The sequence below is a fragment of the Rhipicephalus sanguineus genome, chromosome 8 (genome assembly GCF_013339695.2).
Source record: "Rhipicephalus sanguineus isolate Rsan-2018 chromosome 8, BIME_Rsan_1.4, whole genome shotgun sequence".
Taxonomy (NCBI): domain Eukaryota; kingdom Metazoa; phylum Arthropoda; class Arachnida; order Ixodida; family Ixodidae; genus Rhipicephalus; species Rhipicephalus sanguineus.
In genome coordinates this window covers 6,101,896-6,246,074 of record NC_051183.1, presented here as the reverse complement: position 1 = coordinate 6,246,074, position 144,179 = coordinate 6,101,896, and the positions used below count along the sequence as shown (strand labels likewise).

The following is a 144,179-nucleotide window of genomic DNA, read 5'->3' as shown; positions in this document are numbered from 1 at the left end:
TATTTTGGGGACATTGGGTCAACGAAACTTTTTGAAACTTGGTATGTTAAGTCCATGGCCCTCTCAGAGGTCAATGTACTTAATTTTTAGCGATTAGGCACTACGTAGATCCCAGTAGACGCCGTCAGAATCTGTGCCGTCACGGTGTTTTTTGCACGGGTTTCAAGGTGGCGTCGGCACCGGCATTTTTTTTTGCGCGCGTTTTCTCGCTTACAGACTCTTGTCGCAGCGAGCGTGGTGATTATGGAATTTTAGGAGTAATTGACTGATAATTTAAGAATTTTTTTTCTTTAGTGTCCCTTCATGTGTGTTCCTCATACGTTGTGCGTACATATACGTTTCAAATTTTATCTCGATAAAACGATTCTTTTTTTTTTATGTGGGGCAAGCTATTAAGAGAAGTTTTATGAACGACAAGCACTCATCTTCTTTTGCTTATGGGGCTACTTTGTAAATCTGAAACGGGCGAGCTAAAAGCAAATAGACCAGACGCTTATAACATCTCGCTATTCCATGCTTTATTTGCATTCGTTAATATTTTATATCCTAAATGCTATTCTCTAATCGCAGTATAATATACGTAATATAATAAATTTTTACCTGTAACTTATCATCGCAAGTGCGATTACGGAGCTCCAAGGCGGGGAAACGTTCTTGAAAGTTCCAGCCTTCCACTAAAACGAAAAGACTGTGCGTAGTCTCGTTGCATAAAATCCCAAGAAAGACATTCTTTTCCGTGGCTCCGTCTAGGCTCCCAGAAATCAGGTGACGCGAGATGGACATGCACAGCCTTCTTTGTGTGCCAACACTGTTGACATCTGAGCGTTCGTCTTCTTCCGCTATATAGGGGTCTGAAACTCGCCTCAACTAACGGGCCGCATTCACGAAAAGTTACTTCCGCAAGGGCGAGGACAGTGACGAAGGTAGGAGTTGAGGGGGTGGGGGAGGAATAGGTTGTACCAGATATCAGCTAACGTTACCATTTTAAAGACCTTTTGATATTTCATATAGGGGTCATTTCTGAAGAGTATTTGGCGGCAAGTTTCCACCAACATATCGATACCTATCTCCAAAATAACTAAAATCTGGACGCCAAGTCTACAATACAGAGTTTTGTTTCACGGTAATGTATGAACACGTGGTAGACGCAGGCTTTGCCTCGCGAAGAAAAAAATGCTTTAGACCTGTCATGCCTGTGTAGCTCAAGAACGTACTTATATATATAAAAAAAATGGGACGAAGACAGCCAAGTGCGGGCTGCAGGTCGCTAGCGAGAGGTCCGCGGGCCACGTGTTTGAGACTCCTGCACTATATAGTGCGAGAGCTACATGATACTGCCACAACAGCGTTGGAATCTGCAGGAGCAGCGTAAGTCCATTAAACACGTATATTCACGTTTAAAGGCAAAGTATATTAGCTCGACAAAATATCTGGCTTGACATAAGAATCACGAATTCTATGCCAGGTGATGTCCCCGTACCTCGAATCATATGGATCCAATGGGTAAGCGTCGAGAACAGGGGCGTAGCCAGAAATTTTTTTCTCGCGGGGAGGGGAGGGGGGGGGGTTACCTCCTTGATCTGAAGTGGGGGCCGGGCAAGCAGACGCGGTCGAGTGTCATTTTGTGTTGTGCTCTGTATGCTATGGCAAAAAAAAAAAAAAAAATCGTGGGGGGGGGGGGGGGGTACGGGCCCGATGTGCCACTCTCTGGCTACGCCACTGGCCGAGAAGCTTATTCGCACGAATGAACCCAGAAAATAGACCGCAATCACTTCGTCCACCTATTGCCAGTCCTACCAGTGTATTCTTACCAGCGAAGGCCACCTTCTACCGGTACAACATCGTCAGGAAGGCATACACCATTGTAATATGAAAAAAAAAGCGCCCTGTGCAAGCCGTGCATAACACACTGCTCAAAACTGCAAGGAGAAACCCTCAGAGGCATTTATAGATTATATTGAAGAGTGGCACAACGTTCGGGAACGAGAGAAATGAAGGGATCAGCTTGACAGCTATTTTCATTCTGCAGAGGTTCAAAAAGACATCCTAAATTTGCTCCTGTGGTGGAAGTTAAGGATTACGACTGCCGACGCCTTCAGATTTCGCAAGGCAGATGTGCGGCGCTGCGGCTATACTCGCGGACTACTTTTCTTGGCAATGAAGGGAAGGCTAGAGAGCCGAACTACGCGTGTGCTACCGCTGAAGATTATAATCCCACAATTGCGTCCGTGTTTTCTGCGTGAGAATAAAAAGAAAACAACATTGCTTTATTTTCTGCGGGGCGCTGATTGAAAAGAGGGTCAACGCGCACCAAGGAGATATTTATATTTGTTTTGCTTGATGCGGTGTCATTTCGCGTTTTTGGACCTGTGAAAACGTCGCACCTTTTACGTGCACCTCACAGTCAAAATGACGTCTTCAGGTGAGTTCTCGTCATCCTCCAACTTTTCCGACGGCCCGCCGAGGGAGCCTGCGACGAATTTCACTAACAAAGGCTGTTTAAGCCTGTGACGACCGCTCGAATAATCAAATGGCCGTCGCAGAAGATACGGAAGGTTCACAAACCAAAACTAAATTCGAAACGCGCGCCGAAACGGACTACTTGGCGGAGCAACACATGTGCAGTAGCTCCGCCCTCGTAGCCTTTCCTTCATTGCCAAGAAAAGCAGTGAAACTTTAGCGCGGCAGGACATGTGATGCAACGGCGCATGGTGTGCTTATAGTGGAGTCTCTTTATATGTTTTAATTTTTTCCAATAACATGCGATCAAATAAACCATAAACTATGACACAAAAGCTTAGACTGTATATAACAGCAGTGGTGTGACATATGAAAGGAATGTTATGACAAATAGTTTCTTTTCTTCCATTCGGCTTCTTATACGTATTTCCAAAGTGCACGTGGTGTGCCCGGTTCGTTATAATTTTTATCTAGGTTAGTGTATTTGCAACAAATGCAATAAATTTGATTTTTTCCTCTATTTGTCTTGATGTCGCAAGGTGCAGGGGCGTAGCCAAAAGTTTTTTTCGGGGGGTTCAACCATACTTTATGTATGTATGTTCATGCGTCTGTTTGTAAATGTGCGTGTATATATACGCAAGCAAAACTGAAAAAATTCGGGGAGAGTTTGAACCCCTCCCCCCTTGGCTACGCCCCTGGCAAGGTGCTACTATGATGAAGATATATGGGCTACATATCCAGAAGGGTGCACTTTGTCGTTACAGCACGCTTTAAAGGCACACGAAAGGGAAAAACGATTTTTGTCTGATTAGGAAATTACTCTTTCACAATTCCAAAATCACCACGCCTGCCGCGAGGGGACGCATGGGAAGCGAGAAAACGCACAAAAAGAAATTACGGCTGGTGACGCCACCTTGAAATTCCCGCATCAAACGCGCCATAGATTTTGACGGCGTCTGCTAGGTCCTACGCAGTTCCTAATCGGTAAAAAAATGAAGTGCATTGTCTTCCGAGGGGGGGGGGGGGGCATAGACTTAACATACGAAGCTTCAGGAAATTTCGACAAGCCGAAGTCGCCAAAATACGAAAAATACGCTTTGAAATCCATGTTGTCACGCGTGGAGATTTTGGCGCGAAATTTAAAAATGAAATCTTCACCTTGATTTTATCCTTTATTAATGCATTTGCGTCAGTGAAACTCATAGGCGTGCGCAGAGGGGGGGCAGGGGGGGCGGCCGCCCCCTCTAATCACCTAAGAGGGGGGCGCAAAACCTGCCCCGTACATTGACCCTTCTAGTCACCTAAGAGGGGGGGGGGGGGCGCAAAATCTGCCCCATACATTGACTTAGTAGGGTGGGGGGCGCTGCGATGAACCTTCGCCCCCCCTAATGGGGAACCCTGCGCACGCCTATGGTGAAACTAACGACATTAGATTTCTCAGAGTACAATTCATCAATCTAAGCCGATTCGTTGTTTCACTTTCATGTCCATCTAAATTTCAATAGAGAGCGCAATAAAAACAAAGTGAAGCGAGCGTTCTGTTCTCTGTCCCCCCCTGTTTTTATTGCACTCCTTATTGAAACCGGACTCATGCTGCAAATCACTTTTCTTTCTTTTTTCTTTATTAAATGTGTTTAAGGAAGGTTGGTGCCTATACATGGCTCTGGCTACTCCTATTCCCTTATTAATTTGCGTCACGAACTTGTAAATAGAGGTTCCTACAGTCTCTTTTCTTTTTTAAACAACGTTTTCATTTTCTGCTACAAAACGCTCTTGATGATCCCGATTGTATTCCTAGAAAATTAGGTACAATATATACCTCTGCCGAACAAACGTTCATAGTACCCAGTCTGTCCGCTCAACTGTTTCCACGGTGAGCCAGCCCCTTTTTACAAGAAAGTACCGTAGGTTAAAGTTACTTGCTAGCGAAGCATGCGCCAAGCATGCGTAGATATTTGCCACTTAAAGCGCCTTGCGGTCGATTCTATGTACGGGCAACACCAACTATTGGTTCGGGCCCCTGTCGGGCCCGATCTGTGGTCGGGCCGAGCCGGGCCGGGTAGGCGAAATTTTTTCTCGGGTTCGGGCCGGGCCCGGTTCTCGCTTTGAGTCGCCGGGCCAGGCTCCGGTTAACGAGTCCCGGGCCCGGGCCGGGCCCGGGCCGCGAATCACGGCCCGTGCAGTGCTCTAATGTGCAGTCTACGTGACCGAGCCTCCTGTGGGCAGCGAGCGTCGTCTGCCTGTGTTACAACGTGCTCCGTGTTGACGTGAGCTGAGCGACAGTGTTTATCTCGAGGTTTCTTTTCTTGGACACAATGAATTGACCTAGCCGCGTTGTGTACCACATATCTAACAAATGGTGACTTGTAAAGCTGCGACATCGTGCAATGTTTGTGAGGCATCTGGCCAGCGGAATCCCTTAAGTTCGTCGCTGTTATGAGCGTCGCGCTGTCGTTATCCGTTCAACGCCATGATCCACGCGTCTGCGGCTGTAACTTCACCCCTGAAGACACAACCACATCACTGCCCGAGTTTACGCTTATCGGTGATCGTTCTCTTTTTTGTTGGTCCGCATGCTTTTGCAGGTTGTCGCCGTACAGGAGAATAAAATAAGATTGGCTGGTAGTGTGGCGGCACCTGTCGGAGCAGATATCAACCACTCCGTGAACTTCGCCTTTGTTGCCAGATGGCGTGCTGCCGGGCACACTAGGCCTCCGATATTGCGCGCAACCTGTTGGCGCGCAATATCGGAGGCCGTGACTGGGCGAAGCTCAAACCGTCGAGTGCACTCATGAGGGCGCTGCGATCGCCAGCGATGCTAGCGTGTCTGTGAGTTGAGGGCGCAAGGCGGTGGTAAGGAGGAGGGTATAGATATAATTGTCCGTAGCGGCCTTGGTGCACGGTGCGTCGCTTAATTTCTGGTGCGAATGATTTGGGGATGCTCTTGCCTAAACGCTGACAAAATTAAAAAAAAAAACCGTTTCAGGGTCCCTTTAACGAATTATAAAACCACTTAAACTTCCCTTTAAGGCGAAAGCCTTATATGCCTCATTAAGCGCCAAAAGTGAGCGCCGGCGTTTGAAAGCGGGCGCGCGCGCGCTTTATCAGGCGCTCGTTTGTGACAGTGGTAGAGCATCGGACGCGTTATTCGAAGGCCGCAGGTTCGGTCCCTGCCGGCGGCAAGTTATCTTTTCGTCCACTTTACTTTCTTCGCATTTATATCCCAATTATTACAAATAACATCCCCTACACTTTCCTTGGCATTATTGTCTGTTAGTTCTCATTAATATTGTTTCATAAGTTTTTTTCCGTGCAAATAAATCAAGTTACGAATAAACGTCATTCATTTTAAATGAACTTAGATATACCGTGCGATATGGTATGATACTGAAATCCGCATTCCACGCATCCGAAATCCACGCTCAATGAATGTGAAGGGCCGACGTCAAAAGTACGACTCGAAAGACGTCCATTTCTGCTCTTCGCAAATACATTCTGCCAGCGGACGGAGAAACGCACGTGTTTACATCTGCCAAACTCGAACAGAGAAACATGGGCGGTTTTGAACAAGGTCGTCGGCAGTCGCGTCACGCAGCAGCCGGCGCTTCGTATGGAAATTCTACGCCGACGCTATCCTGCCTTTCACTACTGCAAAGCGTGGATGATGACGCGGCCAATGACGTCATGTCGGCTTCTCCTCCCGACATTCCTTTGCACCCTAGAAATCACAGACATTCTTCGTGCAGCAAGCAGTGCTGGGCCGCGCGCAATAATTATTTTCTGCCTGCGGAAAAAGACAAAAGCGTTGCAAAGTTTTACACTTGAGCGTAGATGTGAATCCAAATCTGTTAGCGACGTATAGAAACCAAGAAGAAAGAGTAGTAGTGGACAGAAGCACACGTCATCTTTGTTCGAAATCCAAACGGAAAGGCAGTTTCTTAGCGCTGTTGTAGACGAGGACACAAAGGAAGAGACACTAGACACATGGGCGCTACTCACAACAATAAAGTTTATTCCTTGATCGCTTCGAACAAAATTGCCTTCACTTACACGTCACAAAACCATGTGACCTTCGTGAGATACCGGAAGCAGACAAAACCGGACGAATGAACAAAAAACAAACACTTCCGGTATCTCACGAAGGTCACATGGTTTTGTGACGTGTAAGTGAAGGCAATTTTGTTCGAAGCGATCAAGGAATAAACTTTATTGTTGTGAGTAGCGCCCATGTGTCTAGTGTCTCTTCCTTTGTGTCCTCGTCTACAACAGCGCTAAGAAACTGCCTTTCCATTATGCACCAACAAGCCCACATCGCTACGCTCGTAGAAATCCAAACGCCTAATTTCTTCCTTCTTTGCTGCGGCAGATGACGGTACTGGACTTGAAACAAGCGTTTCAACACGCGAGTCGAGCGCATCGCTGACATACGCCATTACAGTCTAACCAGCATATATCAAACTCGCAAAAGGATTCGATACATCGGATAAATCGACATACAACTTTTAATAAAGTTATTGCATTCACGAGCGAATTTCGGTTGCCTTCACGGCACTGCTTCACGATAATGTAAGAAACACGGCAACACGAAACATTATTTTTTTTTATTTTACATTTTCCCGCGGTTTGTATATGGGGATGCGGCGTAATATGCATTTTTTTAATTTTATTTACAAATACTGCCATCTTGCACAGCAAGATATTGCAGGAGTGAGTACAAACACAAGATAAAATACAACACATTAAGTCACACTAAATCACATTAGGTCACAATAAATACAACACAGAAAAAGTATACACATTAAGTATACACACTGAAGTATACACATTGAATGGGCAGAACATCAGGAAAGTATACACAGCTGATCAGTGAAAAAAGTTTGGCAATTGTTCAACGAATTCATCGTTTGACAGCTCGCGCAGGGAGCCCGGAAGACCGTTCCAAGTATCAATAGTGTGAGGAAAAAAGGAAAACGTGAAGCAATCAATGGATGACTTCAAAGGAGCTATGTTAAGGTGGTGACTTCTCCTTGTGATTCGAGAAGAAGGGTTAGTAAAGGCAATGGGTGCATCGATAAATGTTTCCCCATGAGCGATCTTATGCAACAGGACAAGACGGTCACAAGTGCGTCGGAGAGCCAAACTTTTTAGCTGTAATTCATTAGCATATAATGTAGGTGAAAAATGGCGATCATAACGCTTATATATAAATCTTATGGCTTTTTTCTGAATAGAATCAAGCATATTTATATCATTGGCATTATGCGGTGCCCATACGACAGACGCATACTCTAGTAGAGGCCTTATTAGAGATCTGTATGCTACTAGTTTACATTCCCTAGTTGCATCTCGAAGGTTTCTCTTTAGGTAACCCAGCTTTCTTAGCGCCTTATTTGATATATTCAGAATGTGAGCATGCCATTTCAAGTCAGGGGTGAAAGTAACACCGAGGTATTTGAAAGTGTCTACACTTTCGAGCTTGTGGTTACAGCTAAAATATGAAAACTTTAACGGATGCTTTTTATTTGAGAAAGTCATTGAGACTGTTTTTTTGAAGTTCAGTGACATCTGCCATGTCTTACTCCACTCGCAAAAACGGTCGAAAACTTTATTTAACTGCAACTGATCTTGAGTGCCAGCCACATCAGAATATACGACACAGTCATCGGCATAAAGTCTCAATTTCACAGAAGTCCCAGCAGTTACGTTAACGACGTCATTTATATAGATGATAAAGAGTAATGGACCCAGTACCGATCCTTGTGGTACACCGGATGTAACACCGACCTGAGATGAGTGAGCACGATTAAATGCAACAAATTGTGTTCTTGAGCTCAGATAGTCCTGTATCCAGTCTGTAAGTTTAGTGTCATGAATTAGTTCCTTGATTTTAATGAGAAGCTTATTATGACATACTGTATCAAAGGCTTTCCTATAGTCAATGAAGATGGCATCAAGCTGTCCTCTGGCATTTAGTGTGGATGCAATATCGTGGGAGAATTCTAGTAATTGTGTCACCGTCGAAAAACCAGAACGAAAGCCATGTTGAGCATGTGAGAGAATATTCTGTTCAGACAAGTACTCGATGATATGTTTATAGATGATGTGTTCCAGTAGTTTACAGGACGTTGATATTAATGAAATTGGCCTATAGTTGCACACGACCTGTTTATTGCCATCCTTATGTATGGGAACGACCTTGGCGCACTTCCAGAGTAATGGGACAGTAGATGACTCAACAGACTTTGAAAAAATGACTGATAAATACCGAGAGGTCCATACAGAATAACGTTTCAAAAACATATTAGGTATACCATCTGGCCCGGCGCTTTTCGTTGTATCAATTTTGAGTACAAGCGATCATGGGCGATCATACGTGAGAAAGTGCGGTACAGATGTAAACATCGCCTCAAAATCTTCATACGCAGCCGTGCACACTCGTCGGGCGCCGGAGGCATGTAGATGTCGGCCTCGTTTTTCAATATCGTACTCAGAGCGCTTCTCGGGATGCTGTACGTCAGACGTGCGTTCTCCACTCTACTGAGCTTTGTCCATCAGGTTAAAGAACGAGCGGAGAAGCGACCGGCGGCGAGTGGGGCGGAAAACACCGCACCGGTCGCTCTCCAAAATGCGCGCAGAAAAGTACCCACCCGTGAGGAAAAGCCAAAAATTTGAGAGAAAGCCAGCTTCTTGGAGCGTTGCCCGACGTTCGATATACCAAGTGTTTCGGCTATTTTTGTTCAATGTAGCCGTATATTTTCCTCTGTATTGACGTTAAAGCGGTGCCGCGTTCGAAAATAGTTTGATATAAAGGATAATTCGATTTACCTGAGTTGGATACAGTCGGGTTCGACTGTATATAAACCCATTAAAGGGCCCCTCTCGGAGGTCGAAATTTAGTTGCGGTGTGTTGCAGTTGTGCATGAGCCTACAACGAGCACGTAGCCCCGAAAATTTCTCCGAAATGGCGCCGATCGACTCTCGCTCGTTTCGCTCTTTCCATCGCTCCGATTTTCAGCTGGTATCCCCCTCCTCGCCGAGGGAGAGCAGGGTGCGCGCCTGCTAGCAGCCAAACAGTTCGTCCAATCGACAGCGTCTGCTGCACGCTACATCCCCTAATCACCCAGGTGACGTCACGACCACCGCTGGGGACACCGTTAAGGCCCGCTTAGGAGCACGACGTTGTTTCTTGTTGCCGCGGCGCGTAGTGCTGCCGCGTTCAGCATTGTTGATCTTGACTGCGTTCCGGACTCGTCGGGCGCGTTTACTTGAAAATAAAATAGCGGAGGCAGTTTTGGGACTGTTGCGCGTATAATAAAATAAAAGCTGCCGAACTGTGCTCACAATTCCCCTTAAAAAAAAGCTGTTCTTGGGGCTGACTGGGGATTGCAAATGAATTGTGCGGAACTTTTCAATGACCCTTCCATGATTGGGGATTGGATGAACGCAGCGAGAGGGAGGAAGGGTACTTCCGCAATGCGTACTATCACGAGGGCCAGGCGCATGTGGCAGTGCATTTCGCACTGAGGTCTAGACTCCTGCCCGCCCGAGTCGTTTCGTGAACGTATTACCAAAATTGGCATGTCATATGACATGCGTGCATGAGGAACATGAGCGATAGGTCATGAAATGCATGTGATGTGTGCGCCATGATATACATGGCAATTTGTCATCGTTACGCCAGTGGGGCCGTTTCATTACAAGAATGTGCGTCACATGCCGTGCGTGTATGCTAAGCACGAACAACAGCTAGGTCACGGCACGAATCTTCATTTATTTATTTATTTCATAATATCCCTAAAGGCCCCCGAAGGGGTATTACATAGGGGAACAGACACATGAATCAAATATATGAACATTTATACAATGCAAAACAAGGTTATACAAAATAACGAAAGCAAGCTAAATACACACACAAAAAAACAAAGGAACAAAAAAAAACACAAGATACTTCGGGAAAAAATGAAAAAGTAGTAGAGATAGAAAATTTACTGATGCAAACATAAAAAAAACGCCAGGCCTGCGCTAAAACCGCAGCACAGTCACAGCGAAAGCTGGAAGAGCGGCGTTTCTAGAGCCCATTAAGCTCTCTTGGGGCTACAATACAAGTACACTAGAAAGGTACCCACTACGCCATCGATCACAATTTTTGTGAAGTTTGGAACCACCTACTAAGCCATTATTCGTCATTCTGCGGAGAAGCGAGGCACCAGCTACACGTCTGTAAGGCATTATGTGCACTTTGTTCACGCGACGACTGATGACGATGAAGATATATGGCTCAGCCCTTTGTAATGGGTTGGAATCTTTAAACGGCCCACCAGTTATGTAATTTGCATTGGGTGACGCCCGGTCACTATTTCCCTCTCCCGTCATGCTGTATAACATACGTTGACGTGGGAAAGAGACGGGGGGGGGGGGGGAGCGAAGAACTTTACTGAGACCCCGAGGAAATGGATCATACGCTTATGGGCTTCCTTGGCAACCAATACAAGTGCCCTTGCGAGGAACCCACTACGCTATAAATCATTCTAATTTGACTGAGACCTAGAGGAAGTGTATCATGCGCTTATGGGCTTCCTTGGCAACCAATCCAAGTGCACTTGCGAGGAACCCACTACGCTATAAATAATTGTAATTTTTGAGAAGTAGGCCAGCAGGCACTCTGCCATTTTTTGTCATTCTACGGAGAGCGTTGGTACCTGCTAAACCCATGTAAGGCATTATGCGCACTTTGTTGATGCTGTGCCTGATGATGAATAATTATGGCAGGGTCCTTTGTAATGGGTTGGAAGCATTCAACAACCTGCTCGTTGCGCAATTCGCATTGTGTGACGCCTGGTTACAGAATTCGCGTTGTGCTACGCTTGGTGCTTATTTTACTCTTCTACCACGCTATATTGCATATGCTAATGTGGTTCCTTCCCGACATGAAGCCTGTATAGGACCTTTTAGCAAAGCAGTTTCAAGCACCGGTATGGCTCAGAGGTTGAATACTGGGCTCACACGCAGAGGACCCAGGTTCGAACCTCGTTCCATCCTGGAATTTTTTTCTTATTAGTTTTTTTTCTTATTTCGAGCGATACTGGTTACGGACACCGGCGGCGGCGGCGGCGGCGGCGGCGGCGGCAGCGGCGGCGGCGGCGGCGGCGGCGGCGGACAACTACGGCGCCAAAAACGGCCGGTGAAATGATCTCATAACAGCTTTCGCTGTAAAATAAGGGCACTAACAAATAGAGTATGAAAGGGAAAAAACTAAGACGAAGTCATGATCGTAACGTACACAAGTTTGCAATTAATGAAAAAATTAATAGGATTCAAGCGTGTACAATGGTCATGAAAATCGTTAACAAATGATCACAACAAGAAAATTAAACACTGATGTACATATCAAGAAGCCTAAAAAGAGTACGCGTGGTGGATATCTAATCGGAAATGTTGAGTAAAAGTTCGTGAAATGTTGTGAAATCTTCTTGAGTGGCAATGTGCGATGGCAGGTTATTCCATGCAACTATTGTTCGGGGAATGAAGGAATTAGCATAATGAGCTGAGCGACAAGTTATACGTTTTATCTTGAAGATATGGTCTGTGCGTGGAAAGATGGCTGTTGGTGTTTCGAAGATGCGGTGAAGGTATGGGTGATGATAGAGTTTGTGTAGAAGCGAAAGGCGGGCAGTCCTGCGGCGATGCGATAAGTCGTCAAGCTGAGCGCGAGTTTTTAGTGCTGAAATGCTGGTATAGGGTGAATATTCAGAAAAGGTGAAACGGGCTGCACGGTTATGAAGAGATTCGATTTCTTGGGTGATGTAGATTTGTGAGGGATCCCAGATAGCTGATGCGTATTCGATTTTAGGGCGTATTAATGTGATGTATGCTAGTCTACGGAGATTATCTGGAGCATGCTTGAGGTTGCGTTTGAGTAGACCTAATGAGCGGTTAGCTGATGCCAACGTCAGGCGGATGTGATGATGCCATGTAAGGTCAGGCTGTAAGTGGACACCTAGGTACTTATAAGAAGTTGTCAGTTGAATTATGTTATTATGGATTACGTGGGATGTCGGAATACGGTGTATGCGCCTTGTAACTGATAATAACTGTGTTTTAGCTGTATTAAGAGTCATCAACCATGTTGAACACCATGTATTAAATGCGTTAAGATCAGCTTGAACAATATCTTTGTCATTGTCACATGAAATTATTCGATAAATTACAGTCATCCGCGAAAAGTCTGATGTGAGAGGACACGCAGTTAGGTAAGTCATTAATATAGATTAGGAAAACTAAAGGGCCAAGAACGCTGCCCTGCGGAACACCGGAGGTTACGTTGGTGGATGATGAGGTGGTGTTGTTAACAGATGTGTATTGCGATCTAGATGAGAGGAAATTCTTAATCCATCCAATAACAGTTGTATGCAAACGATGTATGCAAAAGTGACCTTTTGCATACATCGTGAAGCCGTCGCGATCATTTCATTAACCCGAATGCACATGCATGCGCGACAAACACGCTGTAATGAACGACATGACATGATCGCCAATAATGAGAATGTTATCTAAAGACGGGCATGCCGTCAGTCAGATGACGTCAGTCATTTCTTCAGCTGGGATGTGTCAAAAGGTATAAAATATAACATGAATACATCGCATTACATGTACCGTATTTACTCGTATTAGAGCCACACTGATTGGCAGACTTTCGGCTAGTGTTGTGTAATGATGCGTTCAGTGCTTGAGTACTGTTGACTAGCGCTGTTTAATGTCGGCTAATTGCGGACTTGTGTTGGCTAGCACATCATAATGCTGACCAACTATCAGGTGGCGGCCAGTTCCTTCTAATGTCGGCTAGTGTTGACTGCCTCTCGCTAATGTTGGTTATAGACACCAAGGTTTCAAACTCGGAATGTTTGCCTTGTTCAATTTAGTGGTGCAGGTGGGCCCCTTCTCACATTCTGTCTTGTTCAATTCTCCTGCACAGTATAGGTAGCTCTGGCCGCGCTTTAGTGACATATTTTAATGTGGGCATGAAAGTAATCACGAGTGCATATTTGAGTTGGCAGCACCTCACGACAACGCGTTTAGTGGCAGCTCTGTGGCGTTTTCCGCGAGCGTTGTCGACGTCACAGACAGAAGACGGGGAGCTCATCGCCTTCCTCGTTCTGTTGTCGGGCTGCTCTCTGCAACGTACACACATTTAAAGGGACACTAAAGGCAAATATTAAGTCGACGTTGATTGTTGAACTAGCAGTGCAGAAACCTCGTAGTGCTACTTTTGTGCCAAGGAAGTGCTTATTTTGAAATAAAATCACGTTTTAGTGGTCCGAATCGCGTTAGCGCACATCAAATCAACCACCTGAAAACGGTATTTCTCACGGCGCTGTTGCCGTGCCCAACGTTGCCCGCCTTTACTGCGCGGCGACGTGCACTGGCGGCGTGCACAATTCGGGCATCCGGCAACATCACATGCATGCGGCATTTTGTCGAACTTTCTGTCAGAGCGACTTTCACGAGCGCGCAAAACACACGCGGCAGTACGAGATACCGAAACTACCACTGAGACGCGACCGCGTGAGCGAAGCAGGGTGCCGGGCGAAGCGCAGTTCGGCGAAAACGGAACCTTTGAAACACGCGCGTCGCTCCCCATGGCTACGCCAAAGAGGTTCTTTTAACACGAAAGTGTTTTATGCCGGGGTCCACCAAGTACATCCGTCACGGATATGACGTTGATAAAATGGACGCCAACGGGTGAGAAAGAAAAAAACCAACAAAAGGTTCCCCGCTGGGAATCGAACCCACGACGTTGCGGCCGCGACGGCAAGCGCCCGACGCGCTACCGACTAAGCTAACTCGGGAGATGCTAGATGCGGCGCGAACGCGCCTTATATCTTTCACACATTCTCTTTCGCGGCGGGCGGAGCGGGCAGGTGCCGCCGTCTGTGACATGTGAGAAGAAGTAATGCTTCACGATCGACACTTAGTAGCGCTTACTCCGAGATTGCACGCGATATCGGAGGTCGTGGTTAAAGCGTCTCGATACCAGCGAGGTACACTGGCCGCGCTGGCGTCGCCGAGGCACCCTTGACCCAGTTACGTTGGTTACTTTCTTTCTTTGCCTTTCGCTTCGCGTTAGCATGCGTCGGCTCATCGGAGTAGTAAAGCTTCCACATGCACCAATGGGATTTCTCCGCCGCCGACTGCTTCGAGTGCGAGAGCACCGACTAACAAAACTGCTGCAATACGCGTTGCAGAAAGGATGCGACTTCAACGGGCGAATGTCGCGCCTTGGTGGAGCGAGACTAGCGCCTGCGAGACAGAGGCCAGCGGGACGCACGCGTTTGCGGCTCAGGCTACGAACCTCTACCTCCCGTGTTGCTGAAGCGCAGTGTATGTTATGTATGCATGAGCACAGCCGTCGGCTACCCATTACTAGAAAGCGCACACCGTGCCGTTTCTCTCCTTAATTGACGACGCTTTGAAGAAGTGCATACCGGGTACCAGTGTTGATTATGAGCTTGTTGATATCATCCTTACGCGGGATTCACGATTCGCTGTGTCCAAATATATGTTCACACCGTCAGCTACCACAACGGTTTAATCATGATCATGGGCGTTAGTCGTCGCGATAGAGACATGCTGTCAACATGAGTGCATCCACGTCAAACGGTGCTATAGCTGCCAAACACGAATAGACATTGTACAAGCTCTCATATATCTCTACACAATAAGCACTGTGAAGACACGTTTTCGCTTTCGTGTTATACCGATTCCTATGACGGAGGGATCAACCATGTTTTTTTTTTCCATGAATCAAACAGAAATGAATAAGCGGTATTTTATTACGTCTCTTGATGCACGGAAGGTTCTTTTTGTATGGCAGCTAGTTTGATTGCGAGTGATTATTTGAAGTCGGACTCTCTCACATCACCGGGATCATTTCCAAAATGTCCCGCTCGTGGCGCTCATCGTGATACATTTAGTTTAATTTCTCGGTAAGTAGGGCGCTGCTGTTGATAATATTGCCGTTTTAGACGTTGTCATACATTGAGTTTTCTCTGAAACAAACTGTTATTTGCCTTTAGTGTCCCTTTAAGTTTTGGAACTCCTCCTCTCGATGCGGGAGCGACCTACACCGTGGGGGCTCTGCGATCCATCACCACGTGAACGACGGTCAGGAGGACGCGAGAATTCTCCAAAGGAAAATGGCGTCGCGCAAATGATACGAAATGGTGCGCATTTGTTTCAGCGCAGTTTTAAGGTACAACGACGCTGCAGTGTGTGACGCTATGGATGGTAGACGTGCCGAGTCTCATACGCCATACTTTTTTATTCCATTCACGCGCACTTGTTCATCGTGGGCTTCTCCTGCCATGGCTTCATGTGACACACGATTTCCCCTCCCCCGAAGGAGTGCCCGAGTTAAAAACAACAAAAATGAAAGAAGGGAGTCTTCTACGAGAAAAACAGGCCAATAGTTCCATGTCCCTACTGAGTTCTATGAGCTCGCCGGAACTTCAAACATTGTTCAGCAGTCCGGTGATGTCCAGCTCAACTCTGGTGGGCGAGGCTGGCCGTTCCACAGCAGATGACATAGGCTTCCCCGGCGCCTGGATGCTGATGAAAACACAGCTTGGGCTCCCGTGAAAAACGAACAAGGTTGGAATACCGAGGCCGGTCAGATGTCGTCGGTTTCTTTGTTGTGATTTATGCACACGCTGTGCTTCGAGCTTGCGGTTTCGTTGATCGAGTCTGACGGGACGATGCCTGTGTTCTTCCAGAGTACAAGGGTGGGATTCATGTCTTTTTCGACGTTTTCTGTGCTGGTGTCGTAGTTTCGATCGAGGCCGCAGTCTTGATTTCTCTTGCTGAAAACTTCCTTTATGACCTTCCTTTCTGTGAAGATGTCTTAGATAATGAACTTGCCTTCGGTTTGCCTTGCTTTCCACTGTTCTTTCGTCGTTGTCGTTGTCATAGTATTGGTTGTAGTCGACTGAGTTGGTCCACTTGCCTGTACTGGCCATGGTGGTGTGGAGCCCTTTCGAAACATGACTCTGATTTCCTTCGCAAGTTGATGTGATGGCCACTGGGCAGCTGGTACACGGTGGGCTGTTGTGTTGCTTGTCAGACAGCGAAGGCTTGGTCAATGGTGAATACGTGTCACCTTGCGGAACTATCGAGCTGAGAACATCCGACAAAAAGCTCTGCTCTGGAAAGTCGTGGTGCGGTCTGGTTTCGCGCACGTTCAACAGCTCGTTGAGAGTGAGTGTAAGGATCTTCTGAGCCGTCAGGTTTATCGGTAATATTGTCGTAAGGTGATGTCAAACCCGATTGTGGGCCATGCGTGCGACACGAGATGTCAAGGGCATCTGAGGCTTCACTAATGATAAGCCGTTCACCGAAGGTAGTTGTCTGAAAGGAGCTTGTGTCATTAGAAGTCCCACCTGCGCTTTTGTTTTCATTGTTGGAACTTGTGGTGTATGGTGAATCCACATCGCTTTGACAGTCCGGTGGTTCAGCGCTGGAGGTTGCCGCAACAGACATGGCTTGACCCGATGCCGAATCTTTCTTTTTGCGGAATAACAGAAATAAGCTCTTCTGACGCATTCAAGTGAAGAGAAAAGTCGTGGCTTGGTCGATTACTTTCCCGACTCATCAGCTCCTCCATCTTAACCGCAGCGTGCTTGTGAGGCGGGTAGTAAACGCTATGGGCAACCGATGAGCCAAGTGATGGAAAACCAGGTGGTGGCCCACGTATGCGAGCTGAGGAACCACGTGCATCGGGTAGGTCACCTCGAGTCCTACAATGCTGTGATGACGCAGAAAAGGCCGACATGGGGAACCAAAGCTGGATCTTCGGGTGAAAGTAGTTGGATGCCTTTCAGTTGTTTCAACTTGTCTCTTTGGGAATTCTAGATACGTTTCTGTCGTTTGAATGTACTTCGTATATTCAGAAGATTCATAAGACGGGGCAATCGTCGAGGGCTTTCCAATATGAGGCCCCATTTGGCAAAGGTGCCTGCGACTCGAAGGCTGCTGGTTACCGTGATGACCGAGTTGAAATATCTCCCGATAGGGCGTTGTATACAGACGAGTCTCCATGGTATTCTTTAAAATGAATAATCATTTCTTCTTTGTTTTTTTCCCATGATTCGTCGTTTTGAAAGATGTGTGTGAGGTAACATTTGAAAGCCTCACCGGTGACGTAGTTGTTGAAGTTAGCGACCATGTCCCGTTCGTAGCGTTCGAAAAGGTTGAACCATTCCTCTACGGGTCCATCGTCCGCTGATCCGGCGTACTGTGGGATGTCAAGGTCCGTCGATGACGATTGTGGTCGCTGTGTGCAGCTAGGACCTGCTTCGATAGTCCATGCGTGGTCAGGGTGTCTTGCTGAGAACTTCGTGGATGATGTGCGGTTGATGAAGTGGTTGCCAGGTCTTCATCCTATCGACTTGTGCAGCGCTAGATGTGGGAGACGTGCTGTGGCTCAGACGCCATACTTTTATTCCATTCACGCGCACTTCTTCATCGTGGGCTTCATCGAGGGCTCCCCCCGAAAGAGTACTCACGCACTCTTCCGGGGGGAGAGGGAATCATGTGACGTATGCAGCCAGTCAGGTAGAAGCCGGCGAAGAGGTGGCGCGTGCAACAGAATAAAAGTACGGTTTATGAGCCACGGCACGTCTACCACATCTAGCGTGACACATGTGACGTATACGAAGCCAGTCATGTAGAAGCACAAGCCACGAAAGTTACCTCGAGATGAAGCGCTGATACAAAGTCAATATTTGCGCGGAACCACGGATCCTCACTTTAACATGTCTACAGCAATTCATTCCTGAAGTACAGGTATCGTGGTCCGTTTAGTACGTTTGTGACTTTTTTTCTCAAAATTCCATCTGTAGAGTGAAATTAAACAAAGTACCAATAAGGTTGAAATTGTTAATACATAACGGGATGATTTCAGCGCGCACAGAACAGGAAAGACGGAAGAAAGTAAGCGCTGCTGACTCACAGCTCAGCTTTATTGGTGAAAAGGAAGCACACACAGCTCCAAAGCGCATGTGCAAGATGAAACAAACGAAAATTCACAAACAGCGGGGCCAGAATGCTTGCAGAAAAATATGATCTACAACCTCATCAAGGAGTATACAGAATGATCCCGACGCACTCAAAAAGGCAAGTTCTGTGCCCGTTCGTACTACTGACGGCTCGCATACAGTTATTTGCGCACCTCTGAATGTAAAAGGCTTCAGTGATTTCGCGTGTTACCTTATTTATATGACTAAACAAAATTACAGTATCAGACCACACATGATATGACACTGGCAGTTCTTGCAATGATCGGCTAGGTGTGAATTACTACTTTCATTTAATGACTTTTGATGTTCTTTCAAGCGAGTGGTAATGCAGCGGCCAGTCTGACCAATGTAAACACGGCCTCATGTTAAAGGTATACCATGTAAACCAGGGGCGTAGCCAGGAGGGGGGGGGGAAGGTTCAGCCCCCTCCCCCGAAATTTTTCAGTTTTGCTGGCGTACATATACACGCACACATACAAACGCACGCACGAACATACATAAAGTATGGTTGAACCCCCCCCCCCCCCCCCCCCCGAAAAAAATTTCTGGCTACGCCCCTGATGTAAACTACTTCTGTCCTGCACATTAAAAACTTAGCGTTTTCTTTTGCAAAACAAGGACACTTTTTTCTTCTCCTGCTTGTCGAGCTTTTTTTTTCCCAGCACGGCAGATTCGTTGCACCTTGTTGCGAGCTCTAAAGACGACGTCTACGCCAAACCGCTTAGGAACATGTTCACGTGAAAACCGATGGACATAAGGTAACACTCCGAACCGTTTGCGTTGCGTGCCACTCTTAGCTGTAGTATTTCTTGGTTGAACCTTCTTAGCTACCCTAATGATTTTCACGCGAGGGCGTTAAAGAGCTCGTTTCGCAGGAATTCCGGTATCAGCGTCGTTGGTTGTGAGCGAAAAATCATCTTCTTGTCCGTGACCGAAAAATGGAGAAAGATACAAATAAAATAAATAATAAAAATGTTGGGTGCGAGTGAGAATCGAACCGTGTGCGGCCTGAATGTCCAACGAGACGGAACGTCCAACAGTGGACATTCAGGCTCGTTGGACATTCCGTCTCGGTTGGACATTTCGTCTCATTGGACATTCCGTCTCGATTGGACGTTCCATCTCGTTGGACATTCCGCCTCGGTCGGAAAATTAAAATGATTCGCCAGTCGGAAGAACCGAAATCGTACGTAATAGCTAGATTACATGTAACCCGGCAAAGTAGCCACAATATTGTGGACAACGGGTTTGCATACTTTACTACACCTGCAGCCTTCTCTTGAGCGCTCTATTCAGCCATTTATTTAGTGCCACCCTTTCCATCGGTGGGATCCAAACCCACAACTTCCGAATTACGCGTCTGGTGCTCTAACAATTGAGCCACGGCAGAGGGCGCTCCCTCGTCCATTTTATTGCTTTCAATTTGGGTTATAATATCATTACACTAGAGTTAAAAACAACAAATAGTGTGCTTTCTTTCGCTTAATTGGCTGTTGTTGTTTAACAAAGAAAGGAGCCCCTCGAACAATTCCCCCCCATTTCGCACTTTCATAGCGGGAGGGCTTCGTTCCGGCAGACGTGATGCAGCATGCGAGGGTTTATTGGTCAGCTGCCGCCTCGTGTAAAGATCACGTGCCTCGTGACGCCCTCTGGCAAAAAGTGTTCCACACTCACCGCCTTGGCTACGAGTAGCGCTGGCTGACACGCTCGAGGACTAAACGCACATAAATACCCCACAAATTGGACGAGGGAGCGCCCTCTTTCGTAATTCTTTAAGGGGGTGCGATGTTGGATTTCTGACATCACACAAAGTATGTAATCAAACAAAATAAAATAACATCAAATGTACATATGAAAACTAAATATAGAAAAGAAAAATAAGACAAACAAAAGTTGAAATTATGATAAATGCAGCAAAACAAATTAACAAGGGAACGAAATAAGATGCCCGACGCCACAGTGAACATTTAAAAAACACAAAGAAAATACGATCTTCCGTACGAATTTCGAACTAGGACAAGTTCTACATTGAACATTCAGACACGTTGGACATTCCGTCTCGCCGGCCACGTGACCCATTGGACATTTCGTCTCGTTGGACATTCAGGCTCTGAATCGAATCGAACCCAGGCCGTCTGCGTGGCAAGCAGGTGTTCTACCACACAGCCACGCCTCTGCTTTTTTTTTTCTTTAATGAACTGCGCTGAAAGTAACTTCCATGCTTCACAAACATACGCGTCCTGTATACAGGTGTCACAGTACGAGATGTAATATCGCAGTAATATTGCGGGGTACAAGCGTATATTGTCATCGGGCGTCACACGATGTGAATATCATAACGACTTGCTGGTTTAAAGCCAGACACCCGTTACAAAAGGCGCACACATTACTGCGCATATTCCCTTAAGACCACGTAGTGGGTGTATCATCGTCATCATCATCATCAGCCTGTCTACGCCCACTGCAGGGCAAAGGCCTCTCCCATGTTCCGCCAATCAACCCGGTCCTGTGCTTTCTGCTGCCACGTTATACCTACAAACTTCTTAATCTCATCTACCCACCTAATTTTCTGTCTCCCCCTCACGCGTTTGCCATCTCTTGGAATCCAGTCAGTTACCCTTAATGACCACCGGTTATCCTGCCGACGTGCTACGTGCCGGGCCCATATCCATTTCATCTTCTTGATTTCAACTATGATATCCTTAACCCCCGTTTGTTCCCTGACCCACTCTGCTCTCTTCCCGTCTCTTAAGGTTACACCTATCATTTTCCTTTCCATCGCTCGCTGCGTCGTCCTCAATTTAAGTTGAACCCTCTTTGTAAGTCTCCAGGTTTCTGCTCCGTAGGTAAGTACCGGTAAGATGCAGCTGTTATATACCTTCCTCTTGAGAGATAGTGGTAGACTACCATTCACGATTTGATAATGCTTGCCGAATGAGCCCCATCCCATCCTTATTCTTCTAGTTATTTCACTCTCATGGTTCGGCTCCGCGGTTACTACCTGTCCTAGGTAGACGTACTCCTTTACAACTTCCAGTGTCTCGCCACCTATCGCAAAGCGCTGTTCTCTGCCAAGATTGTTCCACATTATTTTAGTTTTATGCATATTAATTTTCAGACCTACTCTTCTACTTTCCGTATCCAGTTCAGTAATCATGAGCTGTAATTCGTCTCCCGCGTTACTCATCAATGCAATGTCATCAGCGAATCGCAGGTTACTGAGATACTCTCCATTAACTCGTATCCCTAATTCTTCCCAATCTAGGGCCCTGAAAACCTCCTGTAAACACGCGGTGAATAGCATTGGAGAGATCGTGTCTCCCTGCCGTACGCCCTTCTTTATTGGGATTCTGTCGCTTTCTTTATGGAGGACTATAGTGGCTGTGGGTCCGCTGTAGATTTCTTCCATTATGTTTATATAGGCTTCGTCGATGCCTTGATTCCGCAGTGCCTGCATGACTGCTGATGTCTCCACCGAATCAAATGCCTTCTCGTAATCTATGAAGGCTATGTATAGGGGTTGGTTGTATTCCGCGCATTTCTCTATCACCTGATTGATAGTATGAATATGGTCTATTGTTGAGAAGCCTGTACGAAATCCTGCCTGGTCCCTTGGTTGATTGAACTCTAATGGCGTAATAATTCTGTTAGCAATTACTTTTGTAAATAGCTTGTAGACAACGGACAGTAAGCTGATGGGCCTGTAATTTTTCAGGTCCGTGACGTCCCCTTTCTTATGGATCAAGATGATGTTGGCATTCTTCCAAGATTCTGGTATCCTCCCCGTCGAGAGACACTTCGTATACAGGGTGGCCAGTTTTTCTAACATAATCTCTCCACCGTCTTTCAACAGGTCTGATGTTACCTGACCCTCACCAGCGGCTTTGCCTCTTTGCATTCCCTTTAGGGCTTTCTTTACTTCTCCTGTCAATACTGATGGGATGTCAGATTCCTCTGGGATATTACTGCTTCTTACGTTATCATCCTGACTGTCTTGGCTGCTGTACAGATCTTTGTAAAACTCTTCCACTACCTCAACTATTCTATCCATATTGGTTGTGACCTTGCCTTCCTTGTCCCTTAATGCATACATCTGATTTTTGCCGATGCACAGTTTTGTCTTCGTAGCTTTGAGGCTTCTTCCGTTCTTTAGAAAAAAAAAAGAGGGTGACCTTATTTTTAGGTCTGGCGATCCCATGCCGCCAATTTCCCACAGGGTGGGTGCCCTCCCAAGCGACTTTGAACTTCGTTCTGCCGAGCACCAGGCCGGAAGTGCGCTTGTCCCTATTTTACCGGTAGGTACCCGGCGGCAGCAATTCTCTGCCTTCCACAGCAGAGGCGGATGCTCAACTATTTCACCAAGGCTGTGGTGGGTTAAGGTGCGCCCAGGGGTCTTTGCAGAACCTTATGGGGCCACCTTTCGAGATGAGTACCCATCTGGTTGAGCGTCCGCTTCCAATGCGGGAGGTACCGGATTCGATTCCCAGTGCCGACCGGGAACCCACCGGTTTTTCCAAAGGGGTAGAGGAGTACACCTACCTGGCGCTCGGTTGTTAATGCTTTTGAGCCATTACATAACGATTTGAGCCATTACATAAGGTACACGTCTTAGTGCGCTCATTCTGTTCAGTGTCAAGTGGCGCACGACAATGAGGGCGGCCACGCAACACGGAGGCAGAGAAGGCAGACGCCAAAGCTCGGCGTGCTGCGGCTATGCGACCACTTTGTACTTTGTCAATTACATTGCAGCAATGCACAATGAACTTCTCGAGTAACAACATACAATAAGAAATATGCACTAAGTGGTCGAAGTAGGATATCCCTATCGCGTTCAACTCTTAAAGGCGAAGCTTAAGCTTTCCCCATCTTTTTAACACGAAAGTGTTTTATGCCGGGGTCCACCAAGACTTCAGTGACGTATTTCCGTCACGGAAATGACGTCGAAAAAACGTACATGATCAGATGGCAAAGAAAACAGTTCCGTCACCGGGCATCGAACCCACGACCGCTCGGTCCGCGACAACAGATGCCGGGCACGCTATCCACTGCGCCAGGGTCACAGACTCCAAAGGCTTTAGAAACACGCCTTTTATATCTACCACTCTCCCCGTCGGCGGAGTGGTGTTGCTCTGTGGGAGTGGTAAAGTAATTCGTCATTACTGTGGCCTTCGCGATTAGCACCTCCAACGCGTTACACGTCCGTCCCATTCGGCCCGTTTTCAATGGTTCAATTTTCTCAATGCCTTAACACACCGTGAGGGGGCGACATTAGTGCAAGCGTCGTAAAAGCGCCTGCCTCGCTCAGTGCATCACGCTAATCCAAACAAAAAATATCTCTGCGACGCGCGTCTGCCTCACCTGGCTGTAACACCGCGTTATCCGCTCACGAGCTCACCCCGAGAAAAATCGCGGCCGGGCTACCGGGGCGGCACGACGCGCTTTGCGTTTCCCTCTAGTCCGGCCGTGGTGTTCAATCACATTGTAACATGCCGCGGGATGGCGACCAAGTTCTGCGTCCAATATGCGACGCTCCTCTGGCTATCACACCTCGTTCTCTGATTACGCTTTCACCGTTAACTACTACAGCTACCACAAGGGTTTATTTAATCAGTTAGCATGGAGCAGAGGCGTAGCCAGAAATTTTTTTCGGGGGGGGGGGGTTCAACCATACTTTATGTATGTTCGTGCGTGTGTTTGTATGTGTGCGTGCATATACACGCAAGCAAAACTGAAAAATTTCGGGGGGGGGGGGTTGAACCCCCCAACCCCCCCCCCCTTGGCTACGCCCCTGGCATGGACGTTAGTCGTCAGGATGGAGACGTACCACCAATCATCAAAGTGGGTACATCCACGTTAAACGGTGCTATAGCTGCGAGACATCAATATACATTTTGCAAACTCTCTTATATCAATTTTCAGTTACTTCTGTAAGGGTGCGCTTTACTTTCGTGTTATTCCGATTCATATGACGGAGGGATCAACCATGTTTCTTTTCTGCCGTTCTACAAATAATGTACTCTGGGAATGCAGCCGATTTGAGCCTGTTAATTTGACTTTTAAATCCCAGGTGCGTGGTGTGAATGCGCGATTTGAACAAGGACGGCGAGACACTGCTACTCCATGTTCGAGTGACTTGAGTGAAGTGGTTTAACTGATCTCGGATTATAAATCCTGTCCTGATTTCAGGTACAGGGTTAAGTCTTTGTCTGTTCCGTGTGCGCTGAAATCATTCCATTATGAATTCCTACCAAATAGCAGTTTTAATTACTTTTGCGATTGTTTTTCGTTGGGAAAATTTATTGCGATCGTGCAGTGTGCCACTTCTTTTTTGATTAAGCGCGCTCAAAGTTCAGAAATTGCAAAACGGGCGGAAAAGTGTTTCTGGCGGCTGAAATTTGTAATTTTTTTAGGGAAACGAAATGTTTTTGCGCCTAAATTTCATCAATATGGAGCCCCAGGACCACCTGTTCGTTCTTATCTTAAGTTGACCACCTAGAGATGTTTAATGTAAGTGTAGCGTTTCACCCACCACACCGGAGTGCGGCCGGGAATCGTACCCGCGACCTCGATGGCGTCGCATTAGGACCACTTCGTGTTGAGCAGTTCCTGCCACGTGGTGCAACCTGCCTCTTGCCAGAGGTACTTGTACAAGCTGCTTTTCCTCTCGGGAGGCGTCAGGAAGAGCCGATGAATCTGCTCGCACGCGGTGCAGCCGAAGGGGGGCCTCTCTATGGCGTACTGCTTTTTCCACTCGAAGTAGCGCTTGTACTCCTCGGGGTTCCCTTGCAGCTCTAGCAGGTACGTTGCCAATTCTCGAGCTGTCCTGAAAGAGGCGAAGTTTATGTACGACCCCGGAGGCGCCACCGCCGAGTAATTGGCGCCGCCCATCACGACGGGCACCATCGAGTTGAGCAGCGGCAGGAACAGCTTCTCGGTGCTGTAATCCTTGCAGATGGAGTTCTCGAAGGCCAGGTAGAACGAGTAGTTCGCCGCGATTTCCCGGTAGCAACCGAAGTGACGCTCGCGGCAGCGCCGTCGTCCGCAGCGACCGAACACGTCCACCGGGACGACCTTTTGCAGTTGCTGCACGTAGCTCTCGCGGCGGCTGAAGCTCTCGCAGTTTGACACGATCCACGCCACGGGTCTCGCCTTCGGGTCCGGCGCCAATATGCTCTCGACACGCGTTCGCTTGCGCACCGTCCTGAAGCTGTGCCTGTGCACGACGTCGGCGTCGAGTCGATAAGAGAGGGTCCAGTTGATGCCCAGCTCATCCAACCTCGAAGGGTTCGAAGGCAGTCTGTGCGGAGGCTCCATGGCGTACAACAGCCAAGCCTGGTCGGCTCTGCGGCGACGAGGCAGATTTTTCCAAAACGACTTGAAATAGCTCTGCAAAACGACAACGTCGCTTCTGTCCAGCTCGGCTCGGTCTTGGCTGAAGTTGCACGCAAATGGGCACTTCTCGATGGCATCGCGTCCGAATATGCGATCAAAAAAATCGTGCTGAAAGCTGTGCCACATAAGAACGCGATAAGTTCGCCGTGGCGAGTAGTGACCAGGAGGCGTCATATCACGGAGACTGAAGGCGTAGAGCGAGTACAGCACCGAACACACGACAGCGCACAGCACAGCACACGGTAACGCTGACTTGACCTTGCACCCTCTTCTCATCTCGCATCGCAGGCGCATCACTTGGAACTGTCGACGGGTGTCCTGCAACGAGATATAGAAAATGCCACCTGTGTTTCGCTCAGGGGAGTTAGACAGCTACAACTTACTGCTTGCGAGTATTTCGGTTCGAAAGCACTGCATGCATGGCTGAGATGGTGTGCGCTTGTGAAGAGACGCGGGTTCGTAAAGGCTTAACCGTGGCCCCCTAAGCTCATTTGCTTTCCGTGCTGACCGATAGACGGCGAGCATAAGCGTGCGACGCTCTCCACACCGTGCGTGCACACTGGCCGTATACGTATTGAGGCATAGGCGGTGCGCGGGTACGCCTAACGCCCTCCATGCTTCTCACGGGTCGTATATAGTAAAGACAAGAATGGTTTGTAGGTAATTTAATGCGTACAGAACAGAAAACCGGCGCTCTGTTAGTGACAGGATGGGTACCAAGGGACGGGATTTGCAACCCCAGAATGGCCGAGAAATACGTTGTCTCATGAAATTAGGGAATACGCAGGCAGGCACGTAGCCAGGATTTTTTTTCGGGGGGGGGGGGGGCCCAAGGCCTAATTGTTCGAAAGAAAGTCTTTCCATGGCAAAAATAAAACAAACGTTGCCCGGGAATATAAAAGGCCGGACGAATTTCGGGGGGGGGGGGAACCGGGCCCCCCGCCCCCCCCCCCCCCCTTGCCTACGTGCCTGTACGCAGGCATACAGTGGTATCAGCTCGCGAAAAGATGCATTTCGAAATCGGTGGGAGAGGCCTTTGTCTTGCAACTGGCACAAAATAAACCACTGCTGCCGATGACACGCGCTTCATTGTAATAAAATTTCTGTGTGTAATCTTCCGCCTTTCACCAAAGCGTTGGCCACAGATCAAGCGCATGGTCAATGCCTGAAATTGCAGTTTTAGTAATATCAAAAATTCCTAGGCACAAGAACTTTAATGAACGCGAAACACCACGTCTGTGTCAGTGATGCGTCAGTGACCCTGCGCGGTGCGGAATGGTTTGCGAGTACGAGTGGATAAACGCGTGGTAGGTCTTTCTGAGCAATCTCCTCTGCACGTTGTCCCGGTTTACCAAACGGCTCGTGGTGTCGTAGCTTTGAATAATGTCTATGATAAAAGAAGGCGCACGGATATATACGCAAGAAAATGCGCGCCGTCCACCGCGATGAAATTCAAAGGAAACAAAAACACTCACAGACTTCCAAGTGAACGACGCCGTATCGCCAGAATACAAGTGGAATGCGGTGTTGTGCCGCTACCGGAAGCGAAAGAGTCTGCGTCACTTCCTCCACGCTACGAACAAATGAAAATGGTGGCGCGTGGTGAAGAAACCCTCTTTCCGCTCGGCTTCCTGTCTGCGGAATGATCGCTCTCTTTTCTCGCAGAATGCACAACGATGCCACTACTTTACCTGCTGTGCATTCACTGATCCGATCGCGTGTTGCACGATTCCGCTGATGTGCGATGTCCAATATCGCCTCAAGTTCTCGGGCATTGACCGCGAAATTACGTGGATCAAGTGAGCTTTATCAAAGAGTACGTAGCAGGCAGAGATAAGCTTGTTTGAATATAAGCAAACGAATTCGTTGAAACGGCCATTTCCCTCATCAGTGGTTCGAGTAGAGTGCGTAAGCAGCGATTTTACTAAGGCGCGCTGCCGGCATAGAACACGGTAGTTAATATCTGTTTCGTGCGATTCATCCTAGCTAGCCACCGTGGTGACACAGCATTCTGCTGCTCAGCTCGACGTTGCGGAGCAGGTGGATCCGTTGTCTGTCGGGGAATCTCTGGCAAGAAAACTGAAAAAGCCTCCTCGGAATTGCGATGGAGGTGAGGTCCCGGAAATTCGGCGTCAACTCGGTGTTTTGTTCCACGCCATCATTGGCAGTGGCAATTTCTATGCATGAGCGTGAATAGCTTGAAGCATTCCACGTCAAAAAGAACGAGCGTGTTCGCACAAGCGACCATTCCGCGCTTATCACACAGTTTTACACACTTTTTATCGAGCCTTGATTGATGTATTTTCCGTGCCGATTGATTTCTTCATTTCCTTCAGCATATGCGCTTGCGCGGCCAAAGCGATGGTAAAAGTACGCGGGTGGTAAGTGTGTTACTTTTCACTGGTTCTTTTACTTCAAACATGTATACCGACTGGCCCAGCAATTCTCTTCTGTAGGGGCTTAAAATGAACGCCTGAAAGAGCCCAATTATAAATTTCAAAGAACAGATGACGGTGTGTCTTTGTCTCTTCTGTGTCCGTGCCGTCCTTTGCGCAATACCATTTCATGGTGCATAACCAACTCGCCCAAACTGTCGCCTCCACAGGCTTTATGGTGACAGCTGCGTCCGTTAAAAAAAAATAGCTTCGCACTGCCAAGCCTTCCTCGTTTCTCTCTATTTCTTTCTCGCTGTCTTTATTTCCCTTTCTTCAATTGTCTCTCTCGCTCTCTTCTCTTTCTATCTTTTTTTCGCGTCTGTTTCTTTCTATGCCATTCTATCTTTTTATGTCTTTACTGCCTTTATTTGTCCCTCTCTCTTCCACGTGCTCCACTTCGCCGAGCAGAGTTTTCGTTTAACGATCGCACCTGCTGCAGTACACGGTATAGTGGGGCTTGCTCATTTCCGGTGGCGAGGAGTTTTGCATGATGGAGTTGCCGACAGCAGCTTCGCTGTTAAAAGCTGTTAAAAGACTTGGTTTCTGCGAGCCTTTCCAGTCCAGGGTAAAGGCTGCTTCTCAGTGTCATGATATCCGGATCATTGTTTGTCTACTAATGACCGAACATTTCGTCACTGCCTGTATTTTTCACGTTAAAGCACAGGAACTGGATGTTTTTTCAGGAGTCAGAGGGGTATACTAGGCAGCAGCCCAGCCAGTCATTTGTTAAAACGCTTAAACACTCTTGTTACTGATGAACGGAATTCGTGACTGCTTTCCTGAATGGGATCTCTTGATTTTTGTGAATCTGCCTTTTCGGTATACGAGTAGAGCGCCTGTTTTACTGAGATTCACACGCTGTCTTCATGCCTGGTGCACTCTTGATATTGCTTTTAGGGGCGAAGCTCCTCTTAGTCTAACCTTGTCACGTCTCCGTTGTCCGGCGTAACCACCTTTGCAAACTGCCCACTCCTTCGTCTTTGCAAACATCCCACTACGACCCATCACCGAACCTTTGCAAACTGCCCACTACTTCGTCTTTGCAAACATCCCACTACGACCCATCACCGAACCGTTGCAAACTGCCCACTACTTCGTCTTTGCAAACATCCCACTACGATCCATCACCGATCCATTACTTCACCGACCATAAAGCCGTCATAATGAAGGGGGAACGGAAGCCACCTTTGCAAACTGCCCACTACTTCGTCTTTGCAAACATCACACTACGATCCATCACCGATCCATCACTTCACCGACCATAAAGCCGTCATAATGAAGGGGGAACGGAAGCCACCTTTGCAAACTGCCCACTACATCGTCTTTGCAAACATCCCACTACGACCCATCACCGATCCATCACTTCACCGACCATAAAGCAGTTATAATGAACGGGGAACGGAAGCCACGTCTAGCTACCACTTACGATTAACCCTTTCAGTCCTGATTTATCTTTTTTTCGATGTAAGCAACTGGTTTTTACAATTTGAGATGCGCATGATCATGGTAGTTCAAAAATATGAAAAAAAAAACTGTGCTCGCACTTTTCAATCAAGAGTAATTAGCGACCGAATTAATTTGTGAATTAATTATTATTTCATAATATGTCGATCATTTGTTTCTTAATTTCTTACTTAAAAATTATTTCTATGGGACAGCAAAATACCCAACGGCGAAAATTCGATTTTTCGACACAGAACTCAGATAAATGCCCTACTTCTGCACGGTGAAAGAAGAAGCTGCCTCAGCGAAATGCGCGACCACTTCTGTAATTTCTTCGTTCACTCGTGACCTCGCTTTGTTGAGTGTACCAGATTGGCACCATATGTAGAGCAAATGCTAAATATGAACTCTTGAAGAAGAACAATGCTTTATCTTTACCAGGTGCTTGCTGACTGACTTACAAAATTTATGATTCCAATTGGAATCACTGGGCCTGAAAGGGTTAATTAAATTTCTTGTATAAATCTATACAGTATTTGTCACGTCTTTGATGATGTACTGGGCTATCGCTTTGATTACTGCTGGGCGAAACCACTGAAGATTTCACGGTGTACCCATGATTGCTTCAGGAGCTACGCCCAAGCTCTTCATCATTCACCCGTGAATACGCTGTGAATTTTTTTAGAATTATCTATGCACACTGAAAAAATAAGCGCTAAAAATTGACGAGCACAAAAGGAGAGCAGACAAAGGACTGGCGCTACTAACAACTGTTTATTTTCGTCTCACCCACCGAGTTCAATTACATATAATCATGGTGTTGCGCGTGCGCAGCATCGCATTGAAACATAGAGAAAGAAATCAACTATAATACAAAAAACTAATATGCGATACCACCTTTAACAAGGTAATAATATCTGGAGTTTAACCTCCCGAAACCACGATATACGATTATGAGAGACGCCGTAGTGGAGGGCTCCAGAACGTTCGACCACCTGGGGCTCTTTAACGTGCACCAACCTAAATCTAAGTCTAAGTTAACCTAAATCTAAGTACACGGGCCTCAAACACTTTCGCCTCCATCGAAAACGCAGCCGCCGCGGCCGGGATTCGATCCCACGACCTTCGGGTCAACAGTCGAGCGCCATAACCACTAGACCACCGTGGCGGGGCACCGTATAACAAGGTGCGAGTTACAGCTGCGCATGTCAAAAGGAGCTCTGCAGAAATTCAAATTCGGAAGCATGCAAGGATACCGAAGGTTGTGAACGACAAGATGCTCATCTTGTCGTCCGATTCAGCATGTATACAGTATCGGGTACAGTGAAACGTGCGACCGTATCCCAAATGCCTCGAACCGGTGCGGTCGTGCGTTTACTTTGGCGCACGATAGCTTCTTTAGCAGCTGCGCCGACCTTCGGGCAAGGAAGCCTGTTCCTGGAACAAGAAGGCCCGATGCGGTGCCATGTGTGCACAACATGCCGCACAGTTAAAAAAAAAAGCGCGGCTTATAGGTCCAGTGTGCCTGTTCTTTTTCCCTGCGTCACGTGAACGCGCCGTGTTATGACCACGCATTTTGGAGCCAACCAAGAAACCGACTTGTGTGAACACGCATGCAGGCCTTATGTCACATGCGCTGTAGGTGTTGTCTACGAAATTCCACTCACTTGTGGTAACATTTATACAGGACAAACTGGTTGATGCACCCGTGATCCGAGCACGGGACCACGAGCGAACTTTCACGAATAAAGCTTCGTTAATTTACTTATGCGTCGTAGGTCCTGTGCCTGTGAGCTAATGCTGACTGTTATTCCAGTTTTGGGCAGGAGTGTCCAGCGAAATCGTGGAAGCTATAAGACGGAGCCCGTGTTCTGTTGTTTTTGCGCAGCAAAGAAAAGCAGTTCTTAGGAAAGTAGTAATATGCAAATATGGCATGTTTGTGGCTGTGATGGTCGTTTCAGCGGCGCAGATTAAGAACACACACGAGCGAAGACAGTACGAGCGCTCTTCTCTTGTGCTTTTAATTTGCGCTGCTAAAATGAATGGGACTGGCCCGTCTCACCGCTTTGACTGCGCATACTAGCTCGGCTTAAAGGAGAACCCTGTGGATATTCTCATCTTACATTGGCGTGAATGTGTTTATGAACCTGTTCTTTCGGACACCACTGTTGTTTTCAGGCACGATAAAAAGCTAACTCGGGAGATTGTAGAAGCCTTCTTAATAAAGTAAAAAAAAATGGCGAAGTCGCGCAAGGCTTGAAACAGCGAAATTGGACGATCTGGTTGCTTCTAGGTTGTTGCTAGGCTTTAGCTAGGTTCAATCACGACATGGATGTCCAAACCCCAGGACCGAGGGTTCGCAACTCTCGCAGATCTACGGGCACGCCGTCGTTGGCACTAAGATTTCTGTGGAAGGTTTCCTTGAGCTTCTGGCGTTCTACCTCAAGTCCACCATCATAGGGTGGGAAAAAGGCGTCTATGTACAGAAATCAGGGGTGTGCATCGGGTCAAAAGTGGCTCCGGTTCTCAGCAATATCTTCTTAGCCAAGGTCGACAGGGCTATTGAAGCTAACCTGAATGGGCTCGTGAGGAAGGTTTACAGGTATGTAGACGACTATATCATTTTGGTAGACAGGAGCAACTTCACGAACAACGCCATTAACATTCTGAAAATCTTCAGGGAGAAGGCTCTTGGTTTAGAGTTTACATTTGAAATGCCGTCGCAAGGTGCGTTGCAATTCTTAGACCTGAACCTATCCTTCCATGATAAGCAAGTATGCTGGCAATACCAACCTCGTAGTTCGAAGCCCCTGCTTTCCTTCGCTTCTGCACATTCGAAAATCATAAATAACGGTATCGCCTTTTCCACCTTGAAGTCTGCATTAACTAAGTCATGTGATCATAAGATGCAATCGAGCGTACAATCACAAATCCTGAGGCTAAAAGAAGCTAATTATCCGGAAGGTGTTGTTTTGTTAGCTTGCGATAAGCTTATGCGAAATTTGAAGAGTGACTTGAAAGGTAACCCAGTACCAGCCAAAGAAAAGGAAAAGAAGAAATTCGTCGTTTTACCTTACGTTCACCAACTGTCACATAGGCTTAAGAAGGTGGGCTCACGTCATGGTATTGAAGTAGTTTTCGCGGCCAAGGTCGGCAATGTTTGCTCGGCGGTGCGGAAACGCGCCGAAAAAGGCCCGTTGGTAAACAATGCATGCCCCATCAAGCACAAGAATATGTTCGTCCCATGTGCCATTGGAGTTGTATACAACATACCCTTCGCGTGCGGAAACGTTTATATTGGTCAGACGGGGCGTTGTGTAAATACGAGACTGAGGGAGCACCAAAATTCTCTCAGAAGTACAACGCCCGTGACACACTTGGCCATACACTGCAGGGACTGCGGGTGCACGCCAGAATTTTCGAGAACGAAGGTTCTTTTCCGCCACCGGGACCAGCTGACAAGGGAAATATTCGAGGCCCACAGAATTCAAAAGGCAGGGCAAAATTGCGTCAGTCAGCAGTCAATTGCCCTCCATGACAATGAAATATCTTTTTTAGATTATAGTAACCGCTAACGTTGTTAAGATAGTTGCCTCGTGCCACACAGAAGTGTTTTCTTCTTTTTTTTCCTTGCCTTGTGAGAGCATGCGCAAAAAAGTGTATATGTATGGTGTTTCTTCATTAAAGTTTTCAGTTGAAAGTCAGCGCTCGTGTTGTGTCCCTCCTTTACTCTGTCTTCGTTTTTTGCGCTGTTTACCTCGACCAACTATCGACCGTCGTTGGCGTAGGGCTTCCATCGCTTCGGGCTCTTCTCGCAGCCGCCGTTGCCTTTCCCGTTCCCTCAGTCTTTCAATGTCTTTGTGTCTTTATTTCCATAATTTCTATTTTCTCTCTCTCTCTCTCAGTGAACCAGTCGTGAGTAGTGGGATTTCCTCCTCCCCACCATCACCCCTTGCCATAAGCGTGCGCAGGGTTGCCCTTCAGGGGGGGCGAAGGTTCGTCGCAGCGCCCCCCTTCCCTATTATGTCAATGTATGCGGCTGCCTTTGCGCCCCCCCTATCGCCCCCCCTACAATGTATAGGGCTGACTTTGCGCCCCCCCTTCTCGCCCCCTTTGCCCCCCCCTGCGCACGCCTATGCCCCTTGCTACACTGTGCCGTCACGGGGTCGTGACGTCGACGAAGGCAGCAGTCGGAGTGTCCAAAATGAAACTCTCTATTTCGCCGAACTTGTGGCCAGGAAACGAAAAGTCAAACTACAGCAATACACACTGTGCACTCATAGCGGCCAACAGAGCCTCGGCCGTCGGTAAAACCGATCTGCAGCAAGGCGCGTCGGCATTCATACATGCGGACATCGAGAATTCGAGTCTATACCGCTGGTGGCCGCGTTAGATCCAGAATAATCTCGGCTGTTCGTGTTTTCGCGCTCAAGCCTAAACAAGATTCTAACCTAATCTGCAAGGTTCCAAGACATTAGGGCGCGGCTAGCGCAAGACGGCGACTACGCGTGCAACGGGCTAGTTACATAAAAAATAACAAAAGAAGCGTGCGTGGCAATACTATAAAAGGCTATGCTATGCTCTGCAAGTGTGCCTGGATGATCGAGTGGTTAGGGCGCTCGCCTTTGGATCGAGGGTACGCGGGTTCGAATCTCGCCTCGTGAAGAATTCTTTTTCGGCAAGGATTTTTCTCTTCCTTTATATTTTTTTCCGTCTCTCTCTCCCTCTCTCCGTACTCGTTCTCGGGGTTATTACAGGCCACGCCGTAGCGGTGAGATCTGCCCAAATTCTGTGGCGCACATACCCGTTCACGATAGTGGTAGTTTTCTGACAGGCTGCACATTACGGCTAGCTTGAACAGCTTCGATGATAAAAAATTAAAGCCCGTTCCACGCCTGTGAAATCTTAGTAAACAGAGCGGGGCTGGCAAGCAAGCGCCGCCACCTGGCGAACGCGGATGTAGTTTTCTTCTTCTTTCTTTCATCTCTTTCTACGCTGCCCTCTCTCCTCACTTCTTTCTACCACCCGCTGCTATACTATACTATACTGTACTGTACTGTACTGTACTGTACTGTACTACACTACACTATACTACACTATACATATGGCTATGCTGTGATGCCCCCGTGTTCTCTGTCTATACGACAAGCGGCCGAGCTTAAACCGCTCCGCTGTTAAAAAGGCGAGACATGTGCTAACCGACCTTTGATGAATCTGCTCGATATAGTGAATACGATTTATTTTAAAAATGTGGTGTCATACCCCAATGATATTCAAGCGTCTGCGCACATGTGCACCAATCTAACGGTGCGGGTTTTTTGCATGCTCACCTCTTTCTATATCTCTCCGTATTTCCATCCCCTGATCATCTTGCCCCGGCGTAGGATAGCAAACCGGGACGCGCGTCCGGTTCCTTTCTCCTCCTTTTCCACCCTGTTTCTTTTTGTAATAAATTCAGTCGGCGCTCGTCCTGTTTGATGTTTTCGACACACGTGCAGTTATCTTATCATGTCCTACAAACAAATGTCAACTTTTGACTGTAGGAAAACCTGTGAAATATAGAACAAAAGAAACATTTTGAAATCAACGTCTCGGAACCGGTAATAATAATTCACGATACATGAGAGACGCCGTAGTGGAGGACTCCGGAAATTTCGACCACCTGGGGTTCTTCAACGTGCACCTAAATCTAAGCACACGGGCCTCGAGCATTGTCGCGTCCATCGAAACTGCGGCCGCCGCGGCTGGGATTCGATCCCACGACCTGCGGGTCAGCAGTCGAGCACCATAACCACTAGACCACCGTGGCGGGTGGAACCGGTACTGGTGCGAAACGTCGAATTACGGAGTCTTCTGCTATGTTTACTTTCGACCGACATTACGCCAGTGGGTGGTTTTTCTAGAATGTTCACTCCACGCCAGACGATATTTCTTCAAACCCCAGATTATGTGAACTTATTCGTGTATGTAATCTGAGATTGAAAGCGAACAACACAAAATGTAGAGAAACGTTTCCGCCCCATAATCAACTCAATTAGCTGAGCCTGGCTACTGTGTGTAAAAAAAAAAATCCTTGGAATTTTTTTTTTTATGTGAGTGGACCTTTTCTGGACCGAGCAGCGCCTCAAGCGGAAGTCGCTTAAAATGAAAGTGGTGGCCCGTGGCCTCCGAAATCGTCCGCCGCGCGCCGACAGACAATCTCGGAGGCCTGCATTCGCGCGTTTTCTTGACGGGATGATTTGTGAGCTTGCGACGGTATCCCTCCTGTCGTTGTGCTTTGGCCACCAAAACACCGCCTCGTCGCCGCGCATGCGCCGAATTCTCACCCGGGAAAGGTCCATTCACACCATGTTATTCATTTTTGTTTGGCTGCAAAAGCAGCAACCTTTTCGAGACGACGGGCCAACTTGTGGAGGCAAACACAAGCGGACGACGATGATGTTCGGTCCACACTTTTCCGGCCGACGAGCGCAGCGCGGGGAGCGCGTTGCGACACAGCCTGGCCGGAAGTCGTTAGCGTGACACAGGAAGCGCGCCACTGTCCTTGTGCGAGAACAGCCGGAACTACGTCGCGTGATGTAGGAACAAACGCGCGCTTGTTCCTGCCGTCACACGGTTACACCTTCTGCATTATTTCTTAATACGTTCGCGACCTTATATAGACTGCACACAATATCATGTGCCGACAAGGTCTTTTCTGTCATAGAACTTTTTTGGCGTTCTTTTTCATCGACAGCCTGATAGCAATATGGCAAGCTGGGCTAGTTGGTGCGTTCAAAGCCCAGCCCCGGAAAGAGAACTTATTTACATTTATTTATTACTTTCAAGCGAAGCTTGTATTGACTGAGCTGTGTACCGTACGCGACGAAAAAAAAAAGCTCGTGACGCGCACACCCAAAAACCTTCCTCACCCACAGCTAGCGCGCCACAGGAATAATAAATAAAACTAGAAAAATCTTCTTTCTGGGGCTGGGTTTTGAACCCGGGTCCCCCCGGTCCGAAAGCAAGTGCCTTGACCGCTAGGTCCTTCTTTCTTTATTTACTGCCTTTATTAATTCAAACACACACAAAAGACATACCATGCCACGCAACCCAACGCTTCCTCTTTGGCCAACTTTCGGGAGAGGCAATACTTGCCCAATGTGAACTGAAGCATACGAATACGTTCTACCGACGTTGCAAAAAACAGTTGCGCAGCAGTATCATTGAAATACTTCGTGTTGGCGGACTAAAAGCGATGTCAGGAATTGCACACTTCAGGAAAATCCCGACTTGGAGAAAATTCAATTCCTAACAGAGAGTCGGATAAATTCCGACTTCCATGATCGCGTGATGGCCCTTCGTAGGGCCGTTCTAAAGGCTGACGCTGCAAAGAACGTGAAAGACGCCATGCCGATTCAGTCCGAAAAACGCGTTCTGAGGACGACCGCTACCTATATAATAAAAGTGAACGCTTACTTTAGGAGGGAGCATAGCGCAAAAAGAAAGAAAGAAAGAAAGAAAGAAAGAAAGAAAGAAAGAAAGAAAGAAAGAAAGAAAGAAAGAAAGAAAGAAAGAAAGAAAGAAAGAAAGAAAGAAAGAAAGACACTCCAAGCTTTCCCCGATTGGGGAAAGTTTATTTTGGTGCGGTGGGTGAGGAGGGTTTTTGGGCGAACGCATCACGGGTTTTTTTCCGTCACGTATGTTTTTTGGTACACCATCGCCAGCTCCACAGGTCAGGCTCTTCGCTTGAAAACGCAAATGATTCATGTAGGTCAGCTTATCAATCTACAGCGTCATTGAACACAGCTCATTGACATGTGGGCTTTCACAACCCTCCTTTTGAAAGCAGGGTGATCGGGAGTGTCTCCCACGCTCAACGCTATTGTGCGCCGGTAGGAGACGATGGGAAAGGCCGCACAGGGAAGCCAACTCGTCAATTACAGGCCCTCGAACTACGTGTGCGGTAGATACAAAGAGGGATGTGGCAGCACATGTACTTAATGCGAAAACGTTCAAGCTGGACACGGTACGCGATACAGACTTTATTGCGAAGCTCCATTTGGCAAGGGTGTTATTTCGCCTCGCACAGTTCATTGGCCGCCATCGTAAGCCCTCTTTCCGTGGTTTAGAGGATACGTAACAATGTTTCCGTTCAACCCGTTATCAAGCGCTCAACAAACGAGATCTCGCGTGCTTTTTTGGCGCTCCGCACTGTGCGTACTTTCCTTTTAGCACCATGCAATATATCGTGCACTTCGACGTTGACTTTAGCAGAAGCGAAACATTCGTCGTTGGTGGCAGCGCAGTGTGTGAAGAAAGCGAAGCGACTAACATGCTTAGCATCAAGGCCGCATGTATACAGAAACAGAGTGACAGGCATCGCCGCTGGTCGGCGATGCCTGTTAGCGATACCACACGTCAGTAAAACCACTTCGTACGTGAATACTTCTCTTCAATCATCTATATATACCGTACCTGACCCATCGATATTCATAACGAAAGTATAATATGCATATACGTATATGCACGCATATGCGTGTATATACAGAGAGAGAGAGAGAGAGAATTTGCTTAGCAGTGTTTAATAACGTTGTAGAAAAAGTACAGCCAGTTTGACGTAGCATACACTGGGACAACCGTATACATATGCGTGCATGTACTAGTATTACAAGCAGCACTCTTTATACATTGACCGCACAAGTTTCTGCATGAATACAATTATGTCGATGGCGGCCTTCGCAGTGTAGTATACATTTGTACCGTTCAATGAAATTTCGTCAATGTCTTAAAGCTGCTCAATAATAATTGCGTTTTTTAATGCAGGTAGCAATGACTGCATCTTTTCTATTCCGTACTGAGTGCACAGTAAACCAGCTTAGACCTTTAAGGGGTTTTACCGTGCCTATAACACCCTTACACCCTAGGAAAAAGGCATTTTCACGAATAAAAACACGCACATTACGAGGTGTTGCCTATCGCCTAAGCACCCTTATTACCGAAAAACGGTGAAAAAATGAAGACTAGCAGTCGGGGGAAAATGCCCTCAGCACAGAAGGCGCACGTACGCGCCCAACCATACATAGCATGCATTGTAAGACACCTTACGTGCCTTACATCTGGCATGCACAGCCATCATTGAATCTTGAGCCGCCGTTCAGTGCCGGTGGGGATATTCCTGCTTCGCGTAATCAAGCAATAAACATTCAAAGAATACGCGTAAATTTATGGTGTGCTTGTTTAGATAGCCCTAAAAGAGACAGACCTGTTCATCTAAACTCGTCTAATATTCAACGCCTTTTCAATCAGCGATTGCTAATCACCAGCTGGCACTCTGTCGTATTTTAGAAGAACTTGTCGCCGAACGAGTTGATGCATCTCAACACAAAAGGGATAACTGTATGGGCCACAGGTGTTTCGATAACCCGTGACACCCTTAGCTCCTAAAGGGTGTTTTAGGTGAAACATTAACCCTGACGCAAACCAAAAAGCTATTTGCGGAAGCAAAACCAACCCCCATTTTTACAAAATCTGGTTAGGGGAAAGGGTGTTTTGCGTGATATAAATCGCTTTAAGAAGTGGTTTACAGTGTTGCACACATTCAGGTTTGCGTATATTATTTCTAGTTTGCCTTTTATGCTGCTAGTCGTAATAGTATTTTCAGCACGTTGTTATTATTGTTGTTATTTCACTTATTATATTTGTTTCTTTGTGAACCACGAGCTTTGTTTAGAAACATAAGAATTTGTGGCATTAAAGGCGTAGCAAATTCTGTATATTCAGCGTATCGTAGTCGTGCATAAATGACGTGTAAATGATGCATCGCGTCACTTATGCATGACTACGTAAAAAATAAGAGAATAAACGATTTTCGGTGCGGCATATTGTTGGCCATTGGTTCTTCGCGATTCGTCTAAAATTTTCGGTGTGCCATAAGATCGTCTACTTGTTACACGACGTCCCAAATGTGTGAAATCTCGCGGCGTTAAAATCGCGCGTGCGCGCTAGACAGCTTATCACTGTGCTGAACGATGCCTAAACGTTTTCGGAACAGCGGGACAGTGTCTTATTCTGAACTTAATTAAAGAAGGCTGTCCGTCGATGACATCGGCCGCGGCTCGGCCGATGTTCTAGACCAACATCGGCCGAGTCAAGACCAACCCGGCTGACGATTCGGTCCAGAAAACCGTGGAAGTTGACCATTTCCCTGGTCTGGTAGATCAAGTTGCGGGGCAAGCTCGAAAGCTGGGCTTCCCAGTGTGATCGAGCCTCATTCGTCGATTTGTTGCAAGCCGGCGCGATCGCTGCAAGCTACCATATGATAAGCAAAGCCGAGCATGTTAAACGGAGACTAAAGCGGAAACTCCTTTTAGGTCTCCTGGCTCTGCCCAACTAAAACACTCAACACTTCTGCACTCTCATCGACTCACAGCAGCTTGGATATAATTTCAGGGCCCCCCTTGCCCCCCCCCCCCCCCGCCCCGGTAGATACTCCTATGATCAAGCGCACCGCTAGGTTACACATATATCCTTCCTGTATGCATACTGAGAGCCCAATATTCACAACATTCATACATACATACAATCTACATGCATGCATACTACATACATTACAGTTTTAAAAGAGTCTGGCAACATGTGAAGGCAATGACTACGCGCCTTCAAGCTCACAAAGGCAGCGAAGCTTTTGATGTCTTCTTTACCAAGTGGTAGCGTGGATCACTTAGGCTGACACGCCGGGAAGACACGCCATCGCTGTGCTACAACACGTGCAAGTGTGATTGTCCGCTCATAGATTCCGAAAAATGATCTGCAGACATTTTAGTCCTTCAGTTTATCGCTGTTTATAGTCCCGTTTCCTTACTTACTCATGCTTACGCGTTCATATCAGTTTGCGGACGTATAGAGAGCACCTCCTTTCTGCACTGTGGCATGCGCGTATAGCGGCTGACGCACGCTGACGACACTGCTTCAGCAAAACTGCGATTCGGCCTAGTTGGAACATATTCATCTTGAAATATTTGCGCAGGCACACAGGGACACAGAAGAGACACACACACGGGCGCAATCTAACAACTGGTTTATTTTACAGCGAAAGCTGTTATGAGATCACAAGGGACGTTTTTGGCGCCGTAGTTGTCCGCCGCCGCCGCCACCGGTGTCCGTAACCACTATCGCTCGAAATAAGGGAAAAAAAAACGAAGAAAAATTTCCAGGATGGAACGAGTTTCGAACCTGGGCCCTCTGCGAGGGAGCCCAGTGTTCTACCTCGGAGCCACGCCCGTGCTTGAAACAGCGTTGCAAAAAGACCCTGTCCAGGCTTCGTGTCGCGAAGGAGCCACATTAACACATGCAATGTAGCGTGGTAGAAGAGTAAAATAACAACCAAGCGTCACACAACGCGAATTTTGTATCCAAGCGTCACACAATGCGAATTACACAACGAGTGGGTTGTTGAATGCTTCCAACCCATTACAAAGGGCTCTCCCATAATTCTTCACCGTCATCAGCCACATCATCAACAAAGTTATCATAATGCCTTAAAGGTGTTTAGCGGGTACCACAATTCTCCGCAGAATGACGAAAAATGAAATAGTGGCTGCTTCCCTACTTCAAAAAATTATGATTATTTATAGCGTAGTGGGTTCCTCGCAAGTGCACTTCTATAGGTTGCCAAGGAAGCCCATAAGGCTGGTCCATTTCCTCAGGGTCTCAATAAAGTTCTTTCCCTGTCTCTCTCTTTCTCACGTTAACTTATGTTATAAAGCGTGATGGGAGAGTTAAATAACGACAGGGTGTCACACGATGTGAATTACGTAACTAGTGGGTCTTTTAAAGCTTCCAACCAATTACAAACGGCTCAGCCGTAATCTTCATCGTCATCAACCGTCGCATCAACAAACTGCGCGTAATGCCTTACATATGGTAGCTCGTTTCTCCGCAGAATGACGAATAATGTCGTGGTGGGTGCTTCCCAACTTCACAAAAATTATGACTTGTGGCGTAGTGGGTACGTTGCTAGTTTACTTGTATTAGTAGCCCCAAGAGAGTTTATAATGGGCTCTAGAAATGCAGCTCTTCTACCTTTCGCTGTGACTGTGCTGCGCTTTCCGCGCAGGCCTGGCGTTTCTTTTTTTTTTTTTTGAAAAACGTTCACTTAACAACCCTCGGAACTGCGCACTCTGATCACAAGAATTCATTTGAATTGCGCACATCGCGCATCTTATCACATGCTCATAGAACAGCAGACACGAGCGAAATTTCCTTCTCAAGCAGGGCAACAGATGGGTGACTAACACACTTATCTTTCAGCCTGTCAACGTGATAGGCCTCCATTATTTCTCTTGATGTTCGGTTCTGATGCCTGTACTCCAAAGTAGTGTTATCAAAACAAGGCGAACATGCGCACTCATTGCAATGCAGTGCTAAATGTGTACTGGGGCGACCTTTCAGACTCGACGTATGCTCCCTTAGCCTCGTGTTTGTGCATCTGCCAGTCTGCCCCACATATACATGTCCACACGTCAGAGGTATACTATACGCCACATTATTTGCACATTCAACAAACTGGAGGTTGTGTTTAATGCTACAATCATTTAGTACACTGCTCAGTCCGTCACGTTTTTGGTTAACCAACGCGCATACTCCTCCGATTTTGTCCTTGGCCGAAAACACATTGTAACTTCCGGCTACCTTTTTGATCCTATGTGATAGCCCGTGTACATAAGGGATTGCTACCACCTTAGAGCTAGAATCAGTCTGCCCACCCGTTTCCAAAACTGGTCCCGTTCCCTGTTTTAGCTTCTTTAATAGCCTGATACCTACAGCCAACATCACGGAAAACGGGTACCCTGCATCCAGGAGCCGAGCAACCTGTTCCTGAAACGAACTATGAGCAGTGTGAACACAAGATTTTAACAAAGCAGTCCGAAAACAATTTGTGACAATGCCATTCTTGACCAGCCTTGAATGATTTGAAGCATAATTCATGAGCGGTTCATGAGCATAATTCATGAGTCTCTGGTAAAACAACCAAGAACCCTTCTTTGTCCGCTTACACTACCCTCAAGTCATTGTCAACCAAATACCTAGCTGCTCGACCAACAATATGACTTGGCTTGTTGCTTACCGAGGCTCTGGCCACCTCGTCGACACATTCCACAACACACCTGTCCTTTTCCTTCTCAGGTACACACCGGGCAATGTCTTTTGTAAGGGACAGTCTGTCAACAAGGTCGAGTCTTGGCTCAACGCAGAACTTAGGCCCCAACCTCAGGACCTTTTGTTGTCATTCTTCCACCGCGAACATCGCCAGAAGGCTTCCCTTTGGTGAATCCTTCTTTTTCTTGGGTAGGCTGCGACGCACGTCATTCCATAGGGCCTCAGTCAGAATGTCGGCCTGTCTGCACCAGTCGCGAAAGGCTTTTTCGTTGAGACGCCCATCCGACACAAACGAACATGCCACTCTTAGACAATCCTCTGATCGCAGAATTTTGCTGCTTCTTCTCGCATGTCCTGCCGATGGTGGCAACCATCCACACACAAGCAGAACCTCCACTGGGCACTGTCCAATATTTAGTAACCAGCTCAACGTACGCGCCCTGCACTCGCAGACCGCGATAAATGGCACCATCCTTTTCTGCCTATTGTTTCAGAGAAAGGGGCGTGGCAGTGCCTCGTTGCGGGGTATCTGCAAAAAAATGTTGAAATCCTTGAAAATGAATGATCCTTTTTTGTTGGCTAATTCTGAAGGCCTTACGAGCTACGAGCTTTCTGACATCAGATAGCAGAAGAAACAGCTAGGGTATCAGCACAGATGCTCAAGACGTATAATTACTCGTTGCCGTACGTGCCTTTAATGCAATGTGTCCAAGAGTGCATAACGGAAAATAACGATGAAGTGATGTTTCGCAACACGTGCGGGATGCCTGTCGGGTCTTTTCTAGAGCTACTGCACTTTTATTTAGAGAACACTCACGTGGGATTGGGGGAAAAAACGTTCATTCACGCAAAGGCAGTTTGCATCGGGCCGAAGGTAGCCCCGGTCCTCAGTGGCATATTCATGGGCAGCGTAGATCGAGACTTGGCCATGTGCTTACAAGGTGTAGTATACAAAATATACAGATATGTGGATGACCACTTAATTTCGGGGTGCGATCTGCACAAGGGGGACTTCAGGAAAACGGTATTAAATGCATTTAATTCTATAGGAAAGGGATTAGAATTTACATCTGAAGTATCGGTTGGAAAGAAACTGCTGTTTTTAGATCTGAAGCTAGAGTTTTTGGCAGACCACGTGTGTTGGACCTTTTCGCCTAGGGCTGGGAAACCGCTCATGAATTATGCTTCAAATCATTCAAGGCTGGTCAAGAATGGCATTGTCACAAATTGTTTTCGGTCTGCTTTGTTAAAATCTTGTGTTCACACTGCTCATAGTTCGTTTCAGGAACAGGTTGCTCGGCTCCTGGGTGCAGGGTACCCGTTTTCCGTGATGTTGGCTGTAGGTATCAGGCTATTAAAGAAGCTAAAACAGGGAACGGCACCAGTTTTGGAAATGGGTGGGCAGACTGATTCTAGCTCTAAGGTGGTAGCAATCCCTTATGTACACGGGCTATCACATAGGATCAAAAAGGTAGCCGGAAGTTACGATGTGTTTTCGGCCAAGGACAAAATCGGAGGAGTATGTGCGTTGGTTAACAAAAAACGTGACGGACTGAGCAGTGTACAAAAGGATTGTAGCATTAAACACAAGCTCCAGTTTGTTGAATGTGCAAATAATGTGGTGTATAGTATACCTCTGACGTGTGGACATGTATATGTGGGGAAGACTGGCAGATGCACAAACACGAGGCTAAGGGAGCATACGTCGAGTCTGAAAGGTCGCCCCAGTACACATTTAGCACTGCATTGCAATGAGTGCGCATGTTCGCCTTGTTTTGATAACACTACTTTGGAATGCAGGCATCGGAACCGAACATCAAGAGAAATAATGGAGGCCTATCACATTGACAGGCTGGAAGATAAGTGTGTTAGTCAACCATCTGTTGCCCTGCTTGAGAAGGAAATTTCGCTCGTGTCTGCTGTTCTATGAGCATGTGATAAGATGCGCGATGTGCGCAATTCAAATGAATTTTTGTGATCAGAGTGCGCAGTTCCGAGGGATGTTAAGTGAACGTTTTTCAAAAAATAAACCAGTTGTTAGATTGCGCTCGTGTGTGCGTCTCTTCTGTTTCTCCGTGTGCCTCCTAAAGGGGCACACGGAGAAACACCCGTGTGCCTGCGCAAATATTTCAAGCTGCTTCAGCAGTGTTTCAGAGCGCAGCTCTTAAGCGCCTGTTCCTGCGTTGAGCGGCGTCGCCGATACGGTCGGTGGCGTAACCGTTAGACATGAAAAAATAAAATGAGAAAAAAAAATACCCAGGATCGAATGGGGTTTGAACCCGGGCCCCCTGCGTGGCAGTCGAGTATTGTACCAAAGAGCCACGATGGCTTTTTTTCTTTATTTCTAGGCATTAGGAAACACTTTCCCACGACAGCGCTTTTAGCATTCGGTTGAGATTACAAAACTTTAATTTTGACCAGAGCATCCATCAACACCAACACTTCTTCGCCATATTCCAATTTTCGAAACACTTCGCGTAGTCTGCTCACCAACTCGGTAAGGTAGGAGTTCACCGGTCTCGCATTTATGTCACAGTGCCTTACGGCCATGCGGTTTCTCCAAATACTGTAAAGACCGAGTAGAAAAAACATGTCATAGGGCACACTGCCTTGACTTGTAGCTAAATAACGAATACCGTGTGGCGTAAGCGGTAATTCTTTTTTAAGGGTTCTTTGCATAATATCCCAAAAGAAGACCGCACTCCAACAGTCTACAAATACATGTTCTATAGATTCAGGTTTCCTACAAAGTAAACAATCGGTACCCCATGGTAAATACTCCCCTTTTTCTTCTAGCCAAGTTAGAACGGGCAAGGTATTAGTATGTGGGCAAGGTATTACGTGTGTGTCAGGTAGCGCAGTTATCCCTTTTATATTAAGATGCACCAACTCGCCCACCAACAAGTTCTTCTATTAGTAGGCAGTTTAAAAAAGAATGTTTTCACTCCTCCAGGCACCATCATTCGTTTCACACGTTTTATAACATCTTTGCCCTGACCTTCGCTGTACAATATTCGGTACAAAGGTTCTGGGAACATAGTATCTATCAAATCCGAGTTCAAACGCTTGCGTATTACAGTACCCAAATATTCGATGGAAGAGTGGTAGTTTAAAAATCTAAATGCCGCAACTACTTCGCGTAAAAATTTACTCGTTGCGTAACACCCACCCTCCCACATCGAGACAACAAAGTTGGGCAAGACGTGGCTTAGTCGGATAACTGTTCTCAAAGCTGACAAATGGGGAGGACGTGACCTCTCAATTTTTGCACGCGCGGCTATTTGCAGGATGTTCTTGGCGAGCAAGCTGGTCTATCTCATGCAAGTCCTTAGCTGCTCCAGATTTAACTTCAAGAAATTTCATAGAGTATTTGCTGTTTTTGTGTGGCACTCGGAATATGAGAGGTCAAGCAGAAACAACTTGTTTCGCAAGTTAAGTCAGGGGGGATTAAAACTGCCGAACTTATTCTTAAGGCAACTCGTCTCTAGATTTTTGTTCTTGCGTGACAGAGCCACGATGGCGCTCGAAGCTCACTCGCATAAAGACCCATCGCTTTAACTTATGTAATATAGTGCGGCAGAATAGTAAAAAAACCACCAGGCATCACACAATGCTGACTGCGCAACGAGTGTGTGGTTTAAGGCTTCTCACCCACTGCAAAGTGCCCAGCCGTAATTCTTCGTCATCAGCCACGTGCATATTTACTTGCCGCCGATGACCGAACTTCCCTGCCGGCAGCAAGTTACCTTTTCGTACACTTTACTTTCTTCACATTTATATCCTGATTACTACATATAACATCCCCTATACTTTCCTTGCCATTATTGTCTGTTAGTTCTCATTAATATTGTGTCTAACAAGGAAAAACGAGCCCTTAAAAGTCATCTTCTTTCCTTCAGTACGATACATTATTGAATGTTTAGGAGGTTACTATGGCTCCAGCCAAGTTTAAGAGTGTAACGGAAATAGATACTCGTTTTGCGAGACGAATCGCGATACAGAAACAAGATACCCAAGGAGTATCTAAGATACATGTATCTTCCATACTGCCCAGTACTGCCTGAGGGTAGGGGGCAGCGGCGATTTTCAATGGCAGGAAGAAACAAAGCGCGCCAAAACATAGAAAAAAGCGCGGGAAGCGGAACACTCGCCAAGAAACTTCGCTGTTGCCCCCCCCCCCCCCCCCCCCCGAATACTTGCTTTTTCTCGCTTCCACCGGCCTTGCTAGGGTGTCTATGCTTCGCACACATGTGCAGTTAACTTGGAGAACATAATGAACATATATTACCGGGCTACTTTCGATAAGTCGATGGTGGCGAAAATGTTTGAGGCCCGTGTACTTAGATTAATGTGCACGTTAAAGAACCCCAGGTGGTCGAAATTTCCGAAACCCTCCACTATGGCGTCTCGTATCATATCGTGGTTTTGGGGCGTTAAACCCCAGATATTATTATTACTGTCGATAAGCGCACACTGCCTTCTCCAGCGCCATTCGGAACGCCCCAGATGGCCAGATCCAGATGACGGTGATGCTGCAGTCGGTCTCCGAATTGGTGGCGCCATCTGTGGCAGTGCATGCAACTCACTGTAACTGCAGACTCTCAAGTTGATGATGATGATGTGATGCCTTTCTCTTTGGAACGGGTCGGCGCAAGTTAGTACGGTCCCTGGAATATTTTAGGGACCGTAGAGCTAGGGTGCTATCGCTGAACGATTCTATTTTTATTCCAATGCTTTTCGTGCATTTCGCGCTTGGCCATTGGTCAGAACGACGGTCCGTCCGCGTTATCAACGCGATCAGCCAGCCGCGAGTGGTGGATGATAAGAATAGCATAGAATATGGCATAGAATCGGAAATAGCATCGTTCCGCGATTGCACCCCTAGTGCGGTCTTTAGAGGAAAGCTGGGACGAAAGAGCGCCGACCACAAAAACACCACCGTTACTCAACCGACGTCATTCTTGCCTTTGCAGTTATTTACAGTAATACTGGCAATATAAATCAAACACGGGCACTTTGACAAATTAGGAAACATGCAGACAGTGTTCATTCAGAATATTTCTAGGAAATATTCAAGTCCATTCAGGCAATTTACTGTGCGCGGAACTCGCGGCGCAGGAAGATGCGTTTGCAGGCACTCTTACCAGATGGCGCCACAATATCCACTTAAGTTCTGAGATCGCGGCCGACTGCGCGTCTTGGGACAGATTTGCGAGTCGCAGTGCATCGTCGTCTGCACTTTCTGTTGAGCCGTACTTGCAGCTCTAGTTCACGTGAGCTCACTTTCATTAACTACGACGAGAAGTGAATACCACCGTCAAGTCTAGCGCGTGTCTCAGGGGCTCGTAACGCTCGCACGGTTGGGTAACGGCGGCGCCGCTGTGGTCGGAGGATAATTCTAATGCATGGGCCCTACAGGCAGCTTTCCTCTAGAGTCTGTGCTATCTCTATGTGCAATATAGATCAAACACGGGCATTTTTACCCATTAGGAACATGCGGACGGTGTTTATTTTTATTTAGCACGCGCTTAAAGGGACTGTCTACCGCTCGGAAAAAATTTTCTGATTGTGGTGAAAATGAGAAGATCGTTCTTCACAGCGGCAGCCACGAGCACGATTTTGCCCCATAAAAAAGGAATTATATTTTTAATTTGATGTTGAAAATCGTGAAAGAATGACCGCTAGCGTCACCCAACGGAGAAACGGCGATGTCGTTCAACCAACTGGTATGACAAGAAATCCACGCAGGTAGACTCATATTGCTTAAAAACAAACATGTATAACATGAAATTGTATTTTACGCACTTGAGGCACCTTTCGGATGCGTCAGAGAGTAACGTTTTCCTCTTTTTTTTTCTCACGCATCGAAAAAGGCGCCCGGTGGCGCTGTTTGCGGCGCCGTCTTCGATTTCGTCTGCTTCAACTCATGCGCTGTGCCATGCGGCTCTCTGGGCCCGTATTCTCAAAAGGCGACAATCGCAAAAGTATCGCCTTTGGTGCGCGCTGATTGAGCAAACCGAAAAAGTTAGGGCGCCATCTGGTAATTCCGCCGACGTCAATTTTGCGTCATGGTGCTCGACGGTGCTCTCGACATATTTGCAATAAACGAAGGCACCGTTAACCGTCGGTTCGCGGTGAAGTCTAGCATTTCAGTGACGTAGGCGGTAGCTTCTAGTATTCAATCCTCGGTGGATATACGCAGCATTTTTTACGCTGAAGCTTTCATCGAGCATTACCTTGCGGTGTTATCAGCACTAGTTCTATGCCAGCGCGTGTTTTTTCGTTGTTTGAACGTCCCAGGAACATGAACCGTGCGTGGCTCGCGTGGCTTATCGCGAGCCGGCAACATGTTCAGATCTTGAGACGATGTCGCTGCGGCGGCACGCTACAGCTGAACTCTCGGAGTACGCCGTGTTAAACTCTCAACGAAAATACGTTTCACGCAAAGTTGCCTTCTTTAAATATTATACTGTGCATTAAATAATCGAACAAAAAAAAAAAAAACGTTGAAAGCACCTTCAACACGTCTTATACTTCAAGTAGCCACAGCCAAGCCGGCCAAGTCTGGCCACTGCGTAGAAGCAGCAGCACACGCTCGAAAACGCCGCACTCGGGTTGCTCTGCGCTGTACGGTGCGCTCACTCCTGTGTTGTAAGACATTCGTACGACCAACGGCCAGTTGCAACAATGACGTCACAGGCAAGTGTTTTTTTTTACTTATTGAACGCATCAAATTCTACGTCACCGAACGCGATACTATCGCCTTTTGCGATCGTTTGAGAATACGGGCCCTGGGCTGGTCGTACTGTGCCGCTGTATTGTTGTTAGGATGTCTCACATGTGCTGCGCTGTGAAGGCGCGCATTTATTGTCTCTTTTTGATGAATCGACTTGGCTTGGATTGCGGCAGCAGTGCTAAAATAAACGCATAGACTGCGATTACAGCAAAACAAGTGTTCTGTAATCGTATAATAAGGCTTCAATTAAACACAATGGCGCGCTGAAAATGACTGTTACGTTCATTACAATAGTGTCCAGCGAAAATAAAGTAATATCCTACAGAAATCACATGTGCTTTCGGTTTTAATATTATTGCGATAGCAATTCTATGGACAGTCTCGGCTGATTTTTGCCATCGCCGCCGTCATGCTGCGTATATGTATAAGTATATATAATATCTATATATATATATATATATATATATATATATAATGTGTGTGTGTGTGTGTAAAGTGCCAAAGAAAAATAATTCCGAAAAAATCTTCCGAAGCGCGGAATCGAACCAGCGACTTCTCGATCCGCAGCGCGTGGCTTTAACCACTATGCCACATTTTTTTTTCTTTATTGCCACATAGCGCAGATCGTCCAGGTGGCTAACGGCGAGCGTTATATACACACCCTTTACCGCAGTACTCAGAGACGGTAGGCGCTTATAAGCGTTTCTTCATTACCATTCATTACGTTTCTTCATTGCGCTAGGAGCGCAACGGGCGCACTTAAAGGGGCACCGACACAAAATTTCGCGGCCGAGATAGCCTGCTGGATCGATTTCCGTGTACGTGCGTGTACCATCTGCAAAATATCGACAGCGAATAAAGCTTGGAAGGTATTTTATATGAATTTTGAAGTTCGCGTGCGCCGTACCTGTTGCATTGACACCCTCGGAAGTGACCCGAGGTGACCCCCCTACTTCCCCTACGTAACCGTTGCAGCCGGTACAAGTTATGATGACGTCGTAGCCGCCATTTCTGTTTTGACGCGTTCGCCGCCAACGTTTATAGAACTTGCTGTTCGCCGCTGCGCTGTTGGTGTCTGCTCGGCTAGCTGGGCGGCTGCTCGTGAGTGTGGCCGCGGCGCACGCGTTGAAAGTTTTGTGTTTGGCGACACGCTTTCCCGTTTCCTGCTCCCAATGACTTCTTGATTTCCCTGTGCTGCCTGAGCTGCAGTGACAGGCCACAATGCCGAAATCCTTCTGCGCTGTTTCCTTGACGCGCGGAAATGCGTCACTGTTTTGTGTGCTCACGTGACCGAGCGTTTCACTCGCTAGGTGGCAATAGTTGCACCCGGCGGCTTGTCGTTTTTGGAGCTCTGTCAAACCGAAACTAAGGCTATGTCGGTAATGAGGAGCTTGTAATTAATTATCTGTCGCGCGCTGCAGCAAACGATGTGCCGTGTTATGACTAACAGGCCCCCAGCAACACAATGCAGCAAAAAAACGCGGGGGGGGGGGAATTTTTGTGACAGGACTCCTTTAAAGGCGTCGGCCAGTTCGCCCCGCCGGCCCCGCTCCTGCGAACACCGTTTCCCTTCGCCCTACAGGGCGTGGTCGCATTCGTGCGCTTATCCGAGGAAAGGGGGCGGGCGGTGGGTCGTGGAGCGGGGGGATGTGTGTCATGTGGTTTCCCCGCGATGTTCACGCTGAAGTAACAGAGCGTACGAAGCTCACTTCGCTCGCTGCAGCGGCCGCGTTTGCGAAAAGAGCGCGCTGTTCAAACAGAAATAAGTAACAACTGTGACAGTTGGCGCTCGTCCTGTGTGGACCTGTTCGTTCGTTTCGTGCGTCCTGCTTTATGTTTGAGCAGTGCGCTTCAAGTGTCGAGCTGTGACGCATCATAGTTCGCGCTCGTCCTGTGTGTGTTCTTTTCGTGCGTCCTTTGCGCTTGAGCGACGCGCTGGAAATTTCGAGCTGCTGTTTTCCGTTCTTTGCGTTACATTCCAATTTGTTGCTATCGCATTCATTGCTTCGCCGTTGCGGCGAAACTATAGTGAACTATAGTGAACGAAACTATAGGCGAAACTGTGACTTTTAACACGAAAGTGTTTTATGCCGGGGTCCACGAAGACTTCAGTGACGTATTTCCGTCACGGAAATGACGTCGAAAAAATGTACACGATCAGATGGCAAAGAAAAAAAGTTCCGTCAACTGCCATCGAAACCACGACCGCTTGGTCCGCAACAACAGATACCGGGCGCGCTGTCCACTGCGCCACGGTCATTTTTTTTTCTTTATTGCCTTGCAAATCAAGACTATTTACATGCTCACAAAAAAAAAAAAAAACAACAAGGGTAGAGCTATACAATTACAAAGTGCAATTATGAACCGTCAGCACTGAGCTGACAGACTCTAGAGGCGTTTCAAACGCGCCTTTTATATCTACCACTCTCCCGGTCGGAGGGATGGTGTTGCCCTCTGGGGGCGGCAAAGTAAAGTAATTCATCCTTACTGTGGCTTCAGCGATTAGTACCTGCAACGCGTTACACGTTCGTCCCATTCGGCGCGTTTTCAATAGAAGTGCGATTTTGTCAATGCATGAACACACCGCGAGGTGGCGACCTTAACGCAAGCGTCGTAAAAGCGTCGGCCCCGCTCATAGCATCACGCTAATCCAAACCAAAAAAAATCACAGCATATCCACGGAGTGAATGATGATGAGTGGGCGAAGCTGCGGAGGTTCATCGGTAAACCGTGAATCTTCCGTGAGTTCTGCTCAGTACATCATCACCGACGTGAGATCGGGCGCGTTTATACTAAAGGTTCGATGAGTTATGACGACTTGCAGCTCACTTTAATTTTACATGTACGCTGTGAATTTTCACTGTTTAGAAAACCATTGCTTTAGAAAACATCTGGCGTCTTTCGTTAAGCAGCTGGCGTCTTTTCGTTTTGCTTTAGAAACATGATCTGGCGTTCTCCCGTTTTGCTTTTACAAAACATCTGGCGTCTTTCGTTGGTTTATTTCATCAATCAACGGCGTTTTGAACAAAACCTTTATTGTTTAATCACGCACAGGAGAAATCTCACCAGGCACTACCTTGGAGGTAAAGAATGGCTGCTAATGGGAATGAGAGACAGAAGAAGTCGGCTTTTAGCTACCGCTGCGAATTTTTTATTGTTCAACAACGCACAGGAAAAATCTCCCACCGGCACCACCTTGGAGGTCAAAGCGTAAGACTGGTTACGCACTACGACTACCACTACGACTACGAGGGACGAACGGGTGCCGCCTTAAGGAGCTTCGCCCCTAAAATAGCTCTGCGACGCGCGCCTGCCTCACCTGGCTGTAACACCGCGTTCCCCGCTCACGCGCTCGCCCCGAGAAAATTACACAATCTCCCGCTAAAGGAGACCATGAGTAGATGCGAAGCCGGAGCACTTGCACGATCGCGTTCCGTTGGCGTTCGTTGGGCATGCTACCGAGCTCGCGTCGTGGAACGCGAAGAGCGACGCTACGCGCGTCGTATCTTCCATCTAGCCTGGCCGTTAATTCTCACAGGGCGAGCGGGGAAGGCGGTCGACAGGCAGGCGAGAGGGGGCAGCGTAGGAGAGGAGAGAGAAGGGGAGGGGACGCGCATGCGCTCGAGCTCATCGCGGCGTTGCGCAGGAGAGAATTTCGGCATGTCTAGCCAACGTTGGTCTAGCCCGCGTTTCAGAGGAAGAGTGGAAAGGGGGAGGGGAGAGAGGAAGTGGAGAGGGTGAGTGGAGAGGGGAAATGGGAAAGGGTGAGTGAAGAGGGGAAATGGGAGAGGGTAGATGACAGGGGGAATGGTGAGGGGGAGTGGAGAGGAGGTGTGTGGAGAGGGTATGCGCATGCGCAGTAAGGGTGGTCACGCCGCACACCACCACCGGATTGAGCTCCGCCTTAAGATACTTCGCATCTAAAAATTGCGGCCGGGCTCCGGGGCGGCACGACGCGCTTTGCGTTTCCCTCTAGTGCGGCCGTGGTGTTCAATCACATTTTAACATGACGCAGAATGGCGACCAAGTTCTGCGTCTAATATGCGACGCTCTTCTGGCTATCACAACTCGTTCTGTGATTACGCTTTCACCGTTAACTACTACAGCTACCACAAGGGTTTGTTTAATCATTGAACATGGACGTTAGTCGTCGGCATGGAGATGTACCACCAAGCATCAAAGTGGTTGCATCCACGTTAAACGGTGCTATAGCTGCCAGACATCAATATACATTGTGCAAACTCTCTTATATCAATGTACAGTAAAGACTCAGTTACTTCTATAAGGGCACGTTTTACTTTCGTGTTATTCCGATTCCTATGACAGAGGGATCAACCATGTTTTTTTTTACCGGCACTACAATCGTCATCGCCAGGGGCGTAGCCAGAACTTTTTTTTTTTTTGGGGGGGGGGGGGGGTTCAACCATACTTTATGTATGTTCGTGCGTGCGTTTGTATGTGTGCGTGTATATATACGCAAGCAAAACTGAAAAAAAAATGCCCCCACCTCCCCCGAAGGGAATCGTGAGGAAATGCGAATGCATTTCTTGCGCCGAGAGTACACAGCGTACATCGACGCTCTCAAGTGTCTCCCTTTTGGGCGCCTCTTTCAACGAACGCTTCCTACGTGCGTTCGTAATCACCTCAGGGATGTTACCACCGCCTTCAATGCAGCACAAACGCGTTTAGAACGCGCTGTTTTCAGGCTGTGCCAAGGCAGCACAAACGCTACAAACGCGTTTCAGACGCACTGCATTGAGGCGGTGGCGCAGGGAGGAGAAAGAGCGAACGGCGAGAGAAGGAGCGGCGAAGCACAGCACCTGCCCTCTCCTACACACTCTCCACACACGCGGGAACTCGGATGCGAGCGCCCTCACACGCCAGAGCGCGCTCCTCCTCTCCACTTACTCTCCGCTAGTCCGCCCGCACTACCTGCTCCGGTTGCTAGGGGCGAGGATCTGTTGCTATGGGAGTGAGAGCGGAGAGGCGCGCGGACAGCGCCGGATGCCTCACACAGCCCGACTAAGAAATACATTCGCATTTAAAATTTCGGAGGGGGGGGGGGGGTTAGACCCCCAACCCCTCCCCACCCCTGGCTACGCCCCTGGTCATCGCGTCCACCAACCAGTGTTGTGGGCATGTTTCACACCAATGGAAGAATACCGAACGCAGATCGAAAAATTCTGTCTTAAAAATTTCTACTCACTTTCCAGAGAAACCGCTGCAAGGTTGGACACTTCAGACGGTACGCTTTCCATTGCGGTACAAAACAGAAAAGTGATGAAGGACGGTAGACAGTCCCTTTAACAATACTGAAGCGTCCGCATTGTTTCATTCCTAACCGCGCGCGGGGCCCCAATTAGAAAACTGCGCTGTCAACGACACCAAAGCTTGAGTGCACGTGATCTTAGGCGCTACCCCACTGTGGGGAACAAGTTTCTTACGCTATTTAGGCGGGCGTTTCGAACTGACGCAAAATTGTTCTCAATTAACGATGCTAGCATTAATTATACGATGCGTTAGATCACTTACGATTCAGTTGCGGCATTACCAGACACAGAGCTACAAATTACAGTAAAAAAGCCGCAAACGAAACTTTCGCTGTCAGGGGCCCTTTAAGCTATTACATGTGGCGTTCGCAAAAACTCAGCGGGTATGCGCTGAAGTCCCTAGATTTGTCATTTTTACCAAACAAGACAGAAAAATCTATAGGGACTTGAGTATGCGCCACTGAAAGCGGATATGTGCCAAGCAGTTTCTAGCATAGCCATCGATGCCTATATGTGATAGCCAATCGATAACCAATCAATAGATAATTGATCAATAATCAATAAATTCTAGAATATGCTTGGATGTGCACGCTTAGCCTGACCCAAATGCATGACCAATACCTTGTGATAACCAATCGACAGCCAATCAATACCTAATTGATAATCAATCAATATTTAATACACCCTAGAAAATGGTTGGACGAGCTTCATCATCATCATCATCAGCCTGTCTACGCCCACTGCAGGGCAAAGGCCTCTCCCATGTTCCGCCAATCAACCCGGTCCTGTGCTTTCTGCTGCCACGTTATACCTACAAACTTCTTAATCTCATCTACCCACCTAATTTTCTGTCTCCCCCTCACGCCTTTGCCATCTCGTGGAATCCAAAATGCATGACCAATATGTTGTAATAACCAATCGATGGCCAATGAATAATTAATCAACATCTCAAAAATTCTACGAAACACTTGGTTGTCCTTACCCTAGTCCTGCACACGATGTGCCATGAAAGAAAGGGAAGAGAGACAGAGAAAGCATTGCATAGCAAGGGTGAGGAGGAGGCCACCAGCTCCACTGCTTCCTCAGTATTCACACAACGCCCCAGTCTTTTTCTTTTTTGGGGGTGAAAATATTCATATGGATTGTTTGTTGTTTTACTGCACAGTTGCACAGAGAATAGTCTTAGTTCGCTGATATGACTATGCCAACAGCAGTCATTTCTTTATTCAAAAGTAATTCCCGAGTAGTTTTTTTCATTAATATTAACGCCTAGGATATGTATGTCGCTTTATTGCCATACGCATTTGCCAGCATCTGTAATTCTCTTGCATTGCCCTCTAGTAAAAGCGTTTCATCTGCATACATCTTCCCAGTGATTCTCAGTTCACCATTTGGCCGTTTTGTAAGATAAGGTCTCCATTCGTTGTTCTTAACAACAAATTTACACTGTTTGTGTTTGCAGCCTTCCTGAATGATTTTTACACAGTTAGCCTCATCTCGTATACACCCTCGTGCTTGAGAGTATCCGTTGTTATTTTGCTGTCTATTCTGAGCTCCTGAGACCCTCTATGTATTCATCGAGTACAACGATATCTTCTCTGTGTCGGCCTGGTTTTTCCCATTTTCTGCCTTGTTTTTCCAGAAACTTAAACAGCTAACTGTGCACTGCTGCAACTGCTCTGTGTGCCGTTACACGCAAGGTTCATCTTGCCGTCACACTCGGAACTCTTTATTCTCATTCCTTGCTCTGTGGGAACAGTTGTAGCCGCGCTTCAATCTTTAGACTAAGGTGATTGACTGTGACCTCATCAAGTCTTTGTCATCGTGTTGTTAGATACAATGTCCTCCTGCTGTTAGGACATAAAAACCGAAACTGGCTGTAGAAAAGGCACTATAGCAAATTATTTCTGCAGCTTGTGAACATTTCTCTACAGTTTAGAGGTCTAAGGCTCTCGTTTAACGCAAGAAAATGAAAAGTGAGAAATATAATGTCGGCGCTCTTTAATACGAACCCCTCAAGCACTTATGAAGGCACTGTTTTTAGTTAGGTAGACTGCTGGTGGTGAGTGAAGCTAGGTTTGCAGAAAAGTTATTCAGCCATTAAGATAAAAACTCAAGAAAAAGAAATGCGCACCCTCCATGCATCTCAACCTTGTCCGAGCACTGCATTCCCAATTTTTTTTATTAATATGTAACTCCAACCTTACTCAAGTTCATTTCTCATGATGTGTACGGGAATGCAACTCGAGTTTCGTGGCTGCCTGTTTCATCCCGTGTGTCACCATGTAACGAGCAATGTGGAGCCACAATAAAAAGGATGTGGCAACAACAATGTGAGAAACGTGAACAACGCTCACTGGTACACAGTAAACGACATTGCTAATGAGCGTATGTACAAGTAAGAAGAGAAGCCTTCACATAGATCACACATCTCTGTAACACGGAGCAATACTCAGAGGTGAAAAAATTGGCCGCGTATCTGCGTGCTTCGCTGCAAATGTCGTGTAAAGACGATAGAAGAGGCGCTGTGTGAGATATGGACGCCATCTGGCAATACGTCGGGAAACATGAGTGCTGTGTTGCGTGCTGGTAGTCCCGGCGCAGCAGCAGGCGAAGACCGGCGGTGACCAACGCGACCGGCGGGGACGCCAGCCAGCCCGAAAACGCGGTTTGGCGCGAAGCGCTGAAGCAGAGAAACGTCCGCACTCAACGAATACTCTCCACACACTCTTTTATTTACACGTCGCCTGGGTAAAACAGGAACGCCAGAGCGGCGCCCACAACCAGCAGCCTGAAGGCCGCCCACAACGCTGCTTTTTCATTTTTTAAATATTTTTTTTCACCTTCTTCGCCTTCTCAAAACTAAAGTTTTTCAACACCAACCCATGGCATTCGTACAGTGCAATACAGAACCGAAACCGAAACACAACAATGAGCTCGTGCGAAGGGCACGGAGGAAGGCAAATTTCAGCGCAGTTGCATTTTCAGCTTTGTTGAAACAGCGCTCACTAGACGACGACGAAGTAAAAGAAGGCACAGGACAGGCAGCGCCTGTCCTGTGCCTTCTTTTACTTCGTCGTCGTCTAGTGAGCACTGTTTCAACAAAGATGAACGCATACCAACTCGCTCAAGCTTCCATTCTTATGCATTTTCAGCGCAGCTTAAGAAACTAGGGTCCTTAAAATTACGTATGTATGCATTTTCTATTAAAGGAACACGCCACCTAATACTTACCTAGTGATGTTGCACCTCAGATATGCATGATATTTACTTTTTGATCGACAACGTTCACAAGTATGAACAGCTGTACCAGTTCAAGACGGCTGGCCCTTGGGCAAGTGGTTCAACTTTGGCCGAGTGGCTGAATCGAGGGACGTGCCGACAAACAGAAAGACAGACAGACAGAAAGACAGACCAAAATTTCTGCGTTTAAGTTCCCCAAGAAAGACTATCGTCTTTAAAAGCACCCGTACCGTGTTTTACAGTCCACCTTTCTTTTATTGACCATATCTGCTTACGTTGGCGTATAATGTAGAGAAAAAAACGCCAGGCCTGCGCTGAAACCGCAGCACAGTCAGAGCGAAAGCTGGAAGAGTGGCGTTTCTAGAGCCGGTTGTAAGCTCTCTTGGGGCTACTAATACAAGTACCCACTACGCCATAAATACAAGCAAGGTACCCACTACGCCATGAATCAGAATTTTTGTGAAGTTGGGAAGCACCTACTAAGCCATTCTTCGTCATTCTGCGGAGAAGCGAGGCACCAGCTACTACACGTCTGCAAGGCATTATGTGCACTTTGTTGACGCGACGACTGATGACGATGAAGAATTATGGCTCAGCCCTTTGTAATGGGTTGGAAGCTTGAAACGGCCCACCAGTTATGCAATTTGCATTTGGTGACGCCCGGTCGTTATTTCCCTCTCCCGCCATGCTGTATAACATACGTTGACGTGGGAGCGCGAGAGGGCGGGGGGGGGGGGGGTGAAGAACTTTACTGAGACCCCGAGGAAATGGATCATGCGCTTATGGGCTCCCTTGGCAACCAATACAAGTGCACTTGCGAGGAACCCACTACGCTCTAAATCAATGTAATTTTTGAGAAGTAGGGAAGCAGGCGCTATGCCATTTTTTGTCATTCTATGGAGAGCCGTGGTACCTGCTAAACGCATGTAAGGCATTATGCGCTTTGTTGATGCTGTGCCTGATGACGATGAAGCATTATGGTAGAGCCCTTTGTAATGGGTTGGAAGCATTCAACAACCTACTTGTTGCGCAATTCGCATTGTGTGATGCCTGGTTACAGAATTCGCGTTGTGCGACGCTTGGTGCTTGTTTTACTCTTCTACCACGCTATATTGCATATGTTAATGTGGTTTTTTCCCGACATGAAGCCTGTATAGGACCTTTTTGCAAAGCAGTTTCAAGCACCGGCATGGCTCAGAGGTTGAATGCTGGGCTTTCACGCAAAGGGCCCAGGTTCGAACCTCGTTCCATCCTGGAATTTTTTTCTTTTTTCGTTTTTTTTCTTATTTCGAGCGATAATGGTTACGGACACCGGCGGCGGCGGCAGCGGACAACTACAGCGCCAAAAACGGCCGCTGAAATGATCTCATAACAGCTTTCGCTGTAAAAAATGAAAACCAACTTTCAAGAATCTATTAGTGGTAGTGAAGTAGTTATGTGCAACATTATTTTCAACTAATCGAACGAAGGAGTGGGGATGTAGTTTTTGTAATAAATGTTTCCTGTGAATATGCTTCGATGCAGTCAGCAGGAACGTGGGATTTCTTTTGAGTGATGAAAGATATCAAATATTCCATGAAAATGCTTGGACCGATATGTTTAAAGCTCGACTATGAGTCTAAGCAATCTGCAACAAAATGACAGTACCATGAAAAGCATTTGAGGGTCCGAAAAAAGCTCAAAACTTGCACTAACTGATTCCAAGATTGCAGGAAAACACTTTCTAAATTGTAGGACCAGCATGGTGGCATAGTCTGTCCCCTGCTACTCACATTTACAGCAAATATTTATAACATAGCCTTCGTACTTGGAATTTCATGAGGCCATCTACTTCTGTCTCATAAGGGCATGCATAAGTTATATAAATTGTTGCAGCAGAATAGTCCATTTTTTGTACACGTTTCAATGTTGTCAAGCTAGCCAGACCCACAGAGCAGAGGTTTGAAAAGAATCTGTGTGCTTTTATTTACACTTTTTAATGTTTACACGACATTATATACACTCCATTGTCCTTTTAATACACATTTGCACACACACAAGTGGGGCACCAGCTTGTCATTACAAATATTCAATACATCTGTGAGCTCTTATCACTATGCACGTTTCATGGGCTGTTTCAGCATCACATGGCACAGTGAGGAATTTTCCATGGGAAGACAGACCAGCTTCCTGTCAATTCTGTAAATGTAAGAGATCAGAAGACATTTAAGACCGTTTGCAAGTGCCATGTGTACAGGGTGTTTTTTTTAGACAGTGCAGATTTTTAATGAAAATACTATGACAGCCTGGGTCCTGTCGAGGCCAAAATACTTTGCCGCAGCTCAAGTGACATAAACGTGCCATCAGTGCTGGGCAGTATCGAAGATACATGTATCTTAGATACTACCTTAGGTACTCGTTGGATATCTTGTGTCTGTATCGCGCTATGTCTCGCAAGACGAGCAGCTGTATCTGTATTTCCTAAACATTAATTAATGTATCATGTATCTTAAGATACAAGATACTGCTATAGCAACACCACCGTGCGAAACAATAAACGTTGGCTGAACTCCGCTTCTCAAGATGATACTGCTGCCGCCAAGCCACCAGAACACAGTGAGATTCTTTTAGAGTCCTCCAGCGAGGGCAGGCGACGAGGTGTGTGCCTCCCTATTGGTGGAGCAGAGTCACGTGGTGGCACTTACACAATCTCAACAATAAACACCATACCGCCTTGCTATTTCACTAAGATATATTTGTTTTCCTTTTTTAAGTTGCTGGAAAGTCACCATGGAATCTGAGCTATAGGTGGCAATAGTGTGAATAGCAGTGGTATCCTGTGATGCTTTGTGCCACTACAATACGTCTGAGACGTTTCTAGACGGCACAAGTTATCTGTGAGAAGAACTGCTGAAATATTGCACGTTAGTGAATATGTTGCTAACACTTTTTACCAGCAGATAATTATAATATGAAAAATCATTGCAGTTTTATGACGTCTATGTACACACGATGCGTCAAAAATATGTATATATATTATGAGGTCTTGGTTGAAGCGACGTTTATTAGACCCAAGGCCTCGGAAGAGAATGGGCCGAACGTGCACACACCCGATGATGATGAGAATGACACACGGTGACGATGAGGACAGAGAGACAAACGGATGATGATGATTATGATAATGCACAGATGAGAAAGAAGCACATAACTAGTGCCCACACTATATATATCGCTACCAGCGCTATTGCTTCTGCACAGCTGACGCTTAATCCGGCATTGCGAAAGCGGTACTAAGTTGTTGTACAAGGTAAAACTCCACACTGATATTTGCACGATTGCGTGAAGGCTTCTTACGGACATTCTTGTAAATTGATGGCGACCTGCTAGCTGGTCAGCAAGTAGAGCAGCGACACCCGTCAATTACAAAAGTGGCATACTGTCTATAAAGCAATGGAAAAGGAAATGGGGTTGCTTTATAGACAGTACCATGTTTGACGTCTGCATCCCAGGTCAGTGGGCATGGACTGAAGATTGCCGTTATGAGTGCTTCATGCCGCTTGAGTTACGTTGGCGAAAAGCTGGTGGAGATACAAAACTTCAAAAAAATATTTCTCAAGTTAAAAAAAATAATACCCTTTTGTAACTTTGCCTATGTTCAGCTAATACATAGAGCTTTCAAGTGAAGTATCGTGCATATTTTTAGTCCGACCACCAAGGCAAGTTTTTTGATGCTGAATACAGAGCTTTTCTCAAAAAAAGTGAAATTAGCAACATTTTTTCAGAGGATCTGCTAAACCTTCAGTGACTAAATTATTTTTCTTTTGTAGTATGTCGAACAGGCCACCAGTACATAATTAATTTCTACCCTTTGAGTTTGCCTTGTTCCTGTAAAAAAATATCAAACTTTGCAACTTTATTCAATTTTGCTTGTGCAAAAAAGAATCGGTATACATAAATAAGTCATTATTTTTACAGTTACATCACTTCATTAGCTTGCCGGAAATACAATTTTATTGAGTGCATCCTATAAACGCCCTTTGAAAAAAATTGTTGTTTGATGCCCTTTAGCTCAGTCGGCGCAAAACTACAGACTCTCACAAATAGGCGGGAAAATTTTTAGCAACAGAAATAAACGAGCAGAACGAGTTTCGAACTTAAAAAAAAATGTGGAAATTTTTTCAGCCATATTTGTGATGGTCGGAAAAACGCTGGATGATCTGGCATGGAATGACCCATATGTAAATAACCACAGTAGACTTTCTGTGACATTTCATCTTGCATTATCACACTGACTGCATGCACTGCAGACGGATTCATTGTGGCTCAGTGGACTAAATGTAGATTGATTCAGTGAATCCATTGCATGAATTCATGCACTGCAGATGATTCACTGGCAATGGCAAAGTTTGGCGACTTTTACTTACAAAGGAATATGGTTAGACCATACACCAATATGTGTTTGAACAAAATGTTGATGGCAAGAGAAGCACGTGGTAACACTAACTCTAAATATTAAGGCCTACTTACATTTAGACATTCAGCCCTGCAATATATCCCTTGATATCACCATCTTCATTACTTCGTTGGTTCCTGAACAAAAAAAGCAACACACGTGAGCTTTTTCAGAAATTATGAACGCAAACTATCTTAACAGCTCACCCATTAACACAAAAAATATTGCAGCTGGGCTGACATGTTTATGTTGCAATTTCTTGCTGCACTGTGATGAACAAGGCATAACTTATTTATTTATTTATCATAGTACCCACAGCACCCAAGGTCAATACAGTGGGGGGGAGGGGAGGAATACAATGTTTAAATACATAACATGCTTCAAGCATACAGTAAATCGTTAGGTCACTGTGCACTTACATAGTGAAACATCAGACATACAATATAAAGCAAGTTCACAATACAGTTCCGTACTCACACAACCGCACGAATACACTAAAGCAGAGCCTGCAACGAACTCAAGGACTGGCTGCCCATCAATCGTGAATTCTTTTTCAAGCTGTACAGCTAAAACTCGATTTAATGAAACCAAATTTTCCAAAGTTCCCGATCTAGTGACCAAAATTTTGATTCCCTAGCAGGTACCCATAGGGTTCAATGTTGTCATCAAACCGAACTAACAAAACTAACTTGGTACCCGCCACTGTGTCAAGTGGTTATGGTGCTTGACTGCTGACCCGCAGGTTGCGGGACTGAATCCCCGCTGTGGAGGCTGTATTTCGATGAAGTGAAATGCTAGACGCCCATGTGCTTAGATTTAGGTGCACATTAAATAAGCCCAGGTGGCCAAAATTTCCGGAGCCCTCCACTAAGGTGCCCTTCATAATCATATCGCGGTTTTGGGATGCAACCCCAACAATTATTATTGTTGTAAACCATGCAACTAGCCCAGCTAAGAACTCTTGCAATTTGGAGTGTTTGAACCCTGTTTTATATTGCAGCTCTGATTTGAGAACCTGATGCTAAAATGAGCCTCTCCTTACGAGTAATCATCGAATGAGCTCGGTATCAAAGTTTATCGCCTCACGAATCGATTGCCGCAAAATTGTCTCGAATCCGTCAAGAGTGGGCGGAGTTGCAGGGATATCTCACATGCTTTAAGCAGCTTCTCTCCTGTCCCGATGAGTGTGCTGGAAGGTGCACAGGGAGTGATGGCACGAGGGAAGCAAGTTACGTCGGCTCACGTCACGACCTTGAGCGCGTGACATGAAACGTGATCACTCGATACAGCTGTGATTCCTGTGTACAGTAGTGTGGCTACTGTGTAATGTTGGCAGACTATGGAGTGCAGTGCTGGCACATGACGGCACCCCGTGGCAAGAAGCACATCTGATCCCAATGCCACTCTTGATTTATGTCAGATATTGGCCAATAGCATGCTATTTTACAATAACAGAGAGCTGAGCTAGTTGGTAAGTATTTTCTAAAAGACAGTGTGTGTAAACACGGACACAAGAAGTCAAGACACAACAAATGCCAACTAACAACTGCAAAGGTGCACAACAGTGGTAAAGAAAGAAGGCACGAAAGCTTATCTGTGCATGCCCAGGTAACAGGTGAACCTATCAATCCGGCACGCATGGTGGCCTACGTGGGGGCCTACGTGCCTTAACAGTTATCTTTCACAGAGACCCCAACGTGTGCCGCATTGATAGATTCGCTCATTGCCTGGGCATGCACAGATAAGCTTTCGTGCCTTCTTTCTTTTCCACTGTTGTGCACCTTTGTAGTTGTTAGTCAGCGTTTGTGGTGTCTTGACTTCTTTCTTGTGTACTCGTTTGCACGCCCTGTCCTTTAGAATGAACATGCGATCTGCTGTCGACGCCAAACGGCAGGTACCAGCTCTCTTCCCGACCGATGTCTGACGTCATGTCGGGGGAATGGCTGCCGCATCACAGTGGACGGTCAGAACTTTTCCGTTCTCATTTTTGTGAAGATTCTCTAACTGCTATTTAGAATAGACAGCAGTTTACATTGGTCAATAGCTTCAGCTCGCCTAGTTCATTTGCTTCATCAGCTGTGCCCCAGGCAAGTGTATTAGGCACTCTTCTTTTTCTGATTTATATTAATGATTTGCCTTGTAACATTTCTTCCACTACCTATTCGTCTTTTTGCGGATGACTGCGTAGTGCATAGAACTATTAACTGTGAAGAAGACCACCTAAGTTTACAAAAGAATCTTGACTTAATAAATCAGTGGTGTGACCTGACCTAGGCAAATGACGCTTAACACATCTAAGTGCTGCGTACTTTCTTCCGCCCGTAGGAAATCGGTTTTTAACTTTCCTTACTCTATCTGTTCAGCTGAAATTCCCCGTTCATCTACTCACAAATACCTTGGTGTTCATCTTTGTACTAATCTTGCCTGGTGTACTCGCATCGAGAAGATATGCACGAAAGCAAACAGAACTCTGGGATTCTTGCGCCGGAATCTGCATCATTCCCCATCTACCATTCGGCAACAGGCCTATCAAATGTTTGTACACCCTCAGCTGGAATACGCTTCGTCGATCTGGTCTCCTCATCAACAATACCTAATAGATAAACTGGAATTCATCCAAAATTGTGCAGCCCGCTTCATAACTTCAAAGTATAATCGCCATTCCAGCATCACCCAAATCAAACGCGATACTGCCCTTATAACTTGGATTCCTGCCGCTCTGTCACCCGTCTATGCCTACTCCAGAAGTACTACTACAACTTGTGGACAAGTTGTCTCTCGCTTGACGTCTTCGCGTACATCAAGTCGACTTCATAATCATCTCAGTTTCAGACGCATCTTCGGCCACACTCAGTCATTCAATAATTCTGCATTGCCGCTCGCCATCGCACTTTGGAATAGACTTCCTGATGAAATTGTTACTTTGAGAGATCCTGCCAAATTTCGTGAGCAATTACAAGTTTATATGTTCCCTTGATTTTGTATAAAGATGGTTTTTTCTTCATTTTGTATTTTACTGCATTTGCTTATATTGTTTGTTCTTTTCGCTTCCATTGTACAATTTTCTTTGTTTTCTTCTTCGATATCGTTTCTTTTTATGCTTTATTTATTCTGATTTTTCTGTAACCCCCCCCCCCCCTACTCTATGCTCCTCTGGGGCCTGTAGAGTAACATGAATAAATAAATAAATAAATAAATAAATAAATAAATAAATAAATAAATAAATAAATAAATAAATAGCATTGCTTGTTATCTGTATATGTATGCTTCTGTGTGTATATAGGAGTGCTGTGCTTTAAGTGTCTTATTGTGTGTTCGATTTTCGCTTATTAGATAAATAATTTGTGTTGTCCAGGATTGTCCTGTCTCTCTCTAGACCATGGAACTTTGTTACACCCTGTAAAGTTGTTTTTGTCGCATGGCACGCTCGTCCCGCAGGTTAGATGCAGTTAGGATTAACAGCTGCCGAGCTAGAGGTGGCACTGTGATCGCGCAGTGCAAGGTTAGCGCAGTGGCGCCAGCAGCGCTGCCTGGCGGGGACGAGGATAGGCGGGCATGCGGGGAACAGCAGCGAGTCTCTTTGGGGTTTGGCGTGATCGGCGACGGACGGCCCTCGGGGATGTCCGTGGGTGTGATACCGCGGATCGTGCTCACGGACTCCTCGTGGTGAGTCGAACGTCGGCGATGCTGCATTCGCGCACATTGTATGTGTTACGTTTTCTGTGTATTGTACTGGCATTGTGTCAGGTTACTTAGTGTGTTACTAGTTATGTATTAGATTCGGCCGGCAAGCTCGCCTTTGTAAAAGCAGTTAATAAATGTACACGGGTTTGTTGCCCGACAGCATGGACTGTCTCCATGTGTTCTGAGAGTGGCTCATCTTCAGACCCCAGAATCCTGATGCTGAGAGGTGCTCAGTTTTGCACTCAGTTACGTGGCATACACTTTGAAGTTGATTTTAAGTGCCTTCCAGGCTATATTTGCCATTTGTGGATGATGTGTCTCTGTGTCCACAGGAATCTTGCAAGTTTTCTTGACTTAAAAATTTTGTATTACTAGTACTGCTTTAACTCTTTCCATACCGTGCCTGTAGGGCATCGATAGCCTGCTACTGATGATTTGAATTGCTGCTTTTGAGACATTCCGCGCCGCTCGCAGACACGGTATGCCATCCGTGAAGAAGGAGAAGGACAATAGTTTTCTTCTATGTAGTTTGTTTTTTTCCCGCGGGGCCTTGATTGTGGAACGCGCCTCGAAGATGCGCGATCGTCTTAGTGGACAGCGAAAATGGCCACCACCGGATGCAGTGTGCGTGTGCACTTCGAAATATCACAGATGTCGGCATTCTGGTGTGTCTGTGGCTGATTTTATCGATTTAACGAGCAGCAGTGAGTCTGAGGATGCTGCCTTTTGACTCTCAGAGCGCAAACCAGCCTGGCACATCGCTCAGCTTCGCTTTCTGCTTCGGGCCGTCTCAGTTCACGTTTCAGCACCAGCCTGCCAGGATGGAAACTTATAGAAACTGTAAGAAATGCAAGTGTGACTTGAAAACCAAGCAGAAAATGAGAGCTTACTGCAAGACACGTGGCGCTATGCTATGCTTTACATTGAGGAACTGCTTTTCTGCATGACTGGCCCAACTGTAATGCTTACAGTAAGATTTTTGTCGGTCAAGTCCTGTTCAGTGAAAAAGCTTAAATTCTTTTGTTATATTTTTTCTTGGCAGATAGAAGCGTGTCTTTACAAACTCTATTAAGTTTTGTCAAGCAATCTTAAATCGCGCTGTTTATATAGCTCATATAACATAGTCAAACGCTGCTATAACAAATGCTTCTATACTACGAAACAGCCTGTACAACAAAGCGTGCCACATGGCCTGGCTGGATTCCTGCCTTCCTTATGTATTGTGAACTCCACTAAAACAAAGACCACTACAGCAGATTTGCCTGTTTAATGAGGCAATTTATATGTTCCCAGTCACTGAATTGTTGCTTTACAATAAATATATGCTTAGCCGCACAGGTAACATGAGGAAACCAAATGAAACAGATCAATGGGACTGCAAAGCCATCCCACGCTAACTTTTAAAGAACTATGAAAAAAGGGCGATATTGCAGTGGGCTGCTCTCCTGCCTGGGCCAAGCCAGGTCGGCAGGCAAGCGCGGAGGTGGCAGCCAGCTACAGAAATATGACGTTATGTGACCAGTGGCGAAGCGACTTTTGATGCGCTGCAGATCCATCTCTCTTCACTCCCTGACCTCACACCGCAGCACGCTCTGAACATCGAAGGCGTCAGGTTGGCGGTGGTTGAGCATTTAGTAAGTCGTACTACTACTGTGCAGAAGAAAAATGCACTTTCTTCCACCAAGGGAGTCTGCTGTGAATAAACATTTCTATAATGTTTATCTGGGGTCATTAAAGTGTGCGATGCATGTAACGAAGAATTATTGCAGTCTGAAACGCTTCGTTATAGAGGCAGCTCATTAATGAAACTTTTATGCGTGAAAAGTTCATTCATTCTGCTTTTCGTTGATGTATTGCACAAAATATTAGGTGCAGTAGGCCCTTCAGCAAAAAATATCTGGTGTAACCTGCAGTAGGGAAAGAGTTAAATACTAGGGGTGTGCGAATATTCGAAATTTCGAATATTTTTCGAATAGTGTTTGCTATTCGATTCGATTCGCACTGGAATTTTACTATTCGAACTATTCAAACTTCCCAAAAACAAATACAGTCAACAACCAATTGAAAGTGACCCCTTCAGATTTTCAATACGCTTCACCTCATTACACTGTTGTACTGCGGCAAAGTTGCCTTTCAAGCTCCGCTATGGTAGCAAATGTATTAACTGTAGAAAACGCTGGTTCCAACATGGAGATGAAAGATGTGGCCGAGTTGGTGGCTCAATTAATGCTGTTTTGGGCCTGAAATTTCGGCAGGAGGTCCAAAAAATTGGATGCCGAAGTTTTTTAGCATCCAAAATTTCAGATCTTCTTATATATCGACGTCTACGAGGCAGATTTGGAACTCCGAACTTGAAGGGAGCACACCCTTGTCCACCATATCAGTTGGGCTTCCACGGAAGTTGAAAGAGGAGGAGAGGCTGAGGAAATGGCATCTTTGCCTATCACGTGTAAAGTGTTGTCAGCAACACTTTGGTTGCACCAAATCATCTACATAAATACAATGGGCCTTTTTCAGGTCTGAAGAGCGCCTCTAGTGGCGATCGCTGAAATCGAAACTGAGGGTCCATGGCCTCCGAAGTTGCCCACCGCGTGCCGGTAAATATTCTCAGAGGCCTGGTATTTTTCGGGAAAATTTGCAAATGTTCCACGCCAGGTGGCGCTCAGTCCGCTCCTGTCGCCACGCTGTGACCCTCAAAAAACATGGCGCGCGTGTCGTCACCGCCGCCGCGCATGCGCAGACTACCCTCCTGAAAAAGGCCCATTCGGCTTCTACATTGCCTCATTCTTGATAAGACAACTACGAAACACCACCCTGCCAGTGCTTCATCAACCTAGCGAAAAGAAACACTTTCATGTTGCTATCTCATAAGAATATGCTTAGGAATCCTCTCTAACTTTTTTTCTGCAATTTCGCTTCGAAGTATTCAAAAAATATTCGAGAAATATTCGAAAAATATTCTATTCGATTCGCACTCACACTTTAATATTCGAATTTGCTTCCCACCCAAAATTTTGCTATTTGCACAGCTCCATCAAATGCCTTTGCAGGAACGCATGAGTAGTGTAGAGGTCGCTACTATTGTGCTAATAGGTGGCGCCCCCCTCCTTGATGTACGGAGTAGAATAAAGTTAGTTGTTGTTTGGGTTCAGTGGCGACCGGTTGTCTTACTGCGGGCTTGACAGGTGCTCATGCCATGACTGCGTCGTATTCTCGAGCAAACCGATAACACTACATGGTGTCAGAAGTGGGGTTGAGCACCGACGTCGCGCTTACCCATCGTCCGTATCATGCCTACCGAGCAGTCCAGCCCGAAGTGGGTGGGCGTAAACCTTCAGACGCCGGAGCCGTTCGACTTCGGCAACGCTGGGACCTGGCCGACATGGAAAAGTCGCTTCAAGGACTATGCAGCCATCTCGGGTCTCAAAAATGCACCGGAGGAAACACAGGTGCGCTCGCTCTTATATTGCATGGGCCCCGAAGCGCGTCCGCTCCTCGACACATTTTCGCTCGATGCGGCGTCCCTCACTTCGTACGAGACTGTGGTAGACTGTTTCACAGAGCATTTCGTGCATCCAAGCAACGAACTATACGAGTCGTCCCGTTTTCACAGACGCGTACAGCAGCCAGGCGAGAGCGTTGACAGATACTATGCCGAGTTATGCAGGATGGTGAAACGCTGCGCCTATCCTTCAGTGCAAGTTGAAGAAAGGCTAGTACGTGACAGATTCGTCGTCGGCTTGCGCGACTCGCGTCTTTCAGACCAGCTCTGCCGAAACGCTAAACTCACTGTCAAAGAGGCTTGGACGCAAGCACGCCAGGCGGAAGACGCGGAAAAAGAAAAGCGGCAGTCGCAAGCTGGAGCAAGTTATAATAGTCCCAACGCTTTGCAACTGGACGCTACAAAGATGCAGAAGTCCGCTCGACATCACCGGAACGCGAAGCCTTCTTTCGAGCATCAGAACGCAGACACGCCCACCTGCGGATTCTGTGGCCGCGCGGCTCATCCTCGAGCGCAATGCCCGGCACGCAGCTCACTTTGCAACTTTTGCAAAAAGAAGGGGCACTTCGCGGAAGTTTGTCGCTCGCGGAAATCGAAACAAAAAGTCGGCTCTATTCACCTGAGCACCGTCGGGGCGGGGGCCAAGTCTTTATTAGTGGACGTCACCGTGGACGAGTACACGATGCAATTTAAAGTTGACTCTGGCGCCGAAGTCTCTGCTATACTCGAAGACTTCCCCAAGCTTCCAGCCAAGCTGGACAAGGTTGACACGGTACTTACCGGTCCTGGAGGTCAACCATTGCGGGTACTCGGTTCATATACAGCCCAACTTCATTGGCGCGGGAAGACGTCCTTGCAGCAACTCTTTGTCATTGAATCGCTCTCTGTCCCTCTTCTGGGACTTCCGGCTATACAAGCCCTCGATGTTGTGAAATTCCTTGGCGGCGTGCAGGCCCCTGAGGCATCACTTGAAGCTGACCTGTTCCGCGGACTTGGCACTCTCAAGGAGGAATATCGAATCCGCTTGAAGCCTGGTGCTACACCATTCTCCCTCAGTGTGCCTCGTTGCATTCCCATTCCGCTACACGAAACCGTGAGGCGTGAGCTCAACAAGCTCGAAAGTGACGGAGTGATTCGCCGCGTCGACAATCCAACGCCGTGGTGTTCTGGACTGGTAGTGGTTCCTAAAGCGTCAGGAGATTACCGTCTTTGTGTTGACTTAACCCGGCTGAATGAAGTCGTACTTCGAGAACGCCACGTCCTCCCAACGGTCGAACAAGTCCTCGGGCTTATCGGAGACGCAACGGTGTTCTCCAAGCTGGACGCCACAGCGAGTTTCCACCAAGTGAAACTGACTACAGACTCTCAAGAGCTCACGACCTTTATAACCCCTTTTGGCCGGTACTGCTTCTGCCGCCTTCCATTCGGGATAACCTCAGCGCCCGAGTATTTTCAGAAGCAGATGGCCAGAATTCTTGAAGGACAGGAAGGGGTAGCCAATATGATCGATGATATACTCGTTTTCGGACGCACTAGAGAGGAACATGAGGTCCGACTGAACCAGGTTCTGTCCCGTCTTGCTGAGGCTGGGGTCACGCTGAACAAGAACAAATGCTTATTCGGTGTTTCGGAAGTGCCGTTCCTTGGAGTAATCGTGTCCGCTCAAGGCATCAAGCCGGACCCAGCCAAGGTAGCAGCCATCAAGACCATGGAAGCTCCAAAAGACATTGCAGGCGTCGGGCGTCTTCTCGGGATGATCAATCATCTAGCTAGGTTCTTGCCACACATCTCTGAAATAACCGCTCCAATCAGAGCCCTCCTCAACAAGTCTTCAAGTTGGACTTGGGAGCACGAACAAGAGGCCGCATTTGTCAGGGTGAAGGAGATACTGTCGTCCGATAGGTGTATGGCCAAGTACAATCCGTTGTATGCCACCACTGTCTCAGCTGATGCTAGTTCGTTTGGACTTGGGGCAGTCCTGCTGCAGACGCAGCCATCAGGCGAGCGCCGTCCTGTCGCTTTTCCTTCCAGAGCAATGACGAAGACGGAGCAGAGATATAGCCAAACTGAAAAGGAAGCATTGGCTATAACCTGGGCTCTCTGGAGGTTCGACGAATTTGTGCGTGGCATCCCACTGGATGTAGAGACAGATCACCTACCCCTCGTCTCTCTTTTTGGGAAGATGGAGCTCGACATATTGCCTCCTAGAATACAAAGGCTGCGGATTAAAGCAATGCCTTATCAATTTAAGGTACTTCACGTGCCTGGTAAGCTTTTAGCTACAGCGGATACTCTCTCTCGCATCAACAACCCGAATGAATCTTCTACGGATGCTGTGCAAATCCTTACCACAGAAACTGTGGCTCGCACAACCCTTGATGTGATGGAGCTCCATGTTGCAGAAACAGTGGCTGCCACGTTTGAAGTTTTGCCCCTAAATGTGCAGGAAGTTCGTCGAGCACAAACTTCGGATGGTGAATGCACTACATTAATCTCCTTCTGTCAGCGGGGGTGGCCTCGGAAAAACAAGCTGCCATTACACATCTCCAAGTACAGTGCAGACCACTTATAACTAGAGCTGTGCGAATAGCAAAATTTTGGGTGCGAAGCAAATTCGAATAATAAAGATTGAGTGCGAATCGAATCGAATAATTTCGAATAATTTTCTAATATTTCTCAAACATTTTTCGAATAATTCGAAGTGAAATTGCAAAAAAAGTTGCAGAGAATCCCTAAGTATGTTCTTGTGAGATAGCAACATGAAAGTGTTTCTTTTCGCTAGGTTGATGAAGCGCTGGTGGGGTCATATTTCATATTTGTCTTTCTTATTAAGAGTGAGGCAATGTAGAGGCCAAATTGTATTTATGTACATGATTTGGTGCAACCAAAGTGTTGCCGACAACACTTTACACGTGATAGGCAGAGATGCCATTTCCTCAGCCTCTCCTCCTCTTTCAACTGCTGTGGAAGGCCAACTGATGTGGCGGACAAGGGTGTGCTCCCTTCAAGTCCGGAGTTCCAAATCTGCCTCATAGACGTCGATATATAAGAACATCTGAAATTTTGGATGCTAAAAAGCTTCGGCGTCCGATTTTTCGGACTTCCTGCCCAAATTTCAGGTCCAAAACAGCATTAATTGAGCCCCCAACTCTGCCACATCTTTCATCTCCATGTTGGAACCAGCATTTTCTTGAGTTAATACATTTGCGACTGTAGCGGAGCTTGAAAGGCAGCTTTGCCGCAATACGGGGGTGTGATGAGGTGAAGCATATTGAAAATCTAGGGACCACTTTTAACGGACGTTAACTGTCTCTTGGCTAAGTTCAACCGTAACGGACCTTGAAAGGCAGCTTTGCCGCAATACCGGGTGTGAGGAGGTGAAGCATATTGAAAATCTAGGGACCGCTTCCAATCAGACGTTGACTGTCTCTTGCCCAAGTTCGGCCGTAACTGAGCTTGAAAGGCAGCTTTGCCGCAATACGGGGGTGTGATGAGATGAAGCATATTGAAAATCTAGGACCACTTTCAACCGGACTTTCTTTCTTGGCTAAGTTCGACCGTAACGGAGCTTGAAAGGCAGCTTTGCCGCAATACGAGAGTGTAATGGGGTGAAGCATATTGAAAATCTGAAGGGGTCACTTTCAACCGGACGTTGAGTGCATTTGTCTTTGGGAAGTTCGAATAGTTCGAATAGTAAAATTTCAGTGCGAATCGAATCGAATAGCAAACACTATTCGAAAAATATTCGAAATTTCGAATATTCGCACACCCCTACTTATAACGTAACCGCATATAGTGCAGGACCGGTTATAATGCGGTCTTTTTCGACTCCCGTTTACCCTCCCATAGAACCGCATGTATACGCATACCACTTATTGTGCAGTCCCCCAAGATGAAATACCATTTATAATGCGGTTGCGGGAAAATATTTCTGACAAACGCGGTAGCGAGTGCGGTTCTCAAAGGAGGTACGCCGCTGGGGAGTGAGCGACGAGGTCGACGAGGTCATTACGAAGGGCGAGGGCACGCATAGTGAACGAACGAGGGGCGGAGGGAGGAAAAAGACCGCGGCAGCGCTGTGCGGGTTCGCCGAGTGGGGAAGGATGGTGGTTGCCTAGGCGACGGAGTAGCCTTTGCACCGGCGGCGGCAAGGCTCCGTGGCCGCTTGCCGGCAGCGCGTTCCGCGTGGAACGTACGATCGCGTCCTCATCAAGTGCGCTCTAAAGTAAGTTTCCTGTCGGGAAAAGCGTCGTCGTTATCACACTTGCTACAGTTATCGCGTTTGCTACCTCGTCCGCAAAGTGAAAAGTTTTGCGGCTTCATGATGCGAGCTTTCGCCTTTTCTGCCAGTGCGCGGACTTAAACGAGCTTGGCGGGCTTTTGTCGCCGTTGATCTCCCGGCCGCGAACACAAACTTCGTATCACGCGCGCTGTTCTAGGGTTAGTGCTTGAGTGCGATCTTTTCGACGTCCGATCTTCATGTTGTCTTGGACAAACTTCCCGCGACAACATGCTGAACCGCAGGCTAGGCCTAATCAGCGTTGGTTGCTTTTCGGTAGCGGTCGCGGGCGATAAAAGTTGCGGTTTGGTGCGGAATCAACGAAACTTTTTGCGATGGCTGCACTTGAAGGGAAGGGAATGATATCGTTAATGAAAACGAGGGCGTGGTTGGCACATGCAACTCTCGAATGGTGGTTCCGGATTCGACTGCAATGTCTTGGACATCGCTTGCGCGCCCGTGAAATCGAACGATCGGTACCACTCAGCACATGAAATTTCGGTCGCGATTCTACGTGGTTTCTGTGTAATGAGCATACCTCGAGGTGGCCTGAAACGTAGTCGGCGAATTTCCGCGATGGCGCTTTGTTTTGTTCGCTTTTTTCCCCCGTGTTCATTTCGTTGGCAATGCGGGTCTTTGGCGGTTAATTTTTGAACATTCGGAGATTGAAGTGGTTGTAAGCGCCCCAAATCGCATATGTCGATTATCGGACACGCGAGGCTACATGCTCAACACGTTTTGCGCAAGTGCAGCCTTTGAAGAAGGTTGTTTTGGTTATAGTGCGGTACCGCTTATAGTGCGGATATTCGCGACTCCGGCGACTTACGTTATAAGCGGTCTATACTGTATTCATCGGTGGTTGATCAACTTTCTGTTTGCGACGGCGTACTGCTCAAAGGTACCTGTTTGGTGATCCCATCGTCACTTCGATCTACAGTCTTGGCACTACTACACGAGGAACACCAAGGCTGTAACAGAAGCAAAGCCTTGGCGCGAGATTCGGTATGGTGGCCTGGCATCTCCAAGGACATTACCTCTCTGGTCGCCAACTGTGAGACATGCGCTCTCACACGAGTTAACTTTGCTGAGCCACTTATACCGACACCTCTCCCAGATCGCCCGTGGCAACTTCTCGGCATGGACCTATTTCACTTCTGTGGGCAAACTTTCCTCCTGGTAGTTGATTACTACTCCAGGTACCCAGAGGTGATAACCTTGAGGAGCACAACGGCGCAAGTTGTCGTGGATGTGCTAAAGAGCATGTTCGCCCGCCATGGGATACCGGAGGAAATTCGGTCTGACAATGGCCCGCCATTCTTGTCACGAGACTTCGCAACCTTCGCTTCCTTGTATGGCTTTGTCCATACGACAAGCAGTCCCCACTACGCCCAATCAAATGGGGAAGTGGAGAGAACGGTCAGGACGGTCAAAAATCTCTTCACCAAGGCAAAAGATCCTCACATGGCTCTCCTATGTTACAGGGATACCCCAGGCGTCAACGGTTTTAGCCCAGCTCAGCTCTTGATGGGTCGTCGGCTAAGGACCAAAGTCCCTAAGAAGGAAGAATTGCTACATCCAAGCGTGCCACCAAAAGATGCAGTAGCGTCGAGGAACGCATCCTACCAAAGAAAGCAGGAAAGGAACTACAATCGGCGTCATCGGGCCAGGCACCAAAGGCAGCTTCCCGTAGGACAAGTCTGGGTGCGGCCAGAAAATGTAAAGGGCACTGTGTTAAGCCCAGCACAGAGACCTAGGAGCTACATAATAGAAACAGGACAAGGCGGTATCTTGCAGCGTAACAGGGGTCACCTCGTCCCCTTTGTTCCAGCATCATCGTTGCCACCACAAGCTTCATCAGAAGCAACCGAGCCACAGCCGCAAGTAGCTCAACCATCTCAAGGTCCTCCAAGTACCACGGTAACGACGAGCGACTCGGGACGGGCTGGTGATCGTGTTGGTGGTGATGGTGGTGATAGTGATGGTGGTGTTGGTGGCCGCGATGGTGTTGTGTGCACGCGTAGTGGCCGACGCGTGGTCCCACCGGACCGTCTGAACTTATGACTGCCGAACGTGCGGAAAGGGGGGAGATGTAGAGGTCGCTACTACAGTAGAACCCCACTGTTACGTTCCTCACTGCTGCGTTTTCCCGGCTGTTACGTCGTTTTCCGCCGGTCCCGGCATAGCTCCCATAGGATACAATGTATTGGGAACCCCGCTGTTACGTCGTAACTGTCGGCCCGTTCCCGTATGATACGTCGCGAAGTGCGCTCGGAGCCGACCGAGTGACTACCAAAGAGAGCCGCCATGGTGCATTTTCACGCAGCTTGGCCTCGTTTGACCGTAATATTAGCCGCATGAGAGGCGCCAGCAACAGAATCTTTCAATTGATGCAAACAAAAGCATGGCCTTCGAGATTCAAATTGCAAAGATGGCGTCTATGACGTAACTGCTCGCAAAAGCAAGGCCTTCGAGATTGGCATTTACTATAGACAAAAGCATAGCCTTTGAGATTTGTACTGCACAAACATGGCGTGTATGACGTAATTGCTTGCGAAAGCAAGGCCTTCGAGATTGGCATTCACTTCTGCCATCGCGTTGGCGTAGACTCATCATCATCGTTATTTGTCGGAGAGCGGGAGGAGTTCGAGCTGGTTGGAGCTCGCATGGTCGTGCGTGCGGTTCGCGGTCGGACTCGCCGCGCCGGTCGTGATTGCGTGTGCTTAGTTCTTTCTTGCCTACAGCTGTTGGTGTTAAAAAAATCACATACGTTGATTACATTTCTGTGGATGAGGCCGTCCTAAGCTCCGCGTTTCTATCCATCGACTAGATCGCGGCTGAGCGCGCCAATTTTCGTGCTGCTCGTAAGAATTGAAATAAAATTCTGCACCACTAAATATTTTGCCGTTTTTCCTGTTTTTCGGCTGTTACGTTTCCCGTCTCTTACGTTTATTTCCTAAGGTCCCTTCAAAAACGTATCAGCGGGGTTCTACTGTATTGTGCTAATAGGTGGCGCCCCCCTCCTTGATGTACGTGATGTACGGAGTAGAATAAAGTTAGTTGTTGTTTGGGTTCAGTGGCGACCGGTTGTCTTACTGCGGGCTTGACAGGCGCTCATGCCATGACTGCGTCGTATTCTCGAGCGAACCGATAACACTACAAGTAGGACATCACCGTACTTGAAGTTCTGTGGCTTGTTAGTCCGAAAGAGAAGCAGCAGCAAGAGTGTTAATCACAGTCAAAACATACCTTCAATAATGAGGTGTGCTCTTAGGTCCCTCAGATACTGCTGGATGGGGTACTCCTTGATGAAGCCATAACCACCCATCATCTGGAGAGCCTGATTGGTGATCTGCATTGGGTCAGCAATTCATGTCCAATCAGCTCTCTTTTCTCAAACAAAGGCCAACAGCAACGACATTTCACTTTGAATATATTAAGCAATCTTGGCAAGGGTTTTCTTAGTAGTACTACTTCAATAGCATAGTAAACTCCTCTCAAAGGAATGGTTCTCAACATTCTAGGTTCTGCATTTAAGGTGGCTGGTAGTTATGGTGTTTTAGAGCACAGCTCTTGCATTTGAGCGTTGGCATGCCTTGTCCGTCCTAACCGAAAGAACAAACGCAGTGAAAGATGCAAGTGGACGAGTAGTGTGGAGAAGATGGCGGAAGAGTGAGGAGGAAAGCAGAATTCTGCACGCAACTACGTGACGGTGACAGAGGCGTGTGTCGTCTGGGAGGTCGGTCGACGGCAGCTGCTGTGAATCGTGTCTACCCTCACAATCTGCACGTTAGCAAGGCAGTCAACCCCGCACTTTGCTTCATTTGCAACATTACTGCATGAGCGAAATTGTCCGCAACAGCCAATAGTATATCGCGAACCGAAAACTCGTACACGCCTGCTCTCAAATTTTGCATTAGGGAGTATTGTAATCGTTGGTGAATTTATTTGTCACTTTCAATATCCACAACATCTATTTTTGCGATGCATGCAATTTCATTTCCAATGTGACATTTTGCGCAGAGGCTCCTGTATAGAAGCCCCTGCGCACTATGCTATATGGAAGAAAGAATGTTACTCTCTTCAAGGCTATATCTTCCTGTGCTTTCTTTGGACATCTGCAACCAAGCATTTTATGCAGTAGTTTTATGTGGATTCTTATGTAAATCTTTCTGCGTCTGCCGTGAAAGTCGGTTGTACGTTGAGCATATCTGATGTGTGTTCCTTCCTCTTTCTAATAATGCAGTACCACATAGCCCATCGATCCATCCTATAGCAGCCAAGGATTAGTCCCTTCAAACATGAAAGCGGCCTTCAGTATTAGGTCTTCTGCACAGGTCCTTATCCACGAACCATATGTGTAGGCCGCCTGTCACTGTGATTTGCAGGCAGAAGCCTGAAACTTCCGCTGCATGGAAATGTACAACTTATGACAGCTTATTAATAATGTCACTGTTCTACTAGTTTATCCTCAGTCACCTCAAACAATGGAATCAGAAAAGGAAAGCCAACCTTGAAGCCAACTTCTGTGGCATGTAGCTTGGCCATGGCGCATAATGTCATCTTGTCTGGAGCGTTGTCATCTATGGACTGCGCTGCACGCCTCACAATTAAGCGTGAGGTCTGAAGCCCCGTAGCCATCTTTGCCAAGTTGAACTGGTTGTTCTGAAATAGCAACAGCAAACTTCTGGCTGACAGAGTTGGCTTAGCCATAACTGAGGAGAGCTAGCCAATGTGCAAAGCTTAAAGATCTCTATAACTGATGCCTCTCCAGTACTAGTTGGCAAGTGGCAAAGCTGGGCACCAATTTATTTTTATTTTTGTCTGATAACGTGACATTATCCATGTGGTCCCTTTGTGCGAACTGCCGAAGTCCCAGAGTCGGCCACATTACACGAGTGCAGCCAGGAGTGAGTATACAAGACTAAGTAATCTTTTTTTCAGTAACTGGTACCACCACCCAGGAGGACCACATCCCAGCAGAATGCCAAGCTTTCCTCGGCCTAATTTAGCGAAATTGCAGTGTGAATGACCACTGGGCTTGCTGGTCTTGCATCATCACTATGTTCATTTAGTGCAAATTAAAACAGACAACAGGCAAGCGGGGGCGCCTGCCCTTGTTTACTTCCTTTTTGTGTCACTTAATTAGTGCTAAATCAAATTAGCGATAACTGAGAAAACTGAACAGGTTGTATCCTGAGCCAGTACGTGAGTAGCACTGTATACAACAAGAGTAAGAAGGTGTCATGCACGAAGGTATGAGGAGGGCGAGTTCAGCCTTTACAAATGACAAATGCAGCACAGCAATGGCAAAACTATCAACGACTTTGATGCAATCAGTTGCAAAGAGTGATTACGAAGGGTACCTGGTAAGAGGCAAGGGGCTTCCCAAACTGCTTGCGAACCTTCAAATGTTCAGTCACTATGTCAATGCTAGCAGCCGCAGCTCCCATGGAACAGGATGCTGCGCATAAACATGAATATGTGAAGCTCACTTGCTGGGATGGCACTACAATTAAACAATTCACAGTCTCTAAGACCAGCACTCGCAACAACACACTCACAGTTGGTGGGTAAGCACAGCATAGTCACATTCTATGTTTTACAACAAGCGAAAAACTAGGAAAAAATTACACGAGGTTTAAGGTTGATGGGGATTTGAGGGGCCTTGCAACACTTTTTCAGCACGGTCAGAAAATGCTGCCAATACGTAGTTGAGGCTACTGAGAACATGCAAGTCAAACACTATAGCACAGCCCGCTGCCTGGAATTCACAATTAATTCTCAGTCAGCCAGAAATCGTTCCCTTGTTTTTCTACAAATGATGCCATATACCCAAATTCACGGCCATTGGCTGACTTGAGCATCGTGAGCTGCACAGTTACCATGGCCGCTTTGAAAAAGCCACCACGTGCCCACGCGTGCACTCGCAATCAGACTGAAAGTAAGCCGTGTGCTTGGAGCAAAAGAAAAAAAAGAAAATGTGCTCAAGGTCGTGACGCGTGTGTAATGTAACTTCTTTCCCCAATGCCATCCCTCCCTGCTTAGCTTCCAGCACGCTTATTGTAGGGGCAAGAGAAGAGAGAAAGCAATTACAGCGTGCTACAAATCCCTGTAACTCTGCTCGTACTTGATGGATTCCAAATATTTTTGCGGCAATAGACTCTTTTAACGAGGCCATCCGACGGTTACTTGCAAAAGTGTTGCAGGGCCCCTTAAACATACCAAAGCGACTCGGGGCTCTATGCATTCATGCAAAAGCATCAAAACTATTCTTCTTAAATGCCACCAAAAAGAGAGAGCGAAAATCCTCAGCAACAGGGTAAGTTCTCATCATGAGTTTTATGCCTCTTAATTCTCTGCGAGCACTGGGATGTCTATAGTACTGGTATTCCCTACAGTGATGATTTCCTAGGCAAAACAGCTGCTTAAATGGGTTGAATTTCAATTGGTTGTCCAATGAAAACCTGATGAAAATGGAGTGCCTTAGCAACAGTCATCACATGCTTTATTAGAAATGAAGTTAAATATGGCAAGAGCGGCAGTGAGGTCTGGTGGAACAAAATGAAAAACCGGATACCTCTAGTACGTGAGTAAATCTAGGCTGATCTCAACACTATGACAAGTTGTGGGGTTGCACACGCAACCCATTGCCTTCAACGCGGCGGCACCTCGGCTTCGCGCTACATTTGTACGCGCAGTGGCGAGAGGGGCCCTTCGTGCCCTGCTCCCTGGCCAAAGTCGAGATGCCCCGTTTTCCCTTCGTGCCCTTTTCTGGAGAGACTCCTCTCCAGGCCCCAAGAACGTGCGCTGCTTTCTTGGGGAGCTCCTGGTCTTCGGTCTTGGGCGGTGTGATTGACCACATCGGACCCAAGCCGTGAGCACCACCGCCGCCATCAACCCCTGCAGCACTCCGGCCATGGAGTGCGAACCACCGCCCCGGACCGGAGTGCAAAAGCAGCCACGCGAGGTGAAATGAGCATTTATCATTCCCTCGACGTGTGCTTGCTATTTGTTAACGATTGTTTCCCCAAGCAGTGCGGAACACTCCGCCGCTGAGGTGTTAACTTGATGTGCTACTCTATTGTTGCAATTGGCATCTGAGGTGAATAAACACCTTCAGTCGAAAGACTTGTCTCTGTCCCCACTGGCCTGACACCCGCCGCGGTCGCAACTCAATGCGAACCGCGGGATAGGGGGTCACAGCTCTGACTGTTAGGGCTGCTGCGTAGCACTAGTAGCGAGTAACTACACTCCTCTGGTGCGTGGTGTGATCCAAACGAGGGACAGGTTCGCACGTGCGGCTTGTTGTGTTCATGTTTGTTTCAAAAAAGAACCCCTATAACGTCCATAGGGCAGTAAAACATTGCAGTCAAGCACAGTAATGGCAGAAGCAGTGCAAGAAGATGAAGAACTGACCAGCCATCATAACTGTGCATACCAACATGGCCAAACTAGCACAGTGGACGATGACGCCGAACAATGTGGCCCGTCCATGCAAGAGGATGCTTACCAATATTGACGCGTCCACCATTGAGTCCCAGCATGGCAAAGGAGAAGCCCTGGCCCTCCTCGCCCAGCCGGTTGGAGACGGGCACTCGACAGTCTTCCAAGATCACTGCCCGTGTCGGCTGCGTGTTCCACCCGAGCTACGACAGAGACATTCCTTGTAGTGGACTGCGCCAACTACAGAAGGCTTAGATGGCTGAGCCCTGACACAGTGCGAAAGCAAAACTTTAGGAGGTCTGTGCATAAAAGCAATCACAAAGAGTTTTAAAGGCAACACTCAGCTGGTAATAAAGTGAATACATGTATGGCTCTACTTTACCAAAAGAAAATGGCTGACATCTTTGCATTGACAAGTTTACCTTGTCGTAATAAATCAGCTGCAATTAGTATCCAAACAGTAACTGGGTCTTTCATTCAACAGCAACTGTTCTGTGCACACTCTGAAGCTTGAGGTAATAGTATACACGGTCTTTCAACTAACTTGCACCAGGTACATATATACAAAAAAAAAAATAATAACATAGGCGCTATGCATCTCAAATTGGCACAGCATTATTTTGAGCCATACAGAGCACATCATGATATTTTTTCCAATCTGCCAAACTCGATAATTAACAGATTGCTTAATGAACTTTTTAACTACTAACTCTAGCAAAAGAACCTTCAATAAAAAAGTTGCAGCAGTCGTTCAGAAACATCGAATTTTTTTCATCGGTGCTATGATAACTCCCCTGCTTAATTTTTTTTCTAGCTTTTCTTTAAAGCGCATGAATTTAAAAAAAAGACCACACAACTGCCACCTAACGTGCAACGCTTTTAGTGCCCTGAAATGTAAGTTGACCGAATTATCAAAGGCTGCTCTGTGCAGAGATGTCAGTTGAACAAGTTTTATCAGTGACTGTGATGGATGTTAAGTGATGGCAGGGGGTGTACTGTTTAAAAAAAGAATATATATATATATATATATATTCTTCGACGAAAAAGTGGCTGCCATATGCGAGAAAATCATTTATCTCATCACACCATCACCTTTGCCCTCTCTATCGTGTTTCCTCATCAGTACAAAAAGAAAAGGTGCCTATGGTGTATCATATGCTGCCTACGGTCTCGTATGGATGCCGCTCTTTCATAGAGTAATTTTTTTTTGTCTTAAAACGGAATGCCCTTTTTGTCACTAAACGTCCCTCCTGAAAAAAGCACGTCCTTGTCAGCGCCATTTCAGCACTCTGCTCCCAACTGTTCCTTGAAATGAAGGACCATGCATTGCAACAAATGTTGCCAACCTTTTTTTCTTTTTTGCCAAAGCTCAGGCCTGGTGTTCCTTTCTCGACAACGACTGCAGAGATGCCTTTTGCACCTGAGCCACCGGTGCGGCACATCACCACGTACACATCGCTTGCGCCTGAGCCACTGACAAATGCCTTGGTGCCGTTCAAGACGTAGTCGTCCCCATCCCTCTTGGCTGTGGTGACCAGGGAGGCAGCATCGCTGCCGCTGCCTGCATTAATCCACATCACTCCTGCTATGTCATAACAAAGGCAACCCAACACGAAAACAGCTTCGTTATTTATTTCGTAATGGCAACACTATTCCTCATTTACTTCACTATAACCAATAAGCTCACTACACCGAGGTTCAACTTGTTTGAAGCCCGCACAGCGTTGAGCTTGTTACGGGGCTCTCAGTGGGTTTAAAACATTTGTGCTAGGTCATAACCATGCCACACAGAGGAAGCATTTCTTTGAAAATGGCTCACTAATTAAAGCCACCCTGCAACACGGTCAGAAAACATTGTTGATGAGCAGTCAAAGCGGCTGTGAACATTTGAGCAAAATATTATGGCACTGCATTCACAAGAAATTTACAACATTTGTCAAAAAGGGCCTAAAATTGCTTTCTGTTTCCTTGGCAGTGTCATCACCAACTACGCAAGTGCTGGTAAACAACCGCAGAGGCCACGTATTGCGTCGCTCAGGTACTGTAGCTGCCCGTGGGGAGCCAGCGGTAGCGGCCAATACTGTCAAAGGAGAAAGGTAGGTAGGTAAACAACTTTATTGATTCGTGAAAGAATCATGTGAGGGGGGGGGGGGGGGAGCGGAAGCAGGACGACGATGAGCCCTCGGGCCGCTCTAGGTGGCCGGACACTTCTGTGCTTCGGCGACCCCTCTGGCCCAGCCCACTGTCCGGAGCTGTAACTCCGGTTGTGAGTTGCGCAGAGCAGCCTCCCATCGCTCCTGGTGTTCTGACCCTTGCCACGGGGGCTTGGGTTTGTTTGGGCAATTCACAAAGACGTGATTGAAGTCGGCTCTGGTGCTCGGACACAAGTTGCAATGAGGAGGAAGTTCCCAAAACCTTGACACATGGCAAAGCGACTCTTGGGCGGCACGTGGTCCCTCTGCCATCGTGTAGTTTTGATAGCTGAAGAAAGGAAGCATGCATTTTGTGCAATAGCACTGCCTATACTTTGCAGATTTCAAACAGCTTTGCGGCAGAAGATTTATGAGCCAACGGAATCCAGCAGTCAGGTCGTTCTATGATAACTTAGAAAGACATTGCAGGGCCCCTTTATGACGTGCCCCTTGTTTTGGAATTAGGATGAGAACCTTCATTTCATTTCTACAGTGACGGCGGTACGGGCCTATGGTTTAGCCTGGCAGATGTGGCCTGTAATTGCTCTGCCTGAGCGCATCTTTCTGTGTCAAATATGTTGGCGTGTGTTGATCAGTCTCTTACAAAAATGTGAGAGCAACGCCTACTGGCAGATGTTCTGCAGTCCCTATGGGGAAACCAACGGTCCCACATATTTTTGGGCCAAACAAGCTCCAAACACTGCATCTATTGTGCATCTGTGTAAATTGCAAACAGGCTAGCAGCTAAGCTAGCAGGGTCGAATGCCTGGTTTTTGCAACATACCCTTTTATTCGTCAAGTGCTTAGCACAGATGCATTTTACAGACAGACGAGGCACGTACACACGAGCGCGTGTCCCTTCTTGCCCCTGCTGTAAAGAGTTCCTGCGGCTCTGAAGATACGTCACGCCAGCAAGGTCAATCCTTGTTAAGCTACCCTCGTCATTTTTTCATAACATAGCAGGAGTCCTGCAAGTGAGTCAGTACTACATGACGGAGCACAGTGATGCAATGTAAATCTCCGTCAATGGCTCAGTGCAGCTGCCCTTGTTCTCTCCACAGCATGCCTAGTAAAAAAAAAGTAAATGCACCATTTCCAGACACATCTCTGAGCTGAAGGTGAATGCAAGGAATCAACATTATGCTGACTCCATCATGTGTCCTCTGAAATTGGTGGTGGTGTTTCAGAGATGAAGGAGCATCCTGAATGAGGTCATGCTTGGAAGTCGTATCTTGTCCATTCCTTCCATTGCAAGAACTGACTGACCTGCTAGTCAGCACTAAAATATTAAAAATTGTGTGGTTGTACACAGAACAACTTGTAGAAGAGCTTGTGTTGGCTGATAATTCATGCTGTCGAAATCGGTGCAATAAAAGGGATGGGACTTGGAGCCAATCCGTCATTATGTCACTTGCTCCTCGTGAGCTGTTTGCATTGGTTTAATGAACTGGCTAGTGCAGCTTGTTGGTTCAGTAAACCAATGTTCTGCACTGCTCCAGTGCACAATATTTCCGCCTTTATTGACAACCCAGATACTTAAAGGGACACTAAAGGCAAATAACAATTTATGTCAGAGTGAAAGCTCAATGTATGACAACATCTAAAACGGCAATATTATCAACAGCAGTGGCCTACTTACCGAGAAATTAAGCTAAATGTATCACACGATGAGCGCCATCAGCGGCAAATTTTCAAAATGATCCCGATGACATATGACTAGTGTTGTGTCGTGTGACCCCTGGTGCCATGCTGAGACACCAGTGCTGTTGTGCTCTCTATTCATGCTACAAGGGGGAGCTAGGTCTCTGCCATGCCTCTTTGCTACCACCAATCCTGCGTGGCCATGCCAGTCATGTGACCCGTGCCTCGCGGACCAATAACCTTTCTTCTCGCTCCTTAAAACCGCCTGCAATGAACGCGGGAAAGCAGTCTCCCGTCAGTCTCGCCGAAGCTTGGTCTCCGCGTCGTCACTCCGCGCGCCCTCCCGTCGTTCGGCCTCTCCATCGGCCCGCCGCGGGTTACGCCGCGCCCCGGCCCTACACAACAACTAGTCTGCCTACAATTAATCACTAGTAATCAAACTAGCAGCAATAAAAAAAGAACCTTCCGTGCATCAAGAGACGTAATAAAATACTGTTTGTTAGTTTCTGTTTGATTCATGGAAAAAAGAACCTGCTTGGCGTTGTCATGGGGAACGGAGTGCGTGGTTCAAAGGTTCCGTTTTCACTGAACTGCGCTTCTCCCGACGCCCTGCTTCGCTCATGCGGTCGCGTCTCAGTGGTAGTTTAGGTAATGCGCACTGCCGCGCATGTTTTGCGCGCTCGTGAAAGTCGCTCCGACAGAAAGTTCGACAAAATGCCGCATGCATGTGATGTTGCCGGATGCCCGAATGGTGCATGCCGCCAGTACACACTGCCGCGCAGTAAAGGCGGGCAACGTTGGGCACGGCAGCAGTGACGTGTGAAAGACTGATTTCAGGCGGGTGATTTGAAGTGCGCTATAGATAGGCGATGCGGAACACTAAAACGTGATTTTATTTCAAAATAAGCACTTCCTTGGCACAAAAGTAGCACTACAAGGTTTCTGGACTGCTAGTTCAACAATCAACGTCGACTTATTTTTGCCTTTAGTGTCCCGTTAACCCGAGGCCACTTTTGTCTGAAATTTCACACCAGTACGACCAGATTCAAGTGCATGTAAGAAGTCTTGGCGCAAGCCCTGCTAATTATGGTTACGAGACATTCTCTTGCCAGCCCTGCCATTAGGCTTGGTTCTCAATTTTTTAGTTTTACATCACTGACTGTGTCCACAGCTGGAGCAACAACTGTATAGTAATCCTGCACAGTAATTTCATTTGAAAGAGCTGTCTGGTCCTGTGGAACAGTAATCTATATGTATGCCACAGATTTACAAACAATTGTCTTTTCTCTTAGTAACAAGGTCCAAACCACTCCGTAGTGCTCTCTTGCCCCCTCAGATTATGATTGCTTTGTGAACAATGGAAATGCAGTAGCAAATATTTTATTTGCATTAATTTTCCCACAAGTGCTTGATAGATTGGGTTTCCCTTTTTTTTTACAGCACCACCATTTGATACATTTGTTGGACTTGGCAATTTTACAAGCCAATGAGGTAGGTGGGAGTTCCAGTTAATGTTGCATTCAGCCAGAATGCATAAGATGATGGGCCCCATTTATTCCGAGTTTAACTTTGTGCCTGTGGACAATCCATAAAAGTTCGTGCGGTTGGTTAATTTATGCCGATAAAGGGACAGTCCAGGGCATCAAATGAGATAGTTCTGCCAGTGGAAAGATTTTGTTTTGCAGTGACTGAAACAAGCCGAGCTGTGCAGTTCATCGCAGAAAACAGTGCTTGTCACCTCATGTGGTAGAACATACAGCAAGTTCTGATGCATCACTTACAATGCACTGCCACACCCTTGTTTGAAGCAGAAAAGCGGTACTGCATGTGCATGGCATAGTGTTTCATGTTCAGCGATGATGAGCACTGCTGCCATCTGTTGGCACTGTACCCAGTTACAATTTAAGAAAAACATGTTGGCTCCACCCACAGCTGCCCTTCACCTGTGAAAGACAGTCGTGCTAGCTGGTTTTCACTTGAATCGTACGTACTTTTTTTTTTGGCTAATGCAAGTGCTACACATATTGGTAGTTAAAGGTTTGTTGTTACTATCTAAAACATTAAGTTTAACAGAGCAGCAATGTCAGACTCCCCGATGAAATTTACCAGGACGTGCAAGTTTATGACATAAAACCAGTGACACAAGCGTGGGTCTGTATGGGTTAAAGAGCTCTTTAGAATTGCTTGATGTCATGAAAATTAATAAGTGCTACTAGACAGAGCACCTATGGAAATTCTGTGGAAGAGATGGCTGTGAGTAGAGTGTGGTTTCATCTAGGATTGGCGGAATGGTGAGGGCAAGCATAGTCTTGTTGTTGAGTCAGCTGTCAATGCATGCCCCAGTGACAGATCATCATCATAGACAGATCTCGGAGGCTATGCTTTTTCTACCTGCCTTTGGAGCAGGAAGTACGTGACAGGAACAATTTTTTTAGACGCCACCTTTACGGAAAATGGCGCAATAGAAAAGGCAGTACAGCAAGAAACTTGTTACTATCAAAAGCAGCTGAGAAGGTGAAAATGCTAATACTCGTGCTTGCCGGCTACTGGAACAGCTCAAGGGGCTCCAATCTTTGAATCCTAATTGCAAGATGTCAGCACACTTTGGGAATTACCACTGCTGGTAAAGACACTTTCTAGTATCAACATTTTGTCAATACTTTGAAAGCATTAAGCACAACTTTAACATGAGAGTTGTTACCATGACACCATTATTGCCACATAAATGTATTGTAGTTGAGCACTGTGCGACATTTGTATTTCCAAATTATATATCACACTGTGCAGCTCAGTGTCTGAAATAATTGCACTCGTGCTCAAAGGAACTTCTGACCATAACAGCAGGGGAAATAATTACTGTGTTCAGGCAATTGAAACCCCACGAGTACATGTGGCACTTTCATGCCCCAGTGTTTAGGCAACGAAATGCAGTTTATTACCACGGTAAACAGCAAACTGCAGCTGCTACATGTGAAGCTTTAGACCTGTTACTTAGAACTTAAGGTAATGTCTTTGGTCACAGCTAAATGATGGGAACAAATTCAACACGTGGCAAATTAGGGGCAATCATCAAACAGTGCACTTTGTCAGAATGAATGAGCATGCGCTGTGGATCACTTTATTATTTACAAGACAGGGCAAACGTCAAGGCAGTCTTGTCATTTTCAATCCTTTTGTGGAACGCCTAACCTCCCTTCGCTCAGCCATGTGTGCCTTCACTTTCTCTTCCCGGTCCCGCTCAACTTTTGTTCTCCTCGATTCAAACGTCATCATCCTGTTCCCACCCGCACCCACTGCTGTACCCACGTTATCTCTTTCCAGTCTCTGAGCAAGAGTCAGCTTCTGTGCTGCCTTCTTCACAGTGGCCACACTTTCAGTCTTTCCAGAAAGGACTCCGCCATGGAGCTCAACGCCACTCTTCAGTTCGTACATCTTGGGCACTCCCGGTGTCGATCTTGCTTCTTGCCTTATCTTCCGGTGTTCTTTCTTCACCTCTCTCGTCCACGTTCTGTCATCGTCCGAGCTCTCCTCTTCGCTAGAGCTGCCGTTCTGTTCGACTGGATCGAGCAGCTCCATGATGCCGCTCTCGGCCACCTTATTCTTTTGCCGTTTGTCCAGACTCTTCACGAGTGGGTTCAACAGTCTGTACTCTTCGCTGCCAGGGTCAACCTCGAAGTCTGGGTTTTCAAATATAGCTTTAAAGCGTGTGTCCTCCAAGAGGGTCGTCTTCGGCGCCTTTCTTGGAGCTGCAACTGCTTCTTGCAGCTTCTTCGCCAGTTCCCTGTTGACCGTTGGCAACTTGAGTTTGCTCTCGACACGGTTCTTCCGCGCAGCTTCAACGGTGTCTCTGATCTTTCTCTTGCGGTACTCGTCGTACGCAAACGGTTGCACCAATGCCTTTGCCTTGTGGTAGAGTCTTATGTCGAGGAAGTAGCCATGCATGTATGCTCGCAGGAGGTTAGTGCCCACCAGGTGGCCCAAGCCGAGATTCTCGAGCTCCTTGTGGGTGACGAACTTGTAGTCGTCGTACACGGTGTCCTGATGCGTCTCCTCCAGCTCCTCGGTCAGGTTGTCCAGGAAGGAGCACCAGCGAGGTGCGGGACCCAGACTCGGAATGTAATAGGACAGCACTTTTTTGCCTTCGTTCGCCATAAAGAACAAGCCAGAGTTCCCCACGAGGCACAGGTCGTTCAAGTCGACGCCCGGCGTGACTGACGTGAAGGCCTTTCCCGAAGTGGGGTTCCACAGCTTGAGCACCTTCGAGTCCATGCTCATAACGACGTTGGCGTCCGAATGGAAGGCCACCTTCTTGACGGGCAAGCCGTACAGGTGGTCCTTCACGAGCAGCGGCTTGTCGGAGCGAATGTCGAACAACAGGACCTGACCCGTCGCCGTACCGACGCCCAGCGTCAGGGAGTCCTTGAAAGTGAGCGCAGTCACCGACGGCATTCCATCGACTTCCGTGTCCTCGGTGACGCTGTTGAGAGCGCACTCGAGGATGCCCACTCGCGACCTCGATCTGGGATCGAAGGCCTCCACTTTGCCTTCTTGGGTGCCCAGGCAAACGAGATTGTGGTAACTGTTGACGCAACACACATTCACAGCCGTCGCCTCGGTCGTGATGGGATTCATGAAGCGACCTTGGTCCAAGCTCAGCCGGTACACTTCAGCGCCGTCGCAGCCGAAGTAGAGCTCGCAAGACGCCGGCAAGTAGGCCATGTCACGGCCAAACTTGGGAATTCTCACCCGGTGGTAGCGCCCGTATGCGGCGTGGAACTCGACGTAACGGTCACAGTGTAGGAACACCATCTTTGCGTAGTCGTCGCTCAGTATGTCGAAGGTGACGACGTCGGAGTCGAAGCAGCGCTCGAACTTCATGGACAGCTGCGACACTTCGTAGCAGCGAACGCGTGGCTTGTAGGTGCCAGTTACCATTACGAACTGGCCGTCGCGCGACATGGCGACGTTGGTACTCACGACAGGCATTTCCAAGTCCTGGATGAGCTCGATGCGATGCCGTATTTCCGCGTTTTTCTTCGCCAGCATGCGCTTCTTGCGGTCCGACAGCCATTCTGGCAGCGATCGGCCCGCGCTAAGGTTGTATATCTTCACGTCGTTCGCACTTGACACCTGCATTTTTCAAGTACTTTTCGCAACTGTACTGAGACAATATTTACTTTATGACTGCAGAATGACTGGAAAATGCGCTCCGATCGACCTGTTGTACTGCCGAAAAACGCATGGCAAAGAAAAGCCAAAGAAGCATTGCGGCTTGGATTGGATAGGATAGGATGTGGGCGGCTGTGCGTGCGGCTGCAAGCCGCCATCGCTAATGGATTTGGCTCGGTTCGCTTTCCAGGTTTCTACGCACCCGTGACGTTGCCTTCTCCATGTTTTTGACCCCGGCGCGTCCACTACACGAAACCTACGACACGTTTCCCGTCTCATTGTTCACCTTCTTTGAACCACGGCCTACACTACTTCAGACCTGCACTGTTACACGTCCTCCGAAATTTGCGCGAAACCAAAGACCGCCATTTCCGCCAACGCGTCAGGTCTCGAGTCCATGCCATAGTGTCTGTTTACCCCTCCTGCCGCTAGAGACGGCGTGGCGCTAGTAAACGCCTGATTACTCTCGTCTGCTTCGGCGCTCGCGTTGATGTTACGGCTGGCGCAAAGCGCTCTTATTGTGCATTAACTGCGCACCACTACGCAAAATCACGAAAATAATATTTAGAAATTTTTATTATTTAATAATTTAAATTTGAGTGGACACAGAGAGTAGGAAGTTTGGTGCAATAAATATAAGCAAGGAGCTGTTTTCAGCAGCAATGAACGTGCAACATAACTTTTGCTTCCCTGACGAAGATAAGCGCTCGTGTCGAAACGGCTGCAGTGACACTGCAGCAAGGTACGCGACTGGGCTAGTTGGTGCGAATTCATCATGTTTGACAGCTTGCACTTAGACAAAGCAGCTTTGTTGTTCTCTCTTCGTCCAAGCTAGTGCACACTGCCAAACATTACGGATTGAACGACATTCTCTGTTCCATCGCTGAGCGTAGCAGGAAATGTAGCGTAACACAAGAGTGAAAAACCTTGCTTCCCAAAGAAATTACCTGGCTCTGTCAGGCAGTACGATGCAAATTTCTCCATTGTGCACAGCTCAGGAAGCCACTTGAGCTTCTGATCATGATTCCCAAAAGCATCAATCATCCACAGTGCCATACTGAAAGAAAAGCACATTGGGAACTGCTAACTGGCCTGGTTGGTACATCATTGGGAGGGGAACAAACAGCGCTAGAGAATGACTTGTGTTTCTATCACAGTCCTGTCTCCAGAGCTCCTGTCGTAATCCTGTCGTAACATATATCAAAACATGGCCTTCAAGGGACACCTTCATTTTCCATCTTCTGTCGCAATTTGCAACATCAATTCTGATTTTACAGTATTTCTAACCATCTATAAAAGCGCATTAACATAGGATGAAAACGCAGTTTATAGCACGCACAGAAACTCCTTTTTCTAGCCAAGAAAAATTGAAGCAGTTGATCACCAAGTCACTCTATCAAGTAAGCTTCACTAGAAGAGGAACATGGGCTAGTTCATCATTGTGAAGGAAAAACAAAAACGGACGAGGACTAAGGAAAACACGACACAGGCACTGACTCGCAGCTAAAATTTATTGGAAGGCACAAGCACACGTATATACAGCAGCCGACTTAGTCACGTGACACTCCATATCGTCTGTGCAGCAGAGCAATCCCGATCTACAAAACTAACAACTCATGAGAAAGTGACACCATGCGTAAGAACACCCGAGAAAAAGAACAAACCATCTACATGCAAAAAAACCTGCATAACAGTCCACAAAAATACTCACTTTAATGCGGCAGCGTTGAATCCAAGTATCGAACTTCCTTTTTACCAAGCACTACCGACGGTTTGCTCACGCACCCTTCCATTTCAATGTGAAAAGCTTCCATCACCTCCCTAGTGTACTTGTCCTGATGGCCGAAGAAACAAGTTGTTTTCTCTGCCATCAGTTGGCAGCCACACTCTCTACAGTGAGCTTGCAGGTGCAAACCTCCAGAAGCCGTTAACGAGGATAGGTGTTCCCTTAGTCTGACATTAACGCACCTCCCAGTATGTCCTATATACACTATATACAAAGAATAGAAATGTTCATTGTAAATCATGTGTTGTTTATAGAGTGCCATTATCATGCGGGGGACTGTATATAGGACAAATCAGGTGGTGCGTTAATGTCAGACTACGGGAACACCCACCCTCGTTAACGGCTTCCGGAGGTTTGCACTTGCCAGCTCCTCACTGTAGAGAGCAGTATTGCGGAGTTGCCACTCCGGAATCAGAATTACTCCGGAATCATCCCACATTTTCGCGACCCCGGAATGAAATGGGTATGGAATGGGGACAATGCTTGGAGGAATAGAATGGGAATGGAATTAAGCGCCTTTTGCACGGAATGGAATGGGAATGGAACATTTTCGTCCATGCACTGTTTTTTCAAACTTCAAACATTAGTAAGTCAGAGCCTCGAATTTAACAATAAAGCAGTATTTTTCAAAATGACTGGGCTGATTACAAACACCGTACATTGATAAGCAATGCGCCTACCACAATTCTGTCTTTATGTAGACTGTGTTGCTCCTAAGTTTGTCTCTATTCTTCGCGCAACCGCGGCTCTGTGTCGTTGGTAGCCGTCAACTACGGCGGTGGTATACCCCCCCCCCCCCGCCTTTTTACGCCTTGTGATTTTTATTCCCTTGTCGACCCAATAGAGTTGTTTCACTCACTCACTCAGCAGTGCCTCAGGTGCCTGCTGACTCCCCACCCTTCAGTTCACTGATTTTGCTTCTATCGCCGTTGGCGACTCGGACGCATATTCGAAAAAGCGCTTCTCTAAGTTGTGATGCGTATTGACGCTGGCGCAATGCTTGTGTTCACTGCAAGCTTTCGTATACCAGCTTGCCCGCCGTCTCACCTCATACTCCCCACCCTTTTGCAATACTGTACTCCTGTCTAGGCGCTCCAGACACATGGCAAAACTGCTTAGTCTTCTTGAACACTACTTTTGTCAGCATAAAAATATGCTATGTCATCATTTTAGCATTCACACATTTAAGAGTAAACAATGTTAATATCCCCAATTGTTCAAACTTGCTGACCATGCAAATGCTATAGGTAGCAGGAGAACTGCCCCTATGGGAATTAGTAGGGTGGTTGTACTGCAGGAGATATGTCACCAAGCTACTATCACTTGACCTTGGTAACGTGTTTTGTGTACTTTTCCAGTCCTTAATGCATCTGATGACATCAGCTTTATGTTCATTCTTAACTCGATAAAACTGTCAAGGTGCCTTTTCTACAATGAGGAATTACAGGAATGGAATTGAGCTGCCCGGCCATTCCCGGACTGGGAATGGGCTAAGTTTCTTCATTCCGAGGAATTGAAAGGAATGGAATTGTGGTAAGCTCTAATTCCCCGGAATGGAATTGGAATGGAATGGAGGCGCCCATTCCGCAACACTGGTAGAGAGTGTGGCTGCCAACTGATGGCAGAGGAAACCACTTGTTTGTTCAGCCATCAGAACAAGTGCACTAGGGAGATGATGGAAGCTTTTCACATTGAAATGGAAGGGTGCATGAGCAAACCGTCGGTAGCACTTCGTGAAAAGGAAGTTCGATACTTCGATTCAACGCTGTCACGTTAAAGCGATTATTTTTGTCGATTGTTAGGCAGGTCTCTTTGCACGTAGATGGTTTGTTCTTTTTCTCGGGTGTTCTTACGCATAGTATCACTTTCTCATGAGTTGTTAGTTTTGTAGATCGGGATTGCTCTGCTGCACAGACGATATGGAGTGTCACATGACTAAGTCGGCTGCTGTATATACGTGTGCTTGTGCCTTCCAATAAATTTTAGTTGCGAGTCAGTGCCTGTGTCGTGTCTTCCTTAGTCCTCGTCCGTTTTTAGCGCTGTTTTTCCTTCACAATCAAGTAAGCTTCAATATTCACTCTTGTGATATCTGTTCTCAGCGTTTCGTGATAACACAGCCTTTGTTAATTATCGGAATGCATGTGAATAGAGACAAGTAATGAGCCAAATTGCCTTGTTTTGCACTTTTCTACATTGTACTTGTGCTCATGTAGACCTTATGCAAAATCTGCTGCCGTCAGGCACTAGCCAGAGGGAGGGGGGCCTAGGGGCGTGCCTCCCCCCCCACGAAATATTGGCGAAGTAGGTGTTTTTACTAAAAATAAATAATGAAAATAGGTGTTTTTCTTAAACAGTCAAGGTTTTCAGCAAGTGCGGCCCCTCTCGAAAAAAATTCCTGGCTACAAGCCTGGCTGCCATCTAGCGGCCGCTATGCGCATTTCCGCCATGTTGAAGGCTAAGCGTGCTCCGCATATGCACACACGGAATGTACGTATCGATGTGGGGCAGCTGATAGGAACGGCAATGCTGACATATTTTTGTGTGCCGTGTTGCTCAGAATGAGGAAATTGGGGTGCTGGAAAAAGGGTTACAGGAAACTAACCTCCATGTTACTAGATTTCCTCGCGGGCGATGAGAAGTGGCAGATTGTTCCATTGCTCCGGCTACTGCTTATGACTAACGCCGTGTTTACGTTCGCCGTTCTTAATAGACGCAATACATGACAGCATTGGCACTCATCAGAGAACACTCTTTCGTGTCATGCCGGAGCCAGACCGTTTTCGCACCGTGTGCTTGCAGGCACAGACAAATTGCGGCTTTGTGTACGAGCTTCAAAGCTGCATCGCGGCTACTCGTGCATGCCTGTGCTGCTGTTGACACCATTCCTTTGTTTATTACATCGAGATAACAATTACATGTTAGACAGGTAGGTCGAGCGCGTCATCTATTCTCAGCGAATGGACTGATTGTGCTTGAGCATGTTGTTTGTAGTTGGTTTTCGTTTGTGGAGTTTAACAAGGTAGCATTTGGTGGGATGCTCTGCGCGCATATTGCTTCACTATGCATATTTTTCAAGCATTTCATGTGCTATCACTGCCAAATTCAGACGGGCGGCCCGGATGGCTTGATCGCCCCCCCCTTACATTTTTTAAAATTTATACCCCAATAACAGCACATATCATGCTCTCCCAGAAGCTAACTCCCCTTCGTAAAAATCCTGTATCCACCCCTGTGTGCTATGAAATGTTAACAGATGCTTGTGTATGGCACTCCAGTATGAAATTGAAAAAAAATGCTTTTCCGGCAAATGTGTTACACTCGACCGTTGGTGCGCCACTAGAGTGTACTAGAATATTTTTAGTGGTGCAACCGGCTGCTGTGGAGCGGCCCGTTTTGTGTAGAAAATATCGCCAGCGCTGGAGTCGACTACTCTTGAAAGCGTCCCCCGGCCTCACAGGCGGCTGCTGGCTCGTGCGTTTCAGAGACAGCGGATTGAACAAGAACATAGAAATGGATGCTCCATCGCAACTGAACTACATTAACGTGCCGGCTACAACCAATATGCGCCGTGCAAGCGCCTGGCAGACTCGAGTTTTTAGATGCGAAGCATTTTATGGCAGAGTTCGAACCGGTGGTGGTGATGGTGGCGTGCGGCGTGACCACCCTTACTGCGCATGTGCAATCCCTCTCCACACACCTCCTCTCTCCCCCTCTCCCCTCCCCCTCTGAAACGCGGGATTGACATGCCGAAACGCGCTTTGCATTGCCTCATGGTCCCATTTAGCGGGAGATGGTGTGGTTTTTTTAGATGCGAAGCACCTTTTGCGCTGGGCTGTGTCCGTAGTTCCACTGGTGACTGTCCGCTTTCTACCACCTAGCATAGTCACCTGAGCACGCGCTCGCGCCAAGGAGAAGTCTTCTTCCTCTTTTTCTTCGACCGCCCTGATGATGATACGTGCAGAGCACTTTAGGGGCCCGGGCTGCAGTATGCTGTGCTAGCTTGGCGTAACGCAGATAAAACCATGTGTGCTGGCACACACTAGCACGTTCGGGCCTGTGTAAGGGGCTGGGTAAGACGCTGTGGCCTCTCCCCCTTACACTCTCTCAGCAATCATGTGATCATGTGAAAGCTCATTTCCTGAACCAATAATTATACCAATTATTCATAGTGTGTACTATTTTTAGGGCTTTTCTCCCTTTTCTCTATTTATAAACGAACATTACGTGAAATGTATTGTTACTGTTCATTGTGTATTCATTTATATGTTTTCACTGTTAGTATGAATATATATATATGTGTGTGTGTATATATTTAATATCAATATTTATACAATTAGAAAACAGTTCTGTACACTTAAAAATGTTGATGTCTCCGATTATCGTAGTATTTTTTTCTGTATAACTATTGTACTCTTGTTTTTAGGTTGAGCTATTTCATTTGTTCCTTTTTCGTGCTTATTTTGTAATTTTTATCTAATGATCATGCACAGAGAGTCCCGGCTTTTTCATCAGCACTCGAACTTCCGCTCCGTCAATTACATGCACGTAGTCTCTCTTGATGAAGTGAGGCTCGAAGTGATATTCCCACACAGCGCAATCGGCACCGAGGGCTTGTCAAGTTGGCACAAATTTCTTTCACACACAAGTTCTCGCTCTTGATAATTTGGCGTAGGGTGCCTTGATGGGAGCTTTCTCGTATCGAGGCACACTAATTCGGAGCTTTAAAAAAGATATCTTGCAGCCTTGGTTCATGCGGGCGTACACGGTTTTGCACCTGGGCGCGTAGCAATGATTTAAATGCTCTTTTTTTTTAGGAGCGAAGCTCCTTAGGCCGGCACCTCGCCATTGCCGTCGAAGCTCCCTGCAACATAGATGCGGCGCCGGCACACAAGGAATATGAAACGCCGCGTGGTGTTAGGCGCGTGCATCGCAGGAAAAATAAATAAATAAAAAGGGTGAGCGGCACAATATGCAGTTTAAAAACGTACATAGTCTCTTGCGTCCCATTTCTAAGGGGCTGTTATCAGCCTTACACTCGTAAAGTGTGTGATCAGATTGAATAGAGTAGAACTTTTTTTCATTTAGATCACTGATGCACGGCACCACTCGCAGACGCGCATGCAAGTGAGTGAGTCGGAGCATGACAACTTTCCTCGGCGTGGCTAGGCTAGAGGGGAGACGTGCGCGTTTCTTCATCGACACGTGTCGCATCCCTCCTCTAGCCCGGCCGTGTTCAAGATTATGCGACACCAGCACCACCGCTACTTTCTTCAAAAGAGGGGACACCGGTTTGCAAGGCGCGCCAGCTTTGGTTGCACCACTCAAAATATTCTAGTACACTCTAGCACTACCATTGGTTACGTGCTGAGGTGGTTTTGCAAGCGTTCAGTCGGCTACGCAAAACTGCCTTGTGGAAACGGGTTGAAATTGTAAGGCACCAGTAGGCCCCGAAAGTGACTATGTGAATGCGAATATTCTTGGCATATCGTGTTATTGATGGAGCACATGTTGGAAGGATATTCACTAAAGTGCCAGCTAACCGGCACCTATTTCTTGGAGCAACTAATGCTTTTCACTTTCACTTTTCACGTGCATCAGAAGTGTAAATTTCTTACATTTTAATCATGCGGTAATTCTATACATAACATACGTTGGTGACTACAGCAGCGAAAGATTTTTTTGCTTCAAAATAAGAAAGGACAACGTCTGATTTAAAATTAAATGCACAATACATCTGCTTGAAGTAGACTGTTCCTTATAAAATACACTTTCAAATGGGTCAACTGCACTTTCTTACTGTCATCGCTGTGCCTAGCCATGTCACGCGCTAAAGCCTCCTCCCAACCATCCTACACTACACGCATGGTATTCAGACAGCTAACAACACTTTATATTCATTACAGTGAAAACAGAGACAAAATTTATAACCTAGAGCAAAGCTTCATTCTCAACGATGGCATGCCTACATGTGACTCGGTGACAAACTTCTACCTCCTTCTCGTCGTGAGGCAGTTCTTTACACGTAATAACTGTCAACGTAAGAACTACGAAATGCTGGTAACACATAGATGCTGCGAAACACTTGTCTGACATTTTTGTGCCCCAGTTTCCCACTATCAAAGCAGATACAAGCAAGAAGTTATAGCAGCGACAGCAATATGATTTGGACACAAGCCTTCAACATGGCGTCGAATCGGTAGCTTTGTCAAACCTCCCACAGATGGCAGCAATTCTGCATAAGGTCTATAGTTTAGAATTCAGGCATTTGCTTATTTGCCCTAAACACACTTCCTCATAAGACAAAGGCATGCAGTACAGGACATTTGCAATGCACTGGACAATTGAATTCTTGTACTTAATATTGCATACCAAAGGTGTAGCCGGAGAGGTGGCTGAAGGAGAGAGTTGCCACTCGCACTTTCTAAAAAACTTTTCTTGATCAGGGTTTCCTATCTAAATTGCATCGATAAACATTGTCTTGTAAAGCTTCTAGGGCCTGACTGCCAATCGCAAATTCTTGTTCTCTTGTGATCCTACAGACCGACGCCATGTAAGTAAACCACAGTAGGCAGCGCCAATATACTTGCAGCGGTGCACAGGCGCCACCAAGCTTGGAAAAACTTATATTAATATTACTGCCTTTTTATTCTGCCTAATGCCTTGCTACACTGATTAAATTTTTCTGCCTATAGAAAGAAAGCTCATGAACTTGCGGCCCAACTTTCTGCACCTTACGGCAGAGTAACCTTAGTTTTCCCACCATTTATTTTTGTCCTTTCTCCCTACTTTTCCACCATCAATCCCCCAAGAGTCTCTCACTTATTTCTATCGTGGACTCATTTACCTTTCCAATGCTGTCCCTAAAACCCAGGGCTTCAGGTAGGCTAGAGCCCAAACATACATGAGGGTGGATATCTCTACAATCAATTAACACAAGCTGTCGTTTCCTACTCTTCCCCACAACATGTGCATTTTTCTTCTTCTTTACTGAATCTCACTTTCTAACTATGTGTTCTAAGGCAACCCAACCTCGTTTCAAACAGTAAAGCACTTCCCTTTGAATTATCATAAAATGCCTCCCTCCATATTTTGTCTTTGCCCTTTTGGTAGCTACGCAGAGCTGTTTTTTTGCCATCACTGTTCTCCAATAAGTCATCTCCACCTCTCTGACTTTTTGCTTCACCCTCTTCGTTGCCATATCACTTACACTGCCAGTCGTATACTTGCTGTTCAGTCCCCTAGTCATTTTCTCCCCTGTGAGTCAACGCTGTTCCTATACGAATACCGGAACACTTTCTCTGCCCATCCTTAGCCACGGCAAAGCTTCAACTTGGGCTAGTAGGTACAACATTCTGACGTAGTTGTGCCGAGCAAAGGGCCAAGAGAATCGGACGAGTAGTGCACCAACCTTCACAGTTGAAAGGTTTGCGCACTACCTGTCCAGTTCCCTTTGCCCTTGGTGTCTTTTGCTCGGCAATCCTTAGCCTCTCTTCAAACTTCATTTTGCTTCCCTCGCCTCAAAACTTGTCCATCCCATAACTGCCCTTTACAGCCTAATTAGTCGTCTTCCCGTCAGCAAGGTGCCCACAGTCCTTTGATTCACGTTCAGTCCTGATTGCGTCTCTGACTTCATGCGCACCATTACTTTATTACAGAGTGCCGAGATTGAGAAGTTCTTACAAGATTTTCACACGTTTTTGCAAGTAACTGCTGCAAGTACGATGATGAGTCTTTCACTGCACTATAAAAAAATATGTCCTTAAATATCTGTTGTCAGCCCCTTTGAAAAGGAGAGTATAGTCTGGTAAAAAAAGTCTGCAACCAAGGCACAATGAGAAATCCCTTGTACAAATGAAGCACAGGGGTGCACACGAAAATGAGATTGCTTTAAAAAAAAAAATCAAGGCCAGCATACTTGTGAATGCTGATGTAAGCAGTGGTACTGACACAGCCTTTTGCAAGGGCTTCAAATATCACCGATGCATCGAGACGACTAAGTCCAGACCCTCCATACTGATCCGAAATGTAAATGGCTCCAAAGCCGAGCCCGGCGGCTTTCCTCATTGCATCCACAGGGAAGTGCTCCTGTGGAAGCAGAGACACAAGACACACAAGTCAAGGGAACCACAAATTCCATCATGATTGGGCCCTCCCGGAGGGTTAGCTTAGTGCTTCCTGTGTAGATTTACTGCAGGTACTCAAATGTAGCACTGTGTCATTTACACATCAAAACAACTGGGGAACCATGGCCACTTTTGCAACGTCACTACTAGAACAGCGCCGCGAACAACCAGTGCGCCTAGCATGCAAAGTTTAAATATGAAGGTTGAAACTTTCTTTACTTACTGAATAAAATGGCCACATAACACAAATAAAACAATGCACAGAAAATGAAATGATAAAAGCTGTAAGGATGCATTATTGCAGCAAATCAACCTAACACCTTTCCTATGTTTCAGATCAATGTGCCGGATCGTCTGCATGCTTTCTGCTGCCATTTTCATTGTGGAATGTAAAAAAAAAAAAAAAACGCTCTTCGGTTCATTCCATACGTGTGCGTGCCTGTTCATTTATCGCGGTATTTAGAAGTTATGCAACGAAATACACAAGGAGGTCTGTAACGTGGCCTGGAAGAATCAAGTTCACATCAGCCATAAAAGCTGTCGCCAAGTGTTATTAAAGAAGAAGTAACACTCTATGATGAATGCTGCCATATTTATTTGGGCATTCACTTTACAATGTTCAAGAATTCAGCTAGACATTCTAGTGATGTGTCCGATCTGAAGAAGCCCATAGTTCTAATCATTCTGCAAGAACCATAATGCATAATAAACAAGCAGGCCTTCATAAACTCCGTGTTTGCTAAAATTCGCGAACGCGGCATGAAAAACAGCAGAGCGCAATTGGTGAGTTCTGCACGGACACATGACTAGCACAGCAACTGCAGCCATCAATCCTAGAGGCCAGGCCCGTAGCCGGGGGAAGGGGGGGGGGAGGCGAAATTTTGGTGAAGTAAGTGTTTTTACCAAAAATAAATAATGACAATAGGTGTTTTTCTTAAATAGTCAAGGTTTTGAGCAAGTAAGTGCCCCCCCCCCCTTGAAAAAAATTCCTGGCTACGGGCCTGCTATAGGCCCTGTAGACTGCAGGCTGCAGCAACAGATGATTTAGACCAGAGTGCTCTAGCACTGCCAGCCGTCATCGTAAGGTGTCATGTTTTCTGCTCTAGGTGACCCTAATTCCAGTATACCAGAAGATTACTGCATTGTATGAACTGTACAGATAACGGGCAATGTGCCATACTTGCCAAATGAAATGCATTAATTAGCATACTTTTGCTTTTACTATCTCCATGCGAAAACACTGTAGTTTTGGCTCATACACTTCATTAAAGCCAGAATGGCCTAAAATAATAGAGACACTGCAATGGTCGCAAGAAACCTCGTCAAACAGCACTAATAGCAGCATCACAATGTGCGTTCCTCTTGCAACAGAGGTGGTATGAATGAGTGCAACTATGAGCATTGCTTCAAAATGCAATGCACTGTCACACAATCTTGTGAGTGCTGTGAAGGGAACTGTGGCATTGCGTTTTTCAACCATTTTTTAGTACCATACTCCAATGGGAGAGGTGATGCAACATGGGGAAAAACACATCAGCATGCCACGCTCTTAGCCTCATGGAATCTGTTGTATCCACAAATCACAACGGCCAATCGCGGGAGCTATGGGCATCCATGGTGCATTAACTTACGCCACTGCTGTCATTTGCACTACCTTATTATGTGAAATGTTACGTGAAAAAAGTGAAATGTGGCATTACAGCTGCAAGCATTTGGTTGAAGGTAATTTACATCTTGCTTTAAGTTTTCTCTTACCATGATATGGGTTTTTGTGTGACAATTATCAAAACCCCTTTGTTACTTGACATGCTGAGAATAAAAATATGGTAGCTTGAACTTCTATGGTCATTTAAGGCTTTTCTGCTGCATTTTGTTCCATTGTGCTACGTTTTGCATAAGTAGTTAGAGGACACCAATAAACAAAAGAAGGTGCACAACTCTTTGGTTTAAGTGCCATGAAAGCTGTTATATCGACACTGATTACAATGAACACCAATTGTGAATCCCGTAGTGTGCATGCACCGTCACCTTTTCATCCCATTCCATCATATTTGGAAGCATCTCCTTCTCGGCAAAGTCGGCAGCTATGCACTGCATTTGGATCTGCTCTTCTGACAGCCCAATGGTGGCTGCGAAAGAAAGCGAACAGCTCTGCTTAGTGAACTGTAGAGAATGGATGTACCGTAGATTCCTGTTAATTAAGATTAACCTAGTTAACTAGAATTTTAAGCGATGATGATTAATATTGTAAACAACTGGTTGGATTCCCAGAGATTCAATGCAAGGAGTCCACTAATAAGGACCACAAAACCAAATTTCTGCAATCACCTGCTCAGTGAATGGCCCATATTGACAGGCTTGCCATTCTGCTAGCTACGCAAGATGCTAGTGAACATAAACAGCTATGCTGGTGTTGCTGAAACCTCCAACACCACAGAAACAACAGCTGAATGTTGCAGGTCAGTTCTGCATAATCTCTCAAGGTGGCGGAAAGGAAAAATTGGCATCTACCCGTTGGTAGCACAAAGCTACAAAGAAATTACGCGGATTTCTCAGGAAGTAGACCTTCCCAGTTCAAGAAAAATTCCTAGTCGGAGGATCGAACCCAGGACCAGGACAAATTTTTCTTCAACTAGGAAGCTTTCCTCTCTGAGATATCCACATGAATTTCCTAGTAGCCTCCTGCTACCAACGGGAGCGTGCCAGTTTTTGTCTTTCAGAAGCAACAGCTGAGGTGTTCTTTCAAGTATCACAGCAGGATGATGACAGTGGCAGCCAGGAGCCAACAATGCAAGTGATGCACCGAATACTCTGGATAACATTTCAGAAACTTGGAAAATTTAGCATGCTGGGCAAGATGTCAGCATTTGTGGCAGCACATCGTTTTATAGAGTGATAGCCAGCTACAGGTACTGAATAGTTGAAATAAGAACGCATAAAACAATGCTTTTGAATCACGCCGGTACAGCAAAAGCCTGTTGTCATATCTGCGCTCTGGTTTGAATGCTGTTTAATTCATCGTTTCGTGTCGTAGATATCTGGGTGTGCCAAGAACAGTATGATAAAGCATTAACCATGTCAGTGAATGTAATACCGGTGTCACAGGGCACAGGGATCGCTATCAGGCACGATCGTGATCGGCGCATGACTGACGTTTGCTCGGTCCGTATTAGTTTGAACCGTGTAGCAGCGACCATTATTCATCGCGATCAAGAAATCCGATCGGCCCTGATCGCGACCAAAGTGCCGGTTAATACATTAACACGGGCCTATAAAGTTCCTCTTCGTCTGCTCCATTTAAACAAGTTATTCAAGTGTTCTATGTTTTAGTGCTCAACTACGCGCCTAAAGCCAAACATTTGCGGTTCGCCTTGTAAATTCGCACGGCTGTTATACTGGACAACGACTGCAGAACCGCCCTGGCGGGTCTCGTGATGCTGCGAAAATAATGAAATTCCAGTATGCAGTAGAAATCAATCCCTACGCTGTGTGATAGCATTGCATGGAGCTTGCTTCCCGTTTAAGCAATAATGCTGATGGTAAAGAGTACTTAAAGTGAACTGTCAAGCTCATCGTGCGGGTAGTCACGGAAATGAAAGTGCTTTTATTTACTTCGGAGACTTCGTAACGAGTAGATAGATACACCGTGTTGGACAAATGCTCACCGTCTAATGATGTGGACGCACTGCGGGCACTGTGCTTGTGCAAACGGAGAATCTGCCGCAGGTGGCAGAGCCTCGTAAGCTTGCCGAACGCGCTCATGTTTGTGCAGGCTACAAATATCACGCTGTCTGTCTGCGCCGCATGAAATCGCAAGCGGCCACGACGGAAGATTCACCTATGACGTGCACGCGAAGGTATAAGCGCCTCCGAGATTTGCGCTTTGCGCGCCAGACCAGCGCACGGAATTTGGAGAGAGGCAGGCAAGGCAGGCGCCACCGTCGGCGTGACGTCTGCTTCGGGAGCACCGACGCGCGCTAAAAACGAAATTATAGAATGCCACCTGCGCTGTATTCTGATTAAATCGGGAGGTTTTCTCGCTTCGACTGTGCACTTGACAACACTTTAAAGCACTACAATATGCAGTCGCTGTCTTTGAAGGCGTCTGATATGGTAGGCCAGCGCTCGGTGCCGAAGTGCAGGACGTACGCAACGGAGCCCGTTGTCACCCTTCACGCGTGTCCGCAGGTCAGGGGCGTAGCCAGAAATTTTTTTCGGGGGGGGGGGGGGGGGGTTCAACCATATTTTATGTATGTTCGTACGTGCGTTTGTATGTGTGCGTGTACATATACGCAAGCAGAATTGAAAATTTTCGGAGGCTGGGGGTGGGGGGTGGGGTGGGGGTCTTGAACCACTCTACTACGCCCCTGCCGCAGCTACTCTAGCCGCAGGTAACCTTTAGGTAGCAGAGTTGCGCATAGCTCCGGCTAGCAACAACAGCTATGCGGTGAAGTCGCACTTCGTTTTTGCAGGCGACATGCCTACCGTGTCGCCGATTAACATGTCAGGCGTGTCGAAGACCGGTGAAAAACATTGGCTGTCGATGACCAGCGTTAATGCAGTTCGCTGCCGCGGCGGCGTCGAGAAATACAAAAGTTAGCCCGAGCATCAGCTTCTCCGCAATGCATGCGTTGCTAGCGGCGTTTGGAAGACAGATGCGCAACTCTGCTACCTAAAGGTAGCATATGCAGTAACTCTACCAGCGGCTGGAGTCTTCGCGACATAGCCATGGTTGCTAGCCAGACCTATGCGCAACTCTGCTACCCAAAGGTAGCATATACAGTGTAGACCGGTGCGCCACCGCCTGTTTTCGCTCACGCCGCCGCCGAAGTACCGGGAGTCATCACGCGCCGCTGCCGCGCAATAATTACGGCGCGCCGCCGTTAGTCTTCCATTTTAAACCGAAAGAGCAATCGGGACATAAGATGCAGCACTTCACCGGGGGAGCTTTCCTCGATGATAATGTAATGGACTGTCCATTTCAGCCGACGCTGATTGGCTGGAGGTCGGCGAGCAGCGCGCCCTCTGTTTCCACTTTTCTTCTGCAACGTCATTTTGACGTCACGAAGCTTTCACAATTTCACAACTCTCGACACAAATGAGAGGGACGGAATCCGCTTCAACCATGGAGAAAAAACAACAGATAGCTGAGCATAAAAAAAAAAAAAGAGAGGCCAAGAAGTGAAGAGTTATTTCTCCCGTAGACCAGCACGCGCACCTGATTGATAGGTATCGCCTCTTGCCTGGGAATGCAAAGATAAATATTTGTGTCTACCTTCTTTTCCGCCGAAGTATGATTTTTCAGTTTTTAGCGGCGCTTGTGGTGTCTTGACTACTCTCTTGTGTCCGTGTTCGCACGCCCTATCTTTTTAAGGGGCACGAAAATGGCCTCTGAAAATACAAAAAAAAAAATAAATCGGGCAGTTTGCACTAAGTCGCACAAAGCTCGGCACAGCGAAGCACGTGCCCGTCGCCGCTCGTACTCCCCGTCGACCGACACGTCTAGCTTCGAGATGCGCAGCTTCCTCCTCGGGAGTACGCGCTTTCTTCGGACGCCCCATGACTCTCTGGACACGATCCGGCGCAGCAAGGCTATGCGCGCGATGTCTCCGTCGGTAGGCTTGGCTTAGCTACAGCGCGTGGGGGACTTGGCCAGGTGGTGCGGTATCTGGTCGCTAGACGACTCGATGCTGCTTCCTCTTTCTTTCTCCTTTTTCTTTTTTTGGTCTCTCTGCTTCTTTCTCTCTCTCTCGTTGACGTTCTCTCTTTCTTTTTAGTTCTGCATATCTTTCGCTCTCTCCCATTCTTTTTGGACTACGCCTTACTCTCTCTTCCCTCCTCCTCATCATCGCATCTCTCCTCCTCATACTCCCTTTCCTTTCCCGCCCCATCGCTACACTCTATGCTCTGCTAGCGCGCTTGAATAGCCGAGTGGTAGGACGCTCGCCTTCGGATCGAGGGTACGCGGGTTCGCATCCGGCCTCGTGAAGAATTTTAGGGACGAAGCTCCTTAGCCTAGCCTTGTCGGTGTCCGTCAAGGTCAACGAAACCGAAACCGACAAAAAAGAAACATCTGTGAACCGAAACAACAAAAAAAGAAACATCTGTGAAAAAAAAATTACACCATCTCCCGCTAAAGGGGACCATGAGGCGATGCGAAGCCGGAGCGCTTGCACGATCGCGTTCCGTTGGCGTTCGTTGGGCATGCTTTGCTACCGACCTGGGATCGTTATTAACGGTGTTATTAACGTTGTAGACGAAGGTGAAACGGTTAACGAAGGTCTTTATTGAGCAGCGTCTAGCACTTGAGGTGTGCACTTTGCTTTGATGAGGATGGCTTTGTGGTCGCTGAAGTGAACTGAAACGTGAGGGGATCTTGGTGCAGTGGGTGGATCTTGAAATTGGTGAAGACGTGATCAATGCATGTGCCGTGAATGGTAGTTGGATGTTTGCGGTCGTCGTGTGATACGTGTTGCAGCGAGTGGTGTGATGATAAGTACTCAACTATCCAATCGCTCTTCATGACGTTGACATTAAAGTCGCCAATGAGCATGAAATGATGTGTGTCTGCGCACTGCTTTCGGCAATCACCCATGGCCTCGTCGATGTACTGCTCCACGGCTGTGCGTGAGAGGTTGGGTGCGAGGTACATGGTCATCACGTTAACGCCGTAGACACTAGCGGCACAATGCTCTCGCCGTTGCTACGATGAGCAGTGGGGCGCAGTTGTAGGTCCAGCGCGTTGACGGAACGTTTGTCGGAAAGCTTGACGTAGATTTCCACACCGCCCGCAGGTCGTCCAAACCCCTGCGTACGCGCGACCGTAGCGCAGCCCGCAATGTCAACGTTCACGGCGTTCCACGTCTCCGTAAAGCAGAGCACGTCCACTTTGCTGAGCACTAGATCTCGCTCAATGTCTAACGCATGAGCGCTGAGCGACCTGGTGTTTAGGAGTGCTAGCGTGAAATCGGTGTCTGCGCCGGTCTCGAGCGCGTGTAAGTACCGGTGCGTGACGGTGTCTAGCTTGTGTTTCTGCAAGCGTTCAAACTCCTCCGCCATGTTCTGCGTTGGCGTCTCTGTCATGGAAGCAGTGATCGCCGGACGGGTTGGTGAGGTATAGGCTGTTGATGTCGGTGCAACGGCTCAGCGCAACGCACACCAACTTTTGCGGATGGGTCTTTGCGTACTCGTACACGACCTCGGAGTACGTGCCGCCCTGACAGGGGCGTAGCCAAGGGGGGGGGGTAGGGTTGGGGGGGTTCAAACCCCCCCCGAAATTTTTCAGTTTTGCTTGCGTATATAGGCACGCACACATACAAACGCACGCACGAACATACATAAAGTATGGTTGAACCCCCCCCCCCCCCGAAAAAAATTTCTGGCTACGCCCCTGCGCCCTGAGACTTGTGTACGGTAATGGCGCTGGCCTGCACGAGAGGGAAGTGGAGCCGTTTGCAGGCAACGCCGGACTTGCGGTCGACGGTTAGCGTTAGACACTGTGGTTCGATCGGGATCCACGCGCTTTCAACGACGTACCCGTTGCGTGTGGCTTCTTGTACCGCTCGTTTGGAACGCGTTCGAGGGATCCTGCCGGTGTTTAGGGTAGCCACAGGCGTTTAGGGTAGGCGTTGTCGTCGCCGGCGGCCTGGCGCTCGCAAAGCTGGAACGTGCCGACAGCGCCGTTGACGAGCCCATCCACCACGTCGATGTTGGACGTGATCATGTACGGTTTCCCCACCACCAGCAGAATCTCCCGCGGAAGGTTTGCAAACTTGCTGGTAGCCATTTTGTGAACCTTGCGTTTGGCGTTTTCGAGTACGTGTGGAGTCTTGCAGCCGAGGAACGTGTCGCAAGCACGCAAGCACAGGACTTCTCGCTGCTCTTGCTGTTGGTTGGCAACGAATGCAACCAAGGAGAGACGGAGCTGGAGCAAAACCTGTCTTCCCTCCCTCGCCAAGAGAGCTACGGGAACAGCAGTCACGAGTTCCCCTCTCCCTCCTCGTGATCGCACATCATCCCGGCGTCCTCCTCTCCCGCCGTCTCCACTGCGGATAGCAGCCCGACCGGTTCCTCACCTGCCCCCTCCGCAGCGTAGTGCGGACCACAACGCAGATGACCACGCCGCGTGACATACCCCCGAGCAAGAGATACTTCACATCTAAAAAAAAATATACACGACAGGGCGCTGTAGTGAAAATAGGCATATATAAGCACGTTCCACACCGCAAATTCTCTTTCTGCCATGCACGACCGTGAACGCGCTCTCGTCCGCGAAAGGCAACGTCGACGCAGACAGCGAGCTACCGCCAGGGGGGCGTGCATAGACCTTGTCTTTGCCAACCTCAGGCTAGATCCGATCGAAGAACCATTGGCTCTACATTTCACGGACCACAAAGCAGTAATAACGAAGGGAAAACGGAATCCACAACTCAACACCTCATACCATTTATGACCAATAAACATTGTATATAACTGTATGCACGCGTTGTCACTCATTTACATGCGCGAGTGGGCAATGTCACGGGAGATTCACGGTTACCGAACCACTGGCGTAAATCACGGGGGGGGGGGGGTCAGGAGGGTTCTGACCCCCTTGTGTTCAGGCTGGGGGGGGGGGGGGGACACCGGTTGCACTGTCCCCCCCGTGAGATTTATCTTTCAAACGCCATATATTTTAATTGCTTGAGAGTTAACTATAGTGCAATCAACTTTTTTTGTTAATGCCTGTTTATTTTGCAATGTGTGCAGGCCTGTGTTCAATACCCTTCAGCTGTGTGAGACTATTGAAAGCGTAACTGCCGCTTGACCACTTTCGGAGAAGACTCAATATTTTTATTTTATTTTATTTACAAATACCTTACAGGCCTCGCAGAGGCAGTGTGTAAGGGGCAGAGGCATTGTAATAGATGGCTTGCACTGACGTCACTGAAATAGCCAGGCTGGAGCACCAACATGGCGGGACACGAACTCTGTGACGTCACGTTTGTGTTATCAGTACATCGCGTGCAGGTTCCTTCGATTTTGAAGAACAGAGGCCCAATAACGTCCCGGCGACGTCGTTATCAAACTGAAGCAGGTTGATCGCCGCATGCTTCCTTGGCGTCATCAAAGCCGCCATGTTGGAGCTATGTTGTGCGTCCATGACGTCACGTGCAAGCTATGTATAGAACAATGCAATTACATGAGCTGGGAACCCTTGCTCGTTTTTTAAATGTTATTTCAAAGCATGATTTTATTTTGATATAAATAAAAATAAAAACAAAATGGCCGCCATGGCAACATGTGTGTCCCCCCTTGTGATTTAACTGGATTTACGCCACTGTACCGAACGATCCCCAGTGCTTTGCCCACTCATCATCATTGACTTTGTGGATATGCGTGGATTTTTTAGATGCGAAGCACCTCATCGCGGAGTTCAATGCGGTGGTCGTGTGCGGCGTGACCACACTTACTGCACATGCGCAAGCCCTCTCCACACACCTCCTCTCCACTCCCCCTCCTCGTTTAGATAAAAGGCTCGCGTTAGGTCGTACACACGCTCACTCACTGCGCCGGTGTCGTGAGTTCCAGCGTCAACGTTGGCGCCAGTTGCAGTAATGCCTTAACGCCTGCCGAGATCGCGGAGCAGCGGAAGGCTCGACGCGCCGAAGCGCAACGTAAACGTCGGCAAGCGGACCCCGAGCTCCGGGCTAGGGAAGCCCAGCGCAAATGGGAACGTCGGCGGGAAACTACTACGGATGAAACGCGGGCTCGACATGCCGAAACTCTACCGAAACTCATGGTCCGCTTTAGCGGGAGATGGTGTAATTTTTCCCCCTTTCTCTTTCTTTATATTGCCACGCCCGCTTCTTGTTTTATTTCGATGTATTCGGGTTTGACCCGCAAGGACGGTTATAGCAACGCTCGACGCTGACCGCGCCGCAGTGTTCGAGAAGCTTCGCGGTTGTAGTAGATCATTTTGTTAAGATTGCGCACATGACGCGAATAGTCAAGATTATTCCAGAGCTTGCCCGACCACCAGTGATAAGGCTGGAAAGTTCGATGCATGATGTATAAAAGACGGCTCGTCCGAGCGATCATCAGTTTTTCGACGGCCAATGCCGCTATCAGTGTACAGTGTGTATCGCTATAGTTTGACTTTCCGTTTCCCGGCGAAAAGTTCGGCCAAATAAACAGTTTCTTCTTGGACGCGCCGACCGCTGCCTTCGTCCCCGTCACGACCCCGCGACAATATTTCTTTCCGCCTCTCTGTTTGTTCCTCTCTTTCTTTCTTTCTCTCTCTCTGTACTCGTTTTCTCGCCCATCAGGTTTATTACAGGCCACGCTGTAGTGAGATTTGCCCAAAATCTGTGGCACATACCCTTGCATGATGGTGATAGTTTTCGGGCACGGTCAGACACTTTACGCCGAGCTAGAACAGCTTCGCTATCAAAAAAAGAAACGAGCGCGCTGTTCTCTCTTGCCGCTTCTCGTCTTTTTGGCGCACTTAGTGACGTAAGAACGGTGATTCACGTGACATCATTGGGGTACATGCTCTCGATTGGTCCATATACAAGAAATATCACTAGTGAATTGTCTCCCACCCGGCTTTTCCATGCAGTTGCCTACCCGTTCTTCCTTGTCTCGCATGACCATCGTGCGCGATCAACTGATTTCACTTCATTTTGTGCGTTTCCGACTGCGCAAGCGGATATAACAGGGTGTAGCAGACAAGCGCGAAATCCTGATAGGCTCAATGCTTAGAGCTGACATTGTAGGCGTGATTTGTGTAGAAAAACGCCAGGCCTGCGCTGAAATCGCAGCACAGTCACAGCGAAAGCTGGAAGACCAGCATTTCTAGAGTCCGTTGTAAGCTCTCTTGGGGCTACTAATACAAGTACACTAGCAAGGCACCCACTACGCCATAAATCACAATTTTAACACGAAAGTGTTTTATGCCGGGGTCCACCAAGTACATCCGTCACGGATATGACATTGATAAAATGGACGCCAACGGGCGAGCAAGAAAAAACCAAGAAAGAGATCCCCCGCTGGGAATCGAACCCACGATCTTGCGGCTGCAATGGCCAGCGCCCGACGCCCTACCGACTAAGCTAAGTCGGCAGATGCTCGACACGGCACACATTCTCTTTCGCACGGTGCTCTCTGTTGGCAGTGTAGGTAGGCGGCGCGGAGCGGGGCGGTGCCGCCGTCTGTGAGAGGTGAAAAGAAGTAATGCTTCACGATCGACACTTCCTAGCGCTTACTCCGAGATTGCGTGCTATATCGGAGGTCATAATTACAGTGTCTCGATACCAGCGAGGTACACTGGCCCCGCTGGCGTCGCCGAGGCACCCTTGACGCAGTTACGTTGGTTACGTTCTTTCTTTGCCTTTGTGGAGATAGGTTTGCGAAACGCTTACCCTACGAGGCGACCGTGAAGGGACGCGACGTTCTCCACTGCCGCAGCGAACAAAGACGCTACGGCCGGGTTCGTCGACTCCGACACGGCGCAGAAAAGGCACTCGAGGCCCCTTTGGGTATGGCGTGCATGGCGGAGAATAGGCGCAGGACCCTACAACGGCGGCGCCTGCCTCGGAGCAATTAGCGCTGCACACAACTGCGGCACGGCTCCAGGCAAAACATTGCCTTCCATCTCGCGAGCAGAACCGCTGTTTCGTGCGGCGCTTCGCGGTTGGTTGTGCGCTGGGAGAATCGCGCGCGCCGACAGCGCTTTGTGCATCTCCCGGGTCTTTCGCTGCCCGTGATTCTCGGTTGCGTCTTTCTCGCGCGCACGGGTATCGTGAATGACTTCCCAAGCGGTGGCTACAGGGTCGTCCCTTTCGGCGCCCTACAACAATTTGCAACCCTCGTAGTGGCTACCGACGCCACACGAGATTTCGCTCGCCGGAAGCTTGTCTGCTATGTCAATGGAGTGCCATTGGTGGAGGAAACGAACCCCATGGCGCTCGTCCGGCTTAAGCGCTTGCGCGAGCCCTCGGGCCTCCTCGCGCGCTGGGCGTTAACTTTGCAGCGGTACAACTTCGTTGTGCGCTACCGGAAAGGGAGTTCAAACGTCGTGGCTCACGCCTTGTCGCGTGCCCCCGTTTCAGTGTGACACTTGTGTCCGCCTCTCCCGAGAGCAATCGCACCGAGTAGACTCCGGGGCCTTTGGCTCAAATGGGTCGAAAGGAGCGAACCCCGACGGTGAACAGACTTTCGAGTCGATCGCCTCGGGTGAGCACGTCACTTCAGCCGGTATCCTGTTAAGCAGAGAAGAGATACCAAAGGCACAGCAGAGCGATCCGTTTTGGGCTCCAAGAGCCGTGCTCCCAAGGAGCGGGCGCGTCTTGACAGTCTGGTATTGCTGTCGGCGCCGTGTGCCGTTTACGCAGTCTGGTATTGCTGCGGGCACGTTGGATTCGCATCTGTTTGTCGCCGGCGGAGTTCTCCTGCGCTCCACATCCCACCAGAGGAAGCTCCCCAGGAGTCTTTCAAGGTGGGGGTACCCCGCAGTCTAAGGAAAGCCACCCTCGGCTAATTCCACGACTCGCGGTTGGCCGGACATACGAGTGGCCGTAAGACTTTCCAAAAGTTGTGCCGCTCTGCTACCTGGCCAGGCATTAAACATGACGCTCTTCACTCCACGCGTGGCAATGCGTGAAGTCTCGTGCGGGCAAGCCCCCGGGCTCATGCAGCCGCCCCCAAACCCTTTCGTTGCCTGCAGCAGCGACTTGGGAGAGGGGGAGGCGGTCACACAACCGCAGGAAAACCGTAAGGCTGGCCCCAAGTCACGCCACCGGTACAACCTGTGGAAACGCACTTAAGCAACCTTTCTCCCACTAGCAGGTAGCAGGACTTTATTCCATACCATGGTCCCTGTGAACCACGAACGTCTCTGCAACGTCCATAAATGATCCGAATGTCAATGTCGTGCGGTAACGTACATTTAACATCCCCTGTACGAACCTTTTTTTTTTAAAGAAAGCGCGGATGTGTGTAAGACGTACCATGTACGTTAATATTGCACTGCTGGTGGATAGACATTGGATGTGCATGGTACGTACACGTGTAATGAATATAGGAGTCAGGTGAATTGAAGTGAACCCTGTGAACCACGAACGTCTCTGCAACGTCCATAAATGATCCGAATGTCAATGTCGTGCGGTAACGTACATTTAACATCCCCTGTACGAACCTTTTTTTTTTAAAGAAAGCGCGGATGTGTGTAAGACGTACCATGTACGTTAATATTGCACTGCTGGTGGATAGACATTGGATGTGCATGGTACGTACACGTGTAATGAATATAGGAGTCAGGTGAATTGAAGTGAAGTTCCCGGCCGTTGGTCCGCATGATGACAAAAATTGAAGGTAATTTAATTACTGATATTTAAAATTTAATTAGTTGACATAATAAATAATGATGGAAAGGGTGTTACGTCTCAAAACCACGTTAGGAAATTTCGGCTATGGAAATTTCGACCTTCTGTGACATCGCACAGAACACGGGCTTCTCATTTAGCCTCCATCGAAATGCGACCGCCGCAGCTGGGATCGAACCCGCGACCTTCGGGTCAGCAGCCGATCACCGTAACCACTGTGCCACCGCGGCATAACTTGATTGAAGAACCCTGCTCACAGCCTCCGAAATTTAAAAGGATAGAAGCGAGTCTCGAAGGCCGTGAAAAAAAGCGAACAGCATCGTGCTCGCGAGAGCGATCGATGCGGGGTAGTTTGAATAGAAATACAAACACAGTAGAGTACTTCAAGCGCATAAGCACATGAAGCACAACAAAAGCATAAAACATCCGAATAAGACTCAGAGAAGACACTCGCTAACGTGAGCGTGCACAGCATATGGTTTCTTACAATGGAACTTTGCACAAGTTACGAGATTCCGAAGCCGCGCGTGCACGGATGTTTCGTTCTGTTTGAAAAATGTCTTGCGTCGTTACAATCTGCTGCAGTCCAGCAAAAGCATAGCCTTCGAGATATCTAGGCAGCAGTCAAAGAAAACTACTGTTGCCAGAGCCGGGGGTTTTGCCAACGTCTTCCTCATGCCTGGTCGCGCTGCCCTGTACGCTTGCATTCTGTTGCTTTTAGCTTGTTCTTTCCTCCTTTTGGTAGCATGGCCAGCCCTTCTCGAGGCTTTGGTGAATGGCTCTCGGAGGCAGCTTCGCATTGGGGCCAGCAGGGGGCCTTTTACGACGTGAACAGAGCAACGCGCGGGATGTGACGCAACGAACGTGACGTTTGTCAGTCTGATTTGAAGCGGGAAAACGCAGCGGGCGGCGGTTAGTAGTGTTAGCAGTGTTAGCGGTGTTAGCGTCACATAGCGTGTTAGTTTTGTGGTCCGTTGTAGCAGTTGCTGGTTACTGGCAGTGTGCATTGTTCCTCCTTCGGCTTGTCAGCCTTGGCGGCCCTGGTGACACTCCGTCTGCAAGCGGCAACCACCGAACGTGAGGTCGTACAGTGCGTGCTTGAATCTGTTTGTTGTTGAAGTGATGTTTTCCAGCCGCAGCGGGTATGTTAGGCTTAGCTTCGGTGCAGTGTAATGTCGCGAGGTAGCCAGACGTAGTTTGAGTTCGTGTTGTCGTCGTCAGGGGCTGACAGTAATCGCCGTTCTACATTGTGGGAAACCTACTTAACGTGAGAGCGTGCGTAGTTCAATCTGCGCTTTGATGTTGTTTTTAAAGATGTTTTCCACCCGCGTTGGCCATTGTAAGCTTAGTTGAGTTGCCGTGATTGCGGTCGCTAGTTATTCCGTTGTGGAGCTGTTTGTGTTCGTATTGCTCGATGGTGTCGTAAGGCATCCACGTGTGGTAAAACTCCGTTCTCCATCGCGTGAACTCGTCGAACGAGATGTACGTACATCACGGTTTAAAGTTTTCTCTGTGAAAGCGAAGTACCGTATTCACTCTGTCGTAACGCGACTGCGATTTTAGGCCTAGTTTCGTTGCAGTGATCGTAGTCGCGCCGTGCCGCTGTACCAGAAGTACTTTGTGTTTCTTGGTATGGTATCGTGAGGCATCCACCGAAGGCATATTCTGCGATATTTTGGCTTTGTCGAAACTGATGAGAGGTCATGCCGTTCGTCTAGCAACGTGAAGTGCTCTTTCGCCAGAGTAGGCTGTCTTCTTGTACTTCGTTCAAATATGAACACAAGTCGAGATGCCGTCAAGAGCAGAGTTCGCCGTGAGGTTGATGCTTTGTTCGAGACGTTTGGTCATCCCGACGAGGCGTGCGGCAGCTCACAGCCCAGTAAGCGTGCGCGGCAGGTTAGAGACATTCAGTCGAATTCACAAACCAGTTGTCCAAGAAGCGAGTCGCCTAACTCCGGCACTCTAAGTGCGACGCCTGAGTGCAGTGACGCGGCTAGAGGCGATACTGCAGGATGTTCTGATTCCGCAGAAAGCATTTCAGATAGTTCAGGGAGCAGTGCGGAGGATTTCTGTGATTGGAGTTCACCTGAACACCGTGACGATTTGTCAGGGTTCTTGCCTAACGAAGACTGTGCCAGCGCGCAGGAAGCCACTGGACGTGCACCAGATGAAAGTAGTAGCGGTGATTTCAAAGCTTTGCTTGCTCAGTGGGCCTTGGAGCATAATATTGCCCATAGGTCTCTGACACCTCTACTAGGTATCTTAAGAACCCATGGGTGCTTCCAGAGTCTTCCAAAGGATGCTAGGACTTTACTGAAGACTCCTCGTAACACAGCTGACGTAGCGGGTGTTTCAGAGTTACCTCCTGGTTTATATTGCCATTATGGACTTCGGAGAGGTTTGGAGAGAGTTCTTGCTTGCTTGGATGGCTGCCCACAACTCGTCAGCTTGAACTTCAACATTGATGGCATTCCTCTCTCAAAGAGTTCGAGACAGCAGCTGTGGCCTATTCAGTGCCTAGTACTCTCTTGTGGTTCTGTCCTGTCAGAAAGGCCGTTTATTGTGGGTGCATTTTTTGGGCCATCAAAGCCAAGCTGTGCAAACATGTTCCTAAGGCCTTTCGTTGATGATCTGAAGGATGTTCTTGTTGAGGGAGTTTTAGTGAAAGGATCTCTGGTGAGGGTAGAGGTCAGCAGCGTAATATGCGATGCACCTGCACGCTCTTTCATTTTCAAAACAAAAGGGCACAGTAGCTACAATGGTTGCCCGAAATGCACGGCTGAAGGTAGCTACGCAGATAGAGTATGCTTTTCGCCAACAGCAGGTGTTCCGAGAACAGATCAGTCGTTTCGTCAGCAGCAAGATCCTGACCACCACCAGGGCGTGTCTATTTTGACCGAGCTGCCCATTGACTGTATTAGAAATGTCCCTCTCGATCCAATGCACTTGGTATATTTAGGCGTGGCACGAAAGCTGGTCAATCTTTGGCTTTCTGGCCCCCTTTCAGTGCGCCTGGGTCCCCTGGAGCGTGAGGAGATTTCAAAGCAGAGTTTAGCTTTGCAGAATAACGTTCCTTGTGAATTTGCACGGAAGCCAAGGGGGCTTGATGAAAAGGATAGGTGGAAAGCAACAGAATTCCGCCTCTTTCTCCACTACACAGGGCCTATAATTTTGAAAGAAAGCTTGTCTGAGGCTGCTTATAAGAACTTCTTGACTTTGCATGTGGCAACCTCCATACTAAGCACACCTGGATTGTGTCAGGAGCATGGAGCATATGCAAACACTCTACTGGATCATTTTGTAAAGGGCTTCGTGGACCTTTACGGAGCCAGTAATGTGTCCTATAATGTGCATTGCCTCCTGCATCTAGCTACTGACTGTGAGTTGTATGGAACTTTAGATGCCTTTTCTGCATTCCCTTTCGAAAGTAACTTGCAGCTAGTTAAAAAGCTTTTGCGTAGGCCAGGCTTCCCTCTCAGCCAGCTTTACAACAGGATGCACGAAAGAGCTCACGCAGAGCCAGTTGGCGCAAGGCATACTGCAGATTATGAGCTTCTTGGTGGCTATGAAGGAGACGGCCTGCCACTGGGTTGCAAATCACCCCAGTACGCCTCGGTGAAGTTCCCGTCATTTACTCTAAGCAAGAAGGAAGCTGACAGGTGTTGCAAAATAAATGATGATGTTGTTTTGATCCATATGATTGCGCATGACCAGAATGGGCAGCCATGCATCATTGGCCGATGTTTCTTAAGTGCAGAACCTCTTTACAGCTACCCCTTCGATTCTAGAAGGCTTGGCATAGCTGTTGTCGACAAATTGTCTTCTCTGAGGTGTTGGCCAATTGTCAATATCAGAAAACTAGTGTTGCTTCCTTACAATGGCATGTATGTTGTATTGCCTCTGCTACATACCAGTGCGTGTCATTAATGGCAGTTTCATAGTCCGGCACAGATAGGCATCTCTGTCTTGTTTAGACGAAGTGAATAGGATGTATTCATAATGCTTTGTGCTCTAAATACCTTGCATCATTAAACTGGCACGGCAGATGTTGAGGTGGGATGAGACTTTGTATCGAATTTTAGCAGTACAGAAGTGGTAATAAAAGCTATGCCTATGACACTTGCAACATATTTTAAAGCTAGAGGCAGGTTGCATTGCAGTGGTAGGTTACTGTAAAATTGTGTGTAGTGTTGTTTAGTTTTTGGTGCTGTTAGTAATGTAGTGCTTATTCATTAAGAAATAAAGTTGTTTCTCTCTCTCTTATTCATTAAGATATCATATTTGCAGAACATTTCAATTTTGTACAAAGATAGCTACTGATGCTTAGGATTTGGAACTGAAATTGTGGGCGTACAAAAAGTAGATTTGCTTTTTAAGTTTGTTGGTGTGTGAGAACTATAACTTCTGGTTTGTGTTGTTACTAAAAATATGTAAATGCCTCTAATTAGCACATGTGAAAATTTTTGTTCGCTCATGCCCGCAAGAAAAAAGTTGACGAACTTCAAAGAGGTTGTTTTGAGGAAAACGCTGAAGTTGCGTAGGAGCACACGCACATTTCCGGTCAATGTGTGGATGAAATAAAACCAAAAATTATATTGGACACCTTGAGCGCCCAAGTGTGATATATTTCTTGAAAGATAACGTAATTCTCTATCAGGTGATTGCAAAATTACAAAATTGAATTTTCCTGACCAAAGGAAGTCTCACCCCACCTCAAATGATTGCTGACTTCTAGTATTGCTGTGACGTTTGACAGCCATCAAATCTTGCGGGTAAGAATTTCACAGCAGACACTTTTTCTGCTGCTTTAAAAATGCAAGTTTCAAGCAGTGATCTATGAGAGAGCACCTCTGCTTTTTGTTACATTATTCTTTGCAGATGAAGTTCTCTGTAGTAGAATTCAAAGACGACAAATCTATAGCCGTCGTTCCGTCCTCATGGATTCGTGGGCGAAAGTGCTTCTGGCCCCCTGGTCCTGGCAGCAAGACAGCAATGGTTCAGAAAGGTGTGCAGCCTTCACCAAGGTGGAAAGCGTACGCCATGCTCATGAAAGCAACATTTAGTAAGTTTAGAACATCTGGCGATTGCGGGACACCTACTTGTATTATGAACTTTCCTTTAATTCTAGACAACTATCGCGATGCTCGTCTGGCACTACCACGCCTGCAGTACACATCAGAGTTGGAGAGCACTGGGGGAGGAAAGAGAAAGGTAAAAATGTGTTTGTTCAGTTATCGTGTTGTCGCATCACACAATGCTTATTTGATCCTTACATTCAAGGTGACAAAGCCCACCAGATATGAACCTGAACACAACAGGCAGCCACCGCGACCACCAAGCACATTTCCTGGGCCATCTGTGGCCAGTAAGTGTTTTCACTCACATCTAAACATCACCTTGTTGTAAGGACAAGCCAAGCAAATGACAAGATCATATAGAGCATTGCATTGGCCCAGTTTTGTACTGTACCACACAGAAACTTGGCTGAGTATTGAGCTCGAGAGTGATGAATCTATTTATCTCTGCAGGCCATGAAGAACCACGAAGTGAAGACAGCGAAGGTAACCAATTGAGGTTTTTCGATCACATGTCACATAAATTTTTTGTTTTCTACAGATGTACCTGTTCAGGTAGATGCTGATGCAGAAGACGAAGGAGGTAATTATGATTAGCTTTCACAATAGTTGTATTGAGCGTAAACTGTAGAAATATTCATTTTCACAATAAATAAATTGCCACTGTCATTGGAAATGGTTTTCCTCTTACTTGCCTTGTGCAGTCTGTTTTCCTGTAGTGTCTTCTAGTGGACTTCTATTGTTGACAGTCCTCTATTGTTGACCAATTTTTAAAAGAAATGCTTGTCTTGCTCTTTTATGCATGTCGCCTGTGTCTTAATGTGCATTCAAACTTTGCTCTGTCTTGTGCTTTGCCAAGGCATATCTAACGATAAATAAAATTATTGGTTTTGTTCTATCTTAGTATGTGACACTGCTAGGAAGAGCAGGTGAAATATTAATTTACCTAAAGTTATTCTTAGCACCTTCAAACCTGTGCATCCTACCATGCTGCAACACAGTGTCTTATTGCCAGTGTGTTTGCTGTTCTGTGCTCAGTGCTTTTGGAGCTTCATGGTGAAACCCCAGAAGGTCATGCTACTGGAGAAAGCTTTGCAGCAGGTAGGAATACACACAGAAGTAGGATTCTTTGTTGTAGCTTTTGAACGTCTTTGAAAGTTCATGCGGCTGACAGTTATAATCTGTATATGTACAGTTCATTGCGTGCAAAAACTCACTGATATAGAACACATATGAGCCAGTTTGGGCACAAAAGCACAGGGACAATGTGTGTAACACATAATTGCTTGACACTGTCAACCCTTTATTGTCCCAAAGTTATGATCTCTCCAGAAGCAAGCTAACTGCAATGAATTGTTTAAAAGAGCACTGTGCTGTGTCAGTGCACATTTAATAACACCCGACGATACAAATTACTGCAGCCACAACTACACAGTTTGTCAGCATATTGTCATTATGGCATGTGAAACACAGATATTGTTTAAAAGGAAGTCACAGGTTTCTGAGAAATTGGTGTTCTTGCCATGTGAAGTGGACTATGGTTAGCATTGGTAATATGCCCTCGGTGGACATCATATGTATGAAGATTGGATTAATTGGCTTTCACTTTCTTTGCCTCACTAGGAGACGCAGAGTTTGCAGCAGCTGGGACTGGTCAACCGCATAAAAAAAAAGTGATGTCTCAAGAAGGTAAGCGGAGCACTCAAATGCACTCAAGTAGGTGGGTGTCGCCTTGCTGAATGATTCTAGTGCGGTGTGTAGTAATGCACAGTGAAAATATAAACATTACGTAGTAGTGCCCTTGTTGAAATGTAACTTCTGGGAGCTGTACAACTTATTGAGCTTTTGTTTGATCACTTGGGAAAAACTGGTTAATATGCACACCGTAAAATTATGTGGTAGTCATCACATAGACGCGAGAGGTTAACTCGAGATTGATTTCAAAGCACACCAAGTGTTTTTATTAGGTGCGTGCGAATATTCGAAATTTCGAATAATTTTAGAATATTCATTGCGATTCGATTCGCACCAGAATTTTACCATTCGAAGTATTCCGATTTGCCGAAAACAAATACGGTGAACGTCCGATTAGCAGTGGCCCCTTCAGATTTTCAGTACGCTTCACCACATTATACGTGTGCTTTGCGGCAAAGCCGATTTTAAATTACCGGGTTTTTTTTTGTTTTTGTTTTTTTTTGCGTATAACCCGCACCCTCTGCAACGATTCGCGGATCATTTTCTAAAAATGATCCCCGCGTATTGCTGCGAAGCTAGCTTCCTTGCACAGCTGCAAAGCACTGCCGTGATGGCAGCTTTAAAGCAAGAATTTCTCTTTTTTTTTCTTTTTTTTTTTTACTTTCGCTGCGAATATAAAATTATTTTCTGCGGCTGATACGCAAGAAAATGCGTAACTATGTTTGCAATTTTATTGAATCAAGAAAATGCTGGTTCCAGCTCAAAAATGATACAGTAGAGGTGGAGGTTCAGTTAATGCTGTTTTGGACATGAAATTTGGGCAGAAAGTCCGAAAAAACGGACGCCAAAGATTTTTTGCGCCCAAAACTTCAGATGTTCTTTTATGTTGACGTCTATGAGGCAGATTAGGAACTCCGTACTCTAAGAGAGCGTGCTCTTGTACACGACATCAGTTGTGCTTCCACAGAAGTCAAAAGAGTAGGAGAGGCTGAGGAAATAGCATTTTTGCCTTTCACGTGCAAAATGTTGACACCACATTGGTAGCACCCTAAATAAGTACAATTCGGCCTCTGCATTGCCTTGTCCTTGATGAAACAACTAGGGAACACCATCCCTCCAGTGCCTCACCAACCTAGCCAAAAGAAACACTTCCATGTTCCTATCTCATAAGAATGTGCTTTGGAATCCTCTGCAACTTGTTTTCTGTAATTGCAGTTTGAAGTATTCGAAAATCATTCATCAAGTATTCGCAAAATGTTCCATTCGCTTCGCACCCAAACTTTTGCTGTTTGCACAACTCTAGGTTTTATAGCTTGCAGTGCTTGCTAGGCAATCGTTTTATTTATAAATTATATTGTGTAGCACATGCCATGTGTTTAATATCTTTTACTTTTCATAACGATTTCACATGCTATGTACAATACTAACCAGGGTGTCAGAACGGAATGTTTGTCATTTCAGTTTTAGTTTCGTTCCACCACAAAAAGTTCCGTTCCGGAACGGAAAAAAAAACAACAACTTTTGTGACATTTCGTGACGGTTTTCATTTGTGTGCAAAAACATGAAGTTAAAATAACCACAAAACCATAAGATTTCCCCTTTAACAACCTGGGACAAGAGTAGAGAACTTCTTTCCACGTTCTAAAGAGAAGCGCGAGTAACTGTACCATGAATTCGTAACCAAATAACGCAAACCAGTGCTCTTCAAAGTTAGTATTTAATTTTCTCTAGAGGGGACAAACTTTCTGAGCAGGCTCAATGCTTTGTGTCAGGAGTGTGAGCATGATCTCAGAAGCAGCCCGTAATCCAGTGTAGTACTCTAATATTCGCGACCCCTGTTCTGATCAAGCAAACTTCAGCGCCGACAATGGCCTCTCTACAATGGCCTGTGTGAGGGGCAAGCAAAAATTCAGTTGCAATAATACAAACGGCTCTGGTTGCCATTTTGTTTTGTTTTCCGCAATATTTCAACATATATTTGGGATATCTGCCCAAGATACGCGCTGATTCTGTACCCTGAGTTATGCATTATGCTCACGTTGCATGACCTCGGTTGTTCCGGATCGACAAGTGTTCCCGTGAACCGAAAATCGATAAAAAATATTTTGTTTTTACTCCAGAACGAAATAATAAATAACGTTCTGGTTACGTTTTTTGTTTCAAGCAAAAATATCTTTTTCTTTTCTGTATTCGTTTCGTCCCGACACTCATACTAACAGATTCAAAAACCATTGTGCTGGATTGCTCAAGACAACCACGCCATGCCGCCACGAAACTGGTCGTTGAAGATGATGATTTTGATGAATGAATGTGTGCCATTATTACGTCGATTGAATTAAGGTGAAAGGGAGACAGCGGAAGTTGAAATGCATGGTACACTTGCGCCTAAACGTCTTGGTTGCTATCTGTGATTCCTGTACAGGGCATTTCAGTTGACTTAGGCAGATCAATAAGAGGTACAGGCATGTTGATTATGGCTTGCAGCACAGGAGTGCGTGGCCTTATAAGTTCAAAGATTGTGTATGGCTTCAGCTTGTTTTCATTTCAACAACAAAGTAATATTTTCTAACTGGGGATTATCCCCAAGTGATAGAACAGCATGTAGTTATGGAAATAAGGGTTAGTGGAAGTCATGCATAAGCATTTGAACTTTTGAGGTCGCGCGCTCCCATGTTGCAAGTCATATTCAGTGCGACTGTACATTACGTCATGCAAGCCGAACTCGAGCCGTAAAGTGTTCTTAATGTCCATGTGTATGGGTGCACTTTTCCCCATCATTATATGTTATACTAGCTAATTGACATTCGATTACTCACTTCTGAAAGTTTTTACTGTTCACAAACATCAGCCGTTAGTTCTAACAAGTGTTGAGAAACGTCACAATTTTTGCGTGTATACATGGGGATAGCTACTCTTTTAGCATTGTTTCAAGACTTTATGTTAATTGCGTATTATGTAAGAAATGCTAACGTGCTGTACTTTCAGTGTGTTCAAATGTGAGGTGAATGAACTTTCGAAAGCAGCTCCACAAACACATAGGATGCACAAGCTCCACGCACACATAGGATGACTACAGTGGATGAAGTCTGCACAGGCGCATGTTTTTACTTGCATCCCTTCTCACACGGTCACATTCACCCCTCGCTTCAATCATATCCATGTATTCACGAAAAAAAAAAGAAAAAAAGGTAAATAGTAGTACCTACTGAGCTCCAAATGCCACCTTACCAGCCCATCTGTATATAGTGTCTTGTTTCTCTAATTTGGGATATCTGGCGACCATACACTTTCTAATTCTTGGCCAAAGTGAACTGACACTTTTTGCGAAACTATTGATGCCCACTATATTTTCAGAATTCCAACGCCAAGTTTTGACCCAGTTGGCTGGGCTTCGTGTGGTGCAGCAGCAGCAGGGGCAACTCCTGGGAGATTTAGTAACAAGGTTTGCAAGACGCAACATGGAGGCTCAGGCCAACAGTGAACCACTAGTTGCGATGCCGTTTGACGACTACGGGACCCTGAAACAGTTCGATTGTACTCTGACTGGCACGCGAAAAGAAGTATTTGTGAGTGGCTTTATTCATGTCGACTTCTTTGTCACTGCACAATGCCTTGCATTTATATGGCCTGCTAGCAAAATTTTTTTTGCTCTAATTATTTTCTAGCTTAACTTATAACGGCCAACTGTAATTTGGACACCACAGGTGCGGCATAAGAGTTCCGGTAATCGGGACAATCTGGTGGAATTGAAAGAGTTTCTAAAAGTGGGCGTCCTAATTCTATAACAATGAGCAGAGGATTTGTAGATGTGAATGTTTCCGCACTGACATCAATCAATCAATCAGTGTATTTGGCATTCATTACAGCAAGATAACGCGAGGACAAGAACAAAAAGCTGCAATCTAGCAGCTTGACAAAGGTTCTTTCCTCGATTCCTGACAACCAAAGCATACAAACATCTCTTGTTCTACATTTACTAAACGTTTCTGCTTCTCATATGTAGCAGAGTAGTTGGCAAAAGTAAAGATATATATATCAAAAGTCATACATGACAATTATGATGTACACTGTTTGCGTGCGCAAAACAAAAAATGTAAAACAGTACGTCACGGAAGCTGAAATAATGTACAATAATGAATATGCACAGATTATTTCACACAAATTAGACAAATTTGTGTACGCTGTATGGACTATTGAGCATTCATATATAAACATAACTACGCTTATACAGTAGGACCCCTTTATAAGAGGCATGCACGGGGGAGAAAGTCTTGCCTGTTACATGAGGTGTCTCTTATAAGCAGGGTACTAAGTCGTGCATTTTCCTGTCAACCCTTACTTTCACGTAGCAAACTGGTCTCTCTTATACCCCACGTGTCTGTTATATCAGTGCCTCTTATGAAGGGGTTCAACTGTACAAAAAAAAAGAAGCATGTAAACAAGCCAACTTTGAAAAGAAGAAAAAAATACATGTTATGTTCTTAAATTGTCAGTATTTTTTGGCAAATTGTTTTATAATGATAGCGTAACGTGCACTACTGCCCTGAAGACAAGTGCTTATACAGACATGTGTCTGTATAATTTATTCAATTGTGTGCAAGCTTGCGCGCTTGGTTTTTCTAGCAACCAGCATTTTGTGTAATGCTTGAAACTTTCATTCCTGTTGTATTTTCATGACTATGCACATCTATTGTAAAGAGGACCCTTCTACAAAGACGTATTTTGCTTTGCAAGAATATCCTGGTAGTGTAGGAATGGTGTGGTAGAAGAAAGCGTGAATAGTGTGCTCTGTGTGACGTATTCCACTAAGGAGATCGCGTAACAATCAGATGATAGGAATAAGAACCTCTTGCATCTGCCTGTAGCCTTTTTTAGGCTCACTTTATTCAGACTGCCTATGTAGAACTATGCAGTGATCGGAAAGTGCGAACCTGGTGCACAGCGTAAAAGAGACCTAAAATATATTGGATTCTGGAATGTCTCTTATAAAGTGGTTGTTCTGCTATTACATGGTGGGTTGCTAGACCTTTAGTTCTTAGTTTGCAAAGTGGCCTGAGCCACCTCGACAAGAGGATGAGGAAGAATGAACACGTCACAAACGCTTGTGTCGCCTCTGTTTTTCCTTGACCCCCGTGCATGTCACGTCGTCCATTCCACACATTATGTTCTATTACTTACAGAGCTCGCCATTTCAATTCTCTTTAGCCCTCCATTAGCCTAAAGGCTTTTTTTGTTTGCTGAACTTGCTTTTCCAGATTAGAGAACTTGCTGTCAAAGGCGGCGCAAACCCGGCCGCATGCACGAAAAGGATGCTACGGTACGTTATGACTGATCATCTGGCGTGCCAGTTCTCGTGGCAAGGGAGGAAGGGGAAGCTCAGCTTCTGTCAGATGCAGTTGCCGTCGTGCATAACTTGTAAGTATTTTGGTCCTCACATGTGTGCACTCTACGATTTCGTGAATAGTTTTGAAGAGTGCCTGGACAGGTGCAGTAATTTGTAGGTGCTTCTGTATCTTAAGTGTATGTGGTTTATTATCATGCAACTACCTGTATGATTGTCTGTCCACTGCAAGTGGTCAAATTGTACACTGTGTTCCAGTAATTACCGTATTTACTCTGCTCTAGGCTGCCCTCGATAACAGGGCGACCCCCGAAATTCGAAAGGCAAAAAAACAAGTCTCAAATGCAGGTTGAATGAAAAAAGAAAGGCCGTTCCACCAGCAAAAAACCGCCACTTTTATTGTGTAAACGTGCACCCCGTAGGCACGTCATATCGACTTCGAATGAAACACTAAGAGCGGCAAGCATTCCGAGTCATCACAGTTCACTGGCGCACGTGCGTTCGGTATGGCAGCACTGCGCATATGTGCACCCGTCCACGGTGATAACTTGACGATGGTTGCCGGGTTTCATTTGAAGCCTATAGTGCGCATAAAGTGCCAGCGCAGCACACAAAACTCGTGCTGCGCTTGCAGGTTTGAAGTTTTCACCGTGTGCAAAATGACCTTCCGCTTAAAAGGCCATGCTGTAGTGGCACTGCTGTAGTTGGTTTGTGGCATCAAACGGAGGCGTTTCATGAGCACGTCATTAAGGCACGACATTTTCAAAACTGCCGACACAAGTGCACTGAACAATTGCTTCCAGGAAACTGTCAGCTCTGCGCGTGCCTCAAGCGAGAGGAACATAGGAGGGGGTGTCCAAGTGCGTGGCAAACGCCTTCGCTGCAATTTGGTGACACGAATCGCCCTTGCCAGCGTGAAAGCTTGCGAGATAGATGACCCTTGCTGCATGAACATGGGACTACTAGATTTCGGAACAATACACAATACGAAGCAGGCAACTAGTTAGTATTATAGTGTGGGGACCACTCTTCCACTGCTGTGCCTGAGCGACCACGGCATCGTGCAGCTACCGTAGAACGTTGCAAATATGAGCTTTGGGCGCGCATGCAGAACCACCTGCACACGTCAGCCCGAGATCGTTTTTTAATTTTTAAGTTTACAAGCCTGTTATACCAGCCTATGCGCTCTAAGTATGCAGTTGTACCCCTTTATAAGAGGGATGCATGAGGGAGAAATTCTAGCCTCTTAATTGAGGTGTCTCTTATAAGCAGGGTACTAAGTTATGCATTTTCCCATCAACCCTTACTTTCGTGTAGCACTCTGGTGTTTCTTATACCCCACGTGTCTGTTATATCAGTGTCTCTTATAAAGAGGTTCAACCATAGTAAATTTTGAAATGCAACATATTTTACAGGTTATCACTTGCATTCTACTGAAATCCCGCTACTGTTCAAAATTTTTTCCACATCCTTCAAACCAAAAAGACCTGCATAAAAAATAATAATAATGACCAGGTTAGTTGGATCAGGGCAAATATGCTCATTTTTCTTTATGATATGTGATATACACTATTCGATTCAAAATTATTCAACTAAATCACTATTCGCTTCGAATTCAACTTGAACCTAAATTTACCATTCGCAACAGCCTAAGAAAAACCATTACGCATAGCATGAGCACGCCCTCGATTCTGAAGTCTGCTTCGAGACGGTAGCCTGACATGATTTCTAGCGTGATCGTAGCACAAGAACACATTGTGTTATACTTTTACAGGTGAATTTTGGGCACCATCAAATTTGTTTTGTGTAAACACATTCAGCCAGCATAACACGTTATTAGGTTCATTAGCAGACACGTTTTACCTCGCATAATGCAGTTGACTTTACAGCTTCAAATTCGTGAAGTGGTTCAGGTGAAAGGCAATTTTAGTGTGCCAGTGCTTCAATGTTTTCATGCTTACTGCCTACAAAAATTTGTGTTCCAGGTGAGTGGAATACTCTTCAATAAAACCTCTTGTTTCCTCGTAGGTGCTGTCCAGACTGCACACGAGGCTAGCGATTTCACGGTGGAGATGGCCATCCGAGAGTGGCTGCGGCATGCTCCTGCCAGACAACGCAACGCGATTGCTAAGGTAAGGCATCTTTAGGCATTTCGCTTCACTGAATATGCTGTCACAAGAGAGTACAGGCACTCATATTTGAAAACTGCAAACAAAGAAATATTAAACGACTTGTGTTTTTTACATTGTAAGAGCGAATAGCATGTGACCTGTGTGCCAGAGGCTTGCACTTGCTGCTGAACATGAGTGCGATAATGCGACTGGTGGAAGCTTGTATTAGCACCCCTTTTGCTGCAGGGGCAAGGTTGCATTTGGAACGTGATTTACGGCACTGAAGAGTACATGCCGGGGTCTAAAAGCGAACAGGAGCAATCTGTTTCATGTGTCTTTTTTAGTTGTTTTTCTCATCAAAGTTTTGAGTGCATTCAGTGGCTCATTGAAGCTTTTTTAACGCAATCTAGAACTGACTGTTTTTTGTGGTTCATGGAACCTTAAAGGAGTACTGACACGATTTTGAAGTGCAGCAAAACGGACGTTTTTGGTTTCCTTGGCATGTAGTGTTAACGCTCTCCCCACACCGCATCCGGGAAACACGTACAGTAGAATCTCGATGATACGAATCCCGCGGGGTCACGAAAAATATTCGTATTAGCCGAAATTCGTATCACCGAAACACATGTAAAACTAGCTATATTAAAAGTCAGAGGCAAACTCATTTTTAGGAACACATAAAAAAAACATTTATTTCTTGCAGAAAAAATCTCTAATGTCTTTCTGCTTCTTTTTTTTCGCGAAGTCACTCAGCAGACTTCTTTGAAATCCGTAAAAACGCGTGCACGTGTCGTCGCTGATTTCATCAGCGGCCATAGCACGCCTCAGGACGTCGAGCGCGTGCAGCGTTTCAGCCGCCGGTGGTGGTCCTTCACCATCGCCCTCGTCTATGTTGTCGCCATCATCGCTGGAATCGGCAACCTCGCATGTGGCCTCCTCAACAATATCTTCCACCGTGCGCGCACCACAAGTGGCGAGGTTGTCATCCGCCGTGCAGAAGTCTTCAGCTGTACACCCAGCATCAAGCAGTTCCCAACCCTCAATTGGCTTTTCCTGCTCTGAGGGCACCTCTTCGGAACTCCTGAAGAAGCCGCATTTCGCAAAGCAGTTTGCTATGGTAGTCGGCGTTACTCGATCCCAAGCCATAGCGATAAAATGGATGGCGTCCAGGAGGCTTATTCGCAGGTCTCCTTCGTGTTTTCTGTCAATATTGGCAAGTAGGCGGCGCACAAGAAGGCCCTTGAAATGATGCTTGAGGTTTTTTATTATTCCAGCGTCAAGCGGTTGCAGGTGCGTCGTCGTGTTTGCGGGCAAAAAGATCAGTTTGACGTTTTGGAGCGTTACTTGCCTTGGGTGGGCGGCGCACTGGTCAAGAATCAAAACAATCTTCCGATTCTTGCAGGCCATCCTTCTGTCAAGGAGCGACAGAAATTCTTCGAACAGGGCCGCCGTCATCCACGCCTTTTTGTTTGCGCGATAGACGCACGGCAAATGGCTCTCGCGCTTGAAACACCGAGGCTTTTCGGATTTGCTAATTACCGTCAGCTTAAGTTTCTCCGACCCGTCGGCGTTACAGCACAAAAGCACCGTTATTCGCTCTTTGCTTTTCTTGCCTCCTTGGCACGCTTCGCCTTTTAAGCAAAGGCTCTTCTCAGGCTGAAGGTTAAAAAACAGGCCAGCCTCGTCTGCGTTAAAAACATCACGAGGCTCATACCCAGAGATGAGTGACTGCAGCTTCGCGAGCCAGTCGCTAACAACGGTCTCGTCAGCCTTCTTCGCTTCCCCACAGACGCTTTTGTAAACGAGACCGTGTCTCGTCTTGAAACGGTGCAGCCACCCACCTGAGGCCTGAAATCCGTCGATGCGCAGAGCAAGTGCGATCTCGTCGGCTTTCTCACGCAACACTTTGCCATCGATGTTCACACCAGCTGCAGTAACCTCCTTAAACCAGGTCAGAAGAGCTTCTTCAAGCTTCACGTGTTGGGCTGTCTTCGCTTGCCTCGCGTTGACGTTAAATGAAAGCACATTCTTCATTATTGAGTCCCGCTGTCCAACAATTGTGCTTAATGTCGACGTTGCGAGGCCTAGCTCCTTAGCCAACTCCGTGCGTTTTCTTTTGGGATCCTCATCGACCTTTCGAAGAATGTCCAGTTTCTCCTTAAAGGAGAGGGCTTTCCGCTTGCGAGACATAGCTTGCTGCCACTCGGCAAAAAAGGCACTATCACAACAAAGCAAGAACGCGGGCTCGAGCACAGCAACCACAACCACTCTGTCCGACGGCACGCATAGAAGAAAGAAGCTCCCGCGGGCCGCGGGCCGTGCCTCTCCCTCTCGGGCGTCTCCGCCTGCCGGCCTGCCTCCGCACCAAGAAAAAAAAAAAAAAACGTGGCCAGCGCCATCTGTAATCTTCAAGAGAAAGCAAAAGGCACACTCCGGCCTCCGATACACGCAGATCTTGGAGGCTGTCGCGCGCTGCTCGCCGGCGGCGCTGGCAACGTGCCAAACCGGCGGCGCCGCACGCATTCCAGCGCCGTAAGTGCACGCTGCTATCTTCCGCGGCCGTCGGTGGGGCCAACGTTGCGTTGGGTGGGGCGGCGTTTATTCGTATCAAACGACGCGGGTCAAAAATCAGTTCGTAACAACCGTACTCAAGCACGTTGTAAATTAATGGGCCTTGGCCGGGACCACAGAAAAATTCGTATCATCCCGAAATTCGTATTAGCCGTGGTCGTATCATCGAGATTCTACTGTATAAATATTTAAGTTTGATTTTAAAGTTTTCATCTCCCAGCATCTGCAAGGCAGCTTCACCGCATGGAGAGCCCTATGACGTTTCAAGTCGGCTCACTTGGTTTGCGAAGTCTGGGTTCTGCATGCAGCCTAAATCACAGAAATCGCTGTCGGATGCACTGGACGACAGTTCACTCATCATGAACCACGTTCGACTGACAGCAAAGGACAGCAGGTGCATATTTCGTGGGTTGCAGTCTGTACGTGACGTCACGGGCAGACTTGACACGTCACTATGAAGCCGCCCTCTCGAAACCGAAACCGAAACTGCTGGTTGAAAGAAGCGGTATTAAAAATATATGCAATGCATCCCCAGGCACCACGACACTCTTTTTAGGGTTCTCGACACCCGTGCTTTCATTTAGAGCAACAACCCGAAAAATTTTAAAATTCATGTCAGTACTCCTTTAAGAATAATACCCTTCCTACACTGTACTACATCTCTGTTGAGTGAGTGCACTTGTTTAAATGCACAGAGTATAAATGACTGGAACTGCTAGCCTAAAATGCCAATAATTTTTCAAATATATTCAATGAATCAGTGATGTGATAACTGCACCAAAAGACAAATCCTGCTTCATCCAGCTACGTTTTCGCTCTTATGCGCCAAACTTGGCATTTTCATATTTCGAAAACGTAACTAATCTCTCGGGATGAAAACGCCCCAGCATGCTCTGATCCTCACGTGTATACACCACGATGGTGGCTGTGAGTACACGCAAATGAAAAACGTGCCCGTGTGTGCAGTGCTGAAGAGACTACCTTTTTATTACCCCATACACTGTGTAAAACCTAAGTCAAGAACAGCGAGTAGTACAGTGTAGCCCGGTTATAACGAAGTTGGCGGGAATCTGATATTACTTAACTATAACTGCTTTTTCGCTATATCTGGACTGTAAAAAAAATCACTTATCATGCAGACGAAGTAAAAAAAATTTTTACGCTCCCTGTAAAACTGGGTCGAGGGTCCCCTGCACATGTTTCGCATGCGCGCATATCGCCTCAGCATGCAGGCCGGCGAGAGCGCTCGTGGAATCCGCTTCGGCGGCAGCGGGGTCCGCCGGAACAGCCCTTTCCGCGTCGATCGGCCCCGGACTGATTTTTGCGGCAGCTGCCGCCGGATTCCCTCAACGCGTGAACCTATCGAAGCGCGAGTCGAAAATTCGAAAAACGGCGGCAAACTTCTCATATCGCAGTCGTCGAAGGCAGTAGCGACAACGGAGTACTCCGTAATAGCTCTTCTTTCCGACAAACGCAATGCGAAGCACAATGACTGTTGTCATGAGTAGCGATATATCTCGACCCGTTTCTCGCGTTTTGCAAATCAGGACGGGCCAACGACCACTGCTTGGGTCGTTTCCTCTTCAGCGAATGCATGTTCCCGCTCCTGAGACGTCACCAGAAAGTTGCTTGCCAGCAGGCCCAGCAGTTCGACAGCCTTGCCCCTGTTTGTGATTCGCCATAACAACACGTGAACACACGCGAGCGGATAGCCGGAGCGTCCCAGGCTCGTGGCTAGGGTGGCCACGCTAACCCTAACTACCCAACGTGGCCGCGCCGCCGCGGAAACACCCGGGCAATGCGTTTTTCTAGGAGACGTTGATCCGGGATATCCGTCGCGCGCGCGCGCGCGCGCGTGTGTGTGTGTGTGTGTGTGTGTGTGTGTGTGTGTGTGTGTGTGTGTGTGTGTGTGTGTGTGTGTGTGTGTGTGCGCGCGCGGTGTTTTACTTTGGGGACTTTACTTTGGCGGTGCGGTCACTGGTGTGGGTTGGTAAGAAGTGTGAACGATGCTGAATTTCGGCGGCGCGAAAATTCCGCTCGCTGTGTACGGCGGATTCCCCAGTGTGGCCGAGCCTGTGCAGGCTTATAGCTGGTGCCGCCACGTCAGAGAGAGAGAGAGAGAGAAAACAATTTAGAAGCGCACCACCTCGCTTTGCTTTTTTGCCACGATGAGGTATACCCAGGGCTTAAAGTCTCCCTTCATTGGAGGGGGGGGCCCTCCAATATATATATATAAGGCTTAAATACGGAAGAGTAACTTCGGTTGCCGCAAGGTTATAAGTATAAAAGTATATGCGCCTTCATATATGCGTCCTGAAGAAGACGGGGCTCCCGTCGAAACGTAGACAAAATAAACAGTTGTTTTTATGAAGGCGCATATACTTTTATACTTATATATATATATATATATATATATATATATATATATATATATATATGGGTCATTCCACGCAATTGTCCCAGACGTGGCGATCGCACATCGCAGATTTTGCTGATAAAATTTGCGCCTTTTTCCTGTGCCACATAGAGTGCTGTGGCAAAACATTTTTGCTCGAAAAAGATTTTGTCGACCATGGCGCCCCCTCGAATTTCGCTTGTATTTGTTAAACCGTGCCTTATAGAAAAATGTGTATAAAATCCATTTTTGTGTGTTGAGCTTCGAAACCACGCTTGCGCCATCGCAGAGGTTCTGTTTTATGAAACCGTTAAGCGCACAAAGACGGGAACAAGAAGACGACACACAGAGCGCGCTAAACACAATCAGCATATGCATGCTGAATGAAATAATGCACATTGTATACACTTGTTTGTCTTGGTATACGTTTTGTGCAGACGGCCCTCTAGCACATTGTGGAAACGACGCCATAGCCTGCTCTCGGGCGTCCATGCTTACCATTGGGCCCGCCAAGCAAGCTCTCATTGTAATGCGAATTCATTACTCGTCGCCCTGACATCAACGCGACAAGACTTTCGACCACTCAAGAGTCACTGACATACATCTCGCATCTTGCCTCTGCCTGTGATGACTGTCAGCTGCAAGGGCGACCACGTGCTTTGCGGCGAAGCACCAACAAAAAGAAATGCAGGACGCGTTCGGAGGGCCAAATCCAAAAATTATTTTCTTCCTTAAAACAAAAAATGATTTGATTAGACTTTCTTCATTGCTTAACGATGTAGTCTACTATCAAACGCCGCATGACGAGAATTTTTACTTGGACCACATCAGTATGAAAAATACGGTCAAACGTGCGACAAATCGCACATATTCTCTAATTTCACAATTTTTTTTTTCGGGAAGATTTGAAGTCTATTTTACCCCTAAACATTTTTGTACTAAAATACACTTTCCTGAAAATCATACTATTATTTATATTGGTTAGGGAGAGTTCCAGATAGGTCAAGGAAAAATCACGAACTTTGAACATTTTTGCAGTTTTTGAAGATACGTAGCTGGTAGTGAAACACAAAATATTCGGAATTAAAGAATAGGACAACTAAACAGAACCTCTGCGATGGCGCAAGCGTGGTTTCGAAGCTCAACACACAAAAAATGGATTTTATACACATTTTTCTATAAGGCACGGTTTAACAAATACAAGCGAAATTCGAGGGGGCGCCATGATCGTCAAAATTTTTTTCGAGCAACAATGTTTTGCCACAATACTCTATGTGGCACAGGGAAAAGGCACAAATTTTATCAGCAAAATCTGCGATGTGCGAGCGCCACGTCTGGGACACTTGGCGTGGAATGACCCATATACATACATATAATCTCGAAGAATAGATCGCTGATACCGAAAAGTAAACGCAGGATTTCTAGATATATCGGTCAAGATGCACTTTCGCGGTAGTATTATCAAATTTTGGGCAAAAATGTGATAGCATTAAACCTATGAAAATGCATTATTTCCAATGTATGTTGGCCGGGAATAAAAACAAAAACGTATTAGGCTGAGAAACATATTATGCAGAATCGTATCAACGAGATTACACTCAGTGCAGTGAAGCCAACTGTCTCTAGGACTGAACAAATGCTTATGAATGCTATACAAATACATATATTATTCGGAATGTATTCCGGGCATTTATTCAACGTGTCAATCCATTCACGCATTAAAATAAATTATTTTGGGAGCGATTTTTTAAAAATAACTCGGGATGTGACGGCTTAAACATATGAGAGCTCAAAGTGAGTAACATTAGTTGACTCACTGGATTCAGAACCACAGGCACGTCAATGCTACATTTCATTTTCACTACCACTTGGCTAATAAAGTAAGCAAAATACATGCGTCTCTGCAATTACAGCAGACATGTCATGCACAATAAAAGAATGAAAACTGAGTGGCAAAGTAAACAGACCAAGGTGAACCATTACATGATTCACGAGCAGGTAGCTTCACACTCAGGTGCCTCATGAAACAGTATGCTGTGCCAAGACGCTCTGTCGAACAGGGTGGTGACCCATGGTTTCAAGAGGCGTTGCCCATGGTGTTCAGTGTATTAGTGAATTGCATTCAGCAGTACGACGATACCTGTTTTCTTCTGTTTTGCTGACATCCCGTCAACGAAACATTCGCGATTAAATCATTATTCGGAAAATTGCAGAGTATAATCTCCCCGCACAAAGCACTACTGCTAAAAAAATTCAACTCCAACATTTGTCAAATGGGTGCCGCAGTGCCTCCGTCGGACTGCCGAGGGGGGACCGGGCCCCTCCTTGAAAAATGGAGAGGGGGCCGGGCCCCCCCGGGCCACCCCTGACTTCAAGCCCTGGGTATACCACAAACGGAAACGGGCTGGAGTGGCCTAAAGCGTGGGGCGGCTTTCTTGTGAAATAAACAGGGGACTTTGTACACAGTGCGACGAGATAAGATACTAGCAACCTTTTACTACTTTTACCGGGCGGTCGCCTGCCTGGCACTGGAAAACAAAACAAAAAAAAAAGGTTGGCTTGTTTTAGCGACGGCGACCGGCGATGGTGTGATGCGGTGAAGCAAGCTTACACGTGGAGCGGGGTGAGAGGGCAAACGACGTTGTAGGAAGCTGCCGGGAGCCAAAAATAGCCGGTTCTTCGGCCTTACTGATTCACGTGAAAGCTCGGAAGGTTGTTTGATGAACTTTTTTTTCGAAAAAAAAAAAGAAAAAAGCTTCGCTATATCCGCTGAGGTGCGTTTATTTACTTCGTTAAAAGTGGACTTGCATTGCATTGAAAATGCGGAAATTTGATCGGAACATCAAGATCACTTCGTTATAACCGCTATTTCGCTATAAGTGGGTTCGTTATAAATGGGCTACACTGTATATGCACTATAACTGAAACGTTCGCGGCCTGCTGTGCCGACGAAACAAACGCAGTAGGAAAAGCGCTGTAGCAGATAGCAGCAGACATCCATTATAAAAACCAGGGCGTGCCGACAAGGACGCAAGAAGGAAGTGCAGACACCACAAACGTGGTGTTTGTTGTGTCTGCACTTCTTGTGTCCTTGTCTGCCTGCCCTGTTTGTTATAATGAATCCTTGCGAACTAGCTCGGCTTTCTGTTATTCTGACTTTTCATAGTTCCTCGTTAGGCGCCAGATGTCCCGCGGAACGGCAACCACATTTCCGTACGCTTTCGATTTCCCAGGTGCGATGTCAAAAGCGGTGCGACCATGAATCAATACTCGAGTGATGGCCCCCCGTGTTCGTTGACGATGCCAGTGGCTATTTTTTTTTAGGGGCGAAGCTCCTCTTAGTCTAACCTTGTCCCGCGTCAGGCGTAACCGGCAGTATCTCCCATAACCGATCCATCACTTCACCGACCATAAAGCCGTTATCATGAAGGGGAAACGGAATCCTTCCCCCTATTTCTCCTCTCCTACGGTCTCCCCCTCTCTCACATTACAACGCCGGTGCAGGCAGCGTCTGCTAGCGAGTGTCTTGACTGAAAAAACAGACTGCTCGCTCTGCACTATAGTTCACTGACCACCCCGTATGTATAGGCACTGGATTTTGACCTCCAAGGTATTGCATGTGAGATTTCTCCTATGCGTGATTAAACAATAAAAATTCACAGCGTACACGTAAAATTATAGTGAGCTGCAAGTTGCCATGACTCTCATCGACACTTTAAACGCGCCCGATCACACGTCGTTGATGATGTACTGGGCAGAGTTCACGGAAGATTTACGGTTTACCGATGAACCTCCGGAGCTTCGCCCATTCATCGTCATTAACTCTGTGGATATGCTGCGATTTTTTTCAGGATCAGAAGGTTGTTATCATCCATCCACCCCTAACAGAATGTAACCGCTGCAAAGATTTTCGTTAACTCTGTACCAAAGCAGACATGCGCGACACCGATGAGGCGGTTATGGGCAACCTAGCATGCCGCATTGCCACCTGGGGAGCTTTCCCTCGACAACATGAGATGGGGCCTGTAATAGGTCGCACTCGCGAGCTCAACTAAAGGCAGCACACGTGAAACCAAGTTTGGCTTCGCGGTTGGGAGAACAACCGCAATACACTGCATAAGTCTACCAAGCTCGCAAGTCCACCTGCTGGTATCAAAGACGTAAGGCCACATCGCAACGCGTTTACATTTGCCGAACAGCACCTTCACTGATAGAGGAATCAAGGTCGCACGCAAATACCTGCACTGTACGACGACATAACTATTTTCAGGACAAAAAGTCGAGCAGCGGCACCATAAACTTGATACAAGCGCCCGTTCAGCGTGGAACGTGCGGGAAGTGGCCGAGGCAAAGACTTCTCCGGGGCCTAGACAGCCGAGACAACCCTTGCTCGCACCAGGCGCCCGCGACACCGGCAACACATCTTTGTTTTTAACCGCGACGCTGTTCTCAGTCGAGGCTTTTATGTCCGGGGATGGCGTAGCGATGCTCACAGTGTGGGGAGCATGAGGCTTCGTAGAAAGGGGAGGGCTGCGCTGTGCTGTGAGAGGCGAGGGCGGAGGATGGTGAGGGGTAAACCTTCAAGGAGGAGTGAACCTTTGAGAAATTCACCAAGATGAGATGACGGTGATGTGGGTGGAGTGTAAAATGGCGTGTCAGAGTTCAGTTTTCATAACGGCGAACATTTATCGTTCTTCCGATGAAGAAGCCACCTGACGGGAGCGTCGGCGAAAGCCAACGCGAGAGCGGGCATGTCATCGTCGAGGCCACCATGATGTTTGTGCGATAGAGGTCGAAGCTAAGCGCCAGTGAAGGGAAGACTTGAACATAAAAGAATGATACATCCTGATGAAGGACGGGCATAAGCTTCGTTGTTTCGACACTGTTTGCGAAGTCAAACTGGCTGGGGGTTGTTTTTCCTTCCTTCTTCACGCTCCGCTCCTCTGCGTCCCCCCCCGCCCCCCCGTAACAATTTTGTCGCTGTACCTCCTCGTTCAACATACAGTAGACTCTCAGTAAACTGAAATCTCTTAAACGGAACTGCTGCTTAAACGGAACAACTGCATCTAACACGATTGGTTTCTTACTTGTATTCTGCACCCTTTTTCATCTCTCAGTAAACGGAACTCCTGTTAAACAGAACACATTTTCCTGGTCCCTTCAGGTTCCGTTTACTGAGAGTCTACTGTACTTAAGTTGAGAAGCGCGGTCGTTACCTCCCTTATCTGAGCCATATCATAACCAGTTTTTCATCTTGGGCGCTGCACAATAAGTGGTATTCGTGTACATCTGATTCTATGGCTAGATAAACGGTAGTAAGAAATGACCGCTTTATAGCCGGTCTTGCACTATAAGCGGTTACTTTTGGTAGTCCAAGCTGTACCTGCATGGAATGTCATAGAATGCTGCTTAGCTCCGCTTTACAGTCGCCGGCCGTTTATTCGGACACCCTCGCGGCACCGCCACTCGTCCCATTGAAGTAATGTAAACTCACGACCGAAAATTCGGACGCCCCACAGCGGGCCGTTCGATTACTATTCAGACTCCGGCGGCTGGCTGATTGGGTCGCTGTCGGCAATTGCCGATCTCGAAGGCCATGTTTGTTGGCTATAATGGCCGCCTTTCGGCTTTAGCCAGTCCAGTATCCATTAAATGGCCACATCGCAGGCCAAGGCACGCTCGAAATGGCCACACCGCAGGCCAAGCCAAGCCATGCTTGAAGTCAGATCAGTGTGGCATTTGAGAATGCCACACTGGGCCGACGTCGTTTCCTTTTCGCGTTTGAGCGCTTGCATTAACAATTGTTTCTGTGGCTGGGCTTATCTGCGCTTCGCTCACTCATTTGTTGCTTGGCATTCAAGGCCCGATGTGCTGAACTGGTTCCGACGCCATCCGTTCATTTGCGCCGTCGGTACTAATGATGAAACGCGACAATTACAAGACACTGACGAAGGCGAAAAAAAAAAAGCTGCGATTATTCGCCATGTGGGAGGCGGCCGACCTCAAACCGATGTTGCTCGCGAGTTTTCGCCGAGTTGGACGATGATGAGATCGTCCGTGAGGTCCTCGAGCCAATGCAGGCGGATGGCTACTCCGACGACGCGGCCCCACTTATCAGATGTGGATTTATCGCAGCCCGGAACAGGTTTCATTGACAACCTACAGCGATGGACAAACACTGGCTGAAATGCAGGCCAACTTAGTCTTGCGCGAGTGTGCTTATGTGTAGACGTACAATGAGAAGTTTTTCTGGCCTTTGGGCCTTTAAAGGTGTTTTTTTTTTCCTGGTCAATCCGTTATTTCGGACTCTCGATTATTTGGACTTTTCAGCGGTTCCCACTGAGTCCGAATAAACGGTCGGCGACTGTATTCAGCTGGTGTAGTTGTCATAAATTCAATTTTTCCAATCAGCATTGAGCCTTTAGCGACGCTAAAAGGCTTTTTTTTTTTTTTTTTTTGGTCTAACATGCACTTTTCGCTGCTCCACAACCATGTTTTCCTGCTCTAAAAACATGATCCAAAATGGCTTCAGCCAATCACATGACTGATGAATCCATGAGTTTTGTCCACCATCAAATTTATTTAAGGTTTTGGGTTGGCTGTGCGCTTATTTTGTTCTCATTCTCTTCAGGATTCTGCCGCTGAATAAGCCGAATGCATCTGTCAACTGCGTCCACCCTTGTGCGTCCGTCAACTGCGGCGCTGAACTGTGTCGGCCTTGTGGTGCGCCGATGAACTGTGGCATCCTTGCGGTGCACTCATGAACTGTATCATCCTGGTGGTGCGTCCATCCATTCTTGTGGTGCGGCTCCTTCAAAAGAGCTGACACAAAAACTTTGCACCTTGTTTTTTTCCGATGAAATAAGTATCTAATAAGCCACTTATCTCGGCTGCAAATATCACTTGCGCAAACGTGCGATGTTGATTGTTTGGAGATTCCCAGTTGCATTTTCGGTTTCAGAGTGCACCGAGTGAGGTGGGAACCAGAGTTGTTTCTGTGTAAACAAAAAATTGTGCACGTCAGCACCGCGCGTTGACAACTCCTTTCATCAAGGGACTGCTATAATCCCCTCTGAGACACTGTAAATATGCATAACCCACCAAAACTGCCCACTAAGGCAGCGGCTTTTGTACTGCCATGCAAGCCTTCCCCCTTTTTTCCATGAAAAGGTCTGCTAGGAGAGTGTTACGCAAGGATCGTGGCAGCCTACGCAAATTCGAGACGCAGGTGGCGGCCGCTTGTGTGCACAGAAACCAAAGGCAGGTTTCGCATGCAGTAATGCGTGTGCATTTTTAAAATTGCTTCGAAATATGTTGTATGCTACATTGTCTGTTCATATTTGGTAGATGATGCATGTGTGTCGTAACATGTCTATTCAGGTCATCTCTTCTTCAAAATTTTGTGTATGCACTCCCTCAAGGGTGGACATGGCACTCAATCTTTTTATTTCTTTCTCTGAAGAAAGTTTTTTTGTGGTCATTTCAAGTAAGGTTACTTTTCTAGCACATTGTGTACTTTCTTTAAACAGTATATTTCATGTCCATTTTGAGGAGCACGATTTTTTTCCTGCACTCAGCAACTTTCTTCAGAGAAAGAAGTAAAAGATTGAATGCCATGTCCACCCTTGAGGGAGTGCAGACACAAAATTTTGAAGAAGAGATGACCTGTGAGATAGACTGAATAGACATGTTACGACACACATGCATCATCTACCAAATATGAACAGACAATGTAGCCTAGAACATAATTAGAAGCAATTTTAAAGTGTACGCGCGTTACTGCACGCGAAACCTGCCTTTGGTTTCTGTGCACACAAGCAGCCGCCACCTGCGTCTCGAATTTGCGTAGGCTGCCACGATCCTTGCGAACACTCCTAGCAGACCTTTTCATGGAAAAAAGGGGGAGGCTTGCATGGCAGTACAAAAGCCGCTGCCTTAGTGGGTTATGCATATTTACAATGTCTCAGAGGGGATTGACGTGCTACGTGGCCGGCCCATATCCATTTCTTCTTCTTAATTTCAACTATGATATCCTTAACCCCCGTTTGTTCCCTGACCCACTCTGCTCTCTTCCTGTCTCTTAAGGTTACACCTATCATTTTCCTTTCCATCGCTCGCTGCGTCGTCCCTCAATTTAAGTTGAACCCTCTTTGTAAGTCTCCAGGTTTCTGCTCCGTAGGTAAGTACCGGTAAGATGCAGCTGTTATATACCTTCCTCTTGAGAGATAGTGGTAGACTACCATTCATGATTTGATAATGCTTGCCGAATGAGCCCCATCCCATCCTTATTCTTCTAGTTATTTCACTCTCATGGTTCGGCTCCGCGGTTACTACCTGTCCTAAGTAGACGTACTCCTTTACAACTTCCAGCGTCTCGCCACCTATCGCGAAGCGCTGTTCTCTGCCAAGATTGCCAAGAGAAATGCGCGGAATACAACCAACCCCTATACATAGCCTTCATAGATTACGAGAAGGCATTTGATTCTAGCAGTCCCTTGATGAAAGGGAGTTGTCAACGCGCGGTGCTCACGTGCACAATTTTTGTTTACACAGAAAACAACTCTGGTTTCCCACCTCACTCGGTGCACTCTGAAACCGAAAATGCAACTGGGAATCTCCAAACAATCAACATCGCACGTTTGCGCAAGTGATATTTGCAGCCAAGATAAGTGGGCTTGTTAGATACTTATTTCATCGGAAAAAACAAGGTGCAAAGTTTTTGTCGCAGCTTGAAGTGTAGTCCAGTGTTGTAGCCAAACTTTCACCGCTGTTGCTAGTGGCAACAACTGCATCCACATTGCCAAGCTGAAAACCGCTCGCCGTCGTTTCAACTACTCGCCATGCCTTCATCATGCCCGAACTTCACTGCTTGCTCAACCTTGTTCCAAGTGCTACTCACATGTGCTGCTGCTGATAAGTGTACCTCAGTGTTTGATAATGGCTGAACCTTTACAACTGTTTCAAGAGCCAATGACAACATTGCAATGTGACTGTGCTGTAGGTTACGATGCCTGAACTTGCACCACTGTTTCAAATGCCAATGACTTCTTAACGTTCCGCCAAGTGTCTCTCAACTGTACTGCGAAGAGCTCTATAGTGTAGAGCGCAGTATGAGATTATTCCCGAGGTTGTGGGTATTCCTGTTGTGTTTATAATTCCATGTAACCTGTTCAATACATTAATCACTGGTTTTACTACGCATATTTTTTTATCGTACCTCATGTTTTAATTAAAACACCTATACTTAGCTTCATGGGACCACAACTATTTCTAGGAATCTTTTGAATATGCTGTCAAATGTTATGGCATGTATGTGTACAAAGGTTTCGGTTCAGGCTTGCAAGCGCAACTACCTATGCATTGTAGCTCTACACTCATTTCTCCATGTACGATACATATGCTGTTCTGGTCCTCCTTGAGGTTCAACATTAACCATCCACTTGTTTTGACTTGAGAGACTACCAAATTTTCTGACAAAGTTCTAGCTCCTTGTGCACATACAGAGATATTTTCACTTTCTACTAGTCAGCACTTTTGCATTTATGTTACAGGCTAACTGATGCTAGTAGTGCTCAACATGTATTTTGGTGCACCCACTTTTGCCAATGGGCGTTGACAAACATTGAAAGTTTGTGTCATGTGCACAGCGCACAATCCCTGATGGAAGCTTGGGGTCAACCAATTTTTTGTGTTTGTAGCTGCATAATCTTGTTTTCATATGACAAACATTCACTGCAAGTTTGAGAACATTTCGGAAAGTCTACTACATGTACAGGGAACTCCTGTACACATATAGTAAGGTACTCCTTAAAGTAGTGATAGCCTTCATTTATAGTTTGCACTCAGATTTGTTTTAATTTTTATTTGTTTCACGTTGACTGTAAGTGCAGCCGTGTAACGTAAAATCCTCTGCATGGATGTTCCTAGCAGTCTATATATGATGCTTGATTTAGTTAAGATATCTGTGCAATGTTACCCTATTTTTATGTGCAATATTAATGTGCAACTTTTACTTCAATGTCTGAGGCTTTCTAGTCAGTGTGAGATGGCGGGACTACATATATATGTGTGTATGGCTTTTTTGTTTCCCTACAAACATCTCCGCAGTGTTTCCTCAGTTTAGTTTGTGGTGCAATAAATTTTTAAGCCATGTTTGAAGTCTTCATACGTATTGTACAAGACTCATGTCCTCGTGCACATATATAGTATATATATATATATATATATATATATATATATATATATATATAGTATATATATATATATATATATATATATATATATATATATATATATATATATATGTGTGTATATATATCACACACACGACTCAAGGTATGTAAAAATGCCTCCTAGGTGCCATAACGTGTCTAAATAACGTATTTTTCACGTATTTCATATCTTAACATGAACATCCTCACAATGTGTCGAATGTCCAGCGTTAACGTTTATGCAACATCTTTTCAGCGTAGACTGGCGGGTCGTTTGACAGTACCATCAACGTTGATTTCACGTGATCGGGAGCTAAGTGACACCTCTATTAGAGGTGTTGAATGTCTAACTGAAACGTACCATAGACGTCCATGCAATGTTTGTGGTTCACAGGGGTAGTGAATGGAGAAGAACCGCAAAGGTGCCCAGACACGTCCGGAAGTGGTAGAAGGCCCTCTTGGTCGAAAATACCCTCTGACGTGTTGTCCAAGCCATACCCTGGCAAGCGCCCCCTTTTGTTGGGCAGCACTGTCAGGCAGGCACCCCTTTTTGGCAAGCCGGCTATGCCGGGGGCATTTCTGTCCACTCCTGCATCGCCCCGTCGTCTCCCTGCGCCTACCGCGTTCCGGTGATAGAACGAAAACTTGCCTGGCGACAACGTGCGGGCTGTGCTTCGTCGTCGGTGTGTCCTGCAACTTGTTGTGCGTGTGGCCAGTGAATTACGATGGATTTTGTTGGTGAAACGTTGTGGAAGCTTTGCGGTTCAGTAATGGGTAAACAGCACAAGAGAAATCGCGTGTACTGCGTGCCAAAATGCTCAAACAGTATACTGTGAAAGGCGTCATAAACGTGGCTGGCTTTCCCTTGGACCGGCGGCAGAAAAGACAATGGGATACCCACGTGCGCATCGGGAAGCTTGTCATACGAGAAAATGATGGTTTCCATCGTGCTGCTCAAATCGGCTTAATTTTGGGA

At 46.9% G+C, this 144,179-nt stretch overlaps 4 protein-coding genes across 9 annotated transcripts; 1 reads left to right on the top strand and 3 right to left on the bottom strand.

Annotated features, from left to right (window-relative positions):
- Positions 1 to 25,073: 25,073 nt before the first annotated feature.
- On the bottom strand, positions 25,074 to 26,212 carry LOC119401266 (alpha-(1,3)-fucosyltransferase C). The gene has a single exon (XM_037667955.2). It carries the CDS (start codon positions 26,196 to 26,198, stop codon positions 25,110 to 25,112), a length of 1,089 nt encoding a protein of 362 aa, XP_037523883.1. The 5' UTR covers positions 26,199 to 26,212; the 3' UTR covers positions 25,074 to 25,109.
- Positions 26,213 to 60,129: 33,917 nt separating this feature from the next.
- On the bottom strand, positions 60,130 to 104,337 carry LOC119401265 (isobutyryl-CoA dehydrogenase, mitochondrial). Its single transcript, XM_037667953.2, has 11 exons — positions 104,106 to 104,337; positions 102,469 to 102,569; positions 100,233 to 100,402; positions 91,479 to 91,588; positions 82,876 to 83,090; positions 81,597 to 81,732; positions 79,450 to 79,547; positions 78,596 to 78,748; positions 77,333 to 77,435; positions 62,696 to 62,758; positions 60,130 to 60,367 (listed from the first exon to the last, which is right to left on the bottom strand). The coding sequence occupies exons 1-10, from the start codon at positions 104,200 to 104,202 to the stop codon at positions 62,706 to 62,708; spliced, it is 1,236 nt and encodes a 411-aa protein (XP_037523881.1). The 5' UTR covers positions 104,203 to 104,337; the 3' UTR covers positions 60,130 to 60,367; positions 62,696 to 62,705.
- LOC119401264 (nucleolar protein 10) lies at positions 88,476 to 90,632 on the bottom strand. Its single transcript, XM_037667952.2, has one exon. The coding sequence runs from the start codon at positions 90,496 to 90,498 to the stop codon at positions 88,507 to 88,509; it is 1,992 nt and encodes a 663-aa protein (XP_037523880.1). The 5' UTR covers positions 90,499 to 90,632; the 3' UTR covers positions 88,476 to 88,506.
- A 10,163-nt stretch (positions 104,338 to 114,500) lies between the features above and the next one.
- LOC119401263 (uncharacterized) lies at positions 114,501 to 140,955 on the top strand. 6 transcript variants are annotated; one of them, XM_037667947.2, is made up of 12 exons: positions 114,501 to 114,894; positions 118,683 to 118,866; positions 118,933 to 119,015; positions 119,085 to 119,169; positions 119,333 to 119,365; positions 119,421 to 119,462; positions 119,918 to 119,980; positions 120,503 to 120,568; positions 123,929 to 124,140; positions 125,830 to 125,989; positions 127,944 to 128,047; positions 139,624 to 140,955. In XM_037667947.2, the coding sequence occupies exons 2-12, from the start codon at positions 118,683 to 118,685 to the stop codon at positions 139,639 to 139,641; spliced, it is 1,050 nt and encodes a 349-aa protein (XP_037523875.1). In that variant the 5' UTR covers positions 114,501 to 114,894; the 3' UTR covers positions 139,642 to 140,955. The 6 variants fall into 6 exon arrangements, 5 of the variants coding, with proteins under 5 accessions (XP_037523875.1, XP_037523874.1, XP_037523878.1 ...); XM_037667946.2 differs by lacking the exon at positions 114,501 to 114,894 and adding an exon at positions 114,916 to 118,576; XM_037667949.2 differs by lacking the exon at positions 114,501 to 114,894 and adding an exon at positions 114,918 to 115,071.
- The last annotated feature ends 3,224 nt before the right edge of the window (positions 140,956 to 144,179 follow it).

Bases quoted from the DNA above. Each gene is read 5' to 3' on its own strand.
- LOC119401266 (XM_037667955.2), bottom strand. From the start codon at position 26,198: ATGAGAAGAGGGTGCAAGGTCAAGTCAGCGTTACCGTGTGCTGTGCTG.
- LOC119401264 (XM_037667952.2), bottom strand. From the start codon at position 90,498: ATGCAGGTGTCAAGTGCGAACGACGTGAAGATATACAACCTTAGCGCG.
- LOC119401265 (XM_037667953.2), bottom strand. From the start codon at position 104,202: ATGAGCGCGTTCGGCAAGCTTACGAGGCTCTGCCACCTGCGGCAGATT. The intron at 83,091-91,478 runs GTAATTTCTTTG...GGATTAATGCAG, and splicing joins GTACTGCCTGACAGAGCCAG to GCAGCGGCAGCGATGCTGCC. The intron at 78,749-79,449 runs GTACCCTTCGTA...TTGCTATTTCAG, and splicing joins AGCCCCTTGCCTCTTACCAG to AACAACCAGTTCAACTTGGC.
- LOC119401263 (XM_037667945.2), top strand. From the start codon at position 118,641: ATGAGAGAGCACCTCTGCTTTTTGTTACATTATTCTTTGCAGATGAAG. The intron at 119,366-119,420 runs GTAACCAATTGA...TGTTTTCTACAG, and splicing joins ACGAAGTGAAGACAGCGAAG to ATGTACCTGTTCAGGTAGAT. The intron at 125,990-127,943 runs GTAAGTATTTTG...GTTTCCTCGTAG, and splicing joins GTTGCCGTCGTGCATAACTT to GTGCTGTCCAGACTGCACAC.